General features: G+C 40.8%; 3 protein-coding genes and 1 long non-coding RNA gene across 10 annotated transcripts; 1 reads left to right on the top strand and 3 right to left on the bottom strand.

Annotated features, from left to right (window-relative positions):
* Positions 1–832: 832 nt before the first annotated feature.
* On the bottom strand, positions 833–11,755 carry LOC131833249 (uncharacterized). The gene is made up of 4 exons (XR_009354372.1): positions 11,632–11,755; positions 10,704–10,965; positions 1,950–2,054; positions 833–934 (listed from the first exon to the last, which is right to left on the bottom strand). It is a non-coding gene; the product is annotated as an uncharacterized LOC131833249 (long non-coding RNA).
* A 9,642-nt stretch (positions 11,756–21,397) lies between these two features.
* Positions 21,398–78,638, top strand: MAK (male germ cell associated kinase). 6 transcript variants are annotated; one of them, XM_059179246.1, is made up of 15 exons: positions 21,515–21,664; positions 27,251–27,589; positions 38,925–38,979; positions 39,656–39,777; positions 43,133–43,212; positions 46,133–46,265; positions 49,669–49,840; positions 50,720–50,887; positions 53,491–53,802; positions 58,878–59,050; positions 61,861–62,009; positions 68,584–68,715; positions 70,396–70,470; positions 72,908–73,027; positions 77,030–78,638. In XM_059179246.1, the coding sequence occupies exons 2-15, from the start codon at positions 27,489–27,491 to the stop codon at positions 77,182–77,184; spliced, it is 1,947 nt and encodes a 648-aa protein (XP_059035229.1). In that variant the 5' UTR covers positions 21,515–21,664; positions 27,251–27,488; the 3' UTR covers positions 77,185–78,638. The 6 variants fall into 6 exon arrangements, with proteins under 6 accessions (XP_059035225.1, XP_059035229.1, XP_059035224.1 ...); XM_059179242.1 differs by lacking the exons at positions 21,515–21,664; positions 70,396–70,470 and adding an exon at positions 21,398–21,502; XM_059179241.1 differs by lacking the exon at positions 70,396–70,470.
* A 5,971-nt stretch (positions 78,639–84,609) lies between these two features.
* TMEM14C (transmembrane protein 14C) lies at positions 84,610–92,687 on the bottom strand. 2 transcript variants are annotated; one of them, XM_059179247.1, is made up of 6 exons: positions 92,540–92,687; positions 91,466–91,532; positions 91,070–91,146; positions 90,123–90,224; positions 86,026–86,113; positions 84,610–85,125 (listed from the first exon to the last, which is right to left on the bottom strand). In XM_059179247.1, the coding sequence occupies exons 2-6, from the start codon at positions 91,486–91,488 to the stop codon at positions 85,071–85,073; spliced, it is 345 nt and encodes a 114-aa protein (XP_059035230.1). In that variant the 5' UTR covers positions 91,489–91,532; positions 92,540–92,687; the 3' UTR covers positions 84,610–85,070. The 2 variants fall into 2 exon arrangements, with proteins under 2 accessions (XP_059035230.1, XP_059035232.1); XM_059179249.1 differs by having other exon boundaries at positions 92,545–92,676.
* A 6,257-nt stretch (positions 92,688–98,944) lies between these two features.
* PAK1IP1 (PAK1 interacting protein 1) lies at positions 98,945–113,890 on the bottom strand. The gene is made up of 10 exons (XM_059179240.1): positions 112,962–113,890; positions 110,555–110,720; positions 106,927–107,047; positions 106,776–106,850; positions 106,200–106,252; positions 105,483–105,628; positions 105,291–105,388; positions 100,857–100,956; positions 99,587–99,710; positions 98,945–99,439 (listed from the first exon to the last, which is right to left on the bottom strand). The coding sequence occupies exons 1-10, from the start codon at positions 113,046–113,048 to the stop codon at positions 99,225–99,227; spliced, it is 1,185 nt and encodes a 394-aa protein (XP_059035223.1). The 5' UTR covers positions 113,049–113,890; the 3' UTR covers positions 98,945–99,224.
* Positions 113,891–117,350: the final 3,460 nt, after the last annotated feature.

Below are 117,350 nucleotides of genomic sequence, written 5' to 3'. Positions count from 1 at the left end.
ATAGCTCTCTACTTGCGAGTTTATTAGTAGCTTTCAAATATGGGGAGCATAAGTTAGAGCAGCCAGAGTTTCTGACACACTTTGCTCTGCTCAGCTGATGAACTGGGAGGGGCCCAAGCCTAGAGCGAGACCCACGACAACACCAGCTGTTGAGCACAGGGGGAGAAAAAGCAAAAGAGGTGAGGCCAGGCTTGTAGCTGACACCTTTGGTTCAAGCAGAGGACCACAGGTAGACTTAACCAGTGCCAAGGGACACTCAACAGAAACACGAATTATTCACTTGCTAATGATTCATCCTTCTAGTTCACAGTCTGGAAGTGGACTTATCTGGAGAAATCTTAGAGTATTGAATCCAACCTCTGACAGTTTCAATGGAACATTTGTCAGAAAAGCAAATGGGCTGTTTTCATGATTAAACATCTTATAAAACACTATTAACTTACCTGTGAGTTGCTACATTAAGAACATCATGGCAAACAGAACTCACAACTGACAAAATGAGTTGAAAGACAGTTTCTTACCACACCCATCCTTCTTTGGGCTACAACTTCCCACTGTGATAGGCAACCGTAGCTGTACGTTAGAATCTCCGGGGCAACTGCAATAGTCCTAGCAGGCAGGATGCACCTCAGGCCAATTAAAGCAGAATGTATAGGGATGAGACCCAACCGGCATATTTTAAAGTTTCCCAGATAATTCCAAAGTGCAACCAGTGTCTATGATTTGTCAGAATAGTACTGGAAACCTTGTTAGTATATGTAGTTCTAGGAAGCTGAAAGCAATATGCTGTGTGGAGACTTAAAAGAAAGACACTATTCTCAGTGTAATTTATCTTTATTATCTTCGACTTTTCCCTGGATGCCATTGTTGGGTTCGTTTAATGAAGAACGGAAGAAGAGAAGATGCTGGCAGGAACCAAGTCATCCACTTGTTGCTATTTAAAATACAAATTAAAAATTGAATTTTATTTATTTATTTAAAGATTTTATTTATTTATTTGACACAGAGAGAGGGCTAGTGAGAGAAAGGTGGGCAGAGGGAGAGGGAGAAGCAGACTCCCTGCTGAGCAAGGAGCCCAACAATATCCCAGCCCAACAATGATCCCAGGACCCTGGTATCATGACGCAAGCTGAAGGCAGGCACTGAACCGACTGAGCCACCCAGGTGCCCCTAAAAATTGAATTTTAAAAACAATAAAATAAGATATAATACTCTGCCTACAAGTCAAAGCATGAGCTTATTCCTTCATTCATTCATTCAACAAATATTTATCAAGTTCTACTATGTATCAGTGATGTGCTACTATTAGATAAATGTGGGGAGTTACACAGAAGCCTCTGTCCTCTGGGAGCTCATAGGCTGGTATGCTACATAAACATTAAAGAGACAAGCACACAACGTAAAGGAGAAACCAGTCTCTACGCTGATGTGGAGAATAAGGAAATAGAAGCAAACTCACTGGGATAAGTGGTTAGGGGAGACCTCCCTGAAGTACTGAGTTAAGAACCAAAGAGTAAGAAATCTGTCCAGGTCAATAACTTGGGAAGAGACTGCAGATGATAAACAGCAAGTGCAAAGGTCCTGGGGCAGCAGAGCACACGTCCCAGAAGGTTTAGTGCAAATGGACAAGAGGAAACACAATATATAAAATGGGTTGGAAGGGAGAGTGGGGTCCAGATTCTTGAAGTCCAAAACAAGAAATTGACATTTTATTCCAAAAGCAATGGCGAAACATGCAAGAATCGTAAGCAGAAAAGCAACATGATCTAAGTCATGTTTTGAGAGGACAATATTGAAACTATGTAGATAATGGGCTGAAGGGGGGTTCAAAAGGGAGGGTGACAATTGCAAGTCATTCAAGCATGGCATGATGATGGTTTGTATTGGGTGGTCGGAAGTGGACAGGTTCAAAATGCAAATTGGAGGTAAAATCGATAGAAGTTACTTACAGTTTAGATGTGAGATAGGAAGGAAAAGGAAAAAAATCAGGAACAACTCTCATTTTCTAGGTTCGGCCAACCGAGTGGCTGGTGCTGTTCTCCGAATAGTAGCAGCTGAGGAAGGAACAGTTACAATCAGTCAGTGCTTGTGAGTCATCTGAGTTCTCAGATAACTCTAATCCTACAGCTCTGTGGGGAGATCTGAGCTACAGAGAAAACCCAGGAAATTGCAATTCTGAAGCTGCTTTTTAATAGCTCACCTTGTAAGATAGTCTGAAGTTGTGCTGCCCAATAGCAGCCACTGGCTTTATGTGGCAATAAATATTAATGAACTAGAATTAAAAATTCAGTTCCCAAGTCATACTGACCACATTTCCTCTGCAGCCATGTGTAGCTAGTGGCTGCTGCACAGGTAAGTGCATACTTGGGTATTTCCATCCTCACACAAATTTCTATCAGACAGTGTTGGTACAGAAGAAGAAGAAAGGGGAATCGGTATGCACCATAAGGAATTCCCAATTGGTAGTATGGGTAGGAGGATCTGACAGAGGAATGAGAATTAGTGGTCAGATAGGGAGAAAACCAGGATAGAGAAGGGGGGTCACAGAAGTCAAAGATGAGGACAGAAAAGTCTTTGGATCCGACAACATGGAAATCATTGGTGACCATGGCAAAAGCTGTTTCTGGGGTGGGGTGGGGCTCTAGGAGGTGTGTTGAAATGGGCTTTGAGCCAATGAGTTTCAAGGAGTCGGATGTAACATGTCTACCCCGTGGGTCATGTAAACTTGATTTCACAGTGTAAATGAAAGCCAGTGTGTTTTATTAAAAGCTATATTGAATGGTGCCTGGGTGGCTCAGTCAGTTAAGCATCTAACTCTTGGTTTTAGTTCAGGTCATGATCTCAGGGTTGTGGGATCAAGCCCCATGTCATGCTTCTCATTCAACTCGGAGCCTGTTTGTCCCTCTCCCTCTGCTTCTCTCCTGATTGCTCTCTGTCTCTCTCAAATAAATAAATAAAAATCTTTTTAAAAAAATAAAATTAAAATAAAATAAAAGTCTTTACATAAAATGATTTCATTTGTTGAGCTTCTACAAGGAAAAAAAATTTTATTTTAACTGTGTAGTCTACTTAATGGGAGAGAATATATTTTTATTATCTTTTAAGGTATAAATGTCATAAATAAACTTCAGAGTAAACACTTCAAAAACCAAAAAATCACCCTTTAACATCTCTATTTACAAACCACACAGAATGGACAACCAGAGTTCTTACCCCTAACTTCTTCTGCTGAGAGTCACCCTATCTGTTCATATTTCCATACCACTTGGCTAAAGCAAAAAAATATCCTCCCTATTCTACATCAGTAATGGCTTTCCATGAATCGGCCCATTAGAGCTGGATCTCCTGATCCTCTCTCAGACAGCTGAGCCACCCATACGACTTTGTGTTTTATGGTGTGTCTGACAAGTCTTTTGAAACATGAGGCATCCGGGGGCTGTGGTGTGGAGAGACGAGGTTGAAGAAGCCCATCTCTGACTGTAGCCACCTGTGACCCTCCCGACTGATGTACCAGAAGGGCCCTACTAAGTAAAAATGCCACCTGGCTGCATGTGGAGACCTCCGCATGTGGAAAATAAAACATTCTCTCTCCTCATGACTCTTCAGGGTGAGGTTTTAAAAACAGCAATTGAAAAAGCCTTGTGTCCCCTGGTGGGCCTTTTACTAGACTGTATTACTGATCCAGGTTTCCATAAGTCACCTGAATTCCTTCTCTTAACCACCCTAAGCACTATGCTTTTAAAGATCTTCTCTGGCGATTGCCAAGATGGAACACTAAAACCCCTTAGTTCAAGGACACCCAGAATTACGACACCAGAAAGGGATGTACAGAAGTCATCAGTAGAGGTCTCTGTCCTCAGGCTCAGTTGCTAGCCCTGCAGGCTTCTGAACAGAGATCCATCCATTTCTCTTTGGGTGTCACTACCCTTGTTACAAGAATATCGCACTCATCATGGAACTCTAACAGAGCCTTTAAAATAAAGGTATGACCTTAAAGTTTTGATTTTGTGATTAAAAAAATCAAGTTCATCTTAGAGGACATATCTGCAAAAATGATTGAAAAAATTTTTTGACATATTCAACAGAATATAGCCATTCACCAGATGTATGCTAAGTGCTCAGTATAGGAATTATATGAAGAAGCACAAAATGTGGTCTCTGCCTTCAAGAAATTTTCTAGTAAGCAAGAGAAATAAGACACGTCAAATAGCCTGTTACATCGTGGCCAAGGCTACATTATCGCAGGCATTTATAATATCTTAGAAATTTAAACAATAATGTCTCTAAGAATTTTCCCTTGCTAAGTTTAGACTGGACATTACTAGGCACCCACCTCAAGTTGAAGGTGAGACACTTGAGAACTTGCTTTGCAAAAAGGAGAAGAGAAAGGAGACCACTAAAGGATTCCCATGGTCAGTCTGGAGGTAGAGGAGAGCCTCTCAGCCATGCTGTTGAACTTGGTGAAGGGGATCTTAGCCTGCTGCCCAGGTACCAGGGTCTTACACAGCTTTGGAAAACAGCTCCCCTTCCACTTCCAGGTGGACAAGATGAGCCTGGAGCATTTCATGGTGGTTGAAACCAATCACGAACAACAAAACTCCATAACTATGGGTTCATGTCAAAAGAACACAAAAGTCAGTTGAAAGGGGTCCCAATGGCCAAAGCTGGAATGATTATTTTTTTAAACATAGTCCTGTATTATAATGCAAAATATTTTTACAAATCCATGAGTCCATCCTGATATAAAGATACAATTGAATAAATAAATAAACTAATTCAAATGGGGGAGAAGAGAAACATGTCCAGAATAATTCCAAATAATTTACGTAGCTACTACACACTCAAGAAGATGAGGCGTAACTCCCCATTCCTTAACTACATGTCATGCATTGTGATTTCCTTCCAAAGAATACTACACAGAAAGGGAAAAAGAGTAGCTTAACAGTGTGAAAGACTGACAAACTCTCTCTCAGCCAGGTGAACGAGGCCAACATCAAGAGCAAGAAGTCATGTTGATACCATGTGCCCTTGATGTGATGTGATGAAGATGTCACTTCACTTCTGTGCTTTTTCCTCCTCCCCAAATCAGAACTCTATCTAATCATTAGAAAAACAACAGATGAGGGACATTGTACAAAATACCTGACCAGTATCCCTCAAAAATGTCAAGGTCATCAAAATAAGGACAGTTTAAGAAGCTCACCATCTAGAAGAATCTGAAGAAAATGACAAGTAAACATAATATGGCATTCTGGATGGCATTCAGGAAAAAAAAAAAACACAGTAAGACACTGGGTAAAAGTTAAGGAAGTCTGAATAAAGTATGAACTTTAGTTAATAATAATGTATCAATTAAGTATAACAAATGTACCACACTTGTGTAAGATGTTAATAATACAGGAAACTGAGGGCGCCTGGGTGGCTCAGTCAGTTAAGTGTCTGCCTTCAGTTCAGGTCATGATCCTAGAGTTCTGGGATTGAGCCCCAGGACGGGCTGTCTGCTCAGTGGGGAGTCTACTTCTCCCTCTCTCTCTGCCCCTCCCCCCTGCTCATCATGCTCTCTCTCTTTCAAATAAATAAATAAAATCTTTAAAATAAAAATAAGGGAAACTGGGTGTTGGCATATGTGAACTCTACACTATTTCCTCAATAATTCTGTAACTCTAAGGCTGTTCTAAAAACTAAGTTCTAGGGGTGCCTGGGTGGCTCAGTGGGTTAAGCCTCTACCTTCGGCTCAGATCATGATCTCAGGGTCCTGGGATTGAGCCCCACATCAGCATCTCTGCTCAGCAGGGAGCCTGCTTCTTTCTCTCTCTCTCTCTCTGCCTGCCTCTCTACTTGTGATCTCTCTGTCAAATAAATAAATAAAATCTTTTAAAAAAATAAATAAAAACTAAGTTCTACATTAAGTATAAAATAAACACTTCCTCCTGGATCCCACCTTTGACAGCAGAATCTCATGTACAAAGGAATGATAGAGCAGAGCCTTTCACTAGAAGGGCAAAATATCCTTTGTTATGTGTCTAAGACCTTATTATTTCCCACTTCAGTGTGTATTTGAAGGCATTTTCCCATCTAGGATTTTGATCAGACTAGGGCACTGGACCAGATTTAGCAAGATGAAATTTAAAGTGGCACAGGTCTCACCCTGCTGGTTGGGAGTCCACCAAACAGAGGAATGCATGTTGGAACTGGTGGGTTATCAGCAGCCCCTGCTGAAGGAACTCTGGAGTTTAGTTGGCACAGTGAGTCAACAGTGTGAAAGGCTACTACGTGACAGCAGCTTGGGAAGCAGACAAGAGCATGGCTGGACAAGATGCCGCCATGGTTACAATGAGCCACTATTGTCCCGACCATCCTCCCTGGGTGGACACTCCTCTATCTTGTCACTTTGCGGCCCAGTAGCATGTTGGGCATGCCCCAGATAGGCCCATTCTGGGGGGGTGGCACCCCAAACAACCAAAATGTTATTCTGAGGCTGACGGCCTTTGCTATTGAAGAAGCCGGAGCAACCGTAGAGGATGTGAATAGAATCACACACTCAAGTCAAGCTAATGACATTTCTTTTTTTTTTTTTTAAAGATTTTATTTATTTATTTGACAGAGAGAAATCACAAGTAGACGGAGAAGCAGGCAGAGAGAGAGAGAGAGGAAAGCAGGCTCCCTCTGAGCAGAGAGCCCGATGCGGGGATCGATCCCAGGACCCTGAGATCATGACCTGAGCTGAAGGCAGCAGCTTAACCCACTGAGCCACCCAGGCGCCCCAAAGCTAATGACATTTCTTAAGTGATTCTTCCATGCCAGGCCCTATGCTCAATACTTTTCACATATGACCTTTTATCCTCTGTTAAAAGATGTGGCCCCTAGGCTCTGTGCTCATCATGGAATGTGCTTGAGAGTCTCTCTTCCTCTCCCTGACTCTCCTGCTTGTGCTCTCTCCTCCTGTTTCTTTCTCTCTCTGTCTCTTTCAAATAAATAAATCTTTAAAAAAAAAAAAATAGACACGACCACCACTCAATGACCTAAAACAAAAAGCTGAAATTATTGCTGAACAAGGGAGAGCGGTGCTTATCAACCGCACAGTCTCAGAGCAAGGCTGAGAGTTGCACTGCACTGGCTTGGGCAAATGTCAAGTTCAGGGACTGTGCATGTTCAGAAGAAGAGGTCTCAGGGATGGGTTGTTATTTAAGTCTGGAGACAGAGAAATTCACTAAGACAGTTGCTGGCTGGCTGACCTTCGGAAGTACAGTCATTGCTGAGGGGCCGCTGATGATGGGCTGTTTTTGAGAAGTGTGATCTCTCACTGATTTGTCTACTGGCTATTGTAGCAGGTTGTCATTGATCAATTAGGATTACCTGTTGCTAAAGCCACAGAATGACGGCTAATCTCCTTAAAGGAGGGTTATCCTTTTATTATTATTATTTTTTTATTTTAAAAAAATTTTTAAAGATTTTACTTATTTGTGAGAGAGAGAGAGAACGTGCACATGCAAGCGCACAAGCAGGCAGAGTGGCAGGCAGAGGCGGAGAGAGAAGCAGGCTCCCTGCCGAGCAAGGAGCCCAATGTGAGACTCGATCCCAGGACCCTGGAATCATGACCTGAGCCAAAGGCAGAGGCTTAACTGACTGAGCCACCCAGGCATCCCTGAAGGAGAGTTTTCTTTAAGACGGGGGCTTAAATCCAGCTCTCTCTGATGCCAAGGCTCTGTTCTTAAGCAGTGAGTTATTCATGCTAACTGACCCCAGAGCAAGGATAAGGCAGACTAGTCGTGCTCTGCCTGGGGCTCATCACACCTGGAGTGTGTCAGGTGGGGTAATCGCAACCTGGACATTTTCAGAAAATAATGAGGAGGGATGGGAAAAGGAAAATAGATTGTTGTTTGGTGTAATAGGATGCTTCAGAGAAACAGAGCCAATAGATAAATTTCTAGAAATATATAAGCAAGAGAGAGAATGTGAGAAAGAGAGAGAGAACGAGAGGGAGAGATTTTAGGAAATTGGCCAACAGGATTGCAGGGCCTGCAGATCAGAAATCCGTCAAGCAGTACCACAGGCTGGAAATTCTGGCAAAAGCCGATGTTGTGATCAGCTTGAGTCCAAATCCCACAGAGTAGCAGGCTGGAAACTCAGGCAGGGTTTCTATGCTACAATTTTGAGGCAGACTTGCATCTTTGGGCAACCTCAGTCTTTCCTCTTAAGGCCTTCACCGAACTGGTTGAGGCCCATTCACCTGGTAGAGGGTTAACGTGCTTTACTGATTTAAGTCTACTGATTTAAAGTTCATCACATCTCTAAATATCTTCACAGATACATTTAGAATAATTTTTGACCAAACAACAGGGGACCACAGCCAAGCCAAACTATTCATAAAATTAACCATCACACTTGATAAAGATGGATTCGAGGGACCTGGGATATTTACTAGAAGAAAAACTTAGGACATGATAAAGTCTAGAAAGACTTAGATGTAATGTCATGCAGAGATGGGATTAAGTACTAGAGTTTAGGGGCATGGTCTTCCACAAAGCTGCAAATAGTGAGCATAAGAAAGGACGCTGCCCACACTTGCACAGCTGTTTGGGGGGGGGGGTGCTGCTGTTCGGGCCCAGCACTTTTGTGCACTGTGAAGATTTGGGGGAACACTGGAGAGCTGCGGCTCCTTTCCCTCAAGGTACCTGGAATCTCTCCTTTTTGCTTATAGACAAACGTCCTAAATTACTTGGAAGACTTGTAGGGCAGCCTAGGAAATATGAGCTTTACAATCTGAAAAAAGTAAGACTGGGACAGAAAACAGGATGTCTTCTAGAACTTTCCACAGAACTAACCCATTGGAGGTAAAGAGGAAAAGACTGGAGAAAAATGCATCTGATTAAGCAAAAGTATTTTGTTATCATAGACCCTTTTCCGCAGGCCTTGGAATCTGTGCATCAAGCTCCGCCTCTGAACATGCGACTCAGCACATCCCTAGAGGGAGACGGGAGGGGAGACGCCAACATTTCAAATGTCGATTTTCATCACACATCCCCGGTTTTATATTCCTTTATGACTCATTCAGGACAAGAGCTCAGCTCCAACTTACAAACTGTCTACCTATAAAACACAGCTTCGAATACTTATGCTTTGAAGTTTGGATGTATTTTGACAAAATTTAATTAGCATAATGTAAGTTTGGTAAGAGTAGTCATGCTAAAAACGAAAACATATTTTATATGGAGAAGAAAAGAGGACGAACACTATGCAAAGGTAATATAAAAGGCTTTGTCTACTCATCAAATTGATAAGTTTACCATAGTAATCTGTAATTCTTACCCTGCTACTAGCTATCTGGTAGCCAGTGACATTCTTCTACACTCTGCACTGCTGGTGGAAAATACTGGAGACACATCTGTGATTTTAGCTATGCCCAGAAGACCCTGGAGTTTCAGTTCCCTGGTGAGAAAGCTGTCTTGAGTCTGTGAAATGAGCCATTTGCTGAGTCTGAAGGGAGTACTAAGAGGTGGCAGAATAAGAAATGCTATCAGGGACCTGTATCAGTTGTGCAAATGCCAGGAAAATAATTTCAAGGTGATTTCTCTGGCAATAGATTACAAATCAGAAATGGCTGCTGGCTGATAACATCATGCACTTCACCTTGAACTTCTAGGGTATTCTTTGGACTGTAGATATGGAAGCTCTCAAAAGACATAGATATGTCTATTTTAATCCAGGAAAGCATGGAAAAATCTAATTCAAACTCCTACAACTACCTCTTATTCTTTAAATTGTTTTCCAAGGGAAATTCTAAAGTAAGAAGTCAATTCTAAAATGTAAAAATAGATTAAGTGTTGAAATCTCCATTCTTTTATTGGACATTTGTAATGGTAGGTGACCCATGCTAAAGGATTCAATAGACAGCAGAGATATTTGTGAAGTAGGAATACTTTCTAAAAGTTGCATTCACAGCTTATTGGGTCCCTAAATAATTCTGGCATCGTAACGAGTTAGAGTCTACTCTCCACTCCCACTCCACCAGCTGTGGAGTGCCAAGATAGGCAGAAGCTCCTGTGAAGTGGTCTGTGTAAGCCAGAGCTCTCCAAAGAAACAGAACCAATAGGTTCCCAATGTGTATATGTGTGTATATATATGAATGTAGGTACTACACACATGCACGAGCGCACACACACACACACACACACACACACACACATTTACTTTAAGGGACTGCCTTGTGTGATGTAGGGGCCAGCAAGTCTGAAATCTGTAGAGTAGTCCAGCTGGAAACTGGACTGGAAACTGGCTGGAAACTCAAAAAAGATTTTATTCTATCTCAGTAGTCTTGAGGTAGAACTCCTTCTTGTCAGAGAAACTTGTTTTTGCTCTGAAGGCATTTAACTAATTAGACGAGACCCACTCCACTTTTGGAGGGTAATCTCCTTCAAGGTTAACTGATTGTGAATGTTAATCACATCTACAAATTATCTTCACAGCATATCCCGGTTAGTGTTTGACTAAACAACTGGGCATCAGAGTCTAGTCTAGCCCAGTGGACACATACATATGAACCATCACAGGGTCGTGGGCTGAGGGCTTTCCAGTATCCACTCTTGTTGTACCAACCTCCTGGAACACCCCTCCCTGAGACGCTCCCATGGCTGTTTGGCCCTTAACCAACATCCACCCTTATTGTACCAAGTTCCTGGAATGCCCTTCCCTGAGACACTCACATGGCTGGTTCTTCTGGCCATTTCGGTCTCAGTTCAAATGTTGTCTTCACAGGTGCTGCCGTGACCATCTGTTCTTATCCAGTTCCATTTCCACCTCTCTTCTTTCTATCCCCACGCACCATTTCATTTTCTTCATGGACATTTTATTTTCTTAGTGGAGTTTTTTTTTTTCTTACTGTTTCTCTGTCCCACCAGAATGTATGGTTTATCATAGCAGGTCCATGACTATCTCGTTTGTCATTTGCTCTTGTCCACAACAGTCCTGGCATAGAGCAGGTAGTCAGTCAATATCTGTACAGTTAATCAATAGAGCCAGTGAGGCACATAACCCATCCTATGGTTAAATAGCTAATTTATAAGAAACTTAACAAAAATGTTGTTACTTACGCTAACCTGAAATCACCTCTATATGAAAAGCCATCCATTTGTCCTGGATTTATCTTTCAGACCTCCCCAAATAATTCTTTTTCTCATTCTGCATCTTTAAGCATTTGAATACAGTATTTTTGGCTCCTACTAGTTGTTTCCTATCCAGGCTAAATGCCTTCAGTTCTTCCTATAGTATGGTTTCCAGAGTCTCCCCGAATTTGTTTGTATCCAAATGAAAGATTGCTTCCTTAAGGCAAGACTGCCAGAGTGGGACGTGTTATTGTGGGCATGTTGTGAAAGATTGCTTCTTTAAGGCAAGACTGCCAGAGTGGGACATGTTATCCTGGGCATGTTGTGAGCAGCACAAGTAGCGAGACTGCCACTTCCAAGTCCTGCACATTATAACTCTATTAATTTGACCTAATGGATCATTAGCACGTCTTAGAAGTCGTATCACACTCCTATACACAGAAACACGCCCCTTGATGGTGACTAGAAATTTACACAATACTTGTCTATGCTCAGCACAGTACATTTTGGGATTTTAAAATACATGTACCTGTCTCAAGAAGTTGAGAATCCAAGAAGAAAAAAAACTGTGACACATATTCAGAATTTTCCAGGCTGGAGGAAAGTTTCAAGGACATCCAGTCTCATCCTCTCTGTTGATGGAAAATGCAGTGGGGCCCCAGCTTAGCCAGTGATGAAATGATAATGAACAAGACGGAAGAGAATGTGAGTGATCGATCATGTGCTGCGGACTAGAAGAGCAGTAAAACAAATTCAGAGGACTAAGAAAATCAGGGGCACTTTGAGTTGCTGGTAAGAACCTCATAGAAGAAGGAAGCCTGGGCCTTGGGGTGTGGAGAGAATTTGACCAATGGAACAGAGAAAATTTTGGGGAAAAGTGAGCCCCTAAGAGGCCACCAAATGGGATAGAGCATGGCATGTTCTTGAGACAAACTCATAAGAACAGATGGCATTTATATAAAATCCCAATATGTTATATAATGTGTAATTAATTAAATTATAAAAATAGACTTTGTAATGCAAAATTAGAGTTTTACAGAAAGCCTACAGACGACAGAGAGCCCAGATCTTAGCAGACATCAGATAATGTGAACTAAGTTCTATGGGACTTCTAATATAAGTATCAAGAAGATGCTGTGAATAGTAATAACTAACTACACATCAAATCTATGTATATCACTGTGTTATTTATATGATATTTTTCTTCTAAAGCCCTGAGAGTACTAGAGCCTAGAAATAGACCAGTGAACACAATAGAAAAATAACTGTGTTTAGAGAAGAAGAAACTGATTCACAGAAAAGAATTTGGGTTCTCTAAGTTTCTTCTGACTTTATTCTCTACATTTGTCATAGCACAATCTGAAAAAAGAAATAGAGATGGGGCGCCTGGGTGGCTCAGCGGGTTAAGCCTCTGCCTTTGGCTCAGGTCCTGATCCCAGGGTCCTGGGATTGAGCCCCGCATCGGGCTCTCTGCTCAGCAGGGAGCCTGCTTCCCCCTCTCTCTCCACCTGCCTCTCTGCCTACTTGTGATCTCTGTCTGTCAAATAAATAAATAAAATCTTTTTAAAAAAAAAAAAAAGGAAATAGAGAAAGAGAGAGGAGAGGAGAGGAGGAAGGGAAGAAGGGAGGGACAGAGAGAGGGATTGCAGAGGAAGGAAGGAAGGATTAAAATCTTGTATTTCTAGAGGTGGTGGTTGCATAACATTGTGAATGTATTAAATGTCACTGAATTGTTACTTTAAAATGGCTAATTTATATTACGTAAATATCAGCTCAATTTTTAAAAAAACCTGTGTTACAAGTTCAGAGGAGGTATTACAATAATATGTAAATAAAGACACCTAAAAATCTTTCTCTTATTGGTTTATAAAAACAACACCTACATTTACTGATTGAATTCAGATGATTAAGTAGTACACTGGTCTCGAATTCGGCGTGGAGCAGTATAGTGCTATGGAATTACCTCTGAACCCAGAATTAAAAAAAAAAAACCAAAACTGTATATAATTATGGTCTTTGAAATTGGCTATGTGCCTTAGACTGAGTCACGTGATCACCTTGAATGTACTTTCTGCATTAGTACGATGGAGATAGAGTTGTTGTAAGGATCAGCTATGGAAATGCTATACATATTCATTCAACAAATATGTTTGGAGATCCTACAGTGCTAGACATTGCCTTGACCCTGGAGATAGAGCAGAGGACAACGAGCTCAAATTCTTGCCCTCACTGAGGTTACATTCCCATCATGAAGACTGATGATGCAGGAGAACTTAATATGAAAATATACAATATGGCGTGCCTGGGTGGCTCAGTGGCTTAAAACCTCTGCCTTCGGCTCAGGTCATGATCCCAGGATCCTGGGATCAAGCCCCACATCGGGCTCTCTGCTCCGTGGGGAGCCTGCTTCCTCCTCTCTCTCTCTGCCTGCCTCTCTGGCTACTTGTGATCTCTGTCAAATAAATAAATAAAATATTTAAAAGAAAATATACAGTATGGCCTAGAGTGATAACTGCTAAGCAAGGAAACAGAGCAGAAAGGAGATAGGAAATCATGTGTTGGTAGGATATATGCACATTTAGATGGAGAGGCCACAAAGAATGAGCCCTTTGGGTTAAAATCCGAAGAAAATGCAAAAGCTGGTCATGTAGTTAAAGGGGGTAGGAGCATTCCAGTAGAGGGACTAGCCAGTGCTCCGCATGTTTGGAACAGAATGTTTGCTGTACCTGGATTAATAAGGGGAGGGTAGTACAGATAAGGTTGGGCCTTGTAGGTCTTAATAAGAACTGTGACATAGGGGCGCCTGGGTGGCTCAGTGGGTTAAGCCGCTGCCTTCGGCTCAGGTCATGATCTCAGGGTCCTGGGATCGAGTCCCGCATCGGGCTCTCTGCTCAGCAGGGAGCCTGCTTCCTTCTCTCTCTCTCTCTGCCTGCCTCTCAGTGTACTTGTAATTTCTCTCTGTCAAATAAATAAATAAAATCTTAAAAAAAAAAAAAAAAGAACTGTGACATAGGATTGACAGAAGAAAACACTGGAGGCTTTTGAGCAGAGGGTCCTCATCTAATCCATGTTTTAGCAGAATTGCTCTGGCCGTTGTGTTGGGAATAGACTGAAGATGGGTAAGGGTAGATGCAAGGCAAGTGGTTGGAGGGTGATTGCCATGATATGGGTGAGAGATGATGGCGGTTTGGACCAGGGTTGTGGGCAGCGGGCGTGGTGAGACATGGTCAGGTTCAGGGCAAATCACAAAGGTAAAGCCTATGGATTCTGCTGTGAAGGGGAGGAGACAGAAGATTCGAGGATGACACACCAACTATTTAATTTGACAACTGAAATCATGGTGTTGCCATTAGCTGAGACGGAAAAGGCTGATGGAGGAGCACTTTGGGCAAATGTCAAAGGAGAGAATATCAGGAGCTCAGTTTTGAACATGTTAAGTTCCAGCTTTTAGGTTTCTAAGTGAAGCATTAAATGGGCAGTTGGGTATATGAGCCTAGAGTTAAGGTTGGAGGCACGGGCTGGGGAGACAAATTTGGGAATCGCTGGCATATACTAATACTTGGCATTCATAGATTGTAAAATGCTATTCCAATATATGGCATTGTTACCTAGCCATTATTCATGAATATAACATAATAGCAATGCCCCACTACTCCTCTGGATCACCAAAGATACTTTTTAAAAGTTTTTTTTTTTTTTTTTTTTTAAGAGAACACTTTTTTTTTTTCCTTCCTGGAAAATAGGGCATATGCAAGTGTTAAGTTTTTCTTGCTCTATTTCTCAACTACTTTATTGCTGATCTTAATTAAATATCAAGAGGTTCGGAGATTCACAATTAGCTTTAGGTTTGTAAGTTGGAAGTTCTGAGTTCCAAGTTGCAAGCTTGGAAGTTCTGAGATGGCCCCATAATGCCAACCTCTCCAAAAATCCTTATCTTCCTAGGGACTGAAAAGCTCAAATGTGAAATGCACAGTCTTAAAGAAGCATGAAGCTGCTCGATGAGCCACTGTCTTGATAGTAATCACATACCGAAGGATATGCCACCAGTCTTTGATAAGAAATATGCTGGTAGTTAAAAATGTACACAACTTTCGAATATTCTAGCCCATGAAAAAAATGGAAAGAAACCTATACTAAGATTTAACCATTGAAAAGAGGATGACTTAAGGATAAAACAAAAATGCAAAACACAAGAATGAGAGTCTATGGGGGAATTCTAAGAATAATGATTCTATAAAATCACGGAAATCTTGATTTCAGTTGAGAATCAGGATATATATTTTGCCATTTTGCTATTAGATATCTACAAATCAAATCATAAAAATACAAATAGACATTTGGGGATCAGAAAATACAATATTGTTCTGAAATTTTTGAAGTAGCAATACTTAAATGCAAATTCTTGAATCTTTTGTTCTGGACACAGTGGGGTGGCTTGTGTTGGACTCACTCTTAGGTAACAGTTCTAAACTCTGGGAAAATAGGAAGTTTAATTATTTGAAGGTCCTGGAAAGTCACCAACTTTAGGCAGGTATCAGAGGGCATTGGACCCTTAAGAGAAAGGAACCATGCTGCCCTGTAGTTCATGTTAATACAGCTCCTCTCCTGGGAGCACCTTCTAGTCTCCAAGACCAGGAGCAGCTAGAACTAGAAGGTAACACTGCAGTGTTTTTGGCTTGTTAGGGGATGGATTGTGAGGCTGGCAAAGCAGCTGGAAACTGAGGGCAGAGTCTTGGAAAATCAGGAGCCACAGAGAGTATGCCCCAAATCTGTACAAACTAACATTAAATTCTCACCTGAACCCTGAACTGTGCTTGCCTAGACAAGACAGCAAGCGGATCCACAAAAAGCAGTAGCTGGAAACTTGTAAAGGCTGAGCAGTAAATTCTCTGCCGTCCACTGAACGGAAGACAAAATTTGGAGATTGCATCTGACCAAGTTGGAAGGGTCTGGTAAACACTTGGCTTTCCACCAAAACCCTACAAGGGCCACAAGGAATAAAGGTTATATCCTAGTTCTAAAGCATTTCCCCTAAAACTAATGGCAAAACTAAAACAAACCTGTCTTTGGCTTCAAGCATAAATTAAATCCCCATTTACAAAGTGAACATGAAAACGAAGCAATGGTTGATAGAATTCAAGTTGCCCCAAAGTTAAAAGTCTGGAACTGTGTTTGTCAAGGTGGGGGAGGGGGAGCTGTTGAACTGTTTGCATTCTTCGTTTCTAATAAAAACAACAGCAACATCCTTTCAAAGCTGCCATTTCTCATAAGTTATTGTGGGCCAACTTTGCTTTATTGTATAATCATGGTTGGCTAGCAGAAACAGTTTAGTCTTAGTTCAGCAGCAAATATTTCCAGTTTTCAAAATCTAAGCATATTTCAGCGGGCTCTAAGATGATTCACTAAGAAGCCAGACAACATAAAGAATCCTTAGAATTGGTATTTTTTTTTTTTTTTTTAGAATTGGTATTTTGACATAACCAAATCCCCACTGAAATAGGCAATGTGACCGGGAAAACATTTCATTCTGAAACTATTTTTAATTTATTTCTCAAATTACTTTTTTCTTTATATATTCCATATATAAAATATGTGTATTTTATGTATATGTATTAATATTATGTATATGTATTTTATGTACATATATATTTTAAAATACATGTTATTTTATATGTATATATAAAATATGTGTATAATACATAAAATATATGTAGAGAGAGGGAGAGAGATTACATATATACTATATTATGTGTATTATATTATGTATATTATATTATGCATTATATTACTTTATTATATATACCAGTATGTATACAATATTAATATACTAATATTTAACACATATAAGAAGCCTAACAGTCCATGGGCTATCTGGTTCTCAGCATCCTGAGGTACCACTTTCAAATCTTCAAAGTTTATCTTCCGGTGTTACCATATTTCTAAAGCATGGGTTTAGGGGTGCCTGGGTGGCTCAGTGCGTTAAGCCTCTGCCTTCAGCCCAGGTCAGGATCTCAGGTTTCTGGGATCAAGTCCCACATCTGGCTCTCTGCTCAGTGGGGAATGTGCTTCTCCCTCTGCTGCTCCCCCTGCTGTAATCTCTTGCGCTCACTGTCAAAATCTTTTTCAAAAATAAATCAGTATATAAATTACCAAGTGGATTGAGCTAAGTCTAACTTTTGATTTAGAACTAAAAAACCCTTTCTATTAAAAAGCTCTAAGTCTTAGAACTTAAATAAACACATATCAAATTAAAATTTCTGCAGGAAGCTGGTTAAAAACTACCAAAGACTTGTGTGCTATTTTTAAACTGTGAAGCTTAAATTTACCTCCTGTGCCTAAAAAAGCTGCATTGATTTCTTGAGGGTTTTTTTTTTTTTGACATGATTTGCCCCAAATGTGACCCAAATCAAGAAGTATGCATCTTAAGAAATCAAAAAAGCTGGGAATGAAATTTGGAATTTCGATAGTTGCTTGTCTTGATGATGTCCCACTAGTACTTTAAAGATTTTATTTCAGAGGTTTTAAACTTTATTTGGGGCAAGACCTTGATGATCTATCATCTTACAGTAAAATCTTCTAAGTCAGTGAATAAAACATACAAACAAAGTTGCTGGACCTAGAAACATATTGATAAAGATCTGGTCCACGAATCAGCTTGACAGAAGCAAACATACTTGAAATGATATAATTTATGACTTCCTCCAAAGCAGGACAGGCTCTAGACTTATTTGCGACAGAGATGAAGTGAACTGAAGAGTTTGTTTAAACATAATGCTGTGCAGTGACTGCTTCTTGACAGACCGGCCAGATCTCAAGTTCCCGAACCTGCCCTTTAGCCCTTCAAGCCAGTTCCGGTCACCCACAGGGATGTTTTGCGTCTGAAGCTCCAATCCAGTGTTTGTGTTTAATGTCTTTTGATCTCCTAGATATGGACCCTCCCTTCAAACCTCTGGGACCTCCCTGAGGAAGGTGCAAAGGGTCCCAGCACGGGGACCACGTTTAACCACCATTAACACCGAGGGACACTGATATCCTTCCTTGGCAAAAAGCTACAAGTGGTCAATGTTGGTAAAAACCAACACACCTGAAAGAAAACAACCCAAACCAAAACAGCAACAACAAAACCAAAAAACACAACTCACTCACACATATTCTTGCTTTTGTGGAAAATACTTACATAGAGCAGTTTTCTTCGTTTAGAGTGGAAACTGTTTCAGGAACTGGTTTCTTCACTGATACCAGCTTTTATTCTATAATAAAACTTTTGTTTTAAAAATAAAGTGGAAAGGGATGCCTGTGTGGATAAGTGACTGCCTTTGGCTCAGGTCATGACCCTGGAATCCCAGGACTGAGCCCCACATCAGGCTCCCTGCTCAGAGGGGAGTCTGCTTGTCCCTCTGTCCCTCCCTCTCATACTCTCTCTCCCTCACTCGCTCGAATAAATAAGATCTTTAAAAACAACAACAAAGATTTATTTATTTAATTTTAGAGAGAGCAAGAGCACAAGCAGAGGGGGGGCAGAGGGAGGGAGAGAGAGAGAATCTCAAGCAGATTCCCCATTACATGTAGAGCCGTTAGGCAGGGCTTGATCTCATGACCTCGAGATCATGACCTGAGCTGAAATCAAGAGTTGGACAGAGCCACCCAGGTGCCTCTTGAAGGGGAATTTTCATGTCCTCTTCCAGCTTTCATTTTTAGTATGGACAGGTCTGCCCTCAGTCTAATTGCTCTTCTCTTATAGATCATTTCTCTTTACTCCCTGGCTGCTTTTAAGTTTGCTTTGTCTTTGGCATTCTGCAGTTTTGCTACTTTGTGTCTCAATGTGATTGCCTTTTAACTTGCCCTGCTTGGCATTCATTGTCTCTTCTTTATCTGTGGATTTTTATCTTGAATCCATCCTAGAAAGTACTCAACCCTGATTTTGCAAAAACTGCCTCTCCTTCAATCTCTTTATTCTCAATCTACTTAGATATATATTAGACTTTCTTGTCTTTTCCATCATATCTCTTAGTCTGTCATGACCATCTCCTACCTCATGTCTTTGTGCTACATTCTAAGTGATTTTTGCAGATTTCACGCCAGTTTCCCAATTCTTTCTTTAGTTCTGATACACTGTTGAACTTACTTGCTTCTTCAAAAAATGTACATTAGTGATTATTATGTTCACTTTCAGCAGTTTTTTCTAATATTCCTCATCAATCTTTGTTCATTTTTGTGATTTTGTATCCTTTCCTGTATACTTTCCATACATAATTATTTTATATTCAAACTGATATTGCCAATTTCTGAAACCCTCAAAGGTCTAAACATATTGCTTTTTCTGCTAATTCTCATTTGAGGGGGTTCATTTTTCATGTGGTTATGAGCTGATATTTTGTGAAAAACCTGGGTATCTAAATTAAAGATGCTTTCTCCAGAGATGATTTGTATTCTTCTAGGATTTGGATGGCACTACTGCCCTGAGACCATTCTGGTCCCTACCCAGTATGTCTGGTTAATTTTCTAGCCTTTGGTTCAGCCCATGGTCACTGGTCCAGGGCTTTGTCTTCTTATTGCTGTGCTGAAGGTAGATTTGCCTTTGGGCCCGTTTTGCCTTTCACATATGTTTATTGTTCTTATTTGTGTATCAGGAGTTGGGGGTGTTTGGAGATCTGTTCTTCCTAATGAAACAACGAGTTTAAAAACCTTGCCTTAAGCATGATGGAGTTGTTTCAAATCTAAAGGGCTCTTCAAAGGATCTAGTCTACCATTATATCCTCTTCTTGATTTCCTCTATGCTTGTTTTTTTTTTTTTAACCTACCTGTTTTCATTCTGAAACATCTTTTTTTTTTTTTTTTTTTTTTTCAGGACCATCCTACTACTTCTCTGAATTTTCTTTTCCAGTCCTTCTTTCTCCCACATCTCCATTTTCCTTTTCCACCCTTTAAAGTATTTAAAGAGTTTTCCAGAATCCCAGTTTTCCCTTCTTCTTAGTTTATCTCACCCACACCCTTGGACTTTAGCTATAGTTCCAGTGTTTCCAGCCCTTCCAACCCTAAATTATAAATCTGTTTCAAATTACCCTCTCTTAACCTCCATTTGGATTTTCCTCAAATTCAAAATTTTCGCAAGTTCCCTTATGATCTCTCCCATACAGCACCTACACATCTGCTTCTCTTCCAATATTTCCCAACTCAGTTTTGGAGACCACTGTCCACCACTCACCTAAGCTGGATGGGCCTGTCAAAAACAAACAAACAAACAAACAAAACCCCTAAATATCCCTTAAATTCTGTCCCTTTCTCTTCTGTTTCCATCATCCCTGCTGCAGTCAGAACCTCATCATTTCTTCCTGATCAATTGCCACCACCTGCCTTTCCTTCTCTTGCCTCCAGACTCGCTGCTGAAATTTGCCCTGCCCACTGTTGCTTTTGTGATCTTCTGAAATACAGATATGAACACGTCACTCCTCTGTGGAAAATCTCCATCAGTTCCCCCATCAATGCATGGTAAGTCCTAGACTTCATAATTAGGCATATAAGACCTCCATGATGTAAACTTTAAAAGCTTTTTACTTTTCTGCCTATTTTTCTTTATACTGCAAGAGGGCCATGAGCATAACTGTCTCGTTTGCTTTGGCATTATTCTGGTGCCAAGCCCAGGGTGGATACCTCATAGATGATTACTAAACGGATACATCATTGCCTCATCTCTCATGCTTCTGATTCATGGACCCTCTCGCTAGGCAATCTGGACATTTTTTTTTTTTTGCAGTAACACAAGTTTCTTCCTCCTCTCACAACTCTAGACTAGTTACTATTTACTCATTTATTTACACAAAGACATTAGTTTATCTTGGAATTACCAACTAACTGGTACTTAGTAGGTTCTCTGAATGAATAAATGAAAACAAACTTAGAAGTGTGGCCTAGGAGGTAACACATACCTGAATAGTTGACTGACACAAGGGACTGCAAACCGAGAGCAAATTTCCCCCAGGTGGTATATGCATAAGCAAATTAAGTACGGGTCAACATGTGTATCTTTCTTCTGCCCTTTCCAAGTCTGCAAACCAGATTTAACGAATCAAATTCTTTTGTAGAACGAATCCAAGCAAAACCAAAACAGAATAAAGGGCAAACAAACCAACTTCCAACAAAAAAATCTGTAAAGGTAACCAAGACTTTTCCCAAGCCCCAAATACAAAGAACGCCAGCTCTCTAGGCGCCCGGGTGTCAACGGAAGCCCTGCCCTGAGGGAGGCGGGGCTTGCGAAACGGGGCGGGATATGTCCGGGTTGACCACGCCCGCAGTGGGCGGGGTGTAAGCCGGCAGGAAGCGCGGAAGCCTGCGCACGCCCCCGCCGTTTCCTAGGAGACGAAACACACAAGACGCCGGAGCTTCACAAGGGAGCGAAAGAGGTAAGCGGCGGGTGCTGGGCAGGTAATCCCTTGCCGGCTGCGGGGCTGCCACCCTCCGTCCGATCCAGCCCGAGCCTGTCCAGAGAGGCCCGCCCGGCATGTCCCCTCGGTGCCGCGTCCTACCAGGGCCAACCTCCGCCGAGAGAAGGGCTCTGGACACTGGTAGGGGGAGGGACTGGGGGGAGAAGGACCGGGGCGGGGGGCGAGGGCGAAGCGTGGGGAGGGGTCCTTCTGCGCCCACCTCGTTCTTGCTCTCCGACGTCTCCTGGGCCACTTTTCCGTGTTTCTTGATCGTAGGGTAGATTCCGGGCGGGAGGAAGACGGCGGGCATCCCTCAGTGTGAGGACCCCCGCCCCGGACCCTCTCCGTTTTGATCCCCCTACGCCCCTCGCCCTTTCCCCTCCACCCTCACGTCCACCGCTCGCTCTACTGCCGGGAGTTGGGAGTGACAGGAGTGAGGGAGAAACTACTTTAGGAGTGAAGAGTCAGAAGCGGGATCGCGTCCCGGGCAGGTAGCGGAATTGAGTTCAGAACTACTGCAAAATAAAAAAGGAAGGAAAAGATAGAAAACTGGGTCTAAATTCTGCCCTCATTCGTGCATCCCAAATGACTCCCAAGGGAATCCCGGCGCAGGATGGCCTTGAGGGGCTCCCAGCAGTAACCCCGCCAATACGGCTGCCGGCTGCCGGCTGCCGGGGTGCCAGGGGATCACCCGCAGGGCCCGGGGACGACCCGTTCCGGTACATCGGCAGGACCCCGGCCCCAGGAGTCTTTTAAAGGGCCTTAGTTTGCGGAAAAAGGATGAGACAGCCGGCGTGATGAGAACTTTCTTACCGCAGATAAGATATTTTAATTTAGGGACAGAGTCTGGAGGGGGCAGGGAAGTGGGGAGCAATAAAACTGATTTTAGGGGCTTGTAATTTCAGTTCTTAAGGAGATTAATTATATTTAGATAATAATTTTAAAAGAGCACACATCTGTCCTAATGATAACGAAATTCTTTGAACCAAAGTAACAATTTACTCTCCAGCCTTCGGACTTAATTTTACGTCCACCATGCCCCAATTCACCGCAGCGTCTGGGGAAGGGAGACCCCCCACACCAACCCCCCACCCCCCAAGGCGGCCCCTTAACTGCCTGTGCAAAGCTGGCCGTGCACAAAGTTGTTTCATCTCTTCGTTGGGGTGGTTTTTAATTTTGTTTCGTTTCAGAATAATGTGTGAATGTTAGCACGAAGCACAATGCCGGTATTCTTTTAAACACGCAATCTTTGTTGTTCCACTCTAAAAGCTCTCCTTTCAATTTCTGTAAAACATGCGTCTTGGTGACTTTGAGATCTTTATTTGTTTTGCTCTTAAACAACTTAGTGATTTTTAAAACGTTATTATTTTTTAAAAACGTTAATGCCAGCGTTGGAGTGATATCGTTCCAGTAGGATCTGCAAAGAGGAGCTGAAGAGTTCCAAAGGTAATCTGTTCAGTGATTGGCAGAGGCAAGTTTTACCCTCCATTTGTCCTCTGTGTTAATCTTCTTTAATCCTGTCTAAATCCCTTTTAGCTGGCAGAAGCCCTTGAGAATACAGTTTAAGTTTACTGTAATTGCGCATTTAAATACATGGTACTCGTGCACTTAGATAAAAACAAGAAAACTATAATGGGAGAGAAATTATAAGGGTATTTGTTTAATGTAGGTCTATAGTTGAGGCTCTAAATCTCTTTTCTTTAAATCAAACTATAACGTTGTTTAGCCATAGGAGAGTCACTAAATATTGTAGGTTAATTGTAGAAAACTCCAAGTTCCTAACAGTTCTGCTAAATTAAAGATCATAGTTGTATTACACTGACTTCTGTCCTACCTTGTTGTATGTGTGAACGTATAAATGGAAATATACAGACATTTGACCCTTGAACAACACAGGGATTAGGAGTGTGAACCTCCACATGGTCAAAAATTCCAGTATAATTTTTGACTCACCAAAAACCTAATAGCCCACTGTCCACGAGAAACCTTACTGATGGCATAAACAGTTAATTAACACATATTCTGTATATGTATTATGTGCTGTATTCTTCCAATAAAGTAAGCTAGACAAAAGAACATGTTATTAAAATCAGAGAGAAAATACATTTACAGTACTGTCTGGTATCAATCTGGAAGAAATCCGCATATAAAAGGACCTGTACAGTTGAAGCCCATGTTGTTCAAGAGTCAGCTGTAGAGATGGAAATAGTCACATACATAAGAGGTCATGTTACTACATCTCTGTTCATCATAATTTGTCTTCTGTAGATCAACAGAGAAGAATAAATGTAACCTGTAGAGAAATATTATTGTGTGTGAACTGAGGACCTGTAGGCAGCCTCTGTTTTCTTAACTTACATCTATTGCTTTGGACTAATAATTATTTTAGCAGTTTGCTATGGTACACCGGTTAAAGTAGTTCTTTGTGTGAATTGAAACATGGGAATTATGATTAAAAAATAAACAAAGTCTTCACCTGGATATCTGTGCCTCTTTACATGAGGCTCTTGTCTTTATATTATCCAGAGGATACAGGGACAGCTGAAACGGTCAGCTTCTAACCCTGGAAAACTGTTTTGTAATTAATATGACTCAAAAGAGTCCTCTCTAAGGTTTTTGCTTGGGAGTATAGTATGTAAACTTATTTTACTTAAAGGTTAGGTAGGCTTAAACTGGACAGATTCTCTGAGAGCCCCAAATTAGACCTTTTTAAAATCTATAATCTTCATCACGCCACCCCTTAAATGACACAAGCTGAGAAATGGCTGGGTCCCCTGTTTATTCTTCCCTGGATATAAGTAGACCTTATGCTGTAGTCACCCTCACTTGAAACGAACTGTATTTCCAGGTTTATTTGGAAAGTGGTTGGTTAGGCTAGGCATGAAGTTTTTATAATTTCCTCTCCAAAAATGGTTGGGTTTCCAGGCCAATGCGAAAGTCATCAATGAGTGAATGATCTGTAGTGCTGATAATACTGGTGATGGTGGTGCTTGAGGGTCCTAACAGTGGAAGATAAAGAGATAATTAATTCCACTTTTAGAGGCTAAGTCACTGCGAGGTAAAATTGGACTGTTTCTTGCAGCCTCTCACCTCTGCCGTTGGGTTCCCACCTGGCCAGCTCCCTCTTTCATTCCCTTCTCAAGCAAAATGTCCTTTTCCAGAATTGCCTACATTACTTCCTGCCTATCAGACCCTCAGTGGTAGTCCTCAGTTAGGTATTAACGTGAAAGAAAAGATGATGCTATTATCCTACTGAATTTCTGAATTAAGAAATTAGTTGTCTTAGCTCTACTTCCTCCCTTCCTCCTGCACTACTTTCTTCCCCTCCACTGTTTCTGGCCTATTATTTTTATAGTGTCCTTCGGGGTATAGAGCAAGATACAGCCTTGGGGGTCTAGTACGGGTAAGGAGTAACATTTGCAATTTCCATTTGGTCATTAGCATCTTGGTATTTTAGGGTAAGGAAATGGGTTAGGAATCTTTAAGTGGAGGTGGGGGGGTAGGTTTCATTGTGGGGCAGACTCTGCATGGTTTTGAGGGAAAATGGGTGGGGGCAGTTCCTTTGGCTTCATCAGTGATTGTAAAAGCCAGTACGAATGGGTTCTTTAGAAGTTGGGGACTACCCTACAAAAAACAAGCAGCCTCAAACCTAATGCAAGTACTAGACTGACTCCATCATTGATTCTCTGATTGATTATCGACACATTATATTATAGATTACAATCCTACTGATACGATGAACACTGTGGCCTTACAGACAAATATATTCTCTGTATTGTTACTTATCCAGAAAGGATCAGTAAACCTGTAGACAGCACTTTTCCTTAAAAGGGAGGTGTATGCCACCTTAAGTGAGACAAGCTAGAAAAGAGGTCAATTAAACACTGTCGATAACAAATGGCAAAATATTGATTTAATAAAATTCTAAATAAGGATAAGTGCATTTTAGTCCGTGTTTTGTTTAATCATAACACATAGTACAAAAAACAACCCAGAGGTGCCCAGTTGGAAGAGCACGTGACCTCATGGAGTCATGAGTTCAGGCCCCATGTTGGATGTAGAGATTATTTAAAAATAAAATCTAAAAAAAAAAAAACCCGGAAGATCTTTCAAAAATAAATTTCCTTATGCAGAAAAAGGAAAAAATTAAGAAAAACAAATACATGTGTGGGTCAGGAACCATAGGGAAGGGGCGTTGACTTCCTTTCTATAAATGCCTTAATATTTCGATTCCATGTGTATGTAGATTGTAAAGATCACTTACAGAAAACTCGATTTACAGGCAAATGGGGAATCATTTGCTGGCATCCGTCAGTCAGATTTAAGCTGAAAAAGAATACCCAAATAGATACGGAATCTACTATTGTGACCTCTTTTTTAAGATCCTGGCCACAGTTATCACAGCCTAAATTAATTCACACATAACTTTCAAGGGGGTATTATCTATGTGAAGTAAAGTAAATGAAACCCTAATACACCCCCACCCTGTTCCTTAAAAGTCCCACAGGGTTCTTCCAACCTTTCCTGTGGATGAACCCACTCTGTAATAGGCAACAACACAGTTTTATTGTCCTTCCTTGCACTTTTTGCTTCTTCCTCCTGAAAGCCTGCTTTTGGAAGTCATAGGTACTTTGATATCCTGTGGGTCCGAAATTTCTGCATATAATAGAGAAACAGTTTCTATAATTTTATTTGGTGGCAATGAAACAGTACTACAGTGAAGGCAAAGCAATCTTTGAATGAAGCATCAAATTATAAAACAAATTATTTGAATGGTGCCGAGCATTTTGTTACCATCTGGAACTCACCATAAAACCTTGTAACAGAATGACAGCGATGTTTAAAAGCAGTGTAAGAATGAAATGAGAAGCAGCTCCTTGAAACAGATGTAAGAGGGAATAACGGGAGGAAACTACTGAATGTCGTCGTAATGGGGCACACAGGAAAGCCAGCACTGTGTTCTGTTTTTCTTCAGTTGCAGTAATACAATCAGGACCTACCGAAACCTGTACCTTTCTAATACATTCGGACCCACAGTCCCTCATCTGTTTCAAAATTCACAAAGCTCTGAACAATGACCATTTTAAAATAAATTTGTGCAACAATACAGCGTAACATGAACTACAAGCTGTGATGCCAGCGTTTATTTTTTACTTTGTGGACATTCCTTAATTTTATTTTACTTTGTGGACTTTCAACAGTTTTCTGCAGCTACATTAAGATGCTGCTTGGGAGGTGTTACATGACCTATGCTATATCCACCATATTACTTTTCTTAAAATGTACGGATTCCTGGATTCCAAACACATCTGGCCCAGGGCTTTCACATATAAGGGATCATGGGCCAAATTAAACGTAATGCAAAAAGTGATTCAAGGAATAGATATTATAGTTGTCTGATTCTCCAATGTCTGACTTGGAATAATACAGATTATATTCAGTGTAAAAGGAATCCTACAAATCATTAAGCCTGTATTTACTGAATATAATGGCATAAATAGCAGGCACCACGTAAATGAAGCAGTCATAAATGAACATTATCAGTCTGTTATATGTGAACCCCATTCCACATAGCACAAAGGACTTACTAACAAATGTTTAACCTACCGGTATGCATATTATAATTCTTCCCTGTGCCTAGGTTACCAGTTAATGAAATGAAATTTCTTTAATGAAATTCTCTCTTCTTGCTCTGTTTTTTGTTTTGTTTTGTTTTGTTTTTAATAGGGTGTTCGTAGGAATGGAAGCACTGTTTCCTTGCCAGATTCCATATCTCTCTATCTCATGAACCTTTGTAATCCTGGGGAAGATCTTGTGTCTAAGGATGACAAACCTGTCACCGGTGTAGCAACAGCAGTCTGAGGGGAAGAAACAAAAAAAAGACCCAAAATAAAGAAGTGTTTGCATTTATATTCAACAAAGAAGTCATTTCAACCGACAACCTCTGTTGCACTGTGTTTCCAAGATGAACCGATACACGACCATGAGACAGCTGGGGGACGGCACCTACGGGAGCGTGCTGATGGGCAAGAGTAACGAATCTGGGGAGCTGGTGGCCATCAAGAGGTACCGTGTGCGACGCTGCCGAGCTTGGAGCTCTGATCTTTCCTTTCCTTTAGAAAGAGTTCTGGTGTAGCCCCCGCGCTTGTTTAGCTGATGGGGGAATGCCATTCTGGAGGGACACTGCCAGGAGGGAGTTCTGCTTGTCCCCACATACATGGATTGAGTTTTCTGGTTTGTCCGGCTCTACAATTAGGAGCCGAAACGGAAGCTCATGTTTGGAGATTGTTTAGAATTTAAAGTTGAGTGCAGAGTAGAGTTTGTTATTTCCTTTAAACGACGGGCCTCAAAATCAAATGGTGTTCATATATGAAACTGAGTTCTGGAGGGTATGTGCTCTTCTCCTAAGCTTACCAATGAAATAGAATTAACTATTATTAACTTAGTTACTTCTTCTGAATCTACAGTATTTGTTATCTATTATACATTAATAAATTTCCCCAAGGCTTGCTGATTTAAGATTTTATTTATTTGTCAGAGAGAAGGAGAGAGAGAGAGAGAGCGCGCACAAGCACACAAGCAGGCAGAGAGGCAGGCAGAGGCTGAGAGAGAAGCAGGCTCCCTGCGGAGCAAGGAGCCTGATGTGGGACTCGATCTCAGGACTCTGGGATCATAACCTGAGCCAAAGGCAGGGGCTTAACCCACTGAGCCACCCAGGCGTCCCCTCAAGGCTTGGTGATTTAAAATGGAAACAACCCGTTCTGAACTCCCAGGTTCTGGGGGATCAGGAATTTAGGAGTAGCTCAGCCGGATGGTTTTGGCTCCAGGTGTCTGCTGAGGTGGCAGTCAGCTGCAGGCCGGCCAGGGACCACAGCATCCCCTGGAAGGTGGCTCCCTGGGTTAGTGAACTTGGGCTGCTGTAATGAAGTACCACAGATGGGTGGCTTACACAGAGATTTCTTTCTTCATGGTTCTGACAGGTTCGTGGTCACAGATGAGCTTTCAGCAGGGGGTATTTCTTCTGTGGCCTCTCTCTGTGACTCGTAGATGGCTGTCTTCTCCCTGTGTCCTCACAGGATCTTCTGCTGTGTGCTAGTCTGTGGCCTAATCTCTTCTTCTTTAAGGACACGAGTAATAGAGGATGAGGACCCACCCTAAAGACCTCACGGAACCTTAATTGATTCTTTAGAGTCTGTCTCTAAATATAATCACACTCGGATATTTATAACTTCAACGTATGGATTTGGTGGGGGCAGTTTAGCCAAGAACAGGCTGTTGTAACAAGGTATCAGCCACAGACTGTGTGTGGCTTCAACCAGGCCAACTTACAGATCTACAGTTCTGGAGGCTACAAGTCTAAGATCGAGGTGTCAGCATGGTTGTTTCCTTCTGCGGATCTGTTCTAGGTCTTTCTCCTTGGCTGACGGATGGCATTTTCTCTCCATGTGTCTCCATATCTCCTCTTCTTCTTCTTCTTTTTTTTTTTTTTTTTAGATTTTATTTATTTATTTGACACAGAGAGAGAACACAAATAGGCAGAGAGGCAGACGGGGCAGGGGGGGGGGGAAGCAGGCTCCCCACTGAGCAGAGAGCCCAATGGGGGGCTTGATCCCAGGACCCTGGGATCATGACCTGAGCTGAAGGCAGAGGCTTTAACCCACTGAGCCACCCAGGCACCCTCCATATCTCTTCTACATGGTCTTCCTCTGTGCTTTTCTCTGTATCCAAATTTACCTTTTTTATAATAACAGTCATACTGGATTCAGGTTCACCTTAATTTCATTTTAAATTCACTGCCTCTGTAAAGACCCTGTCTCTAAATTAGGTCGCATTCTGAGGTACTGGGGGTTAGGACTTCAGCATATGAATTTGTGTGTGTAGTCAGGAGGGGGACACAGGTTAGCCCACAACACAACACTCACTCACATGGTTGACAAGTGGCCTGTTCACAAAGGCTTCCACGGAGGGTTGTGTGAGTCCTCTAATGCCATGGCAGTTGGATTCTTCCAGAATGAGTCCTGGAGACTGATTACCACATCAACCAAATGATGACAGTCTAAAATTTTTTTTTAATATAATTTTTTATTTTTTATAAACATATATTTTTATCCCCAGGGGTACAGGTCTGTGAATCACCAGGTTTACACACTTCACAGCACTCACCAAAACACATACCCTCCCCAATGTCCATAATACCACCTAAAATTTAAAATGCTTTAACAAATGCTCTCCAAATGTTAAACACTTTGAAAAACGATCTAAAGCATTACACATACAAGGAAATAACTTTATAAAATATTGTCAATAGCCATTATTGTCAAATAAATGTACAATGTGCCATAACTGAAATGAAGTATTTACTGAATGGGCTTAATAAAATTCAATACCCACTCGTGACTGGGGGAAGAATGCTCTTAGCAAACAGGAATAAAAAGAAGCTTCCCTAACCTGGTAAGACTCAAACATTCATCATCTTTATGTGAAATATTAGAAGGACTGCTGGTAAAGTTGGTTTTAAGACCAGACTGCCTGCTATATTCCTACTAATTAAGATTGCTTTGGTGATCCTAATGAATGCCATAAGAGAAAAAAAAGGAGGCATCAGTATTAGCCAAAATGAGATGATACCATCTTTACTTATAAATTAAATCACTGTATAAACTCATGCAAATACTTCATTATGCATAAATAAATGTATACATATAAATATTTTTAGTATATGTGTTGCTGAAGCAAGCACTATATATAAATGTTTTTAAAGAACTAAAAAGACACACATATAATTCATGAAAGCTGTGGCTTCTGGGGAAGGGGTAAAAAAATGAGAATGAGGTTAGGTCTGGTGGAATCATGTAAGGTTATTACCATTGTTCCATTTTGTTTAACAAAATGCACATTATTCCTTGTGGATGGCAAAATCATGTGTTTGTCTCACTGTTCCATTTCACAAGACAGGGAATACCAGCATAGACCTAGATAAAACCTTGAAAGTACTGAAGGGTCCAAAAGGGTAAGAGGTCTGAGGGCTGAGAAGAAGCCATAAGTATATAATTTAGGAATGTTTTGGTATGTGAAATAGAAACCCTAACCAAAAGTTACTTAGACGGGGATTTTTCACACATAAGAAAAAGTCTTGAAGGAGGCAGCCCAGGGCCAGTACCTTGTCCATGCTGTTAACCCAGACCTAGGTTCTTCTGTCTTCAAAACATAGCTGCCTCACCCCTCTCCAGAAGACTTCTGGTTACTTGTCATTGGCCGGAAGTGTGTCACACAGCTCACCTGGCTATAAGGGAGGCTGGGAGACTGAGTACTTAGCTGGGCGTTTGTTTCCCTGTAGAGAAGCTGGGATCATAAAGACAAAGAGAAGAGTGGCTTTGGATAGTCAACTCAGAGTCTGCCAGATGGCGTTCCTAACTTCAGGAAGGATGCAGCAAAAATGAATGAGAAGGGGAGGGATCATGGGGAAGACTTGAAGAAAATTTCCATATTCATTCAGCACACACTTGTGAAGCTCCTACTCTGGTGCTCAGGACAAAATGGGAAGGAGACAGAGGAGTTACAATGTGGGAGGAAGACTGACAAATTAGACAAGTTACAATACAAAATACCATTAAGTCCTATGATGATGTGGGAATAATGGTCCTAGTGGAGACAGAGAAATGATGCCGAAGAAGTATGCTGGAAGACTTCCTGTAGAACGAGAAATCTCAAGAATGAGAAAAGAGTATCAAGAAAAAGAGGAGGTGGGGCACCTGGTTGCTCAGCCGGTTGAGCATCCAGCTCTTGGTTTCGGCTCAGGTCACGTCAGGGTCGTGGGACTGAGCCCCGAGTCTGGCTCTGCACTCAGCGTAGAGTCTGCTTGAGATTCTCTCCATCCCTCTGCCCCTCCCCTCCAATAAATAAATAAGATTTTTTTTTTTAATTAGAAAAAAAAAAAAAGGATGGAAAAGAATGTTCTAAGCAGCAAGGATAATATGTATGTAGGCCCGGATGAGAGAATGTGAAGAATGTGAGAGAATGTGAAGGCTTGCCTGGGGCTGAGGAACTGAAGTAGGAGCTGGAGTATAGATTCTGAGTGGGACAGAGGAAGGACCTGGTGCCAAAGAGGGAAGCCATGAAGCCAGGTTAAAGAGTTTGTCTATCTTGACTAGAAGGTGATGAGGGATTTTAAGCAGGAGAGTTGTTGGTGTGATCAAATATTGCTTCAGAATGGTCTCTTTAGCAAAAGAGTGGATACTTGATCAAAGGTGACCAGTCAGGAGACTGAAGCAGCCATCTTGGTTAGAGGTGGCAGTGACCTAATCTAGAAAAACTGCATTGAGTATGGACATAAGTGAAAGTACTCAAGGGACATTTCGGAGATAGGCTCTGTAGGGCCTGGTCACTGAGCTTGGAGGGAAGGGAGTAAAGCATGTGCAAGAGTCCAGACTAACTCCTAGGATTCTTAAGTGCATGTTGGTGGTGCCATTCACCATGACAGGGGAGACCCCAGGCTTAGGGGTACACTTTTGGACATGATGACTTTAAGAGGCCCACAGGTAACTGAATATTTGCATTCAAAACAGGTCTGGGCTGGTGATTTGGGAATTGTTAGTCTACAGATGCTAATTGAAGCTATATAGAAGGAAAAGAAAAGAGTTCTTCATAGGGAACACTCAGGAATCCCAGCATATAAAAATGGGCCTTGGGGGAAAAGAAAAAAGAAATGGGCCTTGGAAGAGGTAGGTGTTTGTAGAGAAGCCTGAAAAAAAGCCACCAGAGAAGTAGGGAGAAGACCAGGAGAGTGTAGAAAATATATGGAACCAAGGGAAAAATATAAAGAAGTGCTCAACTAGAAGACAACTAAAAACTAATGACTGAAAAGCATTTAAGTTAGTTAGGAATCTTTCTTGCTTTAAGTGACAAGTATGTAAATTAATAGCAAGTGATGGAACCAATGGCTTAAATAAGTAGATTATTTTTCTTCCATATCAGGAAATCTGGATTTTGATGACTCCAGTGAACTGTATCTAGGTCTTTTCCATCTTATTCATACTGTGCTGTTAGCATTTATTTGCCCTCAAGCATGTAACTTAGTGGTCACATTATGACTACTTCATTTCCAGGCATTACATGTGTGGTTCAGGGTGTGAAGAAGAGAGAATGATACCAGCAAATCCTTCTCTCAAATTCTAGGTAAACTTGTTTCCCAGAAGCCCCATGATGACTTCCCCTTACATCTTATTGGCTAGAAATGGATCAGATGGTCTCCCTTATGTACAAGAGAGGCTGAGAGGTGAGAATCTACTCTTCCAGCTTCTATACTAGGAGGCAAACGGGAGGAAGCTAGAAATGGCTTTCTGGTACCCAAACCAATATTGGTGTTCTTTGGACTTGGAGAACATGGTATAATTAGTGGCTGTGGTGAGAGCTGTTCTAGTGAAATCGAAGAGGAGATAAGCCAGAATGCAGGGCAAGGAGTAGTAAAAAATGGGGGTAGTAGAGGCACTGAACTTTGAATAGTCATGGAGTACGTGTCACTTAGTTGCTAAAAAAAGTCACAGAAGGTTTTTCTCAGTACTCTCAGAATCCACTCTCAGGGTGCCTGGGTGGCTCAGAGGGTTAAAGCCTCTGCCTTCGGCTCAGGCCATGATCCCAGAGTCCTGGGATCAAGCCCCATGTCAGGCTCTCTGCTCAGCCGGGAGCTTTCTTCCTCCTCCTCTCTCTCTCTTTCTCTCTCTCTCTCTGCCTGCCTCTCTGCCTACTTGTGATCTCTATCAAATAAATAAATAAATAATCTTAAAAAAAAATAAAAAAAAAAGAACCCACTCTCAGAATCCCTGAGTACATGCGATGAATACTAAAATAGAGCTACTGGCAGCATGTACGTGACTTTGTACAGAGTCTTCACGGATTTGTATGGAGAGCAGAGACTGAAGGATGGCAGGGCAGGAGTAGTAGAATGGGGGGGGGGTATCAGAATATATAGGTGCTCTTGAGGGGGACAGTGAGTGGGAAGGCTGACCATGGGATCCAAGCTAGAGGAGGAGGCAGGCAAAGCCAAGTGTGGAACAAGAAGACACATACATTTTATCCAATGGTAATGATGGAGAAAAGACAGGAGGATGTGGTCAGAGTGTGAAGTCTGAAAGGCTGAGATCTTAGAGGGTAGAACCATTCCTCATGACAGCAAGGTGTTTATATATAGAAGGGAGCAGCTCTTTGGAGTGAAGAACAATGAAGACAGGCTACCAGCAGGCTTATCAATATGAATGTTCACTCATTACTCCTAAAATTCTTGACCAGACATAATTTTAGGATGGTTTTTGACCTGCAAGAGTCATACAGAAGACTATGCCATTTCTCTCAAGTCTGAGGCAAAGCAATAAACTTGGCTTGAAGTATTAGACCCTGTATTCTCTATTCTCAATGTATCCCTATTTGTTACCAAAACAACCTACATTCCATAATATCCGATCAGGACCATCATCTTGTGCTTCGTGGCCTAAAACTTAAGGCACTGAGAATTCAGACCACAAATATTGTAGGAATAACACTTTAAATCCATCCAAGTTGGATGAAGAATTCCATGTTGAATACATTTTGTGTAGCAGGTGAAGAGCTGCATTATCGTTAATCCTCAAAGAGCAAGAAGCATGTCCTCTTGAAGGGAAGCATTATCTGGGCGAAGGTATTTTTCATTCTGAAAGCCTTTTAAGCAGAAGAATCAGAAGAATGAAGTTTGAGGAGTGAAATGGAGAAGAGTCTGAGCACTAGCACAGTAGGGAGATAGCCTGGAGAAACCAGGGTGTGGCATGGTAGCTGGTAGATGTCAGAGTGTTATAATTTCAGACATGAACATGGGAAGAAAGTCTGTACTTGATTCAGTAAGCAGTGGGCAAGCCTTCTGAGCAGTCTTGAAATGCCCTCAAACTGGCTTGGATGAGTTGGCAATGAGTGGTTAGAAGTTGGGAGAACACTATAAAGAAAAAGATAAAAGGTACTTTTTGAAAATCTTCTTTTTGAAATTTTAACTTATCTCTGGCAAGAAACCTTGTATCTGCTGCCATCAAAAACAAACAAACAAAAAAAGGCTGTAACAATTCATTCTAGTGGAGGGTAGTAAGATCCTCTTATCTCATTAAATTTAAAATATTTATTAAGCTCTCTGCTCTTTAAGGACTTGGAAGGCAATTCTCTTTTGGAGGGTCTCCTGTTTGTGGGATAGTTCCTCATGAGTCCAACTGTGGGTATAGAAATTCATCCTGTCATTTAGTAAATACTTATTGAGGACTTACTATATGCCAAAAATTGGTGTAGCATGTAGGGGTGTCTTCAAGGAGCTTACATTTGAGGAGGAGGAGGACATTAGAGATGGTAAGTGCTATGGAGAAAAAGCAGAGCAGAAACAGTGACCTAGGAAAGTACTATCCTTTTCTTCAGATCACTAGCTGGGAATAGATAGGAAAATTAGCTCAGGGAATTACTAACAAGGATCAGCCTGAAATGGTCTTTTATTTCCTTGACCAGCCAGCTCTTTCTAGCTCTGTCTGTCTGGGTAAAACTTCTATTTTTTCAGTCTTTCAGTTTTTCCCCTGCTGGTACCCTCTGTTTTTCGGGTCACAACTGACATACTGCTTTATCAAAAAGGCCAGGCCATTATATTTTTTAAAAAGAGCCCCTTACCTCATGGTCCTTGTAACTAATTTGTCTGTTTTGTGTTCACTAGTCTAAAGCCTATTTTGTGTTAATGGGAGGTGCCATGATAACCGTCTCTGGTTCTCATTTGTACCTTACCCTGGCATGTAGTAATTGTTGAATGAATGAATAAATGAAAGAGAAAAAGGCAGGACATTTAAAAGGAGGTGCCTTTTCCTATCATTCTAACAAACTGGCTTAATTTCTTAAAATTAGGTTCTTCACATTGGTTGAAGAAATTAGATAATTGTTTTATAAGGAAACTTCAGTATTTGTTGCATATAGACACTTACCTTGCCTTAGGGCAGTATTGATGAGTAGTAGTAATTGATGGGAAGAAATGAATATTAGAATATTAGAATATGTGGATGCAGCTAGTACAAAGTTTCAAATAGAATAAAAATTCCAATTTTTATGAAATTGAAGAAGGAATATATTATCTAGTGTCTCAAAAATGGATTTTTAAAAATCTTATAATTTATAAGAATAATAACATCATATGCACAGTTCTGGATGGATTTGATCATTTTCTTAAACTTCTCTTATATACTATATTTGAATTGAGTTTTTTTTTAAATTGACATTTAAATTTAACATTGTGCTAGATTTGCCTTATCAAATTAGCAAGATATTTATAAATCTATAGCATAGAAATGTATCTTTTGGTAAGTAACTTGTAAACCATCAATTTCTTAAACCTCCATAAATTTCTAGCACCTTAATGAGAATAAATGAAATTCTCATTCACTAAGGATGCTTTAGAAATAAGAGCAGTGATGCCCTTCATGTCTGTCATAACTGATCATTGATACTGGTAAAAACAAGAACAACCAGTATTTACTGAGCGCTGAATTAAGCAATTTGCAATAGGCTCTTCATATGCAGTAATTTCTACTTGTAACTATGGAATTTGAGGCACAGAACGGTCAATGGGGAACCTGTACAAGGTCATACCTCAGTGAGTCACTAAGCAAGGGTTTGGAGCCAGCAGGCAGTTCCACAGCCCACATTGGTAATGACCATGGCATGCTGCCAGTTCTTTGTGCTGCCATTCCTTTACTCATTTCCTTACCCTTGTGTATTACACTGTTGAAGGGACTCTGAATAATTCCTATAGGAATTAGTTTAATCAATAAAGATAACTTTAAGCTTCCTGAGAATCTTCTAGAACCCCTCAATAGGAGATTATACTACTAAGTGAAAACAGTAGGGCACATAGGAATTTTTAAAATATTTTTTAAAAATTTGAGAGAGAGCATGTGATGGGGGGAAGGGAGGAGAGGAAGAGGACTTCAAGCAGACTCCTACTGAGTGTGCAGCCCGAGGCAGGGCTAGATCCCAGCACCCTGAGATCATGACCTGATCATGACCTGAGCAGAAAGCATGAGTCAGATGCTTAACTGACTGAGTCACCCAGGTGCTTGTAGGGTCCTTGTTTTCATAATCCAGCTTTGTTATTTCTTTACTTGAAGAAATATTTTTTAGAACATAAATCCTCTTTTTTCTTGTCTCTCATTTTGCATGGTGACTAAAAAAATGTTCATAAAAAAAAAAAACAAACCTCTATTTGTGGTGTTTAGTGGAATTATTTTGTTACCTTTATTACTTTTGGTATATTTATCTCTAATGGTAACATTGGGATCGAAGAGGGAAAATAGAGAACAGAATTCAGGAAAGCAACCTCCTAAATGGAAGAAGATATTTGCAAATAATATACCTGATGGGGGATTAATATCCAAAATATATAAAGAACTTCTACAACTCAACACCAAAAACCACAAATAATCTAATTAAAAAATGGATGAGTACCTGAAAAGACATTTTTCCAAAGAGAAATACATATGACCAACAGACACATGAAAAGATGTTCAGTGTCACTAATCATCAGGGAAATGTGAATCAAATACACAATGAGATATCACCTCACATTAGTCAGAATAACTAAAATTAAAAAGACAAGAAATAACAAGCATTGGTAAGGATGTGGAGAAAAGGGAACCCTTGTGCACTGGGATTATAAATTGGTACAACTATTGTGGAAAACAGTATGGAGGTTCTTCAAAAAATTAAAAATAGAACTGCCACATGATCTAGGATCTAGGAATTCTATTACTGACTAATTACTCCCCCAAAGTGAAAAAACACTAATTTGACAAGATAAATGCACCCCTATATTCACTGCAGCATTATTTACAATATCCAAGATATGAAAGCAATTCAAGTATCCATTAATAGATGAATGGGTAAAGAAGATGTGGGGTGTGTGTGTGTAGGTGTATAAAGGATACATATAAAGCAGTATTAGCCATAAAAAGAATGAAATCTTGCCATTTGCAATGACATGGGTGGAGCTAGAGAGTATTCTGCTAAGTGAAATAAGTCAGTCAGAGAAAGACAAATACCATATGATTTCACTCATATGTGGAATTTAAGAAACAAAACAAACAAGCAACGGGGGTGGGGAAGAGAGAGAGGGGGCAAATCAAGAAACAGACTCTTAACTATAGAGAACAAACTGATGATTATCAGAGGGGGGCAGTGGGGGATGGGAGAAACAGATGATGGGGTGATTAAGGAAGGTGCTTGTCATGATGAGCACTGGGTGATGTATGGAAGCGTTGAATCACTCTACTGTACACCTGAAACTAATATGCTCTATATGTTAACTAACTGTAATTTAAATAAAAACTAAAAAAAAATAAAGATGATGAAGATCTGGTATGTATATATACAATGGAATATTATCCGGCTATAAAAAAGAAAGAAATCTTGCCATTTATGATAACATGGATGCGCCTAGAGTACTATGCTATGTGAAACAAGTCAGAGAAGAACAAATACCATATGCTTTCATGTATATGTGGAATCTAAAAGGTAAAAAAAATAAAATAAATGAATAAAAAACCAGATTCAAATAAAGGGAACAAACTTGTGGTTGCAGGGTAGGGGGGGGTAGATGAAAGAAATAGGTAAAGGGGATTATGAGGTACAAACTTCCAGTCGTGAAATAAATAAATCACAGAGACAAAAAGTAGAGCAAAGGGATAGAGTAAATAATATTGTAATAATATCAGATGGCGACTACACTTACCATGGCGAGCATTTCATAATGTACATAACTGTTGAATCACTATGTTATATACCTAAAACTAATGTAACATTGTATGTCAGCTAAACTTCAATAATAAAAATTAAGAAAAAAAAATTTTAAAAAGAACTATTTCTAGAGTTTGGTTGCTTCTGAATTTTGGTTGACCTGAATCACTTAACTTTATGGGCTGCTTGTTTAAAGCAGAGGTAATGATATAGAAATCCTCAGTTCAAGTTACATCACTAAATTTGCTAACAGCGTTTGTGATTTTCTTCCCCTCTCCACTTTAGTGTTTCATATTTATCTGTTAAGTTCTAGAAAGAGAAAATTTGGAAGGGGACCTTTTAGAAAAGCACAATTAAACTGATGAGGGAAATATGGGAAGGCACCCAGAAAGGAAGATTAATGGTAATCCTTTCACCATTGTGTTTAAAGCAGAATTTCAGATAGAACATAATCGTGCACCTGTACCAAACTGCCTTGAGATATACAGAAGAGAGGGGACTTCCTTTTAAGGAGGAGGGAAGATCACAGTTACCCAAAGTGAATACTAGTGTAAGAAAGCCAACAGCATAAGTTGTGTTTCAAATCCTCTGTCCCTGTACATTAAGGTTTTTTTTTGTTTGATTTCAGAATGAAGAGAAAGTTCTATTCTTGGGATGAATGTATGAACTTGAGAGAAGTTAAGGTAAGATCCTACAGGTATAAAGAACCCTAGGAGGCCTTCTCTCTGCCTCACCCTGTCTTATTTATGAGGACGGTAGCTAAAGGGATTGTTCTGTTCTTTGTAGGAAACGTTCCAAAGATAATTGTATTTCTTATGTTTTTTTTCTTTATCTTCCAAAGTAATTTCTCATTTCTTTCCCGAATGTCAGTAGAGGACAACAGAAAAAACTATACACTGATATTTCAATGTATACTCACTTTTAAGAGCATTTTAATTCATGTTATCAAAGGAAAGACAACTTTTAATTACTACATACCATTTCTATTTTATGTTGTATGTTTTTGTATATTTTATGTGCATAAATTTCTGGATACCTTTGTATGGAACTTCACATAGTTAAGTCAGAAAAAACTTAGGCCTAGTGAATAGACTGAGAAAAAAAAAGTGACAGATTGAAATGTTTGGCAGGTATTATTGGCTTGGTTTATTTTTGTACTTACATTCATTATTTAAAACAATTACTGCTTACTTTAAAATTGGTATTCTAAGATGTTCTATAGACATTAAAACTTAATTCACTCATGAATGCAGAAGAAATGGAAGATTACTTAAGGTAATTATCATAGAGATTGATGAGATTTTGCTGACTTCAATAACTTTGTTTTAAGAATTTTAATGCTGATTTGCTGTGTTACAGTCTCTGAAGAAACTCAATCATGCCAATGTGATTAAACTTAAAGAAGTTATCAGAGAAAATGACCATCTCTATTTTATATTTGAATATATGAAAGAAAACCTCTATCAATTAATGAAAGACAGGTATGTCTTTATTTTATAAAAACTGTAATGTTTTCCCTGTTATCTCCTCTGTGAGCTCCTTGGAACCCTTCAATATGTTACACTTAACAGTGTACAGATTTAGCACTCCAAGAGGTGGATGTAAATTAATCAGCTGTTACCTTTATAACCTTGAAGAAGAACCAGCGATGACATAGTCACCATTTTTCATAGTCATCATTTTTCTGACCATTTTCACCACATTATCTATCTATACTTTTGAAAAAAAAATCTATCTATAGTTTGGCTTATTGGTTTGTTTTTTAAGTAGGCTCTTTGCCCAGTGGGGCCCAACATGGGGCTTGCACTCATGACCCTGAGATGAAGACCTGAGCTGAGATCAAGAGTCAGACCCTTAAACCAAATGAGTCAATCAGGCACCCCCAAAATCCTTCTATAGTTTTAATACTAATAAAGCCAGACGTGAACAAAATTGAGATTACCTTCATTGCTCTCGCAAGCAAATTGTGAAAAGTGAATGAAAAAAGGGAGCCAGTTTTCGTGAAGGGATCTAATAAGTTCATTTGTTAGAATGTTTAAGTGAACGATAAAACTTAATGTGTTACCAATCGCAAAGAAATTCTCATTTTCATTTTTAAACCCATGAACAGAATCTCTAAAGAGAGCTTCAGGTATCTGCCTTGAGCTTGGGGAGGCTAATATTTTGGTGGTAACTGATGGTCACATGTGGGAGATTAATGACCATTTTACCTGCTTTTAAAGCCAGAGTTGTTCAACAGAAGATCCTAAAATACTTTAGAAATAAACTTCCCAGTGGAACGATGACTGCTGTCTCTCTATTTCTTTCATATACACATCATGTACACACTCAAGGTAATCCTTAGGGCTGGTGAGTGAAATTTTCTTTAATCATTTTTTTCCTTTTTCAAAGAATACTAGGTTCCACAAGCTATCATTAAAACATTAATAGCAGTTAAAATTAAAAAAAAATTTTGCCCCTCAAATCAGTGTTTGTTTCTCTAGAGTTCTTTCTAGCCCTTGATCCCAGCCATTTTTTTTTACATAGTTGCAATTTTTTTTACATAGTTGCAATTTTAATGGTGATCATTTTTTAATTTGATTGATTGACTTACAAGCATTTTGTTATGCTGATACATAATCTTCACAGTTACTATAGTTAGTATGTTCTGCTAAATGACTATAGCATGCTTCACTTATCTCTTTAAACTTTTTTTTTAAAGATTTTATTTATTTATTTGACAGACAGAGATCACAAGTAGGCAGAGAGGCAGGCAGAGAGAGAAGAAGAAGCAAGCTCCCTGCTGAGCAGAGAGCCCTGGGATCATGACCTGAGGCAAAGGCAGAGGTTTTAACCCACTGAGCCACCCAGGCGCCCGATCTCTTTAAACTTCTTAAAAGAAGTAACGATTAGGAGAATAGATTGGTAATTATAGTTTATAATATTGATGGAATTATTTTGTAGCCATTAAAGGTGACAGCTATGAAGATTATGAAAATGCCTGAGTGGATAAAAAACAGAAATCAAAATCATAATTATTTGACACTGATACTTAATATAAAAGTTATACATGTAAATGCATTAGGACTAAGTTAGAACACTGAAAAATCCGAATAGTTTCTTAATCAGGTGACGGGCAATCTTAAATTTTTGGCTTCTAATAATTATGCTCTTTGAAATGTATGGAGTGGGGCACCTGGGTGGCTCAGTCGGCTCAGTGGCTACCTTTGGCTCAGGTCATGATCCCGGGCTCCCTGATGCATGGGCAGTCAGCTTCTCCCTCTCCCTGCCGCTCCCCCTGCTTGTTCTCTCTTTGTCTCTCTCTCTGTCGAGAAAATAAATAAAATCTTTAAAAACATAAAATAAGTAAAATGTATGGAGTGATAAACTTATGTGTAATATATATTAAGATATATGTGTTGAAGAAAAAGAAATTATGTAATTAAGTAAATATAAATATTTGAAATGTTATACTTTTATCTGATTTAAAAAATATATAAGGGGCACCTAGCTGGCTCAGTCAGTAGAGCGTATGACTCTTGATCTCGGGGTTGTAAGCTAGAGCCCTACTCTGGATGTAGAGATTACTTAAATATGTATATATATATAAAATTTAAAAATATAAAAATATATATGTGTGTGTGTGTTTTCTTCCTCAAGATATATATCTTATTTTTCCTTAAGATATATATATATGTGTGTGTATTTTTTTCCTTAAGATTTTATTTATATATATATAAAATAATATAGATCCATGTATATTTATATAGATATATATATCTGTTATTAGACGTGCTTAGTGCAATAGTAAATGAACACTAAAAAGGATCAACTTTGGAATTTCGTGATTTAATTCCAGATTTCTAAATTAACTGGAACTAAAAATGATATTGTTTGAATATTATTTAATGTCAAAGGTATAAATTTAACAATTAACAATTGTACATGGTAAAGAGCTATCTGAGGTTAAGTGGTATTTTTACACCTTGTTTTTGGTAGCTTAACTTCCCGAACATTGTTTTTTTTTTTTTTAAAGATTTTATTTATTTATTTGACAGACAGAGATCACAAGTAGGCAGAAAGGCAGGCAGAGAGAGAGAGAGAGAAAGAGGGAAGCAGGCTTCCTGTGGAGCAGAGAGCCCGATGCGGGGCTCGATCCCAGGACCCTGAGATCATGACCTGAGCCGAAGGCAGCAGCCCAAACCACTGAGCAACCCAGGCGCCCCAAAAATTAATTTCACATTTCATTTGTTTTTTTTTTTAATGTGGTTACTAGAGAAAATTTAAATACATAAGTGGTTCTGATTTGTGGCTCTTACTGTATTTCCACTGGACAGTACTAGTAGACAATATAGAACGGAAGCAGTTATGCCCCTAAAACTCTTTTTTTTTTTTTTTTGATTTTTATTTATTTGACAGACAGATCACAAGTAGACAGAGAGGCAGGCAGAGAGAGAGAGGAGGCGGCGGCGATCCCAGGACCCTGGGATCATGACCTGAGCCGAAGGCAGGGGCTTTAACCTCTGAACCATCCAGGCACCCACCACTTGGCTTATCTGATGGATATCAGTTTTCCAATTTACTTTGCTCCTCTCAGGACAATTTAAAATTTAGCTGAGTATCTGTGCAACACATCCATTACTGGATTTGAGTTTTTATCAAACATCAAAACAGACAAAAATTTTAATTGTCATGTTTTAAATGTGTAACCTTAACAACTATAAAGCTATAAATCACACCCTTAACCATGATCATGAAACCAACAGGGGTTCCAAGGGAGGAGGAACATCTGCTCTCTTCTTTTGGTTGGTTGGCTAACAGAATTACATGACTGTTTATTTGTTCCTGTCTTTACAGAAACAAGCTGTTCCCTGAGTCAGTCATCAGAAATATTATGTATCAAATATTGCAGGGGCTGGCATTTATCCATAAACATGGTAAGTTTAAATTTCCTTTCCTTGCCTCTTTAGATTACTGTCAAGGTCATGCACAGAAATCATATATAATCTGTTAAATAGTGTTATACTGAATAACTACAGATTTGGAGTATGGGCTGTACACACTGACAATTTTATTTTTAAAAACCTAGAATTTCTATAATTCCATATAACACAGAATTTCTGTACTCTTTAACTATCTTCCTCTATAGCAGAATTTGTTAACACTTTGATCATCAGCCTTTGCTCTCAGTTATCATACACCCATCCCACAACCTCATTCCCCAATTTTACCATGGAAATGAAAACAAAACAAACAAAATGCCCTTCTTTTGGAAAAGATTGGAATGCTTTGATCACATGACCACTTATCAACATTTAAACAGTTTAAAGCACCAGTGCTATGATATTTTATAGTTTTCTTAGTATTTACATTTAGTTTCTGTTCTTTGAGTGAAATTAAAGTGCTTGTTCTTGTTTCTATGAAATTCTATTTATGTGATCTTCATTTATAAGTTTTTTATGTATCTATCAAACCAAAATAATTCATCCAAAAAGTTAACATGATTATTCTGAAAATATTTGGCAAACATTTGTTTAGAATCCCTAGATGTTTAGATATTAAATGGAAAGAGTTTATGCCAGATTATCACTGTATTATGAACAGAGGCATTTGAAAATCCCCATCGTTAGCATGTTTTCATGTTTCATCCCATATTTTCTCCTTTTCCCTTTAACTGTTACAGGAAGTAATTTATTTTCTAAAAACTCTATTTTAATCATTTGTTCCATATAAGCATTGTCAGAATATTCCTGAACCCCACTTTTTTTGTCCTAATTAAGAAGGACATGAGATGTGATGAGCACTGGATGTTATAAGCAACTGATGAATTATGGAATTCTACATCTGAAACTCATGATGTTGGCTAATTGAATTTAAGTTTTAAAAAAGAAAAAGAAGGAAGATGTTAAAAATAGAAAGTCTAAGGCCTATGATGATATACTACAATCCATTGGTTAAAGTCATTTATTAATCACATGGAAACAGATATATTCTATTTTAATTGTTCATAATGAATTTTTGATATTCAGCCTATTTTCAAACACTGGCCAGCATGGTAACTCATGATATTTGCCGGAGTTAATTTATGCCAGTAGAAACAAGTGTAGTGTGGAAAAACCAAAAGCATTATGAATTATTTGATTTTGGAAACAACTTTGTGATAATTGATATTTTTCAGGTTAGTGATAAAACTGGTTTCCATTCCTTGGATATATATATATGATATATATGATATATTCCTTGGAGATATATATATATATATAAACTACCAGCAACCTCAGAGTGAAAGTGGTTGAAGGAAGAAGTTACTTTGGGGGTTAAAAATTGCTGTTACAAGTAAATAATATGAATAACGTATGGTTGGTTATACAACCGATGATGCAGTGATTGGGGACACCAGATCCCAAGAACAACAGACAGTGTTACGAATGCTACATTATTCTTGCTGTAGTGGAGAAGATCTCAGATGTAATATTTTGAGTAAATATTTTTAAATAGTAGCTAACTAAAAACAAGACTATTATTTTAGTTAAAATAAGGACCAAGTTACTGATATATTTGTGAGAATGGGGGAAATGTCAATGTGCAGATACACAACTGGTGTCATTCTGTATGATTTTATGTTGCTTTACTCACCACCACGTGTGCTCCTGTTCTGGTCTTCATGTTACAAAAGTGCAGTGTATTTCCCTTGAAAGTTTGTGAAATGGATCTCAACAACTAGTTTGAGTAAGAAGTCCCAGATAAACTGAGGACAAAACTGTTGTAGATGTCACATACATAAAGTCCACACAGGCTTAGCAGGAATCAAAAAGCTCGGGCTTAAGATTTGACTTAAAATCTTTAGGCTACAACTACATGAAAACCCCCTCACGACAATGACTACAACTGATGACCAGGACCCTTCTGGATTCTCTCACCTTGCAAGGTCACTGGAAGACAGGCCATCTGTCTATAGCCAGCAAACTTTAGATCCCCCTTAGAAATACATGAAGAGGGGCACCTGGGTGGCTCAGTGGGTTAAGCGTCTGCCTTTGGCTCAGGTCATGATCTCAGGGTCCTGGGATAGAGCCCCGCATCAGGCTCTCTGCCCAGTGGGGAGCCTGCTTCTTCCTCTCTCTCTCTCTCTGCCTGCCTCTCTGCCTACTTGTGATCTCTCTCTGTCAAATACATAAATAAAATCTTAAAAAAAAAAAAAGAAAGAAATGTACAAGAGGGCTTTCATGTTCTTCTTGCTGCATTTTCTGCCTCAGTTTCATTGCCCTGCCTCTCAGCTTCAGTAACCACTTATTTTACATACTGAATTGGTAAATAATTGCATTTTTCAATAAGGCAGCTGCCAGGGGAGAACTGAGCTATTAAATAAAGTAATTGTAAATGAAGGAACTGGATAAAATGTGTGGAGTTCTATTTTTGTTTAATGGACTTTTCAAACAAGTGATGTAAGCCTGATTATGTAGCTTTGCTGGGGCTTTAATTAGGTTTCTTTTCTCTGGGCGTCTCCCTCCTCATTTACTACACAATAGTGACCATAATACCTCCTTCAAGTTGTGCATGTTACTGGAGATAATTGGAATGTGGCAGTATCTAGCCCAAGTGCTTGAATTTACTGGATTCACAAACAGAAATATGTGTTAAGTGGGTATTTTAAGTGGCCTCATATACTGTGTAAACTTCCTTATCAAATTTTGAAAGCAGGGTCCCCACCTCCATCAGTTTTAAGATAATAAATATGGATTTTTCTCCCCAAGTTCACATCCCTAATTACAACAGAGAGGCTCAGTTATATTTTGTTGAGAAGTCAAATATGTTTAGACATAATGCTCAATTACTGTTTTTCCTCTCTACGTTACCAAGGTTTTTTTCATAGGGATATGAAACCAGAAAACTTGCTTTGTATGGGTCCAGAACTTGTGAAAATTGCTGATTTTGGACTTGCAAGAGAATTAAGATCACAGCCACCATATACTGATTATGTATCTACCAGATGGTGAGTACCTTTATGCAACTCTGTAGAGGCAGAAGTAAGTCTATGTTGAAGCTTTACTATAGTGTGTCATTAACATAGCTTTCTAGAGGTTCCATTTTGAGTATTTAAAACAAAATATTAAACTGAATTTTGCATTCTGTGGAGAGAGAAGGACTGGGTCACAACTATTCTGAAGGAAAAGAGATTTCATTCATTCATTCATTCATTCATTCAACAAACACTTGTTGAACACCTACTATGTGCTAGGCACTATTTCAGGCATGAAATAGTGAACACAGAACACAGAAGTGAACGAAACAGAAAAACAGAAACAGAAAAACCATCGATCTCATGCTGCTTACATGACATCCCATATATAAATAAGCAAGTTAGGGTGCCTGGGTGGCTCAGTCATTAAGCGTCTGCCTTTGGCTCAGGTCATGATCCCAGGGTTCTGGGACGGACCCCTACATCAGGTTCCCTGCTCAGTGGGAGCCTGCTTCTCCCTCTCCCTTTGCCTGCTGCTCCCCTGGTTGTGCTCTCTCTCTCTCCCTCTGTCTGTCAAATAAATAAATAAAATATTAAAACAAAATAAAACCAAAAAAACCCAAATAAGCTAAAAATATCATGAGTTACAGAAAGACATTCACATGTTTATGTCTCAAACTCCAAACTACACAAATGTCCATCACATGCAGCATAATATATATTCATCCAGTGGGATGCCTTACAGCAAAGTGAACCAGAGTCACTACATGCAACAACATGACCGAGTCTCACAGATATAATGCTGAGATTAAGAGGCCAAACAGACAAAAAAAAAAAAAAAAAAAGTACATATGGTATGATTCCATTTCTACAAAATACAAAAACAGAAAACTAATCTCTGCTGTTAGAAGTCAGGGTAGCAGTTACTTGAGTAGTGACTGCCAGAGTGCAAGAGAGGGTCCTCCTGGGATGCTGATAACATCCAGTTTCTTGATCTTGGCGCTGGGTCAATGGGTATATTCTATTTGTGACAATTCATCCAGTTGTCCTCTTACGATACATGCATTTTTCTGCATGTGTACTACATTCCAATAAAAACAAGAATATCTGTATATCAGATGATGATACATTATTATGGAGAAGAATAAAATATGGAAATGGACAGGGAGTAGGAGGGCTAGGGGAGGGAAAGTGCATGCTGCTATTTCAAACAGAGGGTCTCTCTGAGAAGGAGATGCCAAGGCACGGAGACTTCAGGCAAAGAAAATGCTGAGTGTAGAGGCCTTGAGACAGGAAAGCCATGTGTGAATTCTGCAGAAGGAAATGAGGCAAGATCTCAGGTCCTTATAGGTCATCGTAAGGACCGTGATGCCTTGTTAATCTTAGTGAACTGGGGAGCCCCTGGAGAATGCTGAGAAGAGGTGTGATGGGGTCTGCCAGGTCTTCAAAGTATCATTCTCACTGGTAGGTTAAAAACAGATTTTAGAAGAGCAAGGGAAGAAGCAGGGAGACCAGGTAGGAGACTGTTACACTGGCAGGGAATGACAGTGACTTGGATCTGGTGGCCATGGAGGTGCTATTTTTAAAGTAGGGCAGCCAGGATTTCCTGATGAATCAGATGTGCGGTATAAGATAAAGGAGTCGATGATTCTAAGGGGGTTTTTATTTTGTTTTGCTTTGTTTACTGAGCAGCTGGAAGGATGGTGTCAGCACTAATTGAGATGGGGAATACTGGGGAGCTTCTGGGGGGAAGAAGCACAGTTCCGTTTTTGGTATCTATTTTCAACTGGGTAAATACAGACGCTATACTGAAATGGAATGCAATTGAGAAGACTTGTTTTCAACATCTAAACTTGGCAAGACTTTCAAAACTATTAATTTTATCTCATAAAAATATCAAAATATAGTAATAAGTACTGGCAAGGACAGAGAAACTGGATCCGTCATACGTTGCTGGGGTGAATGTAAAATGCACGGGAAAGTCCAGAGCTCCTCGGTGGTTTAGCATATAGTTCCCGTGGGATCTGAAATTCCATACCTCTGCACCTCAGAGAAAGGAAAACACACACCCACACAAAAACTTATATATGAATGTTCACAACAGCATTCCTTATAATAGCCAAAAATTGGAAACAACCCAAGTGCCCATCCACTGATGAATGGATAACTAAAGTGTGCGACAGCCATATAATGGAATATTATTTGGTGGTAAAAAGAATGAAGTACTGATAGGTGCTACAATACAACCTGGATGCACCGAGAAAACACATTAAGTGGGGCGCCTGGGTGGCTCAGTCGGTTAAACGACTGCCTTCGGCTCAGGTCGTGATTCCAGAGTCCTGGGATCGAGCCCTGAGTCGGGCTCCCTGCCCAGTGGAGAGCCTGCTTCTCCCTCTCCCTCTGCCTATTTGTGCTCTCTCTCTCTCTCTGTCAAATAAATAAATAAAATCTTAAAAAGAAAAAAAAAAAACATGCTAAGTGGAAGAAGCCAGTCCACAAGGATTGGACAGAATATGGTTTCACTGGTGTGAAGTACACACAATAGGCAAATCTCTAGAGACAGAAAATAGACTAGCGCTGGGGGTACAGGGACATTGGAGAGGTGTGAAGTTTCTTTTGGGGCCAATGAAAATATTCAAAATTGAATATCACATCTATTTCCAAATGTGATAATGGATTACACACTCACTGAATATATTTAAAGACCCTGAGTCATATGCTTCTAAATGGATGTGCTGTATGTTATTCAGATTATATCTCAATAAACCTGTCAAAGAAAGGTACTCGGAACAGAAGCAAAAAGACAATACTGTGAAATATTTGGGCTGCTAAATCTACACATTTCAGTGTGAAAAAAGGAGTTAGAATTGAGACTACTTTTCCACCAGGTACCTTTGCTCTCATAAATAGGGTATTTTTCTCCACTGAAGATACTGTCAGTTGCGGGAACTGAGTCCACTGTAGGAATCAGCACTTTCAATCTGATAAGTAAAAAGAAGAGGAAAACCCCACTACTTAGAGATAGTCTTTGTTCATCTTTTGTTTTCTATCCTTCATATAAATACTTCATGGATATATTTTATAAATTATGCTACTGTTCTCATTAAGAATACCTCTGCTTCTGTTCAGATTCCCCCCCCCCCCCCGCCCCGCAACCCTGTCTTACAGGACTTATTTCCATATTGATTCATTTGAGTTCCTAACTTAGCCCACTTGGACATTTCATTTATGTTTGTCTCCAACTCCACCAACTGTTTGTAGTCAGGGAAAATGTGTTATGTCCAACTGAGCCCCACCATGCTATGCAAATGCCAAATACGTAGAAGCCACTTAGCACTGGTTCCTTGATTGAAATGTATAACGAAACCCCGCCATTTTTCCATCTTTCCAACTCCAACCAAAATGGCCCGTTTTGATTTGTTTTCTATTTCCATAGGTATCGCGCCCCTGAAGTTTTACTAAGATCTTCAGTATATAGCTCTCCCATTGATATATGGGCTGTTGGGAGTATAATGGCTGAACTATATACATTAAGACCACTTTTCCCAGGGACAAGTGAGGTCGATGAAATCTTTAAGATTTGCCAAGTTTTAGGGACTCCCAAAAAAGTGAGTACTCATGTCCTTAAGTTGTTATAACTTTTGATTATGATTTTTACCTAGCTATCTGATATTTTCATTTTCAAATAGGCATATGCTTCAATGGTTATTTTTCTTATCCTTTTTTTTTTAATTGGGTGGGATAAGAAGCCAGAATCCTTCAAGACTTTAGGTTCCTTCTTACCTTTAAGAACTTAAGGGAACATTCTATTTAGAATTCTGTATATTTACTTTGGGTTCATGACCAGTTGATGACCTCGTGGCCATCCTCGCTTAGACTCTTTGCCATTTACTCTGCGAATATTCATTGGCATCAATTCTAGAATCCCAGGTTCCTGGACCATTTTCTCTTAACCTTTCCTGTTTCATTTTACATACCTCTGCCTTGGGTATTTGATTCCTCGACCTGAGTACTTCTCAATTAACTACCACATTCAGCCAGACCTTACTCTCTGATATGTACTTAATAAGTACATATAATTACAGCCTAATTATGTTAGTATGTGCCTTGTAGTTAAAATTAGACAAGTAACTAAAGCTTCGTGTAATTTGTTATTTCCTAACTATGTGCAGTTTCTAACAGTGGATGCAATGTCTAACATTATGAGGGACTTTGGAATGATCAGCTGTTTGTATAAACCACTTGTGCCTTATTTATTCTAAGTCGGCTGGGTATCATCATTAAGATCTAAAACACGGACAAGAGTTTAATATTCTTTCTATACTACATATAGCACTGAGTTGTAGGTCAGGTATTTCATTCTGTTTCTATAAATCAACACTAAACCACCAGTGATTGTTATATTATACCTGTGTTTTTAAATTGATCACTAAAAACCATTTCGTTTTTGCTCTCCTGTCCCACCCACTTATATATGACTTAAACAGAGTGACTGGCCAGAAGGGTACCAGCTTGCATCCTCTATGAACTTCCGGTTTCCCCAGTGTGTTCCTATAAACCTAAAAACTCTTATTCCCAATGCCAGTAATGAAGCGATTCAGCTTATGACTGAAATGTTGAATTGGGATCCGAAGAAGCGACCAACAGCAAGTCAGGTAAGAGGAATCCCTCTGTTACAGTGGTTTTTCGTGGTTTTTTCTTTATACTAAAGAAAGTATACATGAGTATTTAATCTCAAGATAAGAGATAGATGAGTATAAAAGTAACAGAAGAAACCACAAAGGGAAAACTCGGATTTTTTTTTTCATCATCCTAAGTGTACTCCTCAGGCCACATCGCCCATTTCCCCCACACCCCCAGCCACCTCCCCTCTTGTAACCATCAGTTTGTTCTCTATAGGAAAAACTCAGATTTGGTCACATAAAAATTAAATTTTTTTCTCTTATAAAAATCCTAAGGTTGGAAGACAAACAGCAAGAATTCTTTTCAACAAATGAGACATTTTCTAATTTTAACATTTTCTGTTTCTAAATATTTGTTAACTTTTGTAATAAATATATAATAAAAGTCTTTAACTCTTACCTAAAAAAGAAGTGGGCATGAGACATTTTTTAAAAACCAGAAAAAGAAGTAAAAGTTACCAAAAACTATTGTTTTTAAATGTGTAGTCATTGTTCATTATGGTAAAATGCAAAAACAACAACAAACCAACAAAAAACAGCTAAAAGGCTATTTCTCTAAGTAATGGAAAAAGTTTTGCAATGTAGTATATCAGGAACGTTGAAAGCAATCAGAAAGTTGGATAATGATTTATGCCACAGATGTTCAAAGTTCATTAAAAACTGCGCATTGGAGGTATATATATATCCCTAACATAGACTACTTTGCTCCCATTAAAAATGGAATTTTTAAAATAAAGTAACCATTTTGGAGAGTTCTCAAGCCCAAATGCTAAGTTTAAATGTAGGCTAGGCTATTATACATACAACATGATTTTATTAAAAATAAATATATATAAAAATATTACATGACTAGAAAGAAGTGCAAAAAAGCAAAACATCAAAATGTGAGCAATACTTTTTTCCTGATGTTGGCATTGCAGATTATTTTAATTTCTTCCCGAGAATTTTCCATACATCCTTACTCTATGCTATGATCAAATATTCCCCGAGTAAGCAAGAAAAAACAAGTTCCTTCTTAAAGACTCACCTCTTCTTGAAGGATGGTAGCTGATATCTTAAAGAGGAAAAATTGTTACAGATGAAGCCTTGAAGTTGCAAATCACACTTTTAAAGTTTCTAGCTCCAAAATAGTACAGTTTTAATTTAGGACTATTGACATACTAATTAATAGGACTTAATTAAGAAACTGAGTGCTTTCTGTGCGCCAGGTACTGATGTATTTAAATTGCCTGTATTTGTAGAGCTCCACTAGAAACGTCAGTGTAATTAACACATACATCGGTTGCGGTAGGGGACATCTCAGAATAAAGGCTCTTTCTACAGCTGCTGAAATATACCTCCCGCCCTTAACCTCTTTCTTGCCCACTATGTCATAGCCCTGCTTTTTAGTGGAAACAAGAAGACTGAGTTAGGAGACGTGAACTTACAGAATACAGGAGCCATGTACAAGGCTACTTCTGTCCCCTCAAAAACTGCCCTTGCTGTTAACTGTGGGTCAGAGCTGTGCTCACACATCAGTGGGAACCGGCTTCATGCAGGATGTGCAGGGTAGTTGGGCTTGGCTACCTTAAGGTGCCCTCCCTCCCCTCCCCCCATGCATACAAACACAAACTGCAAACCTGGGAACTTTCCTCCTTTAATCCAGGCATATGATTACTGGGTAAAGGGATCAGTATCCACAGCTGAGCCGCACAGAAGGTTTCAGATATTCCCTAGACCAATTGTCATCAACTTTGGCCATTGTGACATTTGGATTAGATCCTTCTTTGTTGTGTGGACCATCCTGTTATTGTAGGATATTCAGCAGCACCCTTAGTAGCATGTCTAGATGCCAGTCGTACCTCCCACCCACGGGAGAACCACTCCTGTAGACTCCTGTGGCCAGACGGTCGTCAGGGGCCCTCCCCTCCAGCCCACCACCTCCATGCTGCAGCAGTAGTTGGTTGGCTGATCTGGTTAAAACCCAAACAGTGATCATTTTTTATTATTATTATATTTTCTTCCCAGAAATAACTTCTCTTTGCTGATATGTTACTATAGTAAGCTCTAACACATATCCACTTGTAATCTCCTTTCCTAGAATTTTTCTTACTGCTGGTAGGCATGTAGCTATCCTCAGGCTAAGAGTGGCCCTGAATTTTATATGTTCTAGTTAATCATTTAACATGAACTCCTTAGAAGGTTTTCTTAACTCATTCCCGAATGGCTTTGGAGGGACTCTAAAACCATGCTCAGTATCTAGCATTTTAGTTTGAATTAATCACATCAAATTTAGCCCGTGTTTATAAGCTGGATTTTATTTTCATACAAATACAACAGTTGCTTTGCCTGGACATTACCCGTGAGTTTTACATTCTCCCTACTATGTTGTACCTTATTTTTTCAATGAAATTTATGTCCTAAATCATCATCTGCTGGTTACCTTTTTGAAGGTAGCAGAAGGGGAAAACTGGATGTTTTCTAAGTCTTTGAAGCTGATCTAGGCTAGTGCTGTATGCCAAGCCTGCTGTCAGTCATTTATGTGCAGTAAATTTAGGTGCAACTGTTTTCCATTTCTTATTTCCATGCTTTTGTAGGCATTGAAACACTCGTATTTTCAAGTTGGTCAAGTATTAGGCCCTTCCTCACATCATCTGGAATCGAAACAATCTTTAAATAAGCAGGTGCAACCACTAGAATCGAAGCCATCTTTAGGGGATCTAGAATTGAAGCCCCTGCCAGACATAAATGACCAGATGGTCAGACAGCCCCAACTGAAGAACAGCCACCAGCCACTGGAGTCCATCCAGCTGCCCCAGAACACGAGTGTCCAGCCAGCGCCAAAGCAGCCGGGACAGCAGAAACCGCCACAAACACTGTTTCCAAGTATTGTCCGAACCATGCCGACCGTAAGTAGCCCATAACGACACTTTGGATGCAATAGTTTCTAGGCTCAGTTAGGATTTTATTCCTAAAAATGTGGGAGAAGATATAAAAGATAACTCATGTTAAAGTCCCTGCTTCCTCTAGCAGGAGCTTTGCAAGAGATAACCTGAAATCCTAATACGGTTTATGAAAAGAAAAACAGCCAAAATAAATGTGATGAAGTTTGGATGCTACAGACTTTTCTTTAACAGTTACTCAGATGCAAAAGAACTCAAAGAACTTAATAGACTCTGGGACTCGAGAGAGCTGATCCTAAATCTTAAGGATTTGAACAGTAATTTTATACTGTTTTTAAATACTAATGAACATGAACAGAATGGGTTTTTTAAGTATCAGGCATCGTCTAAGACTTTCTCTTCCTACTTCTTTTGTTCAGTTCAGGGAGCTCTGTCGGGGGCCACATGAGCTGTATCCTCAAGATATACACTCCCAAATGCATTTGCATCATGGGCACTTTAAGGACTGAGAGATCTCAACGAATACTGTCTAATTCCTTATCCCCTTCCGCCGTCCTTATATAAGAAGCCCTGCTCCCTGTAGCACTAATCCTATTCTACTGTACTATTAATTGCCTGGTTCTTATCTGTCCTGTTTATTATCTGGCTCTTCCTATAGAATGTAGGCTCCAAGAGCTCAGGAATGTTTGTCTGTTTATCAGTACAGGCCCTGAACCCAGAATGGTGCCTGTTACGTGGTTGGCTTCTCAGTTTACCCATTGAACAGATGAATTAATTGTTCACACTACATCTAGGAGTCTACATCATCTAGGGGCATTTCTTTTCTCTATTTTTTAATAGGATTGATTTATTTTAGAGAGACAGAGAGCACATGAGCAGGAGAGGCAGAGGGAGAGATTCTCAAGCAGACTCCACACTGAGTGTGGAGCCCAACACAGGGCTGTCTCACAACCTTGAAATCACTACCTGAGCCGACACCAAGAGTTGGACGCTTAACCAACTGCACCACCCAGGCACCCCCTCTTTGGGACATTTCTGACTATTCAGAAGTTCTTTCTTATACTGAGCTAACATCTGGTTTTCTGTAGCTTTTTTTTTTTTTAAGATTTTATTTATTTGAGAGAGAGAGCACACGCAAGCATAAGGGAGAGCCAGAGGAGAAGCAGACACCCCACGGATAGAGCCTCAGGACCCTGAGATCATGACCTGAGCCAAAGGCAGACGCTTAACCGACTGAGCCACCCAAGTGTCCCTTCTGTAGCTTTTAATAAAAGTTTATCACTCTTCCCCAAAGGCAGCCATTCAGGTCTCTAAAAATAGACCTTATATTACCTGTCCTCTTCTCTAGAAGAAACATCCCAAGTTCCCTCGCACTCCACACATGACATCATTCACCAATGATTGAGTAATCCTTCGTTCCTGTGTCGGAAGGAGACTTTGAGTCCCCTCTCCATCCTGCTTCCCATTTAGAAAGAGGCTGCCAGAAGTAGAGGCAAACCATGGGCAGGGAGTATAAATCATGGGTGAATCACCTCCAACATTCCAGAACCATATGTGCACTTGTGTCACCAAAGATTACATTTTTGTTTTTTTGTTTTTTCTCTTGGGAGGTACATCAAACGTTGACTCATACTGAGAGGAAAAGAAAAGAAATGAATATTTATTGAATATCTGCTAAGTGCCATGTATTATGCTAAGGCCTTGTATGCATTCACGAAGTTATCGACCCAGTATCCTAGTGCTCAATTTTTAGATAGCTAATAGTTTCCAGAGAAGGGATTGAACATTCTGTCAACTAAAATTCCCAAGTCTATTTTCCACAAGTGCTTTTGCTAAATCACACATTCTTTACTTCTTTCTTGTGTATGAGATTTTTGCAAATTACAAAGTATGATATCTAGGATTCAAAAAATTGCAAGACCTTACTTTTACCTTTGCAATTTCTAAATTATTTTTGTCTTGTCAGTTCAACCATTCTACCTAGCATGTCACTAACTATGCATTAGTTCAGTTGTTCATTTGCTTTTTTTCCTCCTATATCTTCAAGATGAACAGAAGGGCAGTGAGCCCTTGGGCAGGCCACCAGGACTTTCTTGTACAGTGACACTGACCCACTGAGAGTCCTCTTGGTCAGACTACTGAATAATATACTTTGTGTGCTTGGGCTGCTGTAACAAAATATCATAGACTGGGAGGCTTTAAGCCGGAAATTTATTTTCTAGATGCCGGGAAGTCCAAGATCAGAGTATTAGCCAATTTGATTCCCAGTGAGGGCCTTCTTCCTGGTTTGTATAAAATGCCTTCTCGGGACGCCTGGGTGGCTCAGTTGGTTGGACGACTGCCTCCGGCTCAGGTCATGATCCTGGAGTCCCGGGATCGAGTCCCACATCGGACTCCCAGCTCCATGGGAGTCTGCTTCTCTCTCTGACCTTCTCCTCGTTCATTGTCTCTCTCTCAAGTAAATAAATAAAATCTTTAAAAAAAATAAAAAAAAAAAAAAAATAAAATGCCTTCTCACCTTGTCCTTACATGGCAGAGAGAGAAAGCAAACTCTCTGTGATCTCTTTCATGAGGGCCCTAATCCCATCATGAGGGTCTCATCCTCATGACCTCATCTAATCTCTAGTTACCTCCCAGAGGCCACTTGTCCAAATACCATCACATTAGATTTGGGGTATAAATTTGGGGTGTGTGTGTGTGTACAAATGTCAACATATAAATTTGGGGGGAAAATAAACATTGAGTCTGTAACAGTACTGACCCACCTTTGTTGTCCTTTTGTCACTTCATTTCAAATGAAATGAATCAAAGACTTTGTCAGCTACTCTGTTGAAGGCCACAGAGACCACATATATTCAGTTTGCTTTGTAGAAAAAATGGTGGCCTATACAATCTACCCACATTTTTTCCCTCAGTGCTCAAAAACTTTCCCTTTAATAACTGAATTCAGAGTCTTTGCCCTTATCCTATACCAAACATATTAAAGTGTAATTTGCAAAAATCCACCTTCTATTTTAAAACATTATTTATATTTGCCCCTTTCCAGTCTTCTCAGACATTTTGATATTACTGACATGATCCAGCAGCCTAGAGCATCAGCGCCCGGAAGAACAACTCAACAGAAATAAGAGGTCTCGCTCCGCTAACTATAACCTTTGATTAGCTCTACTCATCTGGGATCTTAGATTGTTTCATTCTCCTTAGTCTAGAGTTAATTTTCCCTGGCAAAGAAAACAACAGTATAATAGAGGTCAGCAAACACTATTTCTGTCATCAGCCATCACTAAGGCACCACGGGCTCCAAGCAATAGCATATCCATTCTTTAAACATCTTCTTGCCCGAACTTAGCTGTATATGCCTCCAAATTCCTTGATTTTCAATTGCCTTTTGGATTTTCCCATTTATGTACCACCCCAACTGCCCCAGGTAAATTTGAATAAAACCACTCTGTGGTCCAGGGCAGGTTTTCTTCCTCATTCCTTATTTTTATCGATAGAGCCAGTGTCCCGAAACAAGCAGGCTGAAACTTTTAGTCATGCCTGCCCTTCCTGTCTGCATCCATTAGGATTATACTCTTCTGTGACTTATGATGGAAAACGGACCACTGAGGCTCAAACAATAATGGGCTTTTGCTTGCATAACAAGAAGTCAGACGGTGGGCCAAACCAGGGCTGGTGCAGATTATAGAAGGCACCACCAGACTGCTTCGGTCTTCCTGTTCCGCCATACTTAGCAGGCTGCTTTCATTCCTCTGGCCACAAGATGGCTGCTGCTCCTTTGGGGTAGCTTCTGCATTTTAGAAGAGGGAAGAGTGAAAGCCACTGGCATGCCAAGGGAGTCCAAAAATAGCTCTCCTGGAAGTCCCTCCTGTACAATTAAACTGACAACTCATTGGCTAGATTGTGTCACATGGCTACATAGAACTGCAAAGGAGGCTGGGATTTCATGTATTTTAAGGAGGTATATTGAAAGGAAGATGGGAAGAATGGCTACTGAGTGGGCAACCTGGCAGTGTGTGCCACACTCTCCTCTGACCTCTGTTCAGGGAGATGCAAAGTTCAGTCCTTTTATTCCTTATTAAGAGCAAATGTATTCTTTCATGACCATGCCAGTATAACTGTAAAGACTTCCTATTTGAAGAGCTTGGCCTTCTAGAATGCTGCCTTTATCTCACAACTTTTTAGCTCAAAGACATCCAGTGTTCTTTACTGCCCACAGGAGAGCTGCAACACATTAGACACACTGAAGGCCTTCAAACACTGGCATCAGTCTGTCTTTGCAGCCCCATCCTCCACAACTTCCAGCACCAACCATCTGCTTTGATAAGCTTGGTCTATACTTTCTTCCTGGAACAAACTCTGGCACTTTTCTCTTTTTTCTTTCTTCCCCCCACGCTCCCCCCCCCTCTTTTTTTAAAGTAGGCTCCATGGCCCAATATGGAGCCCAACATATTGTGGGGCTCAAACTCACAACCCTGAGATCAAGACCTGAGCTAAGATTAAGAGCTGAACGTTCACTGACTGGGCCACTCAGGTGCCCCTGGCACTCTTCTATTAAAAAGTCATACTCTGTATATTTCCTCTTCCAAACTCTGGAACAACAAGAATAGTAATAACAACCATACCACCTAACCTTAGTATAACTCTCGTTATATGTTAGGCCATATCCTAAGGACTTTCAAGATATTTTATATTAAATTCAGAAACACTAATTAGAGAAATACTGCATATCTCCATTTAAGGAGGAAGAAAACAAGGCTTTAAGAAGTCACTTGTCCAAAGAGACACAGTCACACATGAAACTTTTCCAAATTATACATCAGTGAGGAGTCAATTCTGATCCTGAATAAAGTCTCACCCCAGCCCAAATCCAGAGATCTTTCCTCCCTCTGAACTCCTATCATATTTTTAGCATGTGCTACCTGTTTTTGTTAATACTTTTCAACCTGTATATATGTATCTTCTTAACTTTATGGAATCCTCCTTGAGAATGGGTACTTTGGGTATCAGCTAGAATAGTTTACGCATAAAAGGAACTCAGCAAATGACTACAGGTGATGATGACTGATTTTCCACCACAGAAGCCAAATGGCACACTGGGTCATAAAAGTGCTAGGAGGCGTTGGGGTCAGACGGTGTTCAAGTCTGGAGACAGCTGGGAAGAATTTGAGGACTGTGATCTCGGAGCCTCCCATTCCAAGAAGCCAAGCATGAACGTATTCAAAGAAAAGAGGAAAAAAGATTCTCCATTTCGGTAAGATTTCACATTCCAGGAAAATATATTTTTATCATACATCAACTTATATTACTCATTATGTATAACTGAAGATGTTAAAAGACAATAAGTAGCTTACCATTGTTTTCTTCCACATACCCCAGATCTCTACGCATACCTCTGGGAAGGTAAGAATCTTGACTTCTCGTGGTAATGATTCTTAGAATTAATGGCTGAGTGTTGTGTGTGTCCGGCGGGTCAGGGGGAGAGGAAGAGTTCTTGTGAAGTTGTTAGTGTGCCCTACTGAATTATGATCGCCATCATTCCCATTTGAAATCTGTATGCCTATTTGAAGAAAAGCAAAGCACAATCTATAAAAGTAAAGGTTTCCTCTGATGGTGCTCAGATTCGCTAATTTATTTGCTATTCTAAACTCTTTTGATCATTTCTTAAACTTTTTCTGGAAGTTTCCTATCTCCCGCAGTCCCTTTTCTAAGTTAAGTCATCATTAGTGCACTTTTCAACTTTGAGGTGAGGGTGGTTTAAATTTTATGAACAAAAGCTTGGAAAAATACTGTCTTTTTTTTTTTTTTCCTCTCTCTTTGGAACAAAAGAGGGAGAAAAATATTGGCAGGAGGCAGAGAATTTTATCTAATAGCTAGTTGGCATTTATCTTGGGACACACATGTCTCTGAAGTACATGGAAGGTTCTGTCAGGAGGACTTACGCTTGGATAATTCTTTGTCAGTAGGTTTCCAGATGCTCAAGTTCCATAGGTACTCTTCCGTAAAGTACACGAACTTGAGAACAAACATGCTTAATCCCCCTCCCACTTTATGCCAGAGGGTCACTCCTCTCAGCATTTCGAATCTGGAGTGGCATGAATGCATAACAATCTTTGAGATGATAGACAAAGGGACAGGTCAGAAGACTGCCATCTTCAGCTCAGAAGGCTTTGTTGTCCTATACGTATTTCTCTTAGGGGAAAGAAGACCCCACATTAGAAATCGGGTATGTTAGCCAGTGTTGGAAAGCATGGGAATTCAGAACCACTAAAGCACTAGAGCCTAATGATGTCTATTCTTTTAAATGTACTAGAATGTTCTGTGAAACTGTGACTTTTTTCAGAACCTACAGATATATGTTATACATAATTTTTTGAAGATTCAGGGTTTTATGGAATAAGGTACTTAGAACTTTATCAGCTCACACCATGAAATACTTAATTATAGGTAATCTTCATATTTCATCTTGTGAATTGTTTACTGTTTTCTATCTACTATTAAGAAATAAGAAATAAAATGACTTAATTTATGATAAAAACTTATAGATGTCAAGTTAAGCTACATAGTTGCTTTTTTAAAAAAATAATTATTTGCATCTGCATTGATGTACTGTGTAGATGACTTGAAAACTTTTTTTTTAAACCTATGTCATCTCAATTCCAGCTGAATTTTATCATGTGTTAGGTGAAGAGATTTGAATCAAAATCTATAGTTAAAATCAAGTTTGTAGTCCATATGCTTAATTCTGGCAAGGGAACAATGGGTGAATGTCTTCAATAACATTTATTCCTTTTCTCTTGAAAGTCTTTAGAAAAACTGTATGACAATGAATTCTTAATGTGTATTCCATTTTCACTTTTTAGTATCTTTAAATGGCTTTATATAATTTAGACATATAACAATAATTATTATTAATATACTAGCATATATTAAGTGCCTACCTAAATTTTAATTTGTAATCTTCATGCTCCAGTAAAAATAGTGTAGAACAGAATACTGAGAGTCAGACAGGTTGGATAAACAAGTCGCCTAAAGTCAGATGAGGCCTAATTCAAAACTTATCGAGATGTCTGCCTCTCTTCTGTACAATACTTGGTGAATTGAATGCGCTCTGCTACTCTCTGCATAGGCTGACTCAAAAAGAATACAACGGATCAAATACTAAAGTGTGAAAGTTTCACTTATTAGGTTGTCTTTTTTTTTTTTTTTTTTAGCAAACAAAACGAAAGCAAGATATTTATACTTACACTTGTATGCATGCGCGGTAGACAGTTAACTAAACACCTAGATGGTATTAAGCAAAGGTAGGAACAGGATGTAGTCTGTCTTCATCCCATCGAATGTATAGCAGTGGAAATATGTACCACAAGAACAGAACATGTATTAGGTTCTGCTAATAAAGGAGCTCTAAGGAGCTCCAGAGTTCTGTTCATGGGCAGATCACTTTGTGGAGGACAGCAAAGTCTTTTTGGTAAGAGCAGTTTTGAAAACGGGTAGGATTTCAGCCGTTGGTAGGTCTACGGTGGGCTGAGGGAGAGGGAAAGGGAGCCAGAAACGAGTGAGGGTGTTTTGAATGAAAGGGTCCCACTTTTGTCTAGGGCTACCCCAGAGCAGGTTGGGCAGCCAGAAGATCAAAGGGCCAACCAAGACAGGGTCAGTCCGAGGGAGTCCCAGACAACCTTACTGACAGACGTTGCTTTCATAGACAGGTGACGGGGGCTATGATTGTCTTCCCTTTCAACGTGCCGGCCTCCCCTGTCATAAATCCACAACTGTAGCAGTGGCCGGAAAGCTAGAAACATTACACACAGGCAATGTGCTGCTCAGATATACAGCTATCTGTCACATAATGTTTAGTATCAAAAAGGATTGTGTGGACAGCCCAGTATCTGTTGGGAAAGAAGTTGTCATTTCGTTTCCCGGTCAGCAAAAGGACGCTGATGGAAACCATTTAAGTGAGGTGACCTTGCCCTTGAAAAGATGAGCAGGGGGTGGGTGAGAACACGGTAGCTGTCATCCTCACATGTTTTCATATTGTAATGCTGCTTTATGTTGATTTTTAAGGCTTCCAGACTCTGTCCCCTCTGGCTCCCACCACTCTGCAGGGGAAAACAAGAGCTTACCTGCTGCTTTTCCCCTAAAATCTGATTCTGAACTGTCAACTGCCTCAACAGCTAAACAGTACTACTTGAGGCAATCAAGATACCTTCCAGGTAAGCAGCGGAAATGAAAGGTTTGCTGCCTACTAGAAGACAGGTCAGGCTCAAGTGTCTTGGAATCTTTGTAGGAAGGGCACCAGTAAGATAACAGGTATAATCAGTGCTCTTGGCTGGCTCTGCCTTGCCAGGCAGGACTTGTCTCCAAGGACTTTTCTCAGTCTCTTGCCTCTGTCAAGTCTGCGCAAGAAATGCTTAGTCAAAAATCAAGATGAGAACAGGGTTCAAAAAAATACCACTCTCGCCCACCAAAGCTATGCCTTTAAGTAAGTGCTAAATTCTGTACCACCGTTACACCATTTCATAAAATGTGTTTCCTAAATGGTCTGGATTATGGTTTTGAAAGATCGAGGTGGGTTGAGCATACTATACACTCCAGAGGGGCAAGAAGGTTGGTTAAGAGCCCACTGCTTGTGTCTGGATAGACAGTAATGGCTTGCTCTGGAGTGGCAAATGTGGAGACAGAAAAATGGGTTAAAGTTCCGTGTATGTCAATAGTGGAAAGATAAGACTTGCTGACAGACCAGCATGGATGACGGTAGAAAACAGCAGGAATTAGTGTTGGCTTCTGGGCTTTTGATGTGGCAATGCCTGGGGGTGGGGGTGGTGGTGGTGACTTCAGCTGAGAAAGGGAAGAAGAGGAAAGAACAGGAGGTATGGAAGTGAGAAACTGGAGTTGAGGTTGGGATGCCTAGCAAACATCTGAGTTGATCTATCTAAGACGACTGAATATTTGAACCTGGAGCTTGAGAGAAAGATCTAGACAGATGGTGGGGAGTTTATGTTGGGCCTACAAGCAGCATTTTTCTCCTGAAAATCCATTTGAAAAAGAAAAGTTTAATGAAGTTTAAACGGGAATCAATTTTTAATTGACTGTGTATCTATGGAGAGATATTTTAGTCACAGAAGAGGGAGAGATAAAGTGTTTCATCTGTGGGCATGGCTATTTACAGCTTTCTGCAGGTAGTAAAAAGGCCACTGGGTTCACGTAAGGAAGTCTCCAGGAGCAAGTAATGGTTTTCATCTCCCAGGAATTCGGGATGAGGAATAAGGAAGACCAGAGACCAGGGCGAGACTGGATCATTAGCAAGCCATTGTGGCGTGACATCTTTCCATTTATCTTTTAGGCGACCGTGTAAATTTCAGTTTTAGGAATCCAGTAGAGATCCACTCCTACTGTCAATAATTGAAAGGAAAAAAAAATGAAATTGCAGAAAGGCTTTAGAAATGGACAGGAGAGAAAAAAGAGGCATGATGGCCGTGTAGGTTTAGACACCCATGTCAAAGAAGTTGAGATAAAGGGAGGGAGAACAGGACCAGCATTCAGACTGCACTTCTCTGCTGGGTAGTAAGAAGGAAGATACTGTCCTATCCAAGAGAGACTGAAGAGATTGGCATGAAGTTATCCAGGAAGGAGCTAACACTATAAGCCTGGGCATTTGGAGATCTGTGGCTTCAGTCTGTTTTGTTTTAGCCTTTAGAGAGGGGGTGGCCCAGCAGGTCGTTAGTGGATGAGCAGCAGGTCTCCGTGTGGATGTAAGGGCAAGATATTGTGAGACCTGTGGATAGCACACACATTCATTCATGGATGCTCTCGATTTCTTTGTTTTATTCATTTACTCAGCAATATATATGCAGCTCTTAATATGTGCCAGGAACATAATGATCTAGGCACTGAGATATCTGTATAGCACTGAACAAGACATGCAAGGTCCGTGCTCTCTAGGAGCTTAAGTTCTAGTGCAGAGAGAAAAGGCAAATTCACAGGTGGTGATGAGTGTTGTGGAAGCAGAGAGATGACCTGGAGTGTGGCTGTGGGGGGCACTCCCCGATCCCTTCACCTCTGACTTGATGCCAGGAGGAGGAGGAGGAGGAGGCGATCACGATCACGGGGAGAGCTGAGAGAAGGGATTTAGGTGGAGGGAACGAGGCTGCCTATCTGGAGCTTAAAGGGCTAAGGGGAGAGCAGTGGGGGCGGGGGAGCCGCAGGGTTCAGATGAGGCAGCACCTTGAGGGCAGGGGAAGGAGTTTGGGGTTTGTTCCAGGTCCCATGGAGGCCTTTGAAGGAATCTCAGGAGGTGAGTGACACACGATACGTGTTAGAAAGACTGCATAAAGGACGGATTGCAACAGGGCAAGGCAGGGAGGCCAGCTGGAAGCTACCGCAGTCCTCCAGGGGAAAGATGACAATGGCCTACAGGGACTTGTTGTTGGTGATGACTTAGAGGGAAAGATAATGACGACCTCTTGATGGATTTTGGAAGTGGACTTGCTGATGGATGTTGGTAGAAAAGAAGGGAAAAGGGAGTTTGGAGCTTGAATCTGAGCTGGGTGGTGGTGCCGTGCTCTGAGATGGGGGGAGACCGAGGAGGAACAAGAGTGGGTGGGGACGAGGTAGACAGTCCTGTGCGTGGGCTGTTGCTTTTGAGATGCTTGTGAAACATGTCGGTGTGGAGAGGCCACTCCGATGGAAGGAGGGAAGAACCAGGAATGCGGAGGAGGAACCTGGGCAAAGCAGAACAGATGCAGGAGTCCGCGGCAACCCCCAGACAGTACTACGTCCGTGGACTGACGAGGATCACCTGTAGAGAGATTGGGAATGGGAACCATGGTAGCGGTAGAGGAGACAGAGCTGAGAAATAGGAAAGAACCAGGCAGATGATGGGGAGACCAGGCACCGATGGTTTCCAGAGGCCAAGAAGGGAGCGTTTACCTGAAAGAGTTTACTGCTGAGCGGTTCTAAGAAGGGAAAGAAACGTCCAATCAAATTTGACAATGGAGAGGTCCCTGATGACCCTGGGCGCGCAGTTTCAGTCTGGAATGGTGAGGGAGAAGTAGGCTGGAATGGGTTGAAAAGTGATGAGAAGTGAGAAAGTAGCGACTGAACAGGCGTACTACTCTTTGAAGACGTTCTGCTGCGAAGAGCTTAGGAAACAGAGCCATTCTGGAGCCGGCTCAGGGAGCACATCAGTGGTGGGGATTCTGGGTCTTTAGAGCTCATCACATGTGGACAGGAATGATGGCTTACAGAGGGAGGCATTAATCATGCCGGAGGGGAGGGGGATGCCTGAGGGACTGAAGTCCTTAGGAAGGGGAGAAGAGTTGGAATTAAGACCATAAAACATGGGGGCACTTTTGAAAGCAACAAAGGCACTTCCCTTGTAATCTCTATCTAGATGCCTGGAGGTTTGTAAATGTTGGTGTTGGCACTGTGAGGGAGTTCTGATCTGACTGCAAAAGTAGGGATGTAGCAAAGTTCCCAGAACACAAATTCATGGGGGATACTCTTCCTTTTGGGGAAAAAAAACAAAAATCACTCAGCAAATTGGTATTTTTATCTATACAAGGGAGCCCTCTGGTGGTGGGAAAGGCAACTGTAAATTTTTGTTCGCATAAAGGGATGCAAGGTACCGTTTTCATATTTCTGCTCCCTAAAGTGGTCTTCTGGGACATATTTTGGGTATCTGAGACTAGTCAGATCACTTCCTTCTTAAAAGAGAGATGTAACAGTTTCACAAATTACTGTGGTTCATAAGCATAGCTATAATCGAAACTTTAAATAAACAGACTTGAAATTAGTAGTGCTCAAGCTCCACTTGAGCTTTACTATTCCCCTGTTGGCCTTTTTTTGTCTTGAGGATGCCCCTCTAGAGCTGGATGAGGTTTGAAACTAGAACTGAGCTCAGTTCAATTACCTGGACAAACATTTATTGAGCACCTATCATGACCCAGCAACTGTAGAGGATAGAAACTGCAATAAGAAGTAATTCTTGACATATGTGATCCAAAGTTATTTTTATAATTGAGTATCTTCAGGATTAAAAAAATAATTATAATTAAAAAATAATTATAATATAAATATAATTTAAAAATAATTATAAATCCAAACATAAAAGGTTTTATTAAGCATCAACTTTTTTAGGATCATGGGAGCTCTAGAAATGTACCATATACTTTCAGGGCAGCATGACATTATACAAGAATTGGCAGATCTGTGACACTGGCCTTCAGGGAGAGAGACGCAAGAGTCATAGTTACTGACCTGCTACTGACCGGCTGTGTACTGGAGCAAGACTTTGAGATTCTGTTTTCTGTTACTTACAATGGGACTGCAGTCATCGCTCAGCTCACCCTGTAAGCCTTACGTATTTAACGATAGCAAGGTAGTTGCAGTAGAGTGCGCGATGCAAGCGCAAAGCATCTCTCGGAGGTGCCTTCTGGTCTCTGTCCAGCTCCCAGCACCAGGACTCCAGCCTGCATGCGCGGACGCAGCCACGTGGCCAGGAGACCGGCTCCCTCCACAGCACTTTTGAAACCCTGCTCCTTCTCGAGTCCCTTTATTACTTCTGTTCCTCCTTCCTGCCCCCCTGGCCTTGTCTTCAAAGTCCCATGTCATTTCTACACTTGCCTTTCCTACCGAGTTTTAAATGTCTTCACAGGACACACACATCCCTATGTGACTTGACCCCTGCTCCCCTCTCCAGCCTCATTTTGTGCCAGTCCCTGGTCTTCCTTCGTCCACCGACTCTCTCCCAGGGCTTCCCCATCTCGGGTCCCCAGCCTACACTGTGGTCTTTCCCGACCCCCAATCAGATTCACAGTTCACCTTAAAATATCCAATTTTTTAAAGAAAGAGTGATAGAACTTTTTTTAAAAAAAAAAGATTTTATTTATTTATTTGACAGACAGAGATCACAAGTAGGCAGAGAGGCAGGCAGAGAGAGAGGGGGAGGCAGGCTCCCTGCTGAGCAGAGAGCCCGATGTGGGGCTCGATCCCAGGACCCTGGGATCACGACCTGAGCTGAAGGCAGAGGCTTTAACCCACTGAGCCACCCAGGCGCCCCAAGAGTGATAGAACTTTTAAAGAAACTTGCTTCTGTTATTTACGTGCCCCCCTCAGCACCAGATTCTTTTAAACAATTTCTATACCACTAATTATCTATTTATAACTTTTAATGTCTCCCTTCCCATTAAATTATAAGAGCCACAAGAGTAGAAACTAGTGTGCCGTGTTCACCACTTTTCGTCCAGTGCCATACACACGGCCCGGCATGTGATAGGTGCTCACTAAATATTTGCTAACTGATCCAATTCTGAGGCAAGGGATGATGGTGTGCTCATTTCTACCTCTATCCTAGTGTTTGCTATACAGAAGGTGCCCAGTAAAAGCTTGTCAACTAAGATGTAAATGACTTAACAGTCTAGATTGTGTCTACTTCCAAGAAATCTGGAATCTTAAAAAAGACAGCAATAAAGCAATTTTCTTTGCTCATGAATATATTTGCTTTAAAAAAAAAAAAAAAAAAACCTAGGGATATCACAAGACTAACTTGATTAAAAAAAATAATTGAGGTACTCAAGAGCCCATTCTTTTTGAACTACACTTATGAAAACAGGTCATTTAAGGTGGTTTTTAGTTTGTCCCCCCTACCTTGCCCTTTCTTTCAGGGCAAGCAAGCAAAAAAAGAAAAAAAAAAAAGAAAAGAATGATTTTTTGGTGTGTGTGTGTGAAGATTTTCTCATGAGGTATTGCTATCTTCTTTAGAAAGTACATCTTCTTTATTGTCAGGTAATTGCCTGCTGTAGTTCAGTTTGTAAGTGTTTTATTAGAAACCAAAATCCATACAGAGCTATATGCCATAAGAAAGGCAAATTATTTACCTGGCGGAGTGTTTCATTAGAGAACTGGTGACCAGTAACCTTGAGGTACAAAGCAACCTGGTTTTTTTCTGTCTTCAGAACTAGGGATATTATTATATGCCTCATAAATGGGAAACTTTGCTAAGGAGTTCACTCTGAAAAGCAAGAGATTGTCTCACCTGGAAAAAATTGCTAATTTCCTACATTATTGGTAGTTCCCAGTGAGGATTTTTCTTGCATTAGCTGAAGAAAACACTCATGTACAACCCAGAGGCTTCAATGGTGTGAGGTCTTTACCGTCCTGTATGTTACATCCAATTTATGGTCAGTAAAAAGAAGCAAGTTCAGGAAACTTCCAAATCTCTTAAAAAGTTGAAACACCACCCTTTGACCACTAGTATCAGAGTACAAAGTTGACTCCACATTTCTCAGATTTCAGAAAATCAGAACTACTTTGTTTAAATTTTACTAGGTCTCATATACAAATAAGCCTCATAGATAGATGCTGACATATCTGCTTCCAAACTTTAAATTCCCCTGAGTTCTTGGTCACAGGTCTGTTTCCCTGGCCACACTTACTGTTCCTCCAGGGTCTGGCCCAGAGTCCATACTGAAAACAAGTAAATGACAAGAAAGTATCTTTTTGAAGAAAATGTTACCATCTCCATTTTTGTAAGATATTTGGTAATGTTTAACCTATTGCTGCTTGTATGACAGAAAACATCTTATGTTTATAAAATACACTCTGAGGATTCCAGGTTATTGGAAGTATTTCAGGTTAAGGCAATTATCTGCTACATTGCAACATACATTTATTTCCATTCTCCTTCTCCATGTTATTTCTGGTCTTCATCTGAAATGTATTATATATTTTTCCTTCAAGTTAATGCTCACACGCTAACCTCTGAAATGACTATTTTGCTCTTCTAAGGTGTAAATCCCAAGAATGTGTCCTTGGTAGCCAGTGGAAAGAATATAAACCCATATACTTGGAATAATCAGTTATTTCCTAAGTCATTGGGACACGTGGGGGCAGAACTTGCTTTCAAAAGGAGTAATGCAGGTAAAGCAAAAATACATTTAAAGTATAATTTTACATTGCTTTCCTTCTGCAGATTTTTACTTTTAACTACATTGCAAGCTGCCTTCTTCCAATGGAGATAATTTTGGGGGTACACAAAAGCTTTCTAACTGGTACTTCAGCACAGATCATTTAAAGGCAATCATTTGCCAGATCTCAACTTCCATATGGGTTCTGTCCTAAAAAATGCATTTTTCTGAACAATGGGTCTCTATTCTCTGACTTTACAAAAGAAAAGACAAATTCTGTTTACTAGGATATGTTTCCTATTTCCCTAAAGAATAAAAATCTCTGGGGTGCCAGCCAAAGACACAGTTTCATATGTCGGGGTCAATGTTGAGAAAGTGAGTAACTTTTGATGGCTGGGGAACAAATCCTGTTTAAGTCACGTGGCTTCCAGTTCTTAGCCTAATTGAATTATCAGCTGACAGATAATGAAAACTCATTATCAAATCACTGTATGATTTTTGGTCTAGAACTCTGAATAGAGTTCAAAGACTGTTGTGACAAAGCTGTAACAGAACACCTTTCATTCCCAACTATCTGTTTACGTTAAACAAGGTGTCTCAGTGCTTCCATCTCCAAAAAGGAACAAGAGAAAAAGGAACAGAACTGGTGCTAAAACCTGATTTTAGCAATAAGCAATACTCATTTGTGGATACAAGGACAGCCTGAAAAGGTGACATCTTTCTCAGTGAGATGAATTTCTCCAAAAGACAATACCTTTCAAAGTTCAGTAATCAAAATTTATAGTATTCATCTTTTTTATTAATTATATACAATGAATTGTTGTAATTATTAATGAACCTAATCTAGAAAAAAAAGTATTTTAACATACTTATGGCTATAAAAACTTTTTTTAAGGTTTCAACTGACACATACTTTTCAGCGGTCAACTTAAAGACTTTTAAGCCTAAAACTATATTTGGATAAAATTTGGGAGCTGACATGAATGAAAATAAAATTTTAGAGAGAAATGGGATTAAAGTGAAATTTCCAACAGTTAAAAGGAATGTATTTATGTATTTTTAAGTCAGTATTGGTAGGCATAAAATCACCATGGTATTTAACTCCCATTGCTTAAAGTTAAATTAGAGATGTAATAGTTTTATTTTGAAATGTCTATAATATCCCACAAATGACAACTTTACGAACTATCAATCTTACAATGAAAAATTTACGTAACAGTTTAAAGTGTGTGAAGAAGTAGAGTTCTTAATATAGATAGATAGAGAACTGGATCCAAAAATATCTGAGATCAATGATGCGGCAAGTGAGTAGTCCTCTGGAGTGTTCTGAGATGTGACAAGACACTCTGGACATTTTAAGTTTTCCAGATGCTCTGAGGACTCAATTTATTTATTTAATAGTGCTGAGGTATCAGACACTGCAGGACTAATTTACTTATTCTTTTCCACTATTTTAAAATAATATTCACTGAACCAGCTGGTTAAGTACAAATGAGTTTAAATGATCCCACTACAACTTTGCGTCTTGGGGGAATACAAAATTGGCTGGCATCAAAGGAAAGCTGTGACCACATGTGAGAACAGTTTCTTATGTCCTTCTGATTTTTTTCATTAATCATCTAACGATTGTTTCTCTGCTTTTCCTAAAACATTCTTCTTCTTCATTCTTTCTTTCCACTTGCCTTCTCATCAGAGGAAAGCATAATTAAACCAATTGAAAAACTATCATGCAATGAAAGTTTTCCTGAAAAATTAGAGGACCCACAAGGTAATTTCTGGGCATTGTAGATGAGTACAACTTGTTCTTTGAATATCTTGTCCAATTTTCTTTTCCACATTTTCCCTGAATCCTGTCATACAAGGCCACTAGGAAGGCCAACCAAGGTCACCTGCTTTTAGAAGTTAGACCAGGGCCGGGAGAAAGAAAAGCGTTCCATGTCTATCAAGAATACCGTTCTTCAACAGTCAGGATTCTAGACTAACTTGCTCTTACAGCTCTAGGCTCATCTTCTTAAATTAATGATGACACTTTATATAAATGAAGCAAATCTACTGAGAATAAGAATTAAAAGAATATTTTCTAATCTGTAATCAGTATTCCTGGAAAATCTTTTTTAAAGTTTTGAAACTCATTTCTTACGCACGAACAATCGCTTAAAAGTTAACCAGGTTAATAGAAATGGTGGATTTCCTAGAGAGTCCCTGTTGCTGGTTTGAACAGTGCCAACTGTGGGCTTCAGCCTGAAACTTTGAAGCTCACAAAGTACTTCTAAATAAGCCAAAATAATGAATTTTTTGTTCATTTTTCCTTAGCAACTTTCTCCCTACAGCCCATTACCTGCTCAGCACTTGGCTTTTAGAATCTGACATATTCCATCCCCATTCTGTCACTCAGTAGCCCTGTGATTGTGGACAAGTCAGTCAGTTTCCCTGTGTGGAAAATGAAGGACATGAGATTTACCAGGGTATTACTATATAGCCATCCCTAGGATTGTTGTCACCGTAAGCATGTAGCGTCTGCTCGGAGGAGGTGGAAGAGAGCCGGAGCAGTGTTCTGAAGCGGCCTTTGAATGGGATCCCTGCCGTGAACTGCCTTTCAAAAATCTTTTGACGTAAAAGGCTGATTAGGGATTCAGAAATGGGTACTGGGAACTAAAAGAAAGGTCAAATTAGGCATATGCAAATTGTGCATATGCAGAATTCAGTAGTGTTAAAAACTACAAACTGACTTGTTCACTATCTGAAGTCTCACTTCTGCGGTGACGCTGCTGCTTGGCAATTGTTGGGTCCAGAGCACACACTTACTGAGGGCCTCCTGTGCAGAGTGCTGTGACAGACGTCAGGGACAAGAGGTTCAGAGGCCAGACCTGTGAACCAGTAGCACTGTAAGAGATGCTTCAGTCATAGCTCACCGTCACCGTCAGAGTCCTGGTCCACCTCCTTGCTGACAAGTGTGTCTCCTTTCCTGCATAGCGAGGCTCCTTGAAAGAAAATTGTATTCCTTTGCCTCTTTTTTCCAGTTTGCTTCTCAGCTCACTGTGGTCTGTCCTCACGTGGACTCAGGCCACTGCAACCGCTCCTGCCAGGTCCTGACATGATCCTAGTGGCCAGATCCCACAGCCGGGCTAATCCCGTCAGGTCTCGGCCTCCTCCGGTCTTCCTCCTCTCTCCGCACACTGTGTGCTCCTGGACGTTCAGACCCTGCTCCTCCTAACATCCACCACCCTCTCTCTTCCTCTCCTCTGCGGGTCCTCTTCTTTCCTGTCTCTTAATGCTGGTGTTCCTGGGCCTCTGTTCCGGACGTTTGCACATCCCACAAGCCCTCCGAGCTGGCTCCTCCAAGCCGTAGCCCCATAACCGCCATACCTGGCTAATTCCGTCTCCGGGCCCGTTCAACCACAACTCCGGTATCCCACAGGCACCGTGTCTTTCCAACAAACCTGTTGCTGTTCCTAGTCACCTAAGATACAAACGGAGGGGTTTGTAGTCGTCTTTCCCTACCCCGCCTACCCCGTACACCCACTTCGTTCTCTTCTCCATTGCCTTTGTGACTCCCTTAGTTCAGACTCTCATTTCAGCTCGAGCTGACCTCCTGTCTTCTGCCTTTAGCTGTTCCCCCTTCAGCCCATCACTCTACTGTCCCAAGGCCAATCATTCACTAACAGTGATGAGGACGAGGCTGATGACAGCTGACATTTACTGAACACCGGATTCTATGCTAAGTGCTTTGCATACATTTCATTCACTCTCTACAGCAACCCTATGAGAACAGGTACAGTTACTATAGTGATTTTACAGAATGAAGAAAAGCAGAGAGCACAGGAAGGCCGGGGGCCTCCTGGCAGGAAACACACTCAGGTTAAGAAAGAAATCATTTAAAAACAAACAAACAAACAAACAAACAAACAAAAAAAACCCACAACTGGAATGTTCAGGGCGACAGCCTTGGGTTCACATTCTAGCTTGGTCACTTATGGTGATCATTTAGGCAGGTTCTAAGAGCCACAAGGTGTGGATAAAATAGGCTTGTAAAGGGGCATTATACGGACGCAACAGGATTATCTGTAAAGCCTTTATGCAGCGCTTTAAATAGAGTCAATACTCGAAAAACGGAATCCAGAATTGGGAGGGGTGTAGTATTTGTTACTCTCTGGTGCTTTAAAATATTCACCTTCTGACTATGAAACTTTATGATGCGTCACCAGGAAATCTTGGAAGCTATGCTACTTATAATCAGTCAGGATATATTCCTTCCTTTCTCAAAAAAGAAGTGGGCTCAGCTGGCCAGAGGATACATTTAGCACCTCTCAGTGCAACAACTTCAGGTAAGAACAACTTTATAGTTTTTGAGATTTCTGATCAGAAAGGAGCTCTTTCGAAGTTTATATCATCAGTTTCCCCAAGTGAAGACTTTTAAATTAGTCTCATTAACACAGTTCTAATCGGTTTTGGCAAAATGTCCTTTCTTCTTCTGAAGCTGTGGTCTGAGGGTCTGTCCTAAGTGCTCCCTCTGCTTCAATGGCTCCTCTGCCAGGCACACATTATGCCATTTACTCTTCACAAGACTGGACGAGGGAGCCCTTCTACAGAGGAGGAAACTGACATGAAGCAGTTTACCTAGGGCCACACAGCGGGTCAACAGTGCGGCCGGGACAGCATCTGGGTCTGGGTAGTTTCCGGGAACATGCTGTGCTAGCCAACGACATGGAAGATGGCATCCTTCAGAGCTTCCCACCTGGCACCTAGCCCAGAGGGGAAGTGTAACCAATGCGGAGACATTGTCCGTGTGCCATTTCCTCTGCAGTTCCACTGTACTGAACCGAATGGTGGCGGGACTTCCACACACACTGGCTTTGCAACAGTGAGTGGTGAAGGGCTGATTCCTTGGTAGCGTGGCAGGACAGCCACGTTCAGGGGTATGCCCTTGATCGTCAGGGTCGTGATTCTCCCATCCAAGCACTAACCAGGCCCGACCCTGCTTAGCTTCCGAGATCAGACGAGATGGGGTGCGTTCAGGGTGGTATGGCCAGAGACCAGGGTCATGATTCTGTACTTGAGCTTGACTAGATCTGGCTGTGAACATTCTTGAAATTATTCTAATCTAAAATAGAGATCCTCATGAAAGTGCCTAAAGGTGAAGGCAGACAGAAGTTTGGTAAGATACGAAGTTGTAGTGTAATAGCGAAGTTCACTTGAAAAGTAATCTTGGGGTGTGTCCTAGCCAGGGGCTTATCTTAGAACTCCTGATCCAAGCTGCCAGTCTTTAAAAGTCACACTGTTGAAGCTAAAACTGTAAAAAGCACTGGACATCTATAATTTACTCTCCTTTAACACAGAGTAGAAATAAATAGTACTCAGTTACCTTATCTGTGAAGAATTGCTTCCTTTTATCCCTCTGCTGAAACAAAATATGTAAGTGAACACTTGATATACAGCTGCGTTTTTGTTTTTTTTTCAAAGCCTCAGGTATTTTAAGCCAACCTTATGGTAAGTCACCAGCCATGGCTTAATAGCAATTTTTAAAATAAAAGCAGAAAATCATAATGTATCAAATTATTTTGTTATCTGAGTACCTGCTCTTACAAAGAGAAAGTAGGTGTCTTTAAGACTATTTTTAGGCACGCCTGGGTGGCTCAGTAGGTTAAACCGCTGCCTTCGGCTCAAGTCATGATCCCAGGGTCCTGGGATCGAGTCCTGCATGGGAACCTGCTTCTCTCTCCGCCTCTGCCCACCTCTCTGCCTGCTTGTATGCTCTCTCTCTATCCTTTATTATGACAAATAAATAAATAAAATATATTTTTTAAAAAGACTATTTTTATAAGATACTGAAGGCCTTCACATGTTTTCTGTCAGATTAGCATGCATAGTCCTATCTACATTTTTTTAGTAAATGCTTTCTCATAACTTTTTATCTCTTCATTTACTCTGCTCATCAGATTTTCCTACAGATGGTGGTAGGAAGATAGGTATAAAAAAGAAGTAAATATTAATCATTCTCGTGGTCAAGGCAAATGCTTAGGGAACCACTGTTCTGTAAGAGATGAGTCCTCCAGCACTCCCATCTGGGTGGCAGTTTCCCACAAGAAAACAAAACCAGGTCATTACCTTTTTTACTCAACTATTTCCCCTTCTCATGTAGCCTGCCTCCCTCTCTGCTCCTCCTTGTCCTCACTCTCATGTTTTGAGAAGAAAATGCAAATTAATTTCTTCCAGCTTTCCCATGTAATCTGTCATCCCAGACTTCCTAACGCCACCTCCTCCCCTTGCTCTGATGGTAACAAGGACTTTAAGGAGGGCTTCTTTCCTGGACAGCCACCCTTTATGAGGGCGGGGAGGGCCCTGATCTAAGTGCGCTACATTCATTAACTTGACCACAGAAAGTACTATTATCATGATCTGTTTTACAGAGGTTCTGTTTCTTGCTAAAAGTGACACAGTGGTGGCACTGATTAAATTCTTAACTACAGGTGAACATCTTTCCTTCAGCACACTTTATTTTTACAAGAAGTTAAATGCCCCTGATAAGACACATGTAGTTCTTAAATGCACAGCAAACCTTTGAGGCTTTGTCTGCCCCATGCTCAGGGTGTGCGGGGTCCGGTCTGGCAATGACACAAAAGCATTTCTTGCCCTCCCTCGAGATGTCGGATCCTTTGTCAGGCCCTAAGTTCTTCAGCAATGGTGCTTGAATCCTAAAACTATTATCTTTCAGGTAGAAATCTAAATGTCAACACTATACCCTTCTTGGCAAAACAATCCCCTCTTCCAAGAAGGTTTTAAAAGTATCTGCCTGGACACAGTTTCAAATTCATTTAGGATTTGACGTAGCTATGTCATGACCTGCAGAAAAAGCTGTTACTCCCCAGATCCCTCATTTTGTACCCCAAGGGCCTCACCCTATTAGCCGAAGGGTTTCTCTGAATCACCAGGGCTTATGGTCTGTCTCCCTCCCCCCCTCCCCTCCCATCAGTGCTATCTATCATCCATGCCCAGTACCATTTTGGCCTATAGACCTCGGGTTTGGGTTCACAAATTTAACACACTGGCGCTTTTCTACACACCCATGGGTTAGAAGTAAAGGGCCATTCCTGGAAAACTTGGTTAGTGGTTTAATCAGTTTTTCCTTAACAGTTAAGGGTTGACTGGCTCTTCTAAACACTTTGTCCCTGCTTCATTAGATAGCTTTCTGTTGGCTTTAACCTGGAGAACTTTAAACCTGGTAAGAGTGAGAGGACAGGACAGGTTGTTCCCTGGGCAGTTCCTCACTTAATGCTATTCCCCATTGAGCGGCGGTCAGAGGGACAATGGACCCATACTGCTCCTATAATGTTCCCTCCACTCCCACGTTTAGAGAAAGTATAGACTAAACAACAACAAAAACAGGGAAACCATGTACGTGAATATGGTATAGTGCTAGGTGTACAAAAGGGTTAGACTCATTTCAAAATTGACAGTTAGGAGTTTAATCCAAGTGTGACAGCCACCACACAGTGTGAAAAGATACTTAAATCTCAAATGGACAGATCAAACATCCTCTTGAGAGAGAACACCTGATAACCCGCTGTAAATGGGAAGTGAGAGTGGGTGAGGGAAGGCCTGGAGAAGGGACTGAGGTTCTCTACAAAATGATTTACTGCTTTGTCATTTGAGATGTTTAAGCAAGTTTAGCTTGTAAATTGTTCAGGTAACAACAAATATTTAACAAATTAAAATTTCACAAAGGTTTGGGATCTTAGGAATGGCTCACCTTTTAAAGGAATTGTTTTCATCATTTTCCCAATTAAAAAAATGAAGTTTCTTGCCTCTAAAGACCCCATTTTCATGTTTAAAAGAAATCTACAATGGGATCCCATCCCTGTAGCTCCATGAAGCCAGAGACTTATAGGATTCATAATTACAAATAAATTTTCTGTACTGGGTATTACATTTGAGTATTAGTCAGATGTAACCACTGTGTGACTTTACAAAGTCACTGACACTGTGGGTACTACCTGTTGAACGTGAACCCAGAATTTCTTGGTCATCCTGGTTGATGCTGCCTACCTACATGTGTTAAGGCATTTGAGTAAACCCAGAAAAGAAGCACCAGCAGTATCAGAACTGTAAACCAGAAATATTGGCTCTTAAGCTACTAAGAATTCTGTATCAACATAAAAGTATACTAGAATTTTAGTTTTAATATTTAAAAAAAATCTTAGAGACCACTGAACTAATCTTTTAAAGATAAACTCTGGATTCCCCCATAAAATAAAAAAGATAAATTGCTTGATTTTAAATTTGTTAATGAAATGAATAAAATTCCAACTTCCAATTCTTATTTCTTCCAGAATATACCTGGAACACAAAACCTGGTCGGGGGCAGTTTTCAGGACCTACTTACCATCCTACAGCCAAGAATCTAAATATTGTGAACCGTGCACAGCCGGTTCCCTCGGTGCATGGAAGGACAGATTGGGTGGCCAAGTATGGCGGCCACCGGTAGGAATCTCGTGTGAAGCCACACAGCACTGCTCCAAGGAGCCCTGCAAGTCCCCCGACCCTAGGAAATGTCTACAGATGTCATGTCTATTTCGACTGAGTTCTGGAAGAAATACGCATTAGTGGGTACTTTGAAGAGCAAAAACCATCTCCTATTTTCTTTCCTAGAAATGAAATGCATATTCTTAGCATCGTTTGCCCACAGTGCTGATATACGGGTAGGACTTTACAAAGTATTGAATAAACTATTTGCCAAAGTATCAAGTATTTGATCTACAAATTAATAGTTACTAAGTATGATAAGAATCTTTTTTTTTTTTTAAAGGCCTTCAGAAAGTGTTTAGAGTGTTTCATCTGTTATTTGCTAAACTAATTTAATATTTCATCAGTTGGCCTCAAAGATTTGTTTTTTTAACAGCAATTAGGTAGACTTCTGTGGGCTGTCAGTTATGGTTCTTATCTGGCTAAGGCTCTACCCTACCAGTTTGGCAATGGCAAAAGACGCTCATTTATCATATGCTTTTCTACTTTGAAATTATGGAAGCGATGGTTAATTCCATCTTGAGCAGGATATCTTTCCTAGGAATAAATTTATCTTTAATAATAAAGATCTCAAAATTATGTCACCCAATTTTAGTGGAGAGTCTGTTGTTTGATTTTGACCAACACAACTCCCATGAATCCATGGTGACTATCAAACCCAATGGCTTGAAGACTCCCGGATCAACCAAGTCAAGGTTCTCTCATCTTCACATCAAGAAAGTTCTTGAAACTGTGACATATGTTCACCATACTTTTAAAGTTTTTTTCATATATTTCATATATTCATATATATTTGAAAGTTCACTTTCAAAATACTTTGCTTCCATGTTCCTACTAGACACAAAAATGAGGTGTGCCAGCCTGTCCCCCAAAGCAAACTGTTGCTGCTGCAGATCACTGACCTGGCTCTGACCTTGACATTTACTCTGAAGAGCAAATGCATTCAGTTGCTATAGCAGTGATTTCACTTAGTACAATTTTTTTTTTTCCCTTTAATTTCTAAACTGGTACTTAAAATACACATTTTGAACTAGGGACTACTCTATTTAAACCTGCCACTTTATGGACTGGACATCAGTACTGTATATTCTTTTTAAAGAATAATAATGTTATCAACTGCTATTTTTATGTATTTTCTGACTTTGTAACAAATGCTAATGTAATTGGTATCATCTTGTGGACATTATCCAAAGACATCAAAAAATGATAGTAATATGGTATTTTTGTATAGAAGATGCAGCTCACCTTGTTGAAAAATGTTATAATCTGAAGAGTTATTTATGTTGATGGTAATGGTTATATATATTTGTACAGTTCTAATTAATGTCTCAAAGCTAAAAAAATTATTTTGTGTTACTGGGAAGCTTTTATACTTCTCAATAGATATTAAAATAAATATGGTTAACTGGTATGTTTTCTTTATACTTTTAAACTTCATACTTACACTCTGAGGGCTATTTGTCATTTTCATTATAGACTTTTGTTTTTCTAGCAGTTTTAGGTTTATGGAAAAATTCTCTGCAAAGTACAGAGCTTCCATATACCCCCCTTCAGGCCCTTCCCCAAATTATCCTTATTATTAACATCTAGCACTATTACTAACATCTAGCATCTAGTGGGACATTTGCTGGAACTGATGAGCCAGTATCAGTACAACTTTAGTCTCTACAGTTGACATTAAGGTTCATGCTTTGTGCTGTATATTCTGTGGGTTTTGCCAAAATGCATGGCATGTATCCACCGTTACAGTATCCTTAGAGATTAGTTTCATTGTCCTAAAAATCCCATGCTCCACCCATTCACCCTTCTCTCCCACCCCTCAAACCTCTAGCAACCCACCAATCTTTTCATCTCCACTGTGCTCCTGTTCCAGAATGTCACATAGCTGGAATCATACACCAGCTTCTCTCACTGAGCAAGATGCATCTAAGTTTCTTCTATGTCTTTTCTTAGCTCGATAGCTCATATCTGTTTATTTCTAACTAATATTTCAAGGTATATATGCACCACAGTTTGTTTATCCATTCACCTACTGAAGAACATCTTGTTTTCAAGTCTGGGCAATTATGAATAAAGCTGCTCACCCCAGTAGCAATCTAGCATCCAGATCTCGAATCCTAACACCACTGTCCAGTAAAAGGAACCAGGGCTTTCTGGAGAGATGGCCGATTCTAGTACTGAGCATGAAATACCCAAGCTGATACTGGAGATCTTATAGTGCTAGAAAGTAACAGTTACAAAAAACAAAAATAAAAAATAAAAACAAAAAGCCAACAAGCAGAAGTCACCCACATTGATGGGCTAGGTGAAAGAGCTCCTAAAGAGCGAGCTCCTAATGGCCCAAACTGCAACAATTTGAGAAAGAAAATGAAGAAGTAATTGTATTATAACCCAAAGTGGGAAATACATATCCTGGAGTGCATACTGATATAAGTAAGTAAATAACTGAGTAGGGAAAAGAGACAAATCTCCTATGCAGAATCCCAAATAATTTATGTAGACACTCTGCCCTCAAGGAGGAAGAGTACAACTCCCCAGTCCTTAAGTACAGAATGTGCACAGTGACTTCCTTTCAAAGAGTGCAGTATGGGAAGGGGGGAAGAGGAACAACTTCACAGTGGGGAAGCCTGACTGAATACTACCTGAAGCCAGATGATCAAGGTCAACGTCAACAATAATACCACGTTCATATATGTTAACCTTAATATTATGTGATGAAAACAGCATTTTACCTCTGTAGTCTTCTAAAATTTCCTAACTCCAGACTAACCATAAGGGAAACACTAAACAAATTCTAACAGAAAAGCATTCTACAAAAGACTTGGTCTGTACTCCTCAAAACTATCAGAGTCATCAAAAAAAAGGCAAATCTGAGAAACAGTTATAGCCAAGAGAGCTTAAGGAGACATGACATCTAACTGTAACATGGGATCCTACGTGAGATCCCATAAAAGAAAAACAGTATCAGTTTTTAAGAACTTAGAAAATCTGAATAAAATATGGACTTCAATTAATTTACCAATATTGGTTCGTAAGTTCAAACAATTATTTCATGCTAACCTAAGATATTAATGATAGGGAAAACTAGGTGTGGAATATGTGGGAACTCTGTACTGTCTTCTCAAAATGATCCTAAAAAGTGTATTTTTAAAAAGAAGATTTGATCAATTTATAAATTCAGCAATATTTACTAAATGCCTACTAAGTACTAAGTATAGTATATATAGTAGTGACAAAATGGTCATTTTCTCTCACCTCATAGAAATATATTCTGGAGGTAGACATTAAATGAACACATATGAAATTGTATACGGGCAAACCATGATGGGGTTAAGAAAAAAAAAGACAGGACATTAGGGAGACTAAAGAAGAAATCTAAATGTTGAGAGACAACTGAATGGTTTTAAGTGTAGGAGTCAAAATATACTTGAAATATGCCTCACCTGCTGGGTAGAGAAAGAACTGTTGAGCGAAACCATGAAAACAAGGAGTCCCACTAGAAAATTAAAAAATGGTGAGGCTTAGACTTAGGTATTGGCAACAATATGGAGCAGAGTTAATTATGACTGTTAATAGAAAGCTACTGGGTTTTAGTATTACTCTTTCTTGCTGCTTTATAGAAGTTCATTAGTTCAGTATGCTTTTAACTGCTTGTCTTGGGTTTTCTAGATAGATAAATATATTAACTGTTTAAAATGTTTAATTTCTTGATTTTTCCAGCATTTATACTTATTTATTTCTCATGTTTTGTCTGGTGTCTCTAGAACAATGTTGATCTTGTCAGTAGCAGCAAATATATGATTATTTTTAACTTTAACATAAAGCCACAAGACTAAATAAATGGTAGCTAATAAGAACCTAAGGCACATAATATGCTCGAGTGAGTCAAAAAGTACTTACATTACTGTCAAATTAATTTTGCTCAGACCTGTTACCTAATTTAAAAATACATATGAAAAAGGTTCCATTCATCATAGTCACAAAAGCTAAAATATCCTACAATCTTAACAGAAATACAAAAAAACTAAATGAATGTAACTCTAAAATATGAAGACATTAGAAACAAAACTAACAACCAGAAAACAATATATAAAATGGTAACAAGTATGTATCAATAATTACTTTAAGTTACTTTAATTGACCTTAATGCTCCAATCAAAACACACAGGGTGAAAAGATTAAATGAACAACAACAACAACAAACCACACAGGGTGGCTGAATGGATTAAAAAAAAAAAAAAAAAAGACCCACCATACTGTCTACAAGAGACTCACTTCAGATCTAAAGACACATGCAGACTTAAAGTGGAGATGGAAAAGAAATTCCATGCAAATGGAAAGAAAAAGCTAGAGGAGCAATACCTACCAGACAAAACTTTTAAAGCAAAGACTGCAACAAGTGTTATTACATAATGATAAAAGGGTCAATCCAAGAAGAGGATAGAACATTTGCAAATATTTACATACCTAACACAGAAGTACCTAAATATGTAAAGCAAATATTTTAACAGACATAAAGAGGGTAACTAACAATAATACAGTAATAATGGAAGACTTTAATAGCCCACTTACATTAATAGATTATCAAGACAAAAAAGTCAAAAGTAAATAAGGAAAAACTGTCCTCAAGTGACAGATCAAACCAAAGAGACTTATTAGATATACACAGAACATTTAATCTTCAAGCTGCAGAATACACATTCTTTTCAAGTGCACATTAAACATTCTCCAGGATCACAGTATGATCTCATGAGACCACAAAACAAGTCTCAATAAATTTAAGACTTAAATCATTGCAAACATCTTTTCTAAGCACAATAAAGCTAGAAATCAATTATAAAAATAAAATAATAAAATAAATAATAATAAAATAATAAAATAAAATTATAAAAATAAAATCATAGTTTGCCAGTATACAATTTCATATGTGTTCATATGTGTTCACCCAGGAGTGCCTGGGTGGCTCACTGGGTTAAGCCTCTGCCTTCAGCTTAGGTCATGATCTCAAGGTCCTGGAATCAAGCCCCTCATCGGGCTCTCTGCTCAGCAGGGAGCCTGCTTCTCCCCCCCTCCTCTCTGCCTGCCTCTCTGCCTACTTGTGATCTGTCTGTCAAATAAATAAAGTCTTTTAAAAAAATAAATAAAAAATAAAATTGAAAACAAAAAACCCACAAGACATGGAGACTAAACAGTATGCTACTAACCAACCAAGGGGTCAACAGAAAAAGAGAAAATCAAAAAATACCTTAAGACAAATGAAAATGGAAACTAGACTTTCCAAAATCTACGGGACACAGAAAAAGCAACTTTAAGGGAAAAGTTTATAAAAATAAGCAAGAAATAAAAATCTCAAATAAATAATCTAACTTTACACCTAAAAGAACTAGAAAAAGAACAACAACAAAAAAGCCCAAAGTTAGCAGAAGGAGGGAAATAATCCTCAACAGCAGTAATCATCAGGGCCGTGCAAATCGAAATCACAATGAAATATGATACCAGTCAGGAGGGCTCATGTTAAAAAGAAAAAAATAAGTGTTGGTGAGGAGGTCAAAATGTAAACTAGTACAGCCACTGTGAGAAACAGTATGGAGGTTCCTCAAAAAATTAAAAATAGAACTACCTTGGGGCGCCTGGGTGGCTCAGTGGGTTAAGCCACTGCCTTCGGCTCAGTTCATGATCCCAGAGTCCTGGGATCGAGCCCTGCATCAGGCTCTCTGCTCAGCAGGGAGCCTGCTTCCCTTCCTCTCCCTCTGCCTGCCTCTCTGCCTACTTCTAATCTCTGTCAAATAAATAAATAAAATCTTAAAAAAAAAAATAGAACTACCATGCAACCCTGCAATTCCACTTCTGGGTACTTACACAAAAACCCCAATCTAAAGAGATTTATGTACCCCTATGTTCACTGCACCACTATTTATAATAGCTAAGATATGCAAGCAACCTAAATGTCAAGACGATCACGGAAAGGCTAGCTTAGAACCCAAAATGTATCTGATCAATTAATATATAAGTACTGCCTTTTTATTTAATTTTTTTCTGTGCCTCTGCTCTTCTAGTTCGTATGACTGAAACACCTGGGGAACAAGAAGTTCCCGCACACAGCAGGGTTTGGCGGGGGGGGGGGGGGGGTAAGGAAGCATAAAGGTTAGCTCTGTGAACAAGGATAATACACAGACTGGTCATCATTGCTCAAGAGAACACCTGGGCCACCTATGGCATTCTGACCTTTGTAACACTACCTATATCCAGTTATTTTTTTCCCAAACACATGTCCATTAAGAATCAGTTTTTAAAATATCAAGAAGATCATGCAATGTTCTGCCTACTTGATTTTTTATCCATTTTCCTTTAGACTGTACAGGACTAATGTTTGAGAAGTTCACAATAATCTGATTCACCAGGGCATGAAGTCATACCACAGACCAATTAGCTATTTATAAATGGATCTGTCCTTATAATTTAAACCATGAATCTGGTACAACTACATGATAAAAAGGCGACTACTGACTACACCAGGAACCACGGAACATTTTTTATTTAATCAAGCATTCACAAGTATATGACAATAAGCGCCAACCCTTTCCTATTTAGGAGTAGTTATTATTAATAGTGTGTGCAAGAAAAAGACATGAAGTCTCAGTAGGTCATAAGTTTAATGAGTTATTGCTGTGATGAGGCTATCCAAAAATCTGATTTTGATCCCAGCTGTATTGACAGAAATGTGTAGTCTAGAATACACTACCCAGTCACAACCATCTTGTGCAGAGCTCTGGGCATTACCTATTTAAGAATGGGCCCTAGTAGACATGTCAAAAAACCACGTCACATTAAACGAGGATGAGAAAGCCAGGACTCCTTTCAAAAAGTTTAAGAAAACATAAACTTGATTAATAAGAGCCTAAATTATACTATAGATCCAACCGATACCAGTTAGGGAGGAGGTAAGTAGCAAATATCCCTTGTCTTTTGAAAATGGAGAAAACTAAAGCAAAGAGTACCAGAATGAGTTAATGCTCAGTGCTGAAAACAAAAGAAAGTGAGGTGGATACGTGTCAGTGTCCCCTCAATGTTGTAGAGACCAAACCTGGTAATTCAAGTATCAGGTGTTTTAGTTTCATATTTTAAATAGCTAGTTAACCACATTTTCATTTTTCTTCTTCTTTTTTTTGGTTACACAGTCTTAGAAATCCTTATTAAGGGATCAGTTCTAAAACGAGCAGCAGTGCAATGTATAATCAAATTATAACTAACTTTCCTTGGTCCTTATTCAAAATAGGTAACTACTAAATAAAATATTAACAGAACACTTTCACATTGCTATAGTTTCCTGTTACCCAGATCTCATTCTACACCTAGACAGCTCTGGCAACGAAGACACCATAGGAAGTATTTCTTACAGTAAACTTTATTTTCATTGATATTTCATTTGACATAATTCCAAAGTAGGTCTGTGCTCTAGGATGAGCCAAAGAACAAAAATCCTAAAGCTCTTAAGACACTTTTTTCATACTGTTCTGAGTAGGGCATGGGGTTTCAAGGCTCCCAAAGTTGATACCTAACATTTTACCCCTTGAGGCTTTACCCACAGATACATGAAGAAGAGAGAACACCATGTTCAATAATCAAACTGTACGAGAATATATAAGAAGCTCTTGGGTTACATATCACCCACCTCTTTAGGGTTGTAATGATAATGACTGATTTCTTCTGGAAAGTTCAGTATTATTTTTATTCTGTTTCATTAAGTAAAATGTCAGAATATGTTAAAATGCTGCATTTGTTTCTCTCAATACACTAAAAATAGTGGAAGTTTTTAAATTCTTCATGAGTCCAAGCGGGACATGGCTACTACTGATGGGGTCTACTCAAAAAACTAACTCCAAGTTTGGCGACCATCAGCAAACTGTTCAAAAGAAACACATAAACAAAAAACATCAGGTAAAGGACAGAACAGGCACTTGACTATTTTTACAAGAACTAAAACTGCACATCCTTCAAAACCACATGGTGAGGAGATGCCAAGGCAGAGCAGGCACAGGTGAACCTCCAATCCTGGAAGTACCAAAGGAGTAACATGCCAAGGGGCAGTCTTGCACCCCACTTGCCTTAAAACAGTACATGTGAATTCAGGAGCTTCTCATCTAACAGACAATAATTCAAAGAGATGAGCAAACGGAAGCCTGGGAAGACCAAGGTCTATCCAGGGTCACAGAGCTGGATCACGGTACACTTCCAGTCTCCCAGTTCACCACTCCTGACCTTGGTCTACACTGACTATAAAGCATTATGCTTGACAGCATCATAACTATGATCAAAGTCAGGTAAGAGATCTTTTTGCAGATATTTAAAAATTCTGTTCTCAGAGTATCTGTATTATACTTAAGGAATATTTTTATTTTTTAAATAATCTGGTTTGAGACAATAGGATTTAATCAAAATTCCCTTGTAGGAAAATTTTTAATAATAACGGATGCCCACACGACTCAGAAATATGGAACTCATGCTGAAAGTCCCAGAAAGAGCTGCGGTCATGGCTTTGCATGAAGCTCCTCCCACTGTAGGCAGGAGCCAGGACAGACCAAAACGCATTATGTGAGAGCCAATTCATGAACGCACTTACTTCGTTCTGGCATTAAATCAACTACTGTTTCTGCAGCCTTCCCTATTTGTGTGTAAATTACATCACTTCAATTGATATCCAGCATCAGGCACAGCAATAGTTAAGTCTTTGAATGCACAAAATCTTGGGGGGTATGAAACTAAACTCCATACTGGTGAAGAACAGCAAGAGAAAAGAAAATACCTGGCACCGGCAATTAAGCCCGCAGGCATAAATTTTCCCGAGTGATAGAATCTCATTCCCATAATGCCAGCTAAGGTTCCAGATGTAGCTGATGGGAAAGAGAAAAAGAATCAAAGATCATTACATCTTATATGCGGGAGAACGGATGTCCCACCCATCTTTCAAGGGCCAGACCCCATCTTATACTATCATCTCCTTCCCATGGCCACCCACGCTCTATGGGGCTAAGAACAAATACTGGAATGGAAGGTCCTCACAGGCTGAGCCAAACGGCCTTCTTGGCCTTACCTCCTACCACTCTTCAGCCACAGTTTTCTCCAAATTTGCCACAGATCTTTTTTTCCTATCCTGGCTGATGTATTTATACTGCATGCTCTTCTTGTCAACATCTGTTAAAACACCTATTATATGCCATGCACTGCACTAAGGGATGGAGGACAAAACTATCATCAAAAAAGATATTTTTTTAAAAAAGATTTTATTTATTTATTTGACAGACATTACAAGTAGGCAGAGAGAGAGAGAGGAGGAAGCAGGCTCTCTGAGAGCCCGATGCGAGGCTTAATCCCAGGACTCTGGGATCATGACCTGAGCCGAAGGCATAGGCTTTAACCCACTGAGCCACCCAGGTGCCCCATCAAAAAAGGTATTTAAACAGGGGTATCTGGGTGGCTCAGGTCATGATCCTGGAGTCCTGGGATGGAGCCCCGCATTGGGCTCCCTGCTCAGTGGGAGTCTGCTTCTCCTTCTGTCTCTCACCCTGCTCATGCTCTATCAAATAAATAAATAAAATCTTAAAAAAAAAAGAAAAGGTCTCTAAACAGTGGGTCCAGCCTATATGGGAAGATCAGGAAAGGACTTGCCGAGGAAGTAAAGATCAAGCAAAGATCTATAAAGTAGGAGTGAATGAACTAAAAGGGGAAGAAAGCACATTCCATGAGGTGGGAATAATACATCCAGGGCCTTGCGGTGAGAGGGAACTGAAGCTAAACTACAACTAGCAAGGAAGAAGGGCCAGACCACAGAACCTTGAGAGCCATACCAGGGACCATGGTCTTCATCCTCAGAGAAATGAGAAGTCATTTAAAGATTATCAAGCAGAGGGATACACGAGCAGAAGAGAGCTGTAAAAACAAAATTCTAGCTGTTCCATGGAGAACTGCGGCGAAATCAGGGCATGTAGGGTTACCAATTAAGACACTTCCTCAGGAATGCAGGCAAAATACAGGGATTACTGGGATGGGGACAGTGGTCATGGGGACAAAGGAGACAATTCAGGATATGTGCTGGAGGTGGTGTCAAGAGGACTTCTTGGTGAATGAGACAGAAAGATGGAAGGCAGGAGAGCAAGACCCAAAAGGATGGAGAACACCAGAAGACCAAGGTTATGGGAGAACAAGAGGTCAGATTTGGGTAGATGCCTTGAGACAACTAACAAAATATTTTAAGCACGTAACTGTATACCTAAGAGTAAAGCTTGGAGGAGAAACCCATTTGTGAATCAATGACCTGTTTTAATAGTAATTTAAGGCCTGGGCTCCAATGAGCCAAGCAAGATGGTATAAAGAATACAAAAAGAGCCAGGTCTTGGGGCACCTGGGTGGCTCAGTCAGTTAAGCAGTCAACTCTTGATACTGACTCAGGTCATGATCTCAGGGTCCTGAGATTGAGCACCACATTAGGCTCCGTGCTCAGCAGGGAGTCAGTTTGGGATTCTTTCCCTCTCCTTCTGCCCCTCCCCCTGCTCACTTGAGCTTTCTAATATGTAAATAGGTCTTAAGAAAAAAAATTTAAAAAGAGCCAGGTCTTAAGAACTTCAACATGTAATTGCCAAAAGGAAGATGGGTTAACAAAAGAGAACAAGTAGGGACGCCTGGGTGGCTCAGTTGGTTAGGCGGCTGCCTTCAGCTCAGGTCATGATCCCAGCGTCCTGGGATCGAGTCCCACATCGGGCTCCTTGCTCGGCAGGGAGCTGTCTGCCTGTGCTTGCGCTCTGTATCTCTCTCTCTCTATAACAAATAAATAAAAATCTTAAAAAAAAAAAAAAAAGAAAATGTTTAAAAAAAAAGAGAGAACAAGTAAATAAAAAGGAAAAGAGGAGAGTGGAAAATGTATTGGTCTATTATGCTAAGAAAGCTAACAGGCCACTAGAATAAGGATTAAAAAACGTATACTGCAAGGACATGTGCGTGGTTCAGTGAGTTAAGCATCCAACTTTGATTTTGACTGAGGTCCTGATCTCAGGGTCCTGGGATTGAGTCCCGTGAAGGGCTCCTCCGTGCGCAGTGGGGAGTCTGCCCAAGATTCTCTCTCCCTCTGCCTCTCCCCCATCTCATGAGTGCCACGCCCACTCTCTCTCTCAAATGAACATCTTAAAAAAAAAAAAAAAACTGGATTCTGAAAAATTCAGGTCACTGGCACAATCAGGGAAAACTATTTCCATGGACAAAGGAGACAAAAGCAAAAGACTGAGTGGGTCGAGAATGTGAAAGGGTTAGAAGTAAAAACAAGCAGTTTAACACACTGTTTAAGAGAAGTTTCTAAAGGGGAAGAAGGGCATCAACTTGGAGAAGGAAGTGGGGTCACAAGAGGTCCTTTTTTCTTCATTGGGTGAGAGAGGACACACGTGAACACAGGCAGGAGGGAGCCATCGGCATGGTGGAATCAAGTAAGAGATGGCATCTGTGGCAGAATAACACTCCAGAAGGTCAGGGAGAAGAGACCCAAAGGCTGGGTGGAGAGACTGGCCTTGGAGAGAAGAGAAACAGCACAGCGGGAGGTATGGTTGCTGACGGCACGCTGGAGCCCCCATGTGATGACTGCTGCTCTTCTTTAGGTGGGCAGTGCCAAGAGTGGAGGAGTGGAATCAGAAATGGGGAAAAAGTGAGCCACATGGATGGCCCAGTTGGTTAAGCGTCTGCCTTCAGCTTAGGTCATGATCCCAGGGTCCTAGGATCGAGTCCTACATTGGGCTCCTTTATCCGCAGGGAGCCTGCTTCTCCCTCTGCCTGCTCTGCCTGCTATTCCCCCTGCTTGTGCAGTTGCTCGCTCTCTGATAGATAGATAGATAGATAAATTCTTTGGGCGCCTGGGTGGCTCTATTGGTTAAGCGACTGCCTTTGACTCAGGTCACGATCCTGGAGTCCCAGGATCAAGTCCCATGTCGGGCTCCCTGCTCATCAAGGTGTCTGCTGCGCCTGCTGACCTCCCCCCTCTCATTCTCTCTCAGATAAATAAAATCTTTAAAAAAAAAAAAAAAATGGAAAGAAGTCTGAACGTCTTTCAGGAACCTGAGTGAGGGAGCTGTGAGGCAGCCCGAGAGCTGGGCACCTCCTCCTTTTGCAGCACACCCCCACATTGGCCATTGCTGATCTCTACTGCCCAGCCCATGGCAACTCGTGCAAACCACTCCGTTAACATGCTTGTTCTCCCCACTATACTTTTAAAGGCTAGAACTATAAATTTCCCAACTCTGCGGATTTGTGGAGACCGTGAGATGCCCACAGTTCTAGCGCAGAGCATGGGTGCAGCTCAATAAAATAAAAATGCCCCCAAAGGCCCCCTGGTAAGCAGTAATCTTCCCTTTCCGGCACTCCTCACTCTCTGTGCAGCTCACAGGGCACTTCGGCAGCCCCGCAGATGGTTTCATGTCAGTCAAGGTAAAGGCTCCTTGAAGGCAAGGCCTCTGCCATACATTTAGCTCAGTGCTAAAGGGCTAATATTTTCAAATGTGAAAAATACTGATGCAAACCTAAGCCTGACATGTGATCCTCTGCGAATGCTCAAGCACAGTCTTCAGTGGGCCATCATAATGATTAAGAGACCTATACTTGCCCTTGCACAGCTTTATTATTAATTTCATTGGCTAAATCTAAATTCATGAGGCATGAAAACCTTTCCATATTCTGTACTTAGAAAACAAACAGAAACCAGCACAACTCCCCCCACCCCCCCCATTTTAAAACTCCCCTAGAACTTGGCAGAAGTAGTAAAACTGTCTTCATGTGAAGAACCTGCCAAATTCCACCAAACCAGAGCCTCTTGGTAGAGGACTCTGGATACATAATTGTACAACGGAGACAGTGACACTGACATACCTAGGAACACCCAAATGTTCCTCGGATCCTGAGACAGCTGATAAGCACCCAGGCCTGCTAAGCTACCAAAAAGCAGCCCAGCAGCCAGTGACGGGACACTACCTACAAGAAAGCAAACAGAGTCCTGCATTATAATGTCAGCCACTCATTTCATTAACAGAATTCACAAGATTTCCTTTACCTTTTACTGCAAAAAAAAAAAATTTTTTTTTTCTCAACACAGTTCATAACCAAGGAGCTCTCAGGCAGGAAAACGTTTGGGGGAGTTTGCTATTTTACAGAAAAGGCAGGGTAATAGCACACTAATCCTCTTTTTAACTAGACAGATACTTCCAACTGGAGTGAAAAGAAGGGCTCCTAACCAGGCCTGACTAACCTGTCAAGGGCTGGAACTGTCTGTAGTTAGAACTCAGGCAAATCCCCCAAAGGAGAGGGATATAAGGGAAGGGAGTTAAAAAACAAACAAACAAACAAATAAAAAACAAAACATAACTGGAGAATAAGAATTCTGTGTGTGTGTTGGGGTGGAGACGCAGGCTAGAACTGAGGTAGAAACAGCACAGTTACTGACAGACCTATGTCTAAAGCGGAGACTTCAAAAAAATGAGCAGGGAAAGAAAAGAGGTTTCTTCCTACTTAGCACAGAGATGACACTCTGGGGGTCAAGGCTGATGTGTGGTAGTCAGTGATAATAACAACCTACTACCACCCCTGCCCAGCAGCTTTAGATAAAGAACTGAAGGACAAGTGAGTAGACAAGAAGCCTGACTTAGGTCAACCAGATAATGGAAAAGTGAGTGCAAGAGCAGCTATACAGATAATAAGCCCGCCCTCAAGCTAGAGGCCTTAAAGCAAACTTGACTCAAAGGAGATCGCACTTCAGGGACTCACTCTTTACCAGCCACAATGTGAAAATCTTAGGAGGTTTAAGCGGCTACAAATCATACCTGCTTTTGCATAGCCAATAATGCCACCAGAAGCAACCAGGGCTGCATAGCCAAAGCCAATCCAATGTAAAGGCACTCTGAAAATGAGAGCATAAGAAATCAGTGTCCAATTGTGGCTTAAAAAAATAAGAAAAAAAAATTACAGGATGGGATTAAAACATCATTCCAGAACAGTGATAGGACTGTACAAATGAACATAAATCCCAGAGATCAGATGACTTGCTGTAGCTGGTGACAGAGCTGGAACTCAAACCCAGGTCCCTGCACCTACATGTCCACCCTCTCACATACCCTGGTGCTCTCCAGCAGCCTATTCTCACGGTCCTTTCCAGATAAGGAAGCTAGCTCTGGTTTTGAGAAGTTGCTGGCTATTCCTCTCCCATTCAGTGTACTTACAGTGGGCCAGAGTCCTTCTGCATTGCTCTCTTTCACTCTCACCAGACAGAGTACACCAGGCCAGCACCTGCGGAGGCGGGGACTAGGTCAGAGATGGTTAACTGCAGGGCTCTCTAGCAGTCAGAAGGAAATGGACCCAAGTTCCAGCTCCACCCCTCAGTAACTAAGAAGTAGCAGTCAAGCTACTAAACTCTCTTAGCCTCAGCTTCCCTCACTGTACAGAAGGGTAAGAATGGTAGAAATTTCCCAGGGCTCCTGTGAGCATTAAACAGGGTAATAGGAAAAGTGCTTAGCACATAGTAAAATGCTGAGCAGATACCAACCGTTTTGGTAATAACCTCCATTCTAATAACACACGCCTACAGGAAATGGAACGCAATTCACTGACCAGCTCTGTACAGATGAGTTTACCTTCTCCTCAGCTAACCAGTTTATTACTCAATCAGAAACTAAGTATCCCCTGTGTCCTTAATCGAGCTATTTTAATTGCCCCTTTCTGCCCTTGCCCCAAGGATTCAATTATTGCAACACTCAACATCTGCAAAACTTTTGGACGGTTATTTACTCTTGCATCCAAATCACAGCTCGTTAGACTGAGCTCGGCGAGGGGGTAAAATACTGGAAAGCCCAAGTCCTAGTTAACGTGGGACACTTCGCAGGGTGTAACTCCTACCTTCTTAAAGAAATGCGTTTGGCATCCAATGAGTTTTAAAGCCTGGAAGCAATTCATACCTGTTTTGTTTTAAACTTTTAATTGTGGGGCAGGGGAATGCCAGGGATTAATTCCAAGTAGCGCCGAGTTACTGAGACTCTCAAGGAGCTGGAGCAATAAAATCCACAGGGAACGAGTCACCACCGCGCTACATCGGTAAGCATTTGTCTCAAGAGCACAGGGATTCTGCAAGGTTCACACAGTTTTTCAGGGAAGCACAAAATGCGCGACCAGAAAGGCAACTATGACGCAGCCTAACGCTCCTGCCTGGGTCTGAGGGACGAAGAGTGGGCGGGAGCAAAGCCTCTCCTGCAATCCCCCCAAAGTCACAAAGGTATAGAATAATAACAATTCCCAAGTACCGAACCGCTTTGCCGTAGGTCCACACCGGCCTTCCCAGGGGCACAAGCCGAGGGGCGGACTGCACTGGTCCCGCCGGAAGCGACGCCGCGCGCTCTGCGCCCCGGCGGTAAGGCGGAGCGTGGGGCGGGGCAAAGCCTAGAGCGGGGCTTGGGGAGGGGTGGAGTCGCGCCGCGCGCAGGCGTCTCGGGAACGGGAGACGCATCGGGCGGGGCTCGAGGGGAGGAGTCACAGAGCGCGCAGGAGTCCCAGGAAAGAGAGACGTATGGGGCGGGGCTTGAGGGGAGGCGTGGAGGCGGGAGCACTGCATCCCGGAGGCGGGGCGGGACCTGAGGCGGGGAGTTGTGCTACGCCCCCTGGGTCCCAGTGCCGCAGACCCCGCGGGGCGGACGACCTTTGAAGCTCCGCTCTCCAAAAGCCTCCTGAAACCCAGAATTTGAGTCGGCTCTTGCAAGAGGCATCGCGAGTTGGGCGCTGCCTGAGGTGCGGGGCCACGGATACGAGAGAAGGGCACCTGAGGATGGACTCTGAAAGGCCCTTTTAGTGGAGGGACTTGTGGTTTACCTGATGTATACCGGTGGCGTGCTCTAGCCAGATCGCGTTTTTTGCCTACAGTGGTAAGTATTTTCTTCCTGCAGAGATGGTGACCGCAAACCTGGGTGTTTACTTGAGCAGCATCTTAGAGGAGGAGAGAGGATGAGTTAAATATAATTTCCCACTACCTCTGTACGCCCTAGTGTCCACAAAACGTAATCTCCATTCCGCTACAGATCGGCTTCTCTTCCTCGCGTTTCCTGCAGGACCACTAACTCGATTGCTGTACAGAAAAATTGGGGTGTTTATCCTTGATAAGTCTCTCTTTCTCCTTAATCTCCTACAAGAATCAATGTAGATAAATCTTATAAATACAATCTTGAGTGAAAGAAGGAAACTGCAGCTCATGCATACTCCCAAACAAAAACTTTTACAATTACAGCAGTTCCTGCCTTTGAGATACCAAAACTGAAGCCTGTGTTTCCCGTACCTAATTCTAACCAGGGAAATCAGAAAAGGACTAAGAAGAACTTGAGTCATTCCAGTATGCCAGACCCTCACTGAGTTACTGAAGATGCTGAACAACCAACAATGGGACTTAAAACTAGCTCAGAACGGATTTGGGGATGCCTTCCTCCCTATTCAGGTGTAAACTTAAACCTTAGTTTTAACCACTGTGATCTTACTCCTGTCCTTTAGACTTAAAGAAATTGAACCACAGAGAATTAGGTAAGTTACCTACAAACCTCATCCTGGCTGGAACTGTTATTTTGAAGTAAGGTATTTCAAAATCTACACCCTTGACCTCACTTGTGTTGTCTCTATGTCATTCCTCAACCAAAACCCAGTGGCCCCCTTTCTCATGCAATGGCCTGTGAAATCCTATACATCTACCTCCCTGCCCTCAGCTCACTTTCATCCCGACTTTGCTCATGCTTCAGCCTCCCTGTCCCTGCCTCTGAGCATTTGCACCTGTTTCTTAATCTGCTCAGCACTTCCCAGATAATCTCCCAGGTCACCACCTGGTCTCCTTTATGTCTTTATTCAGCTGTCACTTCCTCAGTGAGGCGTTCCTGGATCATCTGGTTTAAAACGGGTGGCTCATTTGGTGAAGTGGTGAAGTGTCTCCTTTGGCTCAGGTTGTGATCTCAGGGTGCTGGGATCAAGACCTGCATCCAGCTCCCTGCTCAGTGGGGAGCCTCCTTGTCCCTCTTCCTCTGCCTCCTGCTTGTGCTCTCTTGCAAATAAATAAATCTTCAAAAATTAACTAAAATGAAATTGCAATGCATATGCAATTCTCAGCGTATTTTCCTCCATGGCACTTACCTCCATATTTAGTGCTGTATAACTTACTAATTATAAAATCATCTCCCCACCCTAGTATGTAAGTTCCTAGAGAATGAGGGTGTTTATGCAGCACTTAGAATAGTGCTTGGCACACACAGTGGATGCTCAGTAAGCATGTGTTGAATGAATGAGCAGATGTGGAATAAAAGGAGAGGCCGGTCTGCAGAAAGCAGAATGAAGACAATATGCAGAGAGAGAAGAAGACAAGAGGGAGAGATTGCCCTGATCACACCCTGTCCCTTTCTGAGCTCTGGTTCTCTTTCTACCCTAGCTTCTGTCAGACGCACCTGTGTCTGTTATAAATCCATCCCCATGCCCTCTGTTGAAGTTTGGAATAAACAGAGTTGCTCTTCGTTTCTTGCAGTTAAATGTCTCTTTTAGCTGAGATAGCACCCCATTTCTTTTGCCAGAAATACATTTTTATCCTTGTCTAAAAATTCAATCTCATTTTTAAAAATTTATTTATTTGACAGACAAAGATCACAGGTAGGCAGAGAGGCAGGCAGAGAGGAGGACGCATGCTCCTTGCTGAGCAGAGACTGATGCAGGGCTCAATCCCAGGACCCTGAGACCATGACCTGAGCTGAAGGCAGAGGCTTTAACCCACTGAGCCACCCAGGCGCCCCCTCAATCTCATTTTTTATTAAAAAGTCATCAGTCAAGCTGCCCCTGACTATCCCAGGCCATTATATGTGTTCTGTGAAAGGAGGTGTATGCAAAAGGACCACCAAAGGTCAAAGAAGTCATTAGACCCGAGAGGGTTAAGGCTAACAAGTCTAGCTTGGCAAGTAATGACTTATTAGGGGGACAGAGTGTTTCTTTGGCTGCCACAGTACAGGTAGACTTGCACGTGTCTCCTGTCTCCAGGGCAGATCAAGGATGCTATGCCCTGAGGGTATACTTAAGGGTGTGGTTAAATAAAAGGAAAGAATGGGGGGACCTGTACTCAGGAAGGTTTCAGGTCACAAAACAGTCATCATGGCGGATTTGTCCAAGATAGAATTAGTTTGGTTCATAAAAGATGAAACATTTACCAAAACGTTTGTCCTTTGGGCGGGGATCACACTTTGCCTTCCTAAGGTAGTGCCTGGCACATGGTGAACACAATACACGGCTACGAAATAAACAAAGGAGGGCGGAGGTCTAGGTCACATGACACAGTCTAAATTGGGAAGGAGTGAATTTGTGATGAGAATCTGCTCACACACAAGTACCAAAGTAGACAATTCAACATTTAGATGGTGAAGACTATATGCAGACTATACATTTCTACTTGGAAAAAAGAAACAGAATGAACATGAATTCCCCCAAATATATTACACAGTTTTATAGGACCTGTTGTCAATATAAAGGCTTCCAAGGATACTACCAGGGAAGTTCTGCCAGAGGCCACTGAGCAGCAAGGCTCATAGACTAACCTAAAATGCTTGAATCACATGGTTTATTCAATCAATTTACAACATGAGGAGGAGAGAGGTGGCTCAAGATGGCGCCATAGGAAGACCCTGCATTCACTTTACCCCATGGACACGCTGAATCTACACCTACATGCACAGAATTAGTTCTGAAGATCTAATGTGATTGAATAGCTTCTGCATGATGAATAGAAGGACCACATAGAGAAGGGCAGAAGAGACAGAAACATGGTAACAATGAGACCGCACCACCAAAGCAACAACCTGCAGCAGGGAGTAATATCACTGAGGAACTCACATGTGGGTTTCGTCATCCCTAGAGCATTGCAAAAACCCAGTAATTCGGGCACCTGGGAGGCTCAGTTGGTTAAGCATCTGCCTTCAGCTCAGGTCATGATCCCAAGGTCCCAGGATTGAGCCCCACATCAGACTCCCCACTGTGTGGGAAGCCTGCTTCTCCCACTCCCTCTGCCCTTCCTCCAAACATTTATATTCGCACTCTCTTCCACATACTTTATCAAATAAAATCTTTTTTTTTTTTAAAGATTTTATTTATTTGACAGACAGAGATCTCAAGTAGGCAGAGAGGCAGGCAGAGAGAGGGGGAAGCAGGCTCCCTGCTGAGCAGAGAGCCCGATGTGGGGCTTGATCCCAGGACCCTGAGGTCATGACTTGAGCCGGAGGCAGAGGCTTTAACCCACTGAGCCACCCAGGCGCCCCATATCAAATAAAATCTTAAACAAACAAACAAAAAGCCCCAACAGTTTAAAGGCAACTAAACTATTAAGTAAAGGAAATATATAAACCCTAGAATGTCTACCAAATGGTGGGAGAACTACTGGAATTCTCTGGGGTAGGAGATGCCAGTGAGAGCCTTGGTTTACATTCCCCCTCCACCTGGATAGCATGGCAGGGAGCAGGGTCCGGGCGCTCTAGCTCACCTGCTTGGGTTGCTCCAGTGAGCCCTGGACTCCTAACACCCCAACTCCAACGGTCCACCAAGGTGGTCCTAGCACAGGGGGGTCTGGGACCCAACAGGCCTGCACCTGACTTTAGCATTTCACCAGGAATGCCCCAATACCTCATGCACTGGGACACTCCCAACCAGCGCCCATTCCATCCCAGCCATGCCACAGCTGATAAAGGATTGCTATCGAAAATACAAAGAACTCTTAAAACTCAATTAGTAAGAAAATAGTTTTATTTTTTAAAAAAAGCCAGATATTTTGACACCTTACCAAAGACATACAGATGGCACATAAGCATATGGAAAGATGTTCCACATATGTCCTCAGGGAAATGCAAATGAAAATGAGGTACCGCTACACACAAACTGGCCAAAATCCAGAACGCTGACAACACCTGATGCTGGGTGAGGATGTGGAGCAACAGGTACCCTCAGACATTGGTGGCAGGAATGAAACATGGCACAGCCATTTGGGAAGACAGTGTGGTAGCTTCTTAGCAAAGTACACATGCTCTTACCATACAGCCCATCAATCACACTACTTAGTATTTACCCAAAGGAGTTGAAAACCTGTCCATCCAAAAACTTAGGCATGGATGTTTACCACAACTGCCAAAACATGGAGGCCACCAAGATGTCCCCCAGTAGGTGAAGGGTAAACTGTGGTACACACAGACCATGGAATACTATTGAGCATTAAGAAGAAATGACTCATCAAGCCGGAAGAAGATGCAGGTTACCAAGTGAAAGAAGCCAATCTGAAAAGGCTACAATACTCTGATTAACCACATGACATTCTGGAAAAGGCAAAACTATGGAGGCAATGAAAAGATCAGTGATTATGAGAAGTCGGTGGGGGAGAAATGAACAGGCAGAACACAAGAGGTGTTTCAGGGCAGAGGAAGTAGTCTGGATCATATTAGTATGTCATTATACATTTGTCCCTACAGTGTACACACCAAGAGTGATCCCTAAGGTCAATTACGAACTTTGGGTGGTTAGGATACACCGATGTACATTCATCCTTGGTAAAAAGTGTACCATTCTTAGGAATGATGTTGATCATGGGGGCGGCTGGGCGTGTGTAGAGGCAGGGAGCATACAGGACATCTCTGTGCATTCCTCTCAATTTTGTTAGAAACCTCAAGGTGTTCTAAAAAATTATTAAAGGAAAACATAACAAATACCCCAAAACCTTATTCATCTTTGCTGGTAGGCCTAAAGGTAACGAAGAAGTGGACTGACATGTCAGAACACAGAATTTGGCTCATTTCCTAGATTTCCTTCCTGTGAAGGGAGCATTAATTCAGCCTCCAAATGTCAGAGGTCTCATTTTGCCTGAGCAGGAAGGATTCCCTGCTGACCTCAGGTATTTGGCAGCCGGTCAGCTCAAATCTACGAATCCTCTATAAATGTGTCTTTTCAAATCACCCAAGAATCCACTGGAGGATACAGTAAGAGACAACAAGATTATAATCAACAGGCTGAATTTAAGACTACTTTTGCTAGATTAACTAAGTGAATGTTTTTTGTTGGCTTGAAACAGATGAAAAAAATCCTGAAAATGTCATTTTCTGACCCTTCACTTATCTTGTCATCCACAGCTTGGAAGCCAAGTAATTTAATGAGGTTTGGTAATCTCCCTCATAACTTTGTTATGTACACAGCTCTAAGTTTAAACATATGCTTTATACATATATGTTTCATGTGTCCATGATTTTTAAGTTTGTCTTAAATTGCCTCCTGGAAAGAAAATCTTTTTATACAGTTGTTAACAAAATGAACAAAATCTGCATTGAAATTATTAGAGCCATTTGAACAAGCCAAAGCAAGGCAGTTTTATCATATTTCCCCCATTTAGGAGGAAAACCTGAAAAACAACTCTTACCCATCTCTGGTAAAGAATGTATTCAAAACTGTGTATACTTTAGGGGCACCTGGGTGACTCAGTCAGTTAAGTGTCTGCTTTTGGCTTGGGTTGTGATCTCAGGGTCCTGCGATGGAGCCCCGTGTTGGGCTCCCTGCTCAGCGGGGAGCCTGCTTCTCCATCTCCCTCTCCAGCTCCCCCTACTCATGCTTGCTTGCTTTCTCTCTTAGGTGAATAAGTAAAATCTCAAATAAAAAAAAAAAAAAAACCCAAAACCTGTGTATGAAAAGATCTTTATTTGCTTTTTACAACAGTAAAAATTAATATATTACACATTGACATAGTATATATCACCATGACATATAATTAATAAAATGTTGCCTACCAAAAATAGTTTTGCCACTGTTAAAAATAAACACATTAAAGTGTGTGTGTGTGTGTGTTTAAAGCTGTACATTTTCTCCAAAAGAAGAAATTTCTAGCTTTTACTTGGGGCAGGGGTATCTGAAAAGGATTCCATCTAAGAAGTTTTTCTCATAGGAGAAATGTGGGATTCACTATGTCATTCGTATTTTCTTCTTTTTTCTCTTCTGTTTTTCCAACATTCCTACCATTTTCCTCTTCTTGGTTGACAGTGGAGTATCTGCTTTCATTGGCTTATTACTGTCACCAGTTAAACCACATTTCTTTGAGTCAGGTATGGATTGTCTTTCTTCTTCCTGCACGACATCGCCAGCTTCCTTTTTGTTGATTTTGGGCTGTTTTTTACTTACTAAAACATAAGAGATAGTACATGTAAAGACCACTTTTCCCCTCTTCAGATAAACAAGGTTGATAATAAAGTGAAGTTACCTGAATCTCCTCCATTTCAACAATTCAAGAGCTAACAAATTTTCTAAAAATGTTGACTTTCACTTACCAGGAGAAGGCTCTGCAGTTGAAGGAAGGCTTTTTTGTGTGTCTGTCACTCTGTCTAGCCACACTCCAAGACATGTTAGCCTGGCATTAGTTTTTACTTCACAGAGTAAAGATGGGGGAACTTTCTAAAACAGAAGAAGAATTCATGATAATATAGGGGAATTTTCAATAATTTTTTTTTCCTTTAGCAAGTGAACTTATCATTTTCTTAAGATTTCGTTTTTTTAAGTAACCCCTATCTACACCCAATGTGGGGCGTGAACTTACAACCCCAAGATCAAAAGTTGCATACTTTTCTGAGCCAGCCAATCAGAATTTTAAGTTTTTTATTTAAAAGTTAGAGTATTTTCTTAAGAATAAAACATGCTGCTTAGAAGAAATCTATTATCTTGACTCACATTTGGTTTGGCTGTGTCCTTCACAGAGCATGTTTCTGACTATTCAGAAACTGTAAATTCATTAAGGAAAAGGACCATGTCTTGTTCATTTCTAGGTTTTAACGGAGAACCCTGCACAGACACGCAACAAACCACATTCACAGAATGTGTTTATAGGACAATCAAAAATAATAAACCAAGAGGATCTGCAAGAGTGGACTACTAAAGGGAATTTAATTGTCCAATTACCTATGGTTAGTTATGGTTAGTTCCATTATCAATAGGTAATTTTCAAATTTTTAGTACGGTTAGTTCCATTATCAATCGGTAATTTTCAAATTTTTAGTAATGGCAGTATTTTTAACTAACAAAATCTTCAGAGAATATCGATATACAAATATAAGAGAGAGACGCCTGGGTGGCTCAGTTGGTTAAGCAGCTGCCTTCGGCTCAGGTCATGATCCCAGCGTCCTGGGATTGAGTCCCACATCGGGCTCCTTGCTGGGCAGGGAGCCTGCTTCTCCCTCTGCCTTTGCCTGCCATTTTGTCTGCCTGTGCTCACTCTCTCTCCCTCTCTCTCTCTCTGACAAATAAATAAAATCTTTAAAAAAATAAAAAATAAAAAAAATAAGAGAAAAAAGTAGCACTTCTCTGCCTGCAAAAGCAGGAGTTCTGGTACCCCGCCAGCTCAGACTCACCAACACTAACCACCCAGGTAGCTCTCAAAGCCCAACTTTAAAACTATGACAATCAAACATGCATGGAAGAGACTAAGTTTCTTTAAAAATTTCTGCCCTGAAAATTATTCTGCCTCCCTTAATTCAAAGCAACCTTGATAGTAAGACTTGCATTAAAGTGCATTTATACTGATTTATACTGTGTTAAGACACTGACCTTATCCTGCTTAAGCTTCCACATTTTGATGAAACCGTCACTCGAGGCTGTAACAATAACATGATGCTCTGGAACTTCAAAACTGAACATGTCTTTTACCCTAGAATAGAAATATGAACACCATAAAGGCTCCTTTCTCCCAGATAGTATGATATTGTCATAAAGCTTCTATGCACATCTCTTGATTTTTCAGTGTTCCAAGTGCTTCCAAACTGCATAAGGAATGGGACTAAAATCTAACTATGCTTCACATTCCCATGAGTCAGTTAAGTCCTTTTCAGGGTCCAAATTCCAAGATAAAATGGACTGTCAACCACTATCACTGCTGCTGTTCAACATAGTACTAGAAGTCCTAACCTCCACAATCAGACAACAAAAAGAAATAAAGGCACCCGAATTGGCAAAGAAATCAAATTCTCACTCTTCGCAGAGAACATGATACTCTGTGTGGAAAACCCAGGACTCCACCACAAATCACCAGAACGCATACAGAAATTCAGCAAAGTGGCAGGATATAAAATCAATGCACAGAAATCCGTTGCATTCCTATACACTAATAATGAGACAGAAAAAACGAGAAATTAGGGAGCCAATCCCATTTCCAATTGCACCCAAAGCCATAAGACAACTAGGGATGAACCTAACCAAAGAGGCAAAGGATCTGTACTCAGAAAACTAATGGAAAGAAATAGAGGAAGACAAAGAAATAGAAAAATGTTCCATGCTCATGGACTGGTACAACAAAACGTTGCTAAAACGTCTATGCAACCTAGAGGCACCTCGGTGGCTCAATCGGTTAAGTGTCTGCCTTCAGCTCAGGTCATGACCCAGGGTCCTGAGATCGAGCCTCACATCGGGCTCCTTGCTCTGTAGGGAGCCTGCTTCTCCCTCTCCCTCTGCCTACTGTTTCCCCTGCTTGTGAGCACTCTGTCAAAGTAAAATCTTCAACAACAACAACAACAAAACTCTATGCTACCTAGAGCAATCTATACATTCAGTGCAATCCCTATCGAAATACCATCAGCATTTTTCGCAGAGCTGGAATAATCCTAAAATGTGTATGGAGCCACAAAAGACCCTAACTAGCCAAAGAAATATTTAAAAAGAAAACCAAAGCTGGTACCATCACAATTCTGGACTTAAAGCTCTATTACAAAGCTGTCATCATCAAGACTATATGGTACTCCCATAAAAATAGACATATAGATCAATGCAATACAACAGAAAACACTGAACTGGACCCTCAACTCTATGGTCAGCTAATCTTTGACAAAACAGGAAAGAATACCAATGGAAAAAGTTTCTTCAACAAATGGTGTTGGGAAAACTGTAAACAGTCACGTGAAAAATAAAACTGGACCACTTCCTTAACACCATACACAAAAACAGACTCAAAATGGATGGAAGACCTAAATATGAGAAAGGAATCCATAAAATCCTAGAGGAGAACAAAGGCAGCAACCTCTTCGACCTTGACCGCAGCAACATCTTGCTAGATAGGTCTCCAAAGGCAAGGGAAACAAAGGCAAAAATGAACTATTGGGACTTCATCAAGATCAAAAGCTTTAGCGCAGCAAAGGAAATAGTCAACAAAACCAAAAGACAACAGACAGAATGGAAAAAGATATTTGTAAATGACAAAGCACATAAAGGGCTAGTATCCAAATCTATTAGGAACTTATCAAACTTAACACCAGGGAACAAATAATCCAATCAAGAAATGGGCAGAAGACCTAAACAGACATTTCTCCAAAGACTTCCAAACGGCCAACTGATGCATGAAGAAATGCTCCACATCACTTGTCACCAGGGAAATACAAATCAAAACCACAATGCAGTACCACCTCAAACCAGTCAGAATCGCTATAATTAACAAGTCAGGAAATGACAGACGTGGGAATGCAAGCTTGTGCAGCCACTCTGGAAAACATTATGGAGGTTCTTCAAAAAGCTGAAAACAGAGCTACCCTACAATCCAGCAATTGCACTACTGGGTATTTAACCCAAAGATACAAACGTAGTGATCTGAAGGGGCACGTGCACCCCAATATTTATAGCAGCAATGTCCACAATAGCCAAACTATGGAAAAAGCCCAGATATCCATCCACAGATGAATGGATAAAGAACATGTGGTATATATTACACAGCCATTAAAACAAACAAACAAACAAACAAACAATGAAATCTTATCATTTGCAATGACATGGCTGGAACTAGACGATATTGTGGTAAGCAAAATAAATCAATCAGAGAAAGACAATTATGATATGATCTCACTCATATGTGGAATTTAAGAAACAAAACAGGATTATAGGGGAGGAGAACAAAAAATAAAACAAGAAGAACCAGAGGGGAAGACAAGCCGTAAGAGATTCTTATGCATAGGAAACAAATGGGGTAACTAGGTAATGGACATTAAGGAGGACATGTGATGTAATGGAGCGCTGGGTATTATATAAGACTGATGAATCACAGGCCTGTACCTCTGAAACCAATAACACGTTGTATGTTAATTAACTGAATTTAAATTTAAAAATGTTTTAAAAAGAGTCAACAGGATGATCATAACTATAATTATGTTATCGTAAAGGAAATAAAGATATTTAAGTCCCTAACCTCAAGAGTCTCCAAGTTCAGGATGAAGAGACAAGTAGGACAAGAGAGATAAACATGGCTTCCTCTTACATATCCATTTCTTTCACCTCCAGTGCCACCAACCCTCATCCAAGCTACTGCCATTGTTTTTCTGGACCACTGGGTAGCCTAACTGGCTAACATCATGAATCAAATCATGTTATTCCCAGGTTTAAAATCCTGCAAAACTAGGATCCTTTAAAAAATAACACAGGGCGGGGTGCCTGCATGGCTTAGTCGTTAAGCCTCTGCCTTCGGCTCAGATCATGATCCCAGGGTCCTGGGATCAAGTCCCGCACTGGGCTCCCTGCTCGGCAGGAAGCCTGCTTCTTCCTCCCCCACTCCCCCTGCTTATGTTCCCTCTCTCACTGTGTCTCTGTCAAATAAGTAAAATCTTTTAAAAAAACAAACAAACAAAAAACACAGGAAGGAGGAAGGGGCTGGGGACGTATATAAAAAGCAAGTCTGGCCATAAACGGACAACTGCTGAAGCTGGGTGGTGGGTCTATGGGGGTCGCTTCCTTAAACTGGTCTGTCTTTCAATTTTTCCACAGTGAGAAATAAACAGAACAAAATCTACAAAGGCCCTTGGTATAAAATCTAAACTCCTCACCCATTTACAAGGCCATGCAGCATTTGGCTCTTTCTGGTCTAGTCACAACGCTCTTTCATCTGTTGCAAAAATACACCCAGCTCTTTCCTCCCTCGGGCACACTATGCTTTTGGTTCTCTCCTCCCTTGGGAAACAACTCTCTTCATCTGTGAAGTCCGACCCTCTCCCTTCCCCGATCATACAAATTACTGCTATTACTCTTAAGGCACACCTTTCTGTTTCCTTCCTGTTATAATTGTCTGCTTACTTGTTTATCACCTGCTGCTCCACTACAAGAAACACAAATACAAGCCCTTGTCTTTTTTGTTCATCATTTAAAAACTTAGTTCAGCTCTAAACGGATGCTCACGAACACCTATTAAATGAGTGGATGAAGGGTTACTTTAAGAGTTCTAGTCTTAACAGTACATTTGAAATGGCCTTGAACAAACACTTCCCAATGCAGGGAAAAACCAGGGCCTGTACACTCACTGGCTGTAGTATTCAGAGTATTCAAAAAGAGTTATTTAGAAAATAAAAACTAGAACTTATTTAAGACACAGAAGAACACATAAATGAAACATATTACAGTGTAACTGTATATTATCACCTTTTCTAAAACAGTAGAAAAAGCAGAGGCAGACAGAACTGGGTTTGGGTCCCAGGTCCCTCACCTAACAGTGGGGTAATCTTGGCCAAGCCACTTAGCTGTTTACTCTGAGAATCAGTGTCTCCCCCTAGAAATACAGTGAGCAGTAACAGGTTAAGAAAGACCAGCACGAAACAGAAGTCCGTACTGTCACATATTTCTCCTGTGGGAAGAGCGACGAGTGTACAAAGGGGGAAGAAGTGGACAAGGGGAATAGAATAAAAGGACAAGAGAGGTCCTGGCAAAGCTCAACTGCCTGATTTTGTTCCTCTTCAGATTTGGTTGATTTCAGGCCCCAAGTTTAATAATATTAGTGGGAAAAGATCTTGTGCGATCACCAGGCTTGGTGCCAACTTCCCCACTTTTGCATCACTTAATGCCAAGAAGACATTTCCACCATCCTCTCACACACCAGAAATCGCATCTATGTAGAAATCTATCTCCGTGTTTGTTCATGAGAAAACATGTACCCTGCTTTATGAAACTACTACATATGTAACATTTATTGAAGACTCTACACATACATACACACAGAGACTGGCAAAAAAAAAAAAATACCTGTTTTCGTGAGCTTTAAACTCACAGAGGCACATTAGTGAATCACAGTCAAAAAACCGTACGACTTCTTCATCTCCAGCCACTGCAAGGACAGACTCCTAGCAGAGAGAAAAAGAATATTCAGAATGTCATCATCAATTCCAACCATCACCACAGACACGAAGATTCCACCACTGATTTCTGATCACTTACTGAAAGAAACGTAACAGAAGATATTCTCTTTTCATTTGTGATGGTGCCACTAACAGACGCAGTGTCAAGCTGATAGACATCTATTTTATTCAATATGACGACTATGTATTTCTCTCCTCTTGGGGACCATTCCACTATGTGAGCATCTGGAAATTAAAAACACAAAGCTTTTTGATTTCATAAACAAAAAACGAAATGATCAGAGTAGTAATAAAAAGAGCAAATAGTTGCACTGTGCATTTTTCCATCCAATATCCTATTTAACCTTCACAATGAACTTCTGGTATATATTTTGCAAGTTAAGTTTTAGAAAATGAACTGGGTTCAAAAGAATCATTAAGTCATAGAACTGGTAGGTGACAGTCATGACAAGAATTCCATCTACAATGGGAAAGGAATGGGGTGCGCCTGGGTAGCTTAGTTGGTTAAGCGTCTGCCTTCAGCTCAGGTCATGATCTAGGGGGGTCCTGGGATCGAGTGCCATATTGGGCTCCCTGATCAGTGGGGAGCCTGTTTCCCCCGCTCCCTCTGCCTGCCACTCCCCCTGCTTGTGCTCTCTCAAATAAATATATACTCTTAAAATGGGAAAAGAAAATAACCTAAAGCATTGCCCTAGGAGATAACCACCATCATGAAGGGAAATAAAGGTATATATGTAAAGTATATATTATCATATTCTATGAAGTTATAAAAAATATTCTAAATTAAAGTACTCACTTTGTTTTATATTTTTTATGAATGCTGATCTGCCTTCCACAAGATTCCACGTTCTGCAAAAAAGGAAGCTCACTTATGGCATGATCACTTTTACCAGGTGTAAAGGAAACAAGATGAAGACCGACTCAAACAATGTACTACATAGGCAGCTAGTTAGAATGATCGTGTTTCTTACAGCAACACTGAAATATATACTATCAAGCAAGATTAACTCAGCCATTCCTAGACCCCTGTCACATATTTAAAATGTTTAATATATTTTCCAAATATTTCACCTCCTATAACATTTGTTTTTAGGACCCCCGTCCTCTTCATTTCACGGCTCGCAGTGACTGGAACGTACAGTGTACATGTGAACACGGAGCTTGTCATTTTCTCTCTACCATTGTGAAAAGGTTCACCAGCTTTGCACCTTTTCGTGTACTGCATTACCTTCCAATAGCTGAGAGCCATGAGATGAGACAAAAAAATGAATCTAATGATTGGACTAAAATATACCCTGATGGTAGCTTCCTGTTGCCCCTGGACAACAAAGACCACAACTTAGAAAAGATGCTCTCGGCATTAACCACTTACCTTAACGTCTTATCCGTACCCACAGACAGGGCCAACTTGCCGGACGGGTGAATAGAAAGGAAGGTCACATGTCCTCTACAAGGAAACCAACAGTTAGTCCCCAATGTGACTGGCTCCTAGCGACCACCAATGGGGAAAGGGCCAGACTCACTTGTGAGCTTTAATGGACTTGAGGCACTCCCACTTCTTTGCATCCCACACACAAAGGAGTCCATCTTCTCCCCCACTGATTAAGTGCCTGTTGCCATAGAATTTCAGGCAAGTTATTGTGCCTGTGCAAAGACCAAGAAAGGCAAACTTAATAGTCATCTTGAATGCAAACTCCATTTCTGGTTTGAAAGTAAGTAAACATCTAATGTCTTAGTACTACTGAAATATACCTTAAAGTCTTAGGTGAAGAGATCCTTTTTTTTTTTTTTTTAAAATATATAAGAACATACAGTTTCAAGGCTATGCAAATATTTTCAGCAGAATTTTGCTAGTTGTATATAAACAGCAAATCAGTTCACTTTCTGGCTCTATATCTCCACAATCATAAATTTAGGAGATGGCTGGTGAGGACTGTTTGATCAGAAGTCAAACAAAACCAACTGGTAAACCAGCTAATCTGGGGAAAAAACCAAGATGTACAACCTACAACCTTCTACTTTCCAAACAGTGAGTTAGTGACCTAATCATCCACAGTCCAATAACTATGCCTCCAGACCTGCTTTTGATTTGTACATAGTTCTCATTCACTATCATAAGAATTTATTAGAGGGCTGCTGGCTGGCTCAGTTGGTAGAGCGTATGACTCTTGATCTCGGGGTTCTGAGTTTGAGCCCCACGATGGGTGTAGAGATTAGTTAAAAATTTTTTAAAATTGTAATTCAAAAAAAATTTTAATCTTTAAAAAAGGATTTACTAGAACTATTTTATAAGTTGTTCCACTATTCAACTATGCCCTCTGTAATCTCCCTCTGTGGTTCACAAAGTTTCCTTTATCTTTTCAACTTCACAACACACTCCACTCCCCTCTGCCCAGACTAAAGCCTGCATCTCCCATGAATTTCTCCTACAGCTCTTGGAACTGGAAGACATACCTTATTCACTGTCCTCAAATATTAAGGTGACAGAAGAAGCCAGCATTCTTTTAACTCCCCAAAGCAATGCACACCATTATACATCTTTCTTCAAGTCAAATTCCCTGTCCTTTGAAGCCTGTCACCCAACTTAACTGCCCTATAGCTCAGTGGTCAATAGACTATTGTCAGTAAGTCACACCTGGCTGGTGGCCTGTTTTCATAAATGCAGTTTTAGTGAAACACAGATTCACTTGTTCAGTTCCAATATGTCTATGGCTGTTTTTACACTGCAAAAGCAGAGCCAAATAAAACCGAAAACACAGACACAAAGCCTAAATTTACTTTTTTGTCCTTTTCAGAATAAGGGTATGAACCCTGGGGTCACTGTTGTTCATCTGAACATCCTACTCAACCCTTTATGTTGTCCTTTATTTTGAAAGAGTCAAAGATCTCTGATGAATAATTCTGCACCCCTCCACCCCCAAAAGCACTAATAATATATGGGGTTACCTACAACTTTATCAAAGCGAGAGTCTTTAGCCATCTTTGCCCCTGTTTTCCTCTCTCCTATTATCCTATTTCCTACTTTGGAAAGGAGCTGTTCTAATACCAACTATTAGAAAAACAGGAGCTGGGGGTGCCTGGGGAGCTCAGTTGGTTAAGCATCTACCTTCGGCTCAGGTCAGGATCCTGGGATGGAGCCCCACATTGGGTTCCCCTCTCACGGGGGAGTCTGTTTCTCCCTTTCCCTCTGCCTCTCCCCCACCTCATGTACTAGTAAATAAATAAAAATCTTTTAAAAATCCAAACAAACAGGAGTTATGCAAGGAATGAAAGAAATCAGGAACCATACTTCATCCCCATCCAAACTCCTTCTCAGTCACTCCTTTTCCTGTTGGGGAACACCTGAACCACTGGCTTTAGGCAGACCAGACTTATTTTACTTATTTCCTCCATGCCCAAGGAACAGAGAAACTTTCTTGTGTGAACTGGGATCAGGAGACAGAATGGAAAAGGAACATCCGTTGAATTCACTCAAAGCCTAGCTTCTGTTGAAAAGGAGAATTCTAAGGAGAATTCGAGTGCCTGGGTGGCTCAGTGGGTTAAGCCTCTGCCTTCAGCTCAGGTTATGATCTCAGGGTCCTGGATAGAGGCCCGTATCGGGCTCTTTGCTCAGCAGGGAGCCGACTTCCGGCGCTCTCTCTTTGCCAGTCTCTCTGCCTACTTGTGACCTGTCTCTGTCAAATAAAAAGAAAAAAAAAATCTTCAAAAAGGAGAATGCTTGTCAAAGTAGCAAAGGCCCTAAAAAAGACACCAACCACTCCAAATATACTGCTACAACCAATGCGTGGTGGCCTCATCTGCCTTTAACTGCAGGAAACCAACATCCTTAGCAGAGTATCCCTGGGAAAATAAAATAAAAACACCGTAATGTTCAATGCTGGGGAAAAAACAAAAAAACAAAAAACAAACACACACCTATTCAGGAAAAAAAAACCAAAAAACAAACACACACACATAACACCATCCTGGACAACTTCACCATAGCTGTGGAAAACCCAGGCAGGACTTGAACTTGAGAATCACCAATACTGACCTCAACTCTAGTGGCTTTGCCTCCTCTCTGGTTTTGCTTCTCACGCCTTATACCCCAGACCTAGTTACCACCTAGACCTGCTCCACACTGCAACTCCTGAGCCTCATCCCTGCCTACAATCTCACCACTTGCCGGCCCATTCATGGCCCCCTTCATTCACAGACCACTTGTTCCTTTGTTTCAGAGATCTGCAGACTCTTGACACTTTATTTTCTCTAGGCCAACAAACTCTTCTTTCACCAAAATCCTGAATTCCTTTGTATATCAATCTACCTACTGCACACACTTAGTAGCTTTCTGCTTCCTATCAAAATGCCTGAGGTTCCTGCAAAAAGATGTTACTTGATCCAGAGCCTCCAGCTTCAATCAGGAAGACTCTTCTCAGTCTTTTGCTTGTTCTTGGCAGCATCTCTCTCCCATCTTGGGAGCCAGCACTTTCCTCAAGCCCGCACAGCCCCTCCCTCCCACTCAATCCCTAACCTCCCAGGACCACCCAGGACCAGGGCAGTCTACTTCTCCAGTCACCCCACCCTCTGTTTTAACCTTCTTATAATACCGACTTGCGTACAGTTCCCCAGGTACACAGAGGTTAAAAACAGGGGCTCTAGACCTAGGTGTGAGCTCTTATTCCCTTGTTTTATAACCATGGGCAAATCAAGTTAACACATTTGAATCCCGGTTTTCTCTTCTATGAACAGAAGGTACAACTGTAGCTTCTTGGCGCATTGCTGGGCACGTGATACTCTCTCAAAAAAGTCAGCAATGAACACAAGGCTGCTCCCGTGCTCCTCATGCTTCTGCTCGGCCTGGAACGCCCTTTCTCCTGCCTGGCTAACCGGTATTTCTCTTTTAAGACAATTCAGTCAGATGTCATTTGGGGGAAGTTTTCAGTGAAAAGTCGCATCCTCCCTCTTCCCCCCAGTGTGAGTGAAGTGCCTCCCCTCTGTCTCCCAATATGGACCATGAGAATTTAAGGATTTAAAAAAACACATTTTTCTCATTTCTGTATTTCCTAGCACAGAACCTGCTACAAAGTAGACACCTAATGAGTTCTTCAACTGAAGTCAAATTGTAAAGTAATGATACCTTAACATATTAAGAGGATATAATTTTCTCACCATTGTGATGCACCAGAGCCCCATGGTCTATCTTCTTCTTCATGTCATATATGTGAATTGTTTCATCTTTGCTCCCAGTGACTACAAAACGACTATTTACAGCCACCGCTGACAAGGAGGCAGTGTGGGCATGGTGAGTGAAGTCAGCCGCAGAAGTCCATTTTTGCTGGAGAGTTAAATACACAATGTTACAATCATATCATAGTTCTCTAGAAACACGTAAGTGGTTCCAGAATTCATGAAAACTACCAGTAGATACTTATGAACAGGGAAAAAATTATGCAGTGATAGCAGATTAAGAAAAACAAAGAGCCTGAGAAATAAAGCAGGCAGCAAGGAAATGGGAGGGCAATGCTGAGTATCATGACTCCAAAGCAATTATGGAGACCAGACTACTTTAAGGTCCTATCCAAATCCTTAACTGCTTATATTTACTTATATGTGAGACTTGCATACTGTTCATTCATTCAGATACTAAAGGACTACTGTGTGCTTGGCATCAGTGTAGACAGTTGGTATAGAGCAGTGAAAAAAAGTCCTTGTTCTTTTTTTTAAAATTTTTTGTTTTTTATAAACATATAATATATTTTTATCCCCAGGGGTACAGGTCTGTGAATCGCCAGGTTTACACACTTCACAGCACTCACCATAGCACATACCCTCCCCAATGTCCGTAACCCCACCCCCTTCTCCCAACCCCCCCATCCCCCAGCAACCCTCAGTTTGTTTTGTTAGATTAAGAGTCACTTATGGTTTGTCTCCATCCCAATCCCATCTTGTTTCATTTATTCTTCTCCTACCCACTTAACCCCCCATATTGCATCTCCACTTCCTCATATCAGGGAGATCATATGATAGTTGTCTTTCTCCGCTTGACTTATTTCGTTAAGCATGATACCCTCTAGTTCCATCCATGTCATCGCAAAATGGCAAGATTTCATTTCTTTTGATGGCTGCATAGTATTCCATTGTGTATATATACCACATCTTCTTGATCCATTCATCTGTTGATGGACATCTAGGTTCTTTCCATAGTTTGGCTATTGTGGACATTGCTGCTATAAACATTCGGGTGCACGTGCCCCTTTGGATCACTACGTTTGTATCTTTAGGGTAAATACCCAGTAGTGCAATTGCTGGGTCATAGGGTAGTTCTATTCTCAACATTTTGAGGAACATCCATGCTGTTTTCCAGAGTGGTTGCACCAGCTTGCATTCCCACCAATAGTGTAGGAAGGTTCCCCTTTCTCTGCGTCCTCGCCAGCATCTGTTGATTATCTGAGCTATTGTCTGTCTAGATTTAGCAGCAGTAGTGAACAGTGTAAGAACTTTGTGTTTCAGAGACACCTGGGGACTTGAGTCCCAGGTCTCCTGATTATTAGCTGTGTGGCCTTGAGCAGGTCACACAATAGATCTCAACTTCAGGTTCCTCATCTATAAAACAGGGATAACTCAGGAGGTTGCTGTGCAGACTACTGTGTGTCTGAAACAACGGAGCAACTTTTTTACAATGAGTAACACAATAGCATCATCTTTAAGCACACAAGAGATGTCACCTTTCAGCCAAAAGCAGATTAATAACCAGATAGAAACAAAATAAATAAAAGTAATTAGTCAAGTTATATACTTCCAGTTTTCTGGTTCATTCAAGACTGACACCTTGACTTCATAAAGAAATACTGAAAAAATAGATTTCTAAGAGATACTTAGATTTCCTTAGGGAAAAATATTACTGGCTTAAAAGTTAAAAGATCTTATTTCTAGTCCTGGATATGTCCTAACTACCTATTTCACTAATGACAATTTACTTGACCTTTTTTCTCACACATCTAGTGAAAATACTTATATTTTGTTGTCATTTTGTCCATGCATTTGTCTCCTCTGCTCTTCTCCTTACGTTTGCAAGCTGGATCCATTCCTTTGGCTTCTTTGTACCTCCACTGCCAATTAATGGCACTAGGGTAAAAGGTCCAAAAGTACTGAATGAATCGGAACACTTTTTTTTTCTTTTTATCAATGAAGGGTTTATCCTGACCTGCTGTAATATTTAGTAAAATTCCAAGACAAAACTCAGTGAAAGGGCGAATTGTTCTTCCATTAAGTCCTGAGCACGTAAAACTGGCTGTCAACTTACGGGAGCGAGGCGTAAATCCATAACCTATGACTCATTGGCCTGTTGGCTGGAATGCCAGCTGCCTTCTTGTACCATGCTCAGAAAGTCTACTAAAACCAATAGACATGATCTCGTTTTAGGAAACGCCTACTCTGTGTTTTAAAAACTAGATTACACATTTGAGTTTGATTCATCCATTAATCCCTAAGAGATCAATGCGTTCACTTACCTCTGATGATGTGCCTCCCTCCACCGTGACGGAACCCGACCAGATTTACCCGCGCACCTTCTTACCTCTTTGGGGTCGCCGCCTGTATCCGGCTCCGGGTGTATAGCGAACCCAAAAAGGACCTGTTCGTAGCAACCAGCCACCAGCTCCATTCAGCAGCACACGTGCCCCTTCCAAGAGCCTCGCTCAGCTGAGAGTGACGAAAGCGGATGCCAGAGGCAGTAGGGTCCTTCCTGCTTCGGCGCTCAAATGACGTCACGATTTCAGGCTGCCTTTAGGGCGCCTGCCTCCCTGGAAACGGTTTCAGCACTTGAGGATCACGCGGAGCTTCCAAGATGAGAATAAAGAAGGACGCCACATGAGGAAGTTCTCATGACGAGGAGAAAAAAAGTTAAGGACAAGCAGGCATATCCCAAGTGGCTGCGAGCTAGGCACGTCTAAGGGGAGTAGGGCGGGACATCCTCTGCGGAAGCCCCTCATTTCCGTAACGTCACGGAGGGGGCGGGGCCTCTTCCAGTCTGGGCGGGGCTTCTCGCAGTTCCCGGGTGTTGGTGTGGAGGCACCTCACCTGCGGGCTGTGAGACGGGGGGTCAGGAATTGGGTTTCCTTTTTTCGCCGGAAGCACGAACGAGCCTTTCTCCCGTTCTCTCGCAATAGGGCAAAGAGGAGGGGGGCGTTCAGGGCTAGCGGTTTCTAGAGCAGACCGCGAAGTCAGCCCCGGAGCTCCGCTTCGTGCGCTTCTGTCTGCCCGCCGGGAGAATCCCGCCTTGCGCCCCTTTCCTTCCCGCTGGATTGCCAGTCGGATTCGGGGGTCCCATTGGCCTGCGTTGCGGCACACCCCTGGGAGGGAGGAGGACGCCTTCCTTGAAAGGTGTAACGACGGACTGATGGAGGGAGAAGCGCGCAGTCAATCCCACGTGAAGGTTCCGGAAGGAAATCTCCCGGTTCACTTTCCGCCACCTCCCGGTTCGGGTGCAAAACCAAACGTTCGTGAAACCAAAGACTGCCTTGGTTGACGTTTTAGATTTTCATAAAGTGTGGAGATTCGGAGTCTGTTAGAAATGGCAGCTTTGCACAAACCTCATGGGGGACCATCTGGCGTCCTAATTTGTGTTTTAAATGCCACAGCAGGTGCATTCGACAAGCAGGAGGTAGATGGCACCGCAGTGTCAGTTTCTCAGCCACGTTGCTGATCTGTAGCACTTTGACCCTTTTGTTTTTCAAGAATAGTTGTTCTCGGGGCGCCTGGGTGACTCAGTGGGTTAAAGCCTCTGCCTTCGGCTCAGGTCATGGTCCCAGGATCCTGGGATCGGCCTGCATCGACCCCCCCATCGAGCTCTCTCTCTGCTCAGCGGGGAGCATGCTTCCTCCTCTGCCTGCCTCTCTGCTTACTTGTGATCTCTGTCAAATAAATAAAATCTAGAAAAGAATATTCGTTCTCTGGGATTGTGAATTGCCACTACGTACCTAACTCGTGTTTATTTTCATTGACTGGTCTGAGTGTTGCAGAAATGATTTTGCGTGCTTTGGCCGCCCTTGAGTGCAAGGAAGGGCCTGTCTTCTGCACACTTTGGCGACTCCACCTGAAAGCCCTCCTCAGGCATTGAAAACGCTGTAGTCTTAACTCCAGGTCTTGGAAACGCATAGCTGTTCACTGTTTTACCTAATGCCTTCACTTTGTGCTAGTTACCTACAAAAGGTCAAGTTCTACTACTATTTATTTTCTGTTGACTGCTTCTTGACTGTTGCCACTGGAGAACCGCTCAAGTGAAAGAGTGCGTTGCTGCAGTGCATGTTCCCTGGGCATGGGACAAAGAGTAAGCAGGACATTTTTTTGAGGTCTCATATTTTATCTTGAAAAATTTGACTTACTGCATTAGACTTCATGATATATCCATTTATTTTCATGTAAAAGTGATATTCTCTCATCCAAAAAGAAAACAATCTTTGAACAAACCTGTTTCAAAGGGGCGTCTGCCTTCAGCTCCCATTACAATCCCAGGGTCCTGGGATGGAGTACAGCGTCGGGTTCCCTGCTCAGTGGGGAGTCTGCTTCTGCCTGCCTGCTCCCCTTGCTTGTGCATGCTTGAATGTGGTGTCTCTCTCTGAGAAATAAATAATTTTTTTTTTAATCTTTTCTGTGTTGTCTCTGGAAAGCCCCTGGGGCTCTGCCTCTTTACCTCCAGGGAAATCTCAACTACTGTTTGATAAGAATTAGTACTCATTCAGTACATTTTTTAAATTAATTTTAGCACTGTAACAGGATAATTAACTATATTCAGCATCTATTACCAGATTGTCACACTTTTACCTGCTTGTCACATTTTAAAGAATACTATGGCTAGAAAAAGTCTTTTGCTCCAACTAGGAATCTTTTAGAATATAGTTGATTCTAGAATGAAAGTCATAGTGTAAAAAACATAAACATAACTCAAAGTGCTGTACTTTTTTTTTTAAACTGTTAGAAATTACTGGAACCAGGTGCAGAGCTTGGAAGACCTTAAAAAGCATTTATCCAGGTGATCCCCACCTAAGGGAGTTTATGGATAAGTTCTGGAGGCTTTGACTCCCCTGAAATTATATGCAAAATTGTGTATGTATCTTTTTGGCAGAGAGCACTGATAAAAGTTCATTACATTTTCAGAAGGATTAATCCCTCTACAGTTAATATACACTTGTCCAGTATGAGGTTATAAATGTGAAATTAGTCTAGAAAAGTAATTTTCAGAACAACACAGCTAAGTAACAGGCCTAATGCTGCTGCTTTATATATATATATATATATTTTTTAAATATTTGACAGAGACACAGTGAGGGAGGGAACACAAGTGGCAGAGACGGGGGCAGGGGGTGGGGCGGGGGCTGGGGGCGAGGGAGAAGCAGGCTTCCTGTGGAGCAGGGAGCCTGATGCAGGGCTTGATCTCTGACCTAAACCAAAGGCACCCACTTAATGACTGAGCCACCCAGGTGACCCTGCTTTTTACATTTCCTTGGGCTCAAACTTTCTCTTAAAGAAGAAGAAAACAATTTTTCACTGTCTAAAGAGAAACAATACAGAATCACATACTTGTTCAACTGGATTCAAACTGAGCATACTTCCTGCAAACGTCCTGTTCTCTTTCCAAACGCAGGATGCAAAAAGCCATTTAATCTCATTCTTGGGAAAACTACAGTTGCCAAGAAACACCAACTGTTAAGAGTTTATTAACTCTAAAGTACAACAGGATTTTTTTGTTGTTGTTTTGCTTTTAAATTATTGATTGAAAAGCTTTCTACACTTGAGCCATGCATTGATTTATTCATTCATTCAACAAATATTTATTGAGAGCCTGGCTTTATTTGGTTGGCTAAAGGAAAAACAGCCAGTTTGTTTTGGGGGAGGGTGCGGGCAGCGGTTGGTAAGGCGGATATACTGGGCTAAAAGCTGGGAATAGCAGGGAAAAATCAGCTTTGTTACAAAGATGAGAGTCTAATATTCCTGCTCAATTACCCTCCTTTCTCCCTGTGGCAGGCAGCAAGTGTCGACGTGTAGGACGACAGAGGTGCTTCATCTTGCTGGAGGATTTTGGTCTCCTTTGCACACACAGCTAAGGGAAGCTGAGTGCGGGTTACCTCCCCTGGACACTGGCCAATGGTCTGCCCTGGGATAAACTTGCGCTTCACCTGCTTCATGGGAATAATGCAGGTGAAATATGAGAAGTCATCATTTGGGGCTTTTAAGAGAAGAAAACAATATGAATCCTTCCTTGTCATTGTCATCAACAAAGCCCCTGAATGTTCCATCCTCTTTGGAACTCCGCTCAGGGTCCTCTGCACCCAGCTCCCGTCTTCATGCTGAGTGATTTCAACATGCAACACCGACCTCCCTTCCTCAGCCTCCTTACCACCTTCTTAACCAATGTCTAGCTTCTCCTTTCCTTTCTAACTACAGCTTCATCTCTCACCAATTCAGAGCAAAAATTCTGATTTTCCTTTTATGAAATACAGCCCTAAAATAAGAGAAGGAACAGAAAACTCATTAAAGTTTTACAAAAAGAATCCTTAACTGGTATGTTTTATTTGATGGCCAAGCTGCTAGAGGAGTTAGGAACTGTGTTTAACTATATATAGCAACCTAAAATAGCTGTGGCTTCAATAAGACATTGATCTCTTGATTAGGAGAAATCTGAGGTAGTGCTGGTACCAAGAGCCCACATTCATCAGGGACCCAGACCTGTTTTCTCTTTCAGATCCTATATTCTTGTGGATGACTTCCTACATGATATCACCTCATAGGCCAAACTACTTGCAGAGTTTGGGTTCCAGCCATCATAGCTACGATCTCAGCACTCTGCCTGGGGAAAGGGCCGAGAACAAGAGGTTTCCTTCCAGCTACACAAACCCCCACCCAGCTTTCCTCAATCCTCTTATCATCATTCTATTTACATCTTACTAGCTAGACTTTGGTCAGTCAG

The sequence above is a fragment of the Mustela lutreola genome, chromosome 6, assembly GCF_030435805.1.
Source record: "Mustela lutreola isolate mMusLut2 chromosome 6, mMusLut2.pri, whole genome shotgun sequence".
NCBI classification, from domain to species: Eukaryota; Metazoa; Chordata; class Mammalia; order Carnivora; family Mustelidae; genus Mustela; species Mustela lutreola.
The sequence above is the reverse complement of the archived record's forward strand: the minus strand, read 5'-3'. Positions and strand labels throughout refer to the sequence as shown.

What these genes read in the sequence shown, in the direction of transcription:
- MAK (XM_059179246.1), top strand. Translation starts at nt 27,489, where the DNA reads ATGAACCGATACACGACCATGAGACAGCTGGGGGACGGCACCTACGGG. An exon ending in GAGCTGGTGGCCATCAAGAG is followed by an intron (nt 27,590 to 38,924) that starts GTACCGTGTGCG and finishes GTTTGATTTCAG; the next exon opens with AATGAAGAGAAAGTTCTATT. An exon ending in TTTCAAAAGGAGTAATGCAG is followed by an intron (nt 68,716 to 70,395) that starts GTAAAGCAAAAA and finishes CCTTCTCATCAG; the next exon opens with AGGAAAGCATAATTAAACCA.
- TMEM14C (XM_059179247.1), bottom strand. Translation starts at nt 91,488, where the DNA reads ATGCAGAAGGACTCTGGCCCACT. An exon ending in TATTGGCTATGCAAAAGCAG is followed by an intron (nt 90,225 to 91,069) that starts GTATGATTTGTA and finishes GCTTTCTTGTAG; the next exon opens with GTAGTGTCCCGTCACTGGCT. An exon ending in GAACATTTGGGTGTTCCTAG is followed by an intron (nt 86,114 to 90,122) that starts GTATGTCAGTGT and finishes CTTTCCCATCAG; the next exon opens with CTACATCTGGAACCTTAGCT.
- PAK1IP1 (XM_059179240.1), bottom strand. Translation starts at nt 113,048, where the DNA reads ATGGAGCTGGTGGCTGGTTGCTACGAACAGGTCCTTTTTGGGTTCGCT. An exon ending in CAGGCGGCGACCCCAAAGAG is followed by an intron (nt 110,721 to 112,961) that starts GTAAGAAGGTGC and finishes TTAACTCTCCAG; the next exon opens with CAAAAATGGACTTCTGCGGC. An exon ending in GGAAGCTTAAGCAGGATAAG is followed by an intron (nt 99,711 to 100,856) that starts GTCAGTGTCTTA and finishes CTTCTGTTTTAG; the next exon opens with AAAGTTCCCCCATCTTTACT.